This window comes from Leuciscus leuciscus (genome assembly GCF_965113295.1).
Source record: "Leuciscus leuciscus genome assembly, chromosome: 22".
In the NCBI taxonomy this organism is placed as follows: Eukaryota; Metazoa; Chordata; class Actinopteri; order Cypriniformes; family Leuciscidae; genus Leuciscus; species Leuciscus leuciscus.
Window position 1 is genome coordinate 15939058 of NC_138746.1, and position 121896 is coordinate 16060953.

Here is a 121896-nt window from a genome sequence, read left to right on the forward strand (position 1 = left end):
AGGTATTAGATGCATGATCACACGTAAGTGGCAGTGATAAGTGTTTGCGCCATGGTGGTTAGGATTGCATCTCTGAACATGTTCTCAGAGAGGAGCAGTGAAGTCTGGCTCTCATTAACACAGGCAAACGGGCATTCCCTCTGCAGCAGGTGCTAAAAAAATGCCCTAATTGTGTGACGATGAATGGCTTGTGTCAAAAGGGACATGATCTGCTGGATAAGTATGTGTGTGTTTGCGGGTGTATGTGTCATAGTGAACACTTTTCGCTGCATAGCACATTATAGGATGACTTTTTTGGGAATTGAGTGGATGGCTGGGAAAGCTGTTGCTGTTCTGTTCACCACCCAGACTGCTTTTTAGTCCCCAGAAAGTGACTGTATTAACAGAAACATACACTTAGCTAGACTTACAAACATCTCTGTAAATCAGTCCCACACATACAGTAATATGCACCGCAGGGAGACGTGCCTAAGAAAAAAGTAGTTAAGTATTTGTGAAAAATTCATTTTCACATGCACGTCTTCCACCTGGGAAGCTTGGCAGCTGCTCAACTTGTTTAACATCCCACCATATAGATCTTTATACTTGTAGAGCATAAAAATAATAGTGTAAAACTTGTTTGATGTGAGTGTCGGCTACAGCGAGCTGAAGTCACTTCCGTAAGCCATAAAGGGGTGTGGAGGAAGCATATTTTTGGTCTTGTGTTCCAGATGTTTGTCATCCTCTACATGTCAGAGGAACCTCTGAACAATTTGTCAAATACATATTTTTTGGACATTCAACACTTGAAAGGCATGAGGCAGGTTGTTTTTAGGACAGTTGTGACAGTGGCTTTCATGTTGAGATAATATCCACCGTTCTACATCTGGAGCAAGCTGGGAATGCAATCCCACAATAAAAAAAGACCACAGAATTGTCGGTTTTCCTCCTTTCAATCATCTAAATCATTTTAATCGTTCCAGGTTTGGACACAGCTGACAAAGGCAGAGAAACACAGAGAAACAAACCCTCAGGTTCTGTTGAGATTGACTGTTTTGGGTTCCTGTGAGCTAGGAATTGTGTATAAAAAGAAGATTGTTATTTTTTTAAATAAGCTCTTATTTTTCCTACAAATCCTTTTTATACGTTTTTTCTGACCAAATCAAAACCAAGCAGATTTTTTTAAGCTGTACCCTTGTTGTTGTTTTTTACCATGGAGTAGGCATACGCTTTTCAGAAATATGACTAGTATCTATTCTAGTAACTTTGTCTGTCATGTAGTAAAAACATTTTAATCAGAAAATAAGCCCCCAAACATTAACATGTTTCATGGAGGATATTTGAAGCATGTTATCAATTAGAATTGTTTTTTTATAATCAGTTCTCGTACGTTGAGGATCAACCTGTACTACTTTTTGAAAATGGCCCGTGGGCTCTCTTAGACCCCGAACAGCAAATGAGGGTTGAGTTTCACACTGATCTCTCTGTTCTGCAAGTGAAAACAACCCAGTAGTAGATGGAAAACATTATTTCCCCCATATTTGTACTAAACAATCTACCAAATTATCACTTCTTTCCTCTCCTTAATTTAATGATCTGTCCCCATTGTGTGGCCGAGGACATGTCCCCAATGAATATATAGTCTCATTGTAATACTCCCAGTTGTCTTTTTCAAAGTCAGGCTAATAACATGTCTTTATACCCAGCAGGAGCCTTTTCATGTTGTATTTATGAGCTAGCTGCACTTTACATATTCATTCTGCTGGTGTTAAACAATTGCCGGCGGGCTGCCGGGACTCTCTGTCCCTAAAGCTTTTCCAAAGCCACCTACCATTCTGGTTCACAGCTGTGGGACCGAACCCTCTCATCTTTCACGTAGAGCATGAGAACCGGCTAGAAATACGCAATTGGACTTTCTTTATACTTACTCCAATGAATCAAGTGGAATTTGGTTCATACATACCAATACATCAACATGTCTCACCCCACTTCACAGCAGCACTCCACTGGAGAGGCTAAACTTAGTGCAGTGAACCGCCGCGTTGACAGTGCAGACATCAGACGTTTTGCTCATCCCTAGCAGGTCAGAAAGAGACTCTGAAGCGACGTGAGAGTGACATACATAAACACGGGAGAGCGGAGGCCAGGACTTGCTCTATTACACCTTACCCAGTTGCAGAATGAAGCGTGGGAGCTGGGGAGGGGGTGGCGGGGTTACTGTAACAGCACAGCCCTCGACTCTACAGGCCTCGTTCAACACAAACAGGGCATCCCCAGGCTCTGGGAGACAGGCAGGCCAGATAGAAGGCCAGTGATTGATTAGCCTCCCCTGCCAGCACATTGACAGCTCGTGTCGAGGATCCAGTGAGTCCCGTATCAAATGTATCAACTGCTCGCCAAAACAGTTCTTATTTCAGTCGGCCCCCCTCCCGCCCAGTTCCCTCCTCCTTCTTGCCACTGCCAATACATCAACTTTAAACAGTCTCATTCAGTGATGCTTCCAGGTATAATCCACATCTATTTCCTCTCAATTAAGTCTCTTTTTTATTCATTTTATTCATGTAATTAGAGTCGTTTTAATGGTTTGTTTTGATATTACACACTTTGAAAGCAGCCAAATTTTAAGCAGCCTACAAGACTGTCACCATATATATATATATATATATATATATATATATATATATATATATATATATATATATATTTGTGGTGACAACACAGCCCTGTTTCTCTGAGGTGGCCACAAAGTAAGTGGCAGCAAAGATTCTCATTGACCCCTGGTGTCTATTTCTGGGGGCTTTGATAAGGAGTTCTCAGAGTGTTTTGGTTGGGGGTGGAGGTGGCAACGGGAGAAAGCTTTGAGATCCAGAGACAGGGCAGTGAGAGAGAGAAAAGGAGAGAAGGACATGGAGGTCCTGCACGGGGTTATCAGGACGTCAAAATATCTGGGTCCTTCTGTCAGCAGTGCAGGGTGATTAACACATCGACGGCCACGAACGGGAAAGCAGGCAGGCACAGGGGTGAGACCAGGGAGATAACAAGGCTGATTGACATATGAAGGGTGAGAGAGAGAGAGGGAATGCTTGTGGAATGCCGTGTTGTTAGCCCTCCTGTCCTTCCAATGTCTTGAATTTTCCCCCTTTCTAGTGGCATTTCTGATGGTAGGAAACATTCTGATGGTAGGTTTACATAGCTTACATAGTATTATATTTGTATATCATTTTGTGCGACTAGAACAATGTGGATTTCACACATTAATAAAAAAAACCTATATATATATATATATATATATACATATATATATATATATATACATATATATAAATATATATATATATATATATATGTATTTTTATTTATTTATATATATATACAGTATATACATATATAATATTATAAAATATGTAAAATATTTTATACAAAATAATTTTCCTCTATTTACTTTACTACTATTTATTGAGATAAATACTGATAAATAATTACATGGATAAATTATAAAAAATATATTTAAAATAAATTGATAAAGAAAAACTTTTTTGCATTCAATTTTAAAAAACAAATGAAAGAATGGTAAAGCTGTTTAAAGGGGGGGGTGGGGGGAGATGGTATACATTTCATAATATTATTGTTTTTTTTATCAGCTATTTATCTAGATGCATGAGCAAACATACAAACCATTATATGACCCTTATAACTAATCCGGATTAGCAGCTAGATTTAAAAATCTAAAAACAGGACACAAAGGTAGTGAAGCATAAAGTAGCAGTTCTCATTCATCTATGGTCATGTTGACACATTTAACAAGTCCTTGTTGAATTTAACAAGCTCTCTGTTCAGTAGGCAATCCAGCAGCACTTGATCTCCGGCCTCTATGAATGAGCTAGTTAAGCATATCACTTAATTGGGCCTAATGGAACACGCATCATATCCAGCTTTATCACACACAGTATGGCTGCTCAGGAGATAAGAGCTCTTTGGTGATCACTGACTATTTAGTGCCTGTAATCTGCTGTTAGAGACCCCTTACACGCTTTTACTCGTTTATTCAGATCTCATTGTGCTGTATGAACAAGAGTGCAACCAGCTGACTGCTGTAGGGAGTCCACTTAAAGACCATTTGTCACAAAGCACAGCAAATAAAAACAACAGGCTATAATAATAAGTACAATAACAGTCACAGTAGTCATTATTTACTGAATTATACTAGTTAGACATTCTACAGTGTGACTGTTAGTTTGCATGGGAGATTGTATGGTCTTATTTAGATATTCCTGTAAGTAGTGGCTACTCTGTGTTGAGTCATCAGTCAGCTCAAAGCAGGACCTCATATTATTTTAGCGCTTAAGGCAGAGTCCAGTGGATTATTCTGAGCAGGGCCTGCACAGCGTCTAATTGGTTCCCCAGGTTGTCTGTATAGGTAACATCTTGTTTCCATGCTAATGATGCTGTAGTGTGGTTTTACAGCTGCAGAGGGACAGCAGAGGTTACGGGGTCAAGGAAGGCGTGAGGGTGGCAGGGGATCCCCGTGCTTGTGTGAGACTGACCCCAGAACAGCGTATATACACTGGAGGTTTTACAGCCGAAACATTTGGGTTATCTGGTGTTAGTTGCACGTGGTGTTATGTTAACCTGACTTATGACTTGAAATGACATGAGAGAATTTGGCCATTCTCTCATCTGAGCGCACTTTTGCAGACCCAAGCACAGTCGCTTTATGATTATTTCTTTGCTCCAGATGCAAAAGCAGATATATATTTTCATGGCTACTAGATGGACGTATGTCATTGTGGCCACAAATGTGTTCTTTTATCAACCACACTGTGAATTACATACTGCATCCAATGAGCATCAGACGCGCTGAATCGCTCACAAACATACTGCATCCAAATGTGCATATGGACCTAACATACTTTGTATGGAAAAATAATTACGACATCCTTTGAAGAGGACTATATAAACACAAGCACTCTCTACATGCCGTTTTCTCCTTTCAACTCTGCCTTTCCTTAAAATTCCAGCAAGATTTGCACCTTCTCTGCTTTTTCAATCTGTTCATTCTTTGAGTCTGCCCTCATTTTGCTTCCCTCTCTTTCTGTCCTTCTTGCTTAAGGCCAAACTCCGCTGGTTGCTTTCTTTTAGCTTCTTTCTTTTATTTTAGTGGCCTTATCTGGAGTCCTAATCCCCTTGTGTTTCTTTTCGTTTTTGACAGAGACATCTATGGTGTTGTCTTGTGAATATGGGATGACAAGCCAGTTCATTTAAATTTCTCCACTGCAGCCATATGTGCATATAATTTTGTTATCTTGTAAGTATTGTTTCTGAATTTTTAATTGTTGATTTGAATGCTTGTAGACATCGGTACTATCAGGATAGTCACCAATTAGCCAAAAACATACTAATTTTCCTGAATAATTGAATAAATTGAATAAATGTTTTATTTTTAAAAAATAGATTAATATTAATTATATAAATTATTTTTATAGTATTTAACTATTTTAATCATCTTAATAATGTTTGTTTGTATGTATGTATATATATATTAATTGGTGTAATATTGAGATTGCCCCAATCTCATGCTAACATGTAACCAGCAACTTGCAAATACCATTTATATAACCCTCTATTCAAAGGAATCAAACTTTAGAAAAATATATCACCTAGTCAAACAGTCTACACTCCTTTTCTCAGGCAGAGAAAGAACTTTAGCGAGCAAATGTAAAGTAAATGTCATCATTCTGGCATAATTGTTATTTAAAACATTTTGTGTTAGAATTTCCCCCGGTATCCCCTACTGTAGGTATTTTGGCCTCATAAAGCTTTCAAGAATTTCGAAAAGATCTGACACGGTGAGATCCTGGATCTGTTATCGACCTTGGTGTTTATAGTCTTAAGAAAACACGGCAGTATCTCTTCTTGTATCTTGAGGTTTGTGTATTGTGAACGGTCTGTATTTCTCAGCCTTTATCTGTGTATGTTAGACTTTCCAGATATGTGCTGAAGAGTGTGTCAGACAAGACACTATGAGAAGAGGCCTCCAGTGGAAACATGATCCAGCATAAGGGAATCTCTCTCTCACTCTGTCATCCTGGCTGGAGAAGATTGAGAGACGAGTCAGATTCCCTGTGGGCCACTGAAATCTCTTTCTTCTTTGCCCCTGCCTTTTCCCTCTCTTTCTCAATTCTGTAGTAGTCACCCTCGCCCTAACCCTGTCCCCACTTAAAAAGACAAGATTTTTTAATAGCCCAGCAGAACGGCTGTTAAATGCATTGATGTATGACAGGGAGAAAAAGAGAGAGAGGTGGACAAACAGAGGGATGAAGGAACAGAACAATAGAGAGCAGGTAACTAGGGAGAGATTAAATGGGTGTTTAAAAAAAGATAAAGAGTTTAAGATTATTGGATTGTGAAGAGGGATAGTGAGAAAAGAGTAAAAAGCAATAAAGATGTGAAGTGAGATTGCCAGTTGGACGTCTTTTTTGCGTGGGAACACATCCAAATAACAAAAAAGTCATCCGCATTGTCTGACTTCAAATTGGATAAAATATTTAATAAACACACGAGGGAACTTTGTGAATGACAAGCATTCCAGTTCTGCAGAGTTCGTGTGGGCCTGCTTATGTGTTTACAAGACTGTAAATCACGTTTTGCTCAAGATATAGCGGCCGTGCAACAGTTCGAAGACGAGAGAGCCGGGAGGACAATAAATACCATTCTACCGTGTGCTTGTGTTCAGATGTTCTCAAGGACATGTCATTTTTTTCAATGGATAGTCTTACCTTTTGTTGAAGGCAGAGCTGGGGAAAGTTACTTTGAAAAGTAATGTGTTACAATATTGCGTTAGTAATTCGGTTACTCATTTGAGTCTGGAACAACCGGTTGAGTTCCATCAACTTCCAACAGTGACCCTAAAAAACACAGACATAACATTCGGAATTTGTACCGAGTCACCATTGGTGAAAGTCGTTAGAACTCTGTTTACATACGAGTCTTTGACAGTTGTCGTTATAGCTTCGTTTATTATTTTCTGCAACAATGAACAGCCTTGAGCCGTGATGTCCCATTAGAACCTATGAACTGACTCTTTTTTAATGATTCAGACAGATTCACAAAGTAAGCTGTGTGCCAATTCAAAGGCTGCATCCATCAAGATCCTTATCGTTGATGAGGGACCGTAATATTTGTACTAGACTTTTTTGAAAGTTATATTAAACTGTCTGAAAACAAAACAGGGTTCACAAACTGTCTAAATATGTTCATTATGGTCCATTTGTGTATATAATAAAGAGTATAAACTATATATAATCGCATCTTAGTAAGACATTTGAACCTCTTTAAAGTGTTTTTTGTTTTTGTTTTTTTGTTTTACATTTGTATCATTAGATATTTGAGTAAGTTGAAACCCAATACTCATGTTTAAAAGTGCAATTCGGCAATTTGTCTCCGGCGCGCAATCAATTCTGGGGTAGGCAAGGCCGTGAAGGATCCATCTGTTGTATCCTTCATTTCACGGGAAACGAATGATGCATTTGGAGGCCTTCAAATCGGCCTTCAAATGCGCCCTTCGAAGGATGCAGCCTCTGAATTGGGACGCAGCAACAGCCTTAAACTCCCTTCATGAGTTACCGGTTTGAATTCTCAGTCAGTAAGTGAATCGTTCAGAGCAGTTATTGAGTTCACAACTTAAGGCCAATTTATACTTCTGCGTCGGGTTCGCGTAGAAGGTACGGCGTAGCATACGCATTAACGTGTACCATACGTCGTACCCTTCGCCGTACCCTGACGCGCACCTCCTCAAAAATGTAACTACGCGTCGCGGCGACGCGGACCGCAAGATCTGTGATTGGTCGGCTGGATAGCATCGCGTTTCCTCCTACCCATTTCCGGAATGATCTACTGCACTCTGCACCGCCCGCCCGCCATTTTTAAATTCCGAAGATCAGTGAAGAGCCATGGAAATAAACCAAGTGACCGAGAGATTGCTTGAAGAAGTGCGGAAATACAGCCATCTGTATGACTCCTTCAGTCGCCATTGCTCGTAGAAACCTAAACTCAAAATAGCCGCGAGGAATGTAAACACAGTGGAACTGGAACATTAAAACCCACCCGCACCAACTAGCGTTTCGGCGGTGTAACTGCAGAGCAACACAGACATTCGCAGAAGTATAAATGCTCACGACGGCGTCGCCTACGTGCGTACCTACGACGTACACTACGGCGTACACTCGACGCAGAAGTATAAATTGGCCTTTACTCCCTCAGTGAACCGTGTCATTTTCGGTCTGATTTCTGTCCGATTCTAAATTAACTGGAAGACTCTTTTCTTTTTATATATATATATTGGCCATTGTTTATCATAGTGAGGTGCAGTTGTAATGTTGAATTGACTGTAAGGGAAACTTTGGAGTAATATTCGAAATATTACAGAATTATTGTTACAAAACTGACAGAATGCACAAATAAGCAGGATCATTGGTAATTTTCCAACTAAGAAAGTAATTTGGCTACTGAATGTTTAATCTTAGGGCCTAATGGTTCCCTGGTCATTTTTAGTATGCAACCCTGTTCTTGAAATAGTGAAGAAGAATGTGTACAGAAAAAAAAGGTACTAAGGTTTATCCATCTCTCCCTTTCAGCATTCTTTGATGCTGTTTTAATTGACGGATTTTACCAAGAATCCTGTTCGTGGTTGACTGATTCCTGATCCAACAAAACTCTGTAGCTGTCCTCTGGAGTCAAAACCCGGAAAAAGCTACGGAACTGAAAACCCAAACATCATGACCACATTTCCTTTCCGGACATCAGTCTGACAGTCGTCGGCCCCATCGCCGGATCTTACAGGCATACTTGGCAAACCACACAGGCAGGCCACACGGTCATTCTGCATTCAAAACTTACACGGTTCCTTTGTTTTATTGTGTTATGCTGTGGTGGCAGCTTTAACAACGGCAACAAAAACACTGATATAGTCTACACTCAGAGTCAAAATTCTAGTCAAAATGTCTGCTCTACACCCTAATGTTAGGGTCCAATCATATTTCTAACCAGGTTTTTAACCAGACATGCAGAATAAGTGATTAACTGAATCTTCAGACACATTTGTGAATTGAATCAATGAAATATGCAGCACTACCTCATATTGGAGACCTGTGCTGGCCTAAAATACATTTGGAAAAGTGAAAAACTTCCGTCACTCTGTGGCTTTAAACCCACGCAAGGCTCTGCAATGACATTTGCCAGCCAGCCAGGAACAATTTCCCACGCTTTTACCCCTCTTCATCGACAGAAAAAGTAGCCGTCAGCTTTGCCTGAACAGCCTTCCTGAATCCTTGCTCTCCTGCGACAGCGTGTCGTTTTATGTCTAGCTTAAGCCTGCAGTTATGCCGCCGTAAATTTAGCCATTTCAGACATTCAGTCACTTCTCTCAGCTATCGAGCAGCAGTGACCCGCCAGTGCTTTTACAGCCTCTTTGCTATGTGTGTGTGTGTGTGTGTGCTGATCAAGTATTGTAATAGCAGAACAAAATGTAAAAAGCAGTCCGCGAGGAGGGCAGGGGGAATGGATGGTAGATGGAGAACATGAATGTGCTGGGAGCAGGGCAATGCTTGGAACGAGTCCAACGTAACTTTCTCACAAATGGAGGCCAGACACCAGCACAAGGTGTGTGAAAAGTAATGAAATGGTTACATGGGAAGCACAGCTTTATTCTGTGTGGCTACGTTCAAAGCAGCAGAATCAATATGGTTATGAGAGCAGTAAAACCTTGTTCGGTAACTGATGTGACTACCTGTCAAAAACTAATTTTGAGAACAAGTTTGGTTGATGTATGTTTTATAAACAGAACTGCAGTTGACGTCATTAACTGTTTCCATCTACGTTGCAAATGATGAACAATCGGGATATTGCAAAACCAATTTGCAAATAAAACCTTTGTTTCCATCCCATATGTTCTAGAGAATGAGCAGAGCAACTTTTATGTGATGTTAATGGTCTGGTATTTCTTCTCTAAGTGAATTATTCAGTCACATGAGTCACATCACTTTTATTTTAATGCACATCTAGGAATTTATTTGGTAAATGCATTTCCAATATACTTTATGTGCATGTCTTCTTACCAAATATAATTTGTATTAGTTTGGATTTGCCTAATTGTCTTTTGGATCTGAAGAAACAATTATTCAGGTGTGTTCAAACTTTTAATTGGTAGTATTATCATGGATTCCACAAAATGAGAACAACATTGATATTTTCAACATGAAAATGTTTCTTGAGCACCAAATCAGTATATTAGAATTAGTGCCGTCAAATCGATTAATCGCAATGAAATGAGTAATGAGTAATGACTGTTGAAAATTCAGCTTCGCCATCACACAAAAAAAAGGTTGTTTTGATTGTAATAATATTTCACAGTATTACTGTTTTTACTTTTATGTCACTTTTGATCAAATAATCTTGATGAACATAAAAGACAAAAACAAAACAAATAAACTTTAACTTTTAAACAGTAGTGTTTATTGAACATACTTATGACATGAGTGTATTATGCAAAAATACCACATACAGCAGAGAATTTCATCTTGGTAAATCATAAAGTCTAACCCCTAGTTTCATAGACAAGGCTTAAGTCTATAGTCCCAGACTAAAATGCATGTTTGAGCTGTTTTAACTGAAAGCAACTTGCACAGACATATCTTAAAATATGTCAGTGCCGTTGTTTTTGTCTCCAGATGCAAACCAGTAATGTTTTTTTAAGTTTATAAAAGCTACTTAAATGTCCTAATTATTCTAAGGCCTAATCCTGGCTTAATCTAAGCTCTATCTGTGAAACCAGTCTTAAATGTTCAGTATGTGTTCATCTATTACTATCCAGGGCGTAAAATGTGTAACAGCTTTTCTACGGTTGTGATCTGGGAGTCCAGTATGCATGTGTGTGGTGTGCCCAGTGACAACCTAAACCTGTTTTTTGGATGACTGTTGACCTTCACCTCTCTACCAACCCAGGCTCTTAAACGGGGCGTGACGCGGTTCTTTAAGTTACCACCCAGGAACCAATGCTGCCTGCAGCTCAGCCTGGCTGATGGATCTGAGAGTGGCCGCCAACCTGCAATCACCCCAGACACAAGCCCCAGGACCCCACACACCACCCCAAGGTACAGTTCTGTCTCACACACACACAAATCATTTAAAGTGACATGCAAAAAGTCTGTGAAATGCAAATGGTAAGATGTTACTGTATTCGGTCCATGCAGCGGATCAGACCTGATGTGCCTCAATACAAACAGCTGGCACACGATCAGTATGAGTGGGCAGAGTGCTAGATGCTGATACCAAATTGTTCAGCATGTTCGTATGGAATATATATTACTAACATATGTTCAATGAGAAAAAAAAAGTATATCAGTTCAAACACAATGGGACTGTGAAACAACCACAGGCTGTAAGTGTGCAATAAACTGCTGTAGTATCTGCAGGTAGATATTTTCATAAGCAGATGCCAGTAAAATGCCTTCCTCCATATGGATATATATTCAAGAAGGATTTTGTTTAACAAACTCCGTACATGTGGGGGGGATTCCCCAAAAACCTTGATGAATGCACATAGTGGGTCAGAATGATCTTACTGGATTCAGTGGTTTTCTACAAAGAAAATAGAATGATTTCTTAAGGATCGTGTGACACTGAAGACTGGTGTAATGAGGCTGAAAATTCAGCTTTGCCATTTTCAGTTGTAATTTCATAGTTTTTACTGTATTTTTGATCAAATAAATGCAGCCTTGGTAAGCTTAAGAGACTAAAACATTGTTCAAGTTAATGACCCTAAACTTTTGAATAGTATTGTGTATACTTAATATAACTATAATATCTCTGTTCATGGGAGAGTTTTTGTCCAGAAAGTATCACACAAAATGTTTTCCCCTTTTTTGCTGATTTTACATCACTTCCTTTTGGATTTGTTTACTTGTTGTCATCTTTTGGATCAGAAGAAACAATTATTCAGGGGTGTCCAAACTTTTGATCGATAGTGTATTAAGAAAATTAGCCTATCAAGTGAAGAAAGCACTTTTTAAACATTCCGTTGCAAACCATTTGACAGGTTTGCAATCTTATTCAAATAGTTGCACTAATTTTACATTATTCATGATTTGTTATTGCATCAATCATATCACATACTGTATACTTCTCCTCCCTTATCAGCAGGATTGTTGTGGTGGTATGATAAGATAATGAGGCATTGATATATGCCTGGGGGGGGGGGGGGGGGGGGGGTGGCGATTGCGTATATGCGCTTTAACCCACCTTGTGCGGTTCGAGCCCGCCGACACAAATGCAAACATATGTGACGGTCTGTGTCGAATGCGATCACTTTGACATTAGTCTTTGGACATCATTAGCTGGTGTTGGGCCAATTACATTCTTTGCATACTGAACTAATCTGTAGCTCTGCTGTCGAGGTTCCTCACCATTAGTGTGTTTGCTTATCCATTTCCTTCCCTCCCTCCAATTAACATGTCCCTCACTCTGGGTTTGTTCTGCCGGTGTGTGTTGCTGTGACGCCTGTCCATCACCCTGAGTCCCTCTGAAAGAACACTTTAAAAGTGAGAACAATGCTGCCACCTCTCAATCACCGCTGAGTGGTATTGGTACTCAAATGAGTGTTCTTCCCTGGGGTGTGTTTTGTCTTGCTGGGGTTTTTTTGGGCCTGATCTGTGATGAATCTTGACTGTAAGCGGGGCTGTCGCATGTTACCGTGGCGAGGGGTAAGGCGAGACAGGCATCCGGCGTCATCGATGACGCGGTTGAAAGCAAGGCAGATTGACAAGCGCTGGGTTCCAGTACGGGGAGTCTCTCATCCACCACTCTGCCCCTCCTGCGTTCTTCTCTAGGCCCTCTGGAAGAGCCATCAGGCCCCAGAGGCTCCCAGCAGGTTGCCTACTCCCTGCAGCCAGGCACAGGGCCTGCCTGCCCTCCTCTTAACCCCAGGAGCATCGACAGCCATCCCAACCACCGCAGGGGTCCTCTGGCCCAGCCCCCTGCTCTTCTCTCTCTCTCTTCTCTGCTTTTTCTTTCCCTCCTTCTTTGACTTTATATCTTTTTTTTTTCTTCTGTCTTAACTAAAGCTCTGACACTTGTTCTTTGCCTCTCAGACCCCCAGCGCTCTCATTTTCTCTCTCTCTCTTATTCTCTTCTCCCGTAAAGCCACTTGGGATTCTTGCCACTTGATATCACAAATAAGTTCTGGAAAACATAACCTGATCTGGGTTTTCTTGCAAAAAAAAAGTTATTTTTTAAAAGCATGTAAAAGACCAAAAAAATCTAAATAACTTAATTACAAATCCATAAATATAGTTTTTTATTATTATTTTAATTTTGCAATGTAAAATGCAATGTAACAAAATGTTTTAGCACAACCTTAAAGAGACAGTTCACACAAAAATACAAATTCTGCAATCATGTACTCACAATTGTACAGTTTTGGTGTCCATTGACTTCCATTGTATGGACAAAAAAAAAAAAAATTGTCAAAATATCTTTTTAGATTCAACAGAAGGAAGAAAGTCATACAAGTTTGGAACAACATGAGGGTGAGTAAATTATGCATTTTTTTTCTTTTTCTTTTTTCTTCTTTTTTTTGTGGACTATCCCTTTAAGCTGTATCTATATTTCTTTTTACATATTTTTCTCATTTAAAAAAAAAAATACTTTGGAAATGTACAAGTAACAATGACAGAAAAAAAATGTGTACAACTGCCATCAAGTCTAAAAAAATTTCAGTTATTCCAGTAATTCCACTCTGGCACCTTGCCCACATCAGACATGGTTGTCAACACTTCAGGAGAGCTATGTGCTTTCCAGGAGTTCCATTCCACCCTCCACATATCTGCCTCTCTCTCTCTCTCTCTTTCTTTTCTCTCTCTTTCTTTACAGATCCAACCCATCAAAAGAGATACATTTTTAAGAGCCAAATCATTTTTTAGAAAGGTTTGGTTATATGAAACTAATCAAAAGTGTAATTTTTTCCAGTGAATATTTAATACAAGAAGATAGCTATCGACCAAATTGTTGGCAGAGGCCTTCCATTAGGGACATTTCAAATTCAATTTAGAATGAATTAGCATCATCCTCTGCTGCTTTAATAGTGATTACTGCATTGAAAAGTCTCAAATGAAATCCATGCTACACTTAAGAGGGATATTATGAGATATTTATTATAGATCCTTCTGCAAAAGTGCATTGTTTTTTCCTTTAGCTCTGTGCTTGTATTTAGGTGTTTTTGAACAAATGTGTGCAGCAGGTTGACAGCAGCTCATCCTCAGATTAGTCATCTTGCAGTTGATTAGGCAATGAGCAACAGACAGTTAGACACGAAGTTAACCAGGAGCCCAGCTCTGCCTCAGGCCATGCTGAAGTACTCAGCCATGGAATGAGATGGTTGACTTTTCAATGCTCCATTAATATCGGTCCACTTAAACACCAAGCCTAATGTATACAAAAAAGAAAGAAAGAAAACATGTCATGTCCCAAGACACCAGAAGAAAGCACAAGGAATTGTCTCCATTAAAAGCAGATATACGAGTCTTACTGCACAGATCAATCGCTCATCTCATTTCCACAAATTAACATGAAAACATAACCACAGAGAATTGTTGATGGGCATAACGGACATACACATATTATATAAGGCTGTATTCTTACTGATAAGACACATTTTAGGCATTAAAAGTGACATAGAGCTTATCAATAAAACGCATCTTTATAGAATAACATTTTGTCTGTGTATTTTCGATGTGTGTAAGATTAATATAAATATAATTATTTGTATTTGGGAGAGCAGGGTGTTGTAAAAATCTGTAGCTCAAAATTTCATATAGGCCTAATCCCTTATTTGTCTGCTACAAATTAAAGAGTCAAATAAAACTGGAAACAAATATAGAAATACATCAAAAGTAGACTAACAACCCTAAAACGTAACAAACAGCATGTGTGAATGTTAGTTCACAATTGTTACTCCCTGGTCGAACTTAACCAATTTATAAAATATATAATAAAGTGTAGCCTATCTTACACCTGCAAAAGTTTTGAGTGGCGCCCTCCTGTGGTACAAAATACTGTTGCACTGGATATTTCACAGCTCATATTCCTCAAATTAGTGCTTAGTGGAGAGTTTTGCAAAAGTCAGTTTAGTATTCACATAAAGAGAGTGTGTTTGTGGTGCAGCGCACACAAAAAAATTACAAATACGAGCACTCTAATATCATGCCATTTGTCGGTAGCATTTAATTAATTGTTGATTAAATAAGTTTCACTTGTAGTTAGGCTATTCATCCTTTCATCTTCAACATTTCTTTTGACGGGCGTGGGCTATAAGGTAGCCTATTTAACCATTTAAAAACCTGCGAATAAGGGGCGACCTCTTTTGAGTGATGGTGGGCCATCAGAATTTACTCTGATGTAGGTTTTTGAAAAGTAACATAATGGAGGGTGGGGTTGACTTATTTTGACGTTTAATTAGTCCAGATTAGAAATAGATTGATCGGCTTAATCTTTTTCTTTGCTTGACTAAATGCCCTTTCTGTACATTGTTCGCACTTCTCAAATTGACAGACGTTTTTTAAAGCATTTTAAGAAGAAATAGTTAACATTAAATACATTTCAACTAAGTTGTGACTTAGTAGTGTGCGTGATTTAGTAGCAATCAAGTATAACATGAAATAACATAGGCCTATCAGAGGCGTACCATTAAACGACAGATTCTTATACAGACTTTTATGTGAGTTTAAAGAGCATTGTCAGAGCATGACAAGAAATGGGACACTTCACACCTGTGTTATCCTTCTGATGTTTTAAGGATTCTTCTTTTGAGAAAAAAAAAACGCTAATCGTCTGTAATCCTTTTAATATGTCTCACACTTTCTTTTTGCAATACACAAGTCAGCAGCAAACCAGTTCTGCAGTCTGCATTGCACAATAGCCTCGGTTTCAGTTTTGAAATCAGAATTAACAAATTTGATCTAGCCTATATGTGATGCTTGATTATTGAAGATTTTAATGATAATTTCTATTTTTATTTATTTAATTAGGTCTATTTTTTTATGTCCTGCGTAAAGTCAAATGCTGATTAGCCATAAATAACCTTCCATTTGATTACTCGCCAAATATATGAATGTCCTCTAAACTCCTCCGAGTGCTTATGGACTCAGGTAAAGGCATATTTAAAAATGGTTCGGGGTGGGGGTTTGGGTGAGACCCCCCTGCTTTTGTTCTATTGAAAAGGGGGCTTGTTCCTCCAGGACCAACCCTACCATTTTAACCAGGGGTGTCAGCGCAAGCGGGGTTGACATTGGAGACTGACTGGCAATGGTAGAAGAGGAGGGGATAAGAGAGTCCAGCAGAACTGCTTCTTGAAGAAAGCTCATCAGATGCACTGTCCTGCCTCCTCTCACTGACATTCACGCAGGAGTCAGACTGGATCAAACGTCAAAGGATCTATTTCTGCTGCGCTCCTCACCTTCATGGACAGACAGCACGGGACTTCTTGAGTCTGTAGCCTATGATTAGATGCATCAGAATCTCTTTCGCTAAAACTTGAAAAGTAAATCGTTTACATGCTGTGAGTTTTTGCGTTAAGTGCACTTATTTGTTATTCTCGTTCTTATGAAGGAAATCCAATTAGGGCTTTTACTTGTCAGTGGTCTCAGTCTGAAAAAAAATCTGGACCTTTTTTCTGCTTCTGAGCAGCAGATCTCGTAATTTGCCAGTTGATCTGTTCATCATATGTTGCGAGTCACAGTTTGGATACTAGCGCAGGACTTTACACATTTTAACTGGAAAACCTGATAAATAAATAAAAAAAATCTGCAAATTACGCACAATTTCTTCCCGAGGCCCTTCCCGTCCAGCAACATGAGACTCATTCCATCACGATTGAGTTATCTGTAAGTATATTATCTTTTAATATTTGTTTTCACGCATTAACAGCTTTGCTTTCCAAAGACTAATGTAAGATTTGCTCTCTTGCAGATTCCTTCACCTCTTTGCGTTTTGCTACTATGCTCAGGTATGTGCAACATCTTCATGCTTATTTACTGTCATTTTATATCTATGCTTTAAGCTTGTTTTTTAGAAAAACTGTAAAGCATCATTACTCTTTTAAATCGATTCTATTTTGAGACACTGTAATATAGCTACAGAATGCGTCAGCACGCGCTCCTAAATTAAGATTTATATATTTATTTATATATGCCGTTGTTTTGCAAAGACATGCACGTATAGCCGTTAAATTAAAAGGCACTAAAAGTGCGACGGGAGAGGATGTTCTTATCAGATGGGTATCACAGTGGGCGCTGTAACCTGGCAGGTAACACTATACTGGCACATGCGCGTGGGCATGAGCGCGTGACGTATGCCAGCCTCGAGTCAGTGATGAAACATGTCGTAGGGACATTATAACATAAAAAGCTCAATTTATGCGTTCAGGGCAATTTGACTTAAAATGTATGCAATCATACATTTAGCGCACATATTTATCACGTATCGCACCTTGTTTTGTTCTAAATTTAAAAAAGAACAGTCTTGAAAATTATTAGGTTACGGATAGTACATTTTCTCATTTCGATTGCATTATTTTAAATGATTAGCCTAAATGGGGGGGGGGGGGGGGGGGGGTATAATTTATAGGCCAGTATGAACGAATGATGAAGCAATTTGTGCAGGTATTGATTATATGGTATTTAATTTCTGACAGGTAACCATTCAGTCCCCGCCTAATTTTACACAGCATGTGAGTGAGCAAAGTAAGGTGACGGACCGGGTCAGCCGTAGACTAATCCGGACCTACCAGCTTTACAGTCGAACCAGTGGCAAGCACGTGCAAGTTCTGGCCAACAAGAAAATCAACGCCATGGCCGAAGATGGTGACGCTCATGGTAAGAGCATCTTCCTTATTTATCTCATACACAATCATGAATCCATTTGTGGAGTTTTGAGGAATGATTTTAAATACGTTTTTCATGGAAATATTTAGCTTATTCATGAAAAATACTTCACTTCAGTGGTTCTGGTTCCATTTTACTAGCTGTATAGAGTGTTGAGTTCACTGTATGGATCCTTGGAGATAATTATATATATATGAATTATATATATATATACAGTATATATATTATATATGAATACACACACGTTTCATTGTAGGTTCTTATGTTTCAATGTGTCCAAAACCCAATACATAGATACATAGAATTAGAGGATAAAAATGTCTTTGTGAAACCAGGCTGTAAATGTCCCTTTTTGTTCTAACTGGAACTTTATTTGTGCTTCTTTATTTTGTGAATCTTTATAATAAACTGCACTTGAATTGTTGGGCATCTGGTCAGTTGGTGAAGTTAAAAAAGCAGTGGAGCGCAAAAAATGTTAAATGGATTGTAGATTGTTGAAGGTGAGTCTCTAGAGAGACGCACGGGTCTGGAAGAGCCATTAGAACTCATCTTACTTCAACCTTCTGAACATTTCCTGAAGAACGTTCCCCTCCTCTCCCGACCAGCTCAGGATGAAAATATGTCTAGCCGAATTCTGACCCTCGCGTTTTCTTTCTACGGTCATTCGGTCCTGTTGACAGATCTCATAGAGCCTAAATACCCTAAATAACAGTTTTTAAAGATTTCTAGAATCAAATTTTATGATTAACATGTGTCTTTGGTTTTATTAAATAAACGTTTTAAATGACGTATTCTATGAGTTTAATAAGAAAATGTATGTAATGGTTTGAAAATGTCCTCACAAAAATATATTAATGAAACTAAAATAATTTATTTCTGTTACATATTTAATTAGTAATTTCAGTTAAATCAAATCTGTTTTATTTGTAGCCCTCTCTTATGTGGTTTCGCCACATAAAAATCCAATAATTACCAGCTCTGTTGTGGTATTTTTGGAAGGCTGGCTCTAGCCCTGCATGGTTTTGGTGACATCCATGTCACCTGAGCATGTTGTAGAGACAGCAGGGCTGTTAGTTCGGGCCAGTGCCTGGCTCCGGCTCTGGGCTTGTGGTTAGGCTCTTCACCAGCAGGTTATCTGACCCCCTCCATTTGAACCGTAACTCTTTACGATCACTCAGAGTACGGGGGCTGAATCTGAGAATGGCTGCAAGTGCTAATTCTTGGCATGGAGAATATACATCATGGAAAGTCAATGTCCCAGCAAATGCTACTCTGATTTTCTTATAACTGTCATCATACTTTTCCATAATCAAAAAAACGTTAAATTTTTTTTGTACTTTTTCAAAATGGCGCATTTTACTCAAACATTTCACATTTCTTTATTGTGTATTTGTTGGTACGTGGATGACGTGATTACAGATCACATATTGTTTATGTACTTACATAAAAGGTAAAAAGTTGAAAGTCCTTCCAGGAAGTCTTTGGTTCCTTCTAGAAGAATGGAAGTGCACATGTTTTTATCATTCTGCTAGAATTTAAGCTTACATAAATCCTAAAGAGTAGTCCCTCTGGATTTCACATATTTATGCCTGTATGTGTATCTCTATGTGCATACGTGCATGTGTGTTTACTCATGAAATTTTCCTATTTAGACTTTTTAAGTCACATCATCTAATAAAAAATATTCTTTTCTTTTCTTTTTTTACAGCCAAGCTAATAGTGGAGACGGACACATTTGGGAGTCGAGTTCGAATTAAAGGAGCTGAAACAGGCTTCTACATCTGTATGAACAGGAGGGGGAAACTGGTTGGCAAGGTATGAGAAAAATTCATAATATAATAATTTTGTGACTGATCAATGATGGTCAGTTTACATATTGTATTATATACACACACACACACACAGCATATGTTTCAGTCATTTTTCTGTTTGGATTTTTGGTGAATGAAAATGAGAAGAAATCATACCAAGGGAGAGAAAGACCAGATAAATTAGAAATTCAGAAACGCCTCTCATAGTCATGTTGTAGGTTATAGCATTCAATTGCTTGTGGACATCCCTGTTAGTATCATTATCAAGGAGATCGTTCAAACAATCAATCAAACAAAAGTTTTATATTTGTATCTGTTATTGGGCACCAGACGTTTCCTGGTTGCAGTAGGTAAAATCGAGTGTGAAGAATGGGATCTTTCTTCCTTTTTTTAGCTGGCTACTCTTGTTCCAATGTGGATTTGTGCCTTCTCCTTGCTGTGAATGGTAATAAAGTGGGATGGAGGTTCGGCCCCCACCTCCCAGCACCCTGCCAGGTGGACCATCTGCTTGGCACCCCTGATCTTATGCTATCTGACATATTGGCCGCCCAACGACAGCCTGCATGAGAGAGGGTTTTTTTTTTCTGTTGTTGTTTTTTATTGGTTGATATGCAAGTCTTTTTTCGGTTTTGGATTCTAGATTTTTAACAGGCCATTTTGTTAAGAGGCTGGGGAAAGGTTTGGACTAATGGTTTGGCTCCTTACCCCATTTACATTTACTGGCCAGATAATGTTTAAAGATCCTGTTGTTATGAACGTCAAATTATGCAGTGCCTATATTACAGGCAAAATAGTCATCTATACCATATATTATACAGTCTTGAAAATAAACATTCTAAAAGGGAGTTTTAGAACATCTAAAGAACCATTTATGCAATGGAAAGGTTCCATGGATGTGAAAGGTTCTTTATGGAACTTTAGATGCCAGTGTGATCCTTTTATATCTTTTTTAGAGTGTAGCTCATCTATTTTGTCCTGGAGAAAGTAAAATATTACTGTAACGTTCTAGACTCCTTTTATGCCTTTATAATGAACATTAGAAGAACTATTTTTCTCAGAGGAAGAATCCGCACTGGTGTTTACTGAAAGGGGAAAGTCATTGGTTTTTGCTGTCATTTCTCTCTCTTGATCTTGGATCGTAATGACTTCAGCATATGCTGTGTGTGCGTTTGGGGAACCCCTATGTAAACTGGAGCAGACGTTTTCCAAAATACTTTTCGATAAGCCTCATATTTCCCATCAATCAGGAGCTAAAAATTTTGTCTTTGTCTTGTCCTCACAGAGAAACGGTCTGGGGAAAGACTGCATTTTCACAGAGATAGTCCTGGAGAACAACTATACAGCTCTACAGAATGTGAAGTACGAAGGCTGGTACATGGCCTTCACACGCAAAGGCAGACCCCGCAAGGGCTCCAAAACCAGGCAACACCAGCGGGAAGTCCACTTCATGAAGAGGCTGCCCAAGGGACACCAAATCGCAGAGCACAGACCCTTTGATTTCATCAACTACCCTTTCAACAGACGGACTAAACGCACCCGCTACTCAGGAGAGCGTTGAAGAGTGAAGCCGGAGAAAAGGAGAGGACAGAGAGCGAGAGACTTTCTCAAACAATGAACAGACTCCTCTTGTGGACTCCTAAACCATTTTTTTGTACTGAGCAACAATATACCTAACATTTAGTTTTTTAATGAATTTTCAGAAATAACAAAAAATAAGAAAAAAAAAAAACATCTCAAGAAAAAAAGATCTATTTTTGTACCCCTGACTTTTAGTACTGACCTGTGTAAGAGTATAGAAAAGCGAAGCACGGGACGAGTGAGTGCTGACTTTCTAGTTGTGCGTGGACTTCATCTGTCCTTCCGCTCTTGGTTTCATTTGATTTCGATGGTTTTAGAGTAATTTATAACTCTTCGTATTGCTGCTCAAGGGGACTTGAAGGGCCTGAGAGAATGCACTGACAACACAAGGCTGTATTCGGTTACACAGGCAGCCGGGGCACCTCTCGACCACCCAGCGATAAGATACCCAGCTCATCTCTCAGTAACCTCTCTGGTTCTTGATTCTGGAACTCTCTGGAGATAAACACGGTTAAAGCAAACAGAGCTTTAAATGCATATTTAAATGTGGCAGCTACATTTTGATTATCGCAGGTTTCAGACCGTGGTTTAAACTGTAAATTCCAAGGTGTGTAAATGCATTGTACGAACTGTAGGAAAAGCTTTTGTTATTTGTTGCATTTTGTTTGTCTGTTTTTTTATACAAATATAAATATATTTTTATTTGAGGATGTGTAAAATAATTTTAATGATGGAAATATTTATTTAAAAACCTGTAATAAATTTACCTTAGGATACTGACGTCTCTTGCATTTTTGCTTAATGCACTATTCAATTTTTATTTTTAGTGAAAATCCTTATGTCGTTCCCAACCTTCTTTTATTCTGTGAAACACAAAAAAAAGATACTTTGAACTGTTTTTGATCATACAATGAAAATCAATGGGGTCCAAAATCCCACTGGACTCTGGTAATATGTGTGTATGTACCCAAGGAGTCACTAATAACCTTTTCACTGGTGAAAGAAATGCTCTTCCTGATAAGAATAGCAGTACCTCTGCCTTTTGCATTAAAGCTCGAAATATATATAAAATAAAAAAACCTTTTCAATAAATTTTCCACAGAAGAAATAGTCAGAGCATGGACAACAAGAGGATAATATGATACAGAATTTTCTTTTTTTAGGTGAATTATTCCTTTAAATAACACATGAAATATGTGAGTAAAAAGCATCAATTTGAAATTGCCAAAGGGTCTTTTCTAGAAGCGTTCTAGAAGTTTCAATGGCCTCATCCATAGAAAATTAGGCCAGTGCAGTCTTTGTATGAAACAACTTGTCATTATGCAATTGCATCATAATAAATACCACCATTGTTTGCATAACCCTTCTGGTTAGAGACCGGTACAGAGTGAGATGGAGATACTGGGTCTCTCCCCCCAGAATGTTTGGAATGGCACAGCTCAGGTCAACAGCTCAGTAGGACTGTCTCTCCAGGGGGCTACACTGTTTGGTCTCTCCTCTGGTTGAACCGGACACACTACGGCTCCCTGGCCCCGTCTCTTCACCCTCGCTCAGGTGTTTTTGTTTAATCTCAGACCTTTAACTCCCTGTAGCTTAATCTGATTGGAGGGGTATCTGTTATGTCCGAGCAGGGGTGCTCTGTGTTTGCAGACGGGGTTCCAAGGAGCCGAAAGCCAAGATCAGAGGGCAGCATATAGTGAGAAAATGAGAACCGGGATTTGTGGTGTGAGATCACTATCACGTTCTTGTCAGTGATGAGGAAGATTATTAATGACTCCTCTCTGCCTGAGATATGCATTACTGGAGTTATAATGCTATGTAAAATATGATCAGAGAAGAAAAAAAACAGACATTTCCCAATCCCTTTTTAATCAAATTAATTGCATCATAAAATTCTAAACGATTCAGCCAAAAACGGTCCTCTAATTAGTTTTGGCTTGACACATCTCATGCATCACTGAAAAATGTGTAAAGCAGGTACATTAGTGAAGGCTGGCATTGTTTTTATGGTGCAATATGCCATGTGTTCTGCCTCATGTTATGCTAGTAGCTCAGCCGGGGTGCAGAGGTCAAACTCCTAGAAAGGCCAGAGCCACAGAATGTTTCTTTGACTTTCTAGTATGCTGGTTTAGTTCCATTCAGCAACAATGTAATCCAATTCAATGAATGGTAATCAATTAAGGAAAAAAGCTTCTTGACATTTCTAAATAAATTACTTATGAGACAAAGCAGCATTCACTTTTTAAATCTAAAACTGACAAACTAAGAGGACAGGCTGAAGATTATAATGCAAATCTTCATTTGAACTGATTTAAAGTTACTTTTTAATATATATTTGTGGTCCAAGTGTGATTATAATTCATGTTTTTTGACAATGGATATGGAAAACATAAAAAAAATCACACAAGCAAGCAACCATCTTAAATATATACATACATATTCGCCAATGTTACAGGGTGGTTAACATGAAATTTCAATCAGTTTCAACATGTTGTGAGGTGTGATGCTATAATTAATAAAAAAAATGTGTAATATTTATATATATTTTTAATTCATTTATCACACCATAGGACCATTTTAAGTGAAATAGTAAGGGGAAAATTGTAATTAAAAATGATGATTTTTTTTTTTTTAAATGGTGAGTAGTATCTGGATCCTAGTCCACACTCTACCCATTAGATACACTCTTTCTGTTAGATTTCCAAATGTTTATGTTAAATGAAAAAAAGAAAAGTGAATGCACATGTTTGATGTACCCCAAAATACTCCTAATAAAGCACTTAAAAGGGTTTGAGTTGGTAATCAAATAAAAGAACCACCGGAACCACCAATTGACTCCCTGTGTGTTCACATTGATGACGTCTGCAATTGATTAACAGACCTTTAAGATTTGCCATGGTTATTCTGCATTATCAGTCCTCAGTTTCCCCTGAAATTTGTCTCCATGACCATAAAGTTGTAAGAAACCATGGGGATCCAGCAGGTTGTGGGAAAAATCGCACCTTCTGTGCAGCTTGTGATGCCATGCAAATGAAGAGCAATTCCACTGAGAAGAGGGGACGCAAAACTGCTTTCATCCATTTTATTGAGCTGCAACCGTCATCCTTAACCCCTGATAAACAAACAGGGCTACCTTCTTAATTTGCTTAGGGAGCAATTTAGACTTGTACAAGCCCCCCTGCTGAACTGGCAGAATGGCAGGGGTGAGAGAATGGGATGACCCAGACCTCTAAGCTGCCTTTACTTCACATTCTACCTAACCCTGGTCATAAAACCCTTCCTGCAAATTGGAGCTCAATGGAGGAAACATGGGTTGAAATGATGGAGATAAGTCCACCTCAAGTGCTCTTTCTAGCACCAATATAGTGTTCACAATGACTAAGTCATTAAAAGTCTAAATCTGCTGAATAATTTACAGCCTGGTCCACAGGAAAGAGTACTGATCAGTATGGTTTCCTGAAGAAAATATGCATGAGATAAAAAAAAAACAATAGTATTCAAGCGCACAAGCCAACAGCCAATCACAAAGTTATAATTGACATGCAAACACTGTTCAAAGAGAAGATGGGACACGACAGTTTGACTGTTTGTATACGGGACATATGGAAGAATTGTTGACTTTTCCAATTGGAGCTGTAATCTTTTGTTTGCCCATGCATTTCTAAGGCTGATTGTCTGAATGATCTGAACAATTACAGGCTAAATGTGTTTGCCAGCCACACAGAGCACCCTGCACCCCTCTTAAAAGATCAAAAGGGAAGATTCCCCCTCCTTCTTCATCTCCTTTCATGACAATTCAGCTGGAAAGCCAACCATAAATGATTTTATTTATTTTTTTATTAGAATTTCCAGTATCTGGGACACAATTATCCAATTCAGGTGCTAATTAATTGAGGAACGCCATGTTTCATCTACAGGAACTGTTCACCCAAATATGAAAATTATTTCATTTTTTTTTACTTTTATGTGTCACATTTTAAAAAAAGTATCTAAACGAGAGAGAGAGAGAGAGAGAGAGAGAGAGAGAGAGAGAGAGAGAGAGAGAGAGAGAGAGAGAGAGAGAGAGAGAGAGAGAGAGAGAGAATCACCGGACAACACCATATTCCAAGTCTCCTGAAGTCATATGATAGCTTTGAATTAGAAACAGACAGAAACGTAAGTCATTATTACTGACACTCTTCTCCTCCAGTGATCTGTTAACTTAAGAAACGCTGTGACTGAATCATTTAGTCAGTGAGTTGAGCTCAAGAACCGGATCAGTCCAAGTTGTGAATGAATCACTCAGGATCGCTGATTCATTGAAAAGATCCGATTCAAAAGACCGATTCAAATTGCTATCTCTCTCATGATCTATGAATGTGCCTAGCTCTCTTACGTGAATATGACTTAAATCTTGTTCTGTTCTATAGCTTCTTATAGATGAGTCTTGAGTGTTGGAATGGAAATAATTTTAATTTATGAGTGAATCCCTTTAAGCCGGCATGATATGAACTATTGTTTAAAAGGATTTGAAAGAAATTAATATTCTATTTCAAATAAATGCTGTTCTTTTGAACATTTTATTCATAATAGATCACAGTTTCCACAATAATATTAAGCAGCACACCTGTTAATATTAATAAGAAATGTTTCTTGAGCACCAAATCTGCATAAGATTGATCTCTGAAGAATCATGTAACACTGAAGACTGGAGTAATGGATGCTGAAAATCCAGCTTTGCAATAACAGGAATAAATTACATTTTAAAATGTATTCAGATAGAAACAGTTGTTTTAAATTGTAATAATATTTCACAATATTAATATTTTTACTGTATTTTTGATCAAATAAATTCAGCCTTGGTAAGCAGACGTCTTTCCAAAAAAAATCTTTAAAAAAATCGTACAGGCTTCAAACTTTTGAATGGTAGTGCAGACCACAATACCTAAAGCAATAACTTTACAATGACAAACTATCAGGTCCACTGGATTCCCTAAACAGCAATAAAAATGGTATTTCCTTCATTTCCATTTACTTATTTACTTATTTATGTTTTAAACAGCTTAACAATACACAAACAATATTTGTCACCAGTGTCTTGTGAAACATTGCAAGTGTTGGGGATAATGCATTACAAGTAACGCGAGTTATGTACATAATCAGATTACTTTTTGAAGTAACTAGTAAAGTAATGCATTGCTTTTAAATTTTCAACAAAATATCGGAGTTACTTTTTCAAATAAGTAACGTAAGTACGCTTACTTACTTTGTTTTCCCATGTATTAACTGACACCTCTCTTGTCCCCATGTCGAGAGAAATCGGGAGTAAGTGCAGAGGCATTGTGTGCGCTGTGAAAACATGATAGTTGTAAGATGGTTGTTGTTGTACTTGTTGCACAAGAAACATTCAGTATTTCTTAAAATGAATAAAAACAGTAAAATGCAAACTAAGAATATTATGCAAACCTGCAATAATTAAATATATTTAAATATATAATATATTCACCCCAAAATTTTAATTCTGTCATTAATTACTCACCCTCATGTCATTCCAAACTCATTAGACCTTCATCTTCAGAACACAAATTAAGATATTTTTGATGAAATCCGATAGGTTTCTGAACCAGCCATAAACAACAACGTAATTGCAACTTTCAAGACCCAGAAAGGTAGTAAAGACATTGTTAAAATAGTCCATGTGACTACAGTGGTTCAACCTTAATATTATGAAGTGACGAGAATACATTTTGTGTGCAAAAAACGAACAAAAACAAAAATAACGACTTTATTCAACAATTTCTTCTCTTCCTCTGACGCTGTTCACGTGAGCACCACGACACATGCGTGTGATGCTGACGCAGGAGCAGGCCAATACTGACGTAGAACCAGGAAGCGCTGCACTGTGTTTACAACGTAAACAGTGTAGACTAACACAGAAGAGAAGAAATTGTTGTATAAAGTCGTTATTTTTGCAATCATAAAATTAAGGTTGAACCCAGTCACATGGACTATTTTAACAATGTGTTTACTACCTTTCTGTGCCTTGAAAGTGGCAATTACGTTGCAGTCTATGGGGAGTCAGAAAACTCTTGGATTTCATCAAAAATATCTTAATTTGTGTTCCGAAGATAAATGAAGGTCTTACGGGTTTGAAATGACATGACAGTGAGTAATGACAGAACTTTCATTTTTGGGTGAACTAACCCTTTAAATTACACAAATATACACAAAACTGTATTTAATCTCACGTTATTAACCAATGTCTTTGATGCTGACCTTCGATGGTCCAATTCAACCATATTAATAAGCAAAAATGACTTTAGATTAACATCACATTTGTGTTTATTTTATTTTATTGCTAAAGAGTCTTGAACTTTCTTTGTTGAAAAGGTTTGTCTGAGCTGTGCCCTTTACAGTACAGGCATGATTTTTTACATTTCCATCAGCCTGAGGCTTATTCATTTCACTTTTGGTGTGAAAGGGCCTTTACATTTGCCAAAAATAAAACCTTTTTTGTTATTAAAAAACAAACAAGCAAGCCCAGCTTAGATGAGGAAAAGAAATGCAAAAGTAACACAACACATTACTTTCCATAAAAAGTAACTAAGTAATGCAATTAGTTACTTTTGTAGGGAGTAACGCATTATTGTACTGCGTTACTTTTAAAAGTAACTTTCCCCAAAATTGTTTGTAACAAACACCTATTGTTGCCAAAGAAATTAACTGTTGGTGAAGGCTAAAAGTTAAGAATGAAGTGTGTAAACCATGATTTCTATAGCAACTGAGAGAGGATGTGGCTGTTAAAGAGGTAATATCTGTGACAGTGTATTGAACTAAACTCAGCTCAGTAAAGGAGATAGGAAAAGTAAAAGGATACAGAGGCCTGCGTAACTTGGTCACCGCACTGAATGGGCTGAGGTCAGGCCACCACTTTGGTTCAAACAAAGGCAGCCACCAAGTAGTCGCATTACTGACAATCACATACCATAACCTAGGATCAAATGGCCCCATTGTGGCACTAATATAAAAAACATGTTGTAGAATGACAAGCAGTGAATGCTTACATGAGATGGGGTCCTCTGTCAATTACAAGACACTCACCATTCAAAAAGAAGAGGAAAAAGAAGAAAAAACATCAAGGCAATTGAATGTGCCATAGAGTGAGGGGTGGACAAGCTGAGTGATTGGAGGACAGGCCGACGAAGAAAAGAACAAAATTGCATTCCACAAGCAACTGAGCATATCTTCAGAGAAATAACATCTATAGAGGCACAAGAGATGAGAGGAGAAGACGAATAATTACAAACCTCAATTCTATGTCTGGTTCTGAAATGCTTCTTTTATGGCCTGTCTTTTAGTTGACCTGATAAACAGTTTCACAAATCTGTGAGAAAAAAGGCCACATTCTAGTCGGTCCTTTATTAAAGCCAGCATAAAATAGCCATTTTATTTTTTCATTGCATTTCATCAAGCTCAAAATGAATGTAAAATGGCTTTTACCACTAACTAAATTATATATATATATTTATCATTTATATTATAATATATAAAAATATATATTATATAATTTTCACTATTTCTGATGACCAGACTTTGTGGCAGTGCACTTTTTAATGATACAAATTCATGTTTTTCTGTACATGTAGCTTATTCCGAAGAAGAGTTTTAATAACTAATCTGACTATATTTGGTCATTTTGAGATGTTTACCCATTTTTTTAAGTGTTTTCTATTTTTTTTATTGCAGAAATGAGTTCGAAATACCACATCGTACTGGAACCAGGCTTTTTTCAACATAATGCACTTTGGGACTAGATAAGAATTCAAGAAAATGTTTTTATTTTTATTTTAAGGAAAACAGGAAGATTTTTTTTTTTTTTTTTTTACATATTGCTCAACTATTAGCTATAAGACTCACATTGGGTGTCATAATAACTCATCCTCATCAATGGAAAAATCATTATAAGTTAAACAGAAGTGAGATGCTGTGGAACTTCTAAATTCTGCATGGCAAATAGCCTACTATATTCACAAACAAAAGGGTAAAAAGGGTATACTGAAATTTTTCATATTTTTACTAGAAATTGGGTCACTGAAAAAATCCACAATGTTTATAATTAACAACAAAAAATGTAACTATAAAATTTTATTGGGAAAGCCTTACTGGGCAAAAGGAATATTTTTTTCTTTCCTTCCTTCTTTTCAGAATGCTATTTAGTATGTTAATACTGTATTTCTGAAGTAATCTTTACCTGTTTATTTTCAACCACCTTTTTCAGTCTTATGTAAATTTTAAGTGATTCCATAATAATAATAAAAAAAGACATCATCAAATAATCATCATCTTTATCAACAAAAAAAACAAAACAGAAGCTCCAGCAACTGGTCATACATATAGCCTGAATGAAAAGAAGTCCTACCACAGCAAACAGAATGAATTTGAGTCACTGGCTCTGGTCAGTCACTACACTGCGCACAGCGTGGATCACGTGACTCTTCTGGTTGTGATGGCTTCCTTCGCTTGCTGTGTTTACACGCTTTGAGAAAAAAACATGGGCTTCTGCGCATTTCTGCGTCAAACCGACGAATGTCCTCTCAGTAAAGCCCTTCATATTAGTGGAGGCAGACACAACGAGACAAAGAAAAGAGAAGAGGCGCTGATCTGGAAAAGGAGCAGCGATGCTTCTGTTTCAGTTACCCGAGGATGTGCTCTTCCTCGTCCTGTCCTACCTGGATCCCAGATCGCTCTGCCGCCTCTCTCAAGCGTGCAAGAGAAGCTACCAGTTCATCTCCAGAGACGTTGTTTGGAGGAAAATAGCTAAAGGCATTATTAACACTGGCTTGACACGACAAGGAATAGATTCGTAAGAATTTTGAGATTCACTAGCTGTGTTGCTAGCTAATAGTTCTCGGCCTACGCATAGTATAACAAAACTACGTAAACTGCGTAGAACAACGCGCATTCGTAGCCGTCGTGACGTAATACAAACAGCGTATCTTGTGATTCAGTTCATTTCTTACGCTGATAGTCATGTGGGTTTGTTTACATGTGTAACCTGAATGTGAGAGGGACCTTAAGACAAAATAACTGTGCTTTAGAAGTACTATGCATAAGTAGATGAATAGGATATTGGATAAAAGAACCAGGTTTTGTTCGTGTAATTGTTTAGATTAGACCAGTTACTTTGAAGTAGCCCTCAGTCACTTTCCACGAATACGAACTCTGATGTGCCATAACATTTTCAAAGCATTAGACCCACAAAACCCCTTTTTTAGGAGAACCTTCTCATCACGTGTTTTCCTCTTATTGCAAAACTTGTGGGATAAAAACCTTTAATTGGTGTCACAAAAATGTTATTTGGAAGCATTGAGGAAAGACAAAAAAAAAGATTATATTTTCTTAATTTTTACAGAAATCAGAATTTTTACACTGCATTTAGACTTTACTCCAAAACTTTGGTGGCATGGTTGCAAAGATTTCAAACCCCACAGATAATTAATAGAAAATCTGTTTAGTTTGACTCCTTGAGGTTGTCGGTCAAAATTTCCTGATGGTTAAGCGCATCATTATTATGACCATTTGTCAAAACCAGTTAAAAAATGTACGAGTTTCAGGTACTATGTGGTATCCTGTTTGTGGAAAGTGCCAAGTCACAAACATTTGCTTTATAAACTCACCTACACCAGCCAAAGTTATTTACTACTATTTGCACACTGTATTGTAATTGCTGGAAGGGAATGATAAAGAAGCAGCATGTCATATCAGAATCCTCTCAGTCTGATTCTAAAGGAGAGCAAGAATACAGCAATTGCTTTATTTAGCCAATTATCTAAAGTAAAATCAAATAATGGCAATCCCCTAATCATCCTCCAATTTTTTTCAGATGTCCTTCCATTCCTCTTAAGGACAGAGTGAGGGTGTCCCACAACTGGATCCATGGAGTCTGTCGTAAAGAAGTTCTTTTAAAATGGAAAATTAAGTGAGTTATTTTAATTTTAACTTACACTGCATCAAAATTGAATGCATAAAATAACTTGAATCGTATTTATAAAATAACTAGGCATATACAGATGCAGAAATATAATCGCTAAAACTAGTGGAATAAAATGGTTGTAATGTGACCCACCCCTTACTTCGAAAGGGAGAAGGGGAAAAAAGGAATTTAAAAGCAAGTAGGAAGATGTCATACTTTCACTGTCCAACCCCAAAATACATATTTATTCAGACGTTTATCCTCTGACTTTGGGTGTGTAGTTGACCTTGCCAATATGGACAACACATTATTGTGTTTTTTTTATTAGCCTCCTCGTCACCTTAAGCCCCAAGATACAGATTGAACTACAGAAAAAACATGTGTAGGAGTAATTTCCATTCCTTGATTGTTCGCCCACAGCTTGTTGCCGTGGATACAGCTGGACTGTGATGTGCTGTATCTCTCTCAGGCAGCAAACATCAGTGCGTACCATCTGAGAGCTGAGGGGGGGAAGTTACAGAACAATCAAGTGGCCCTGTTCACGGGACACCAGGAGGACGTGTGCAGATTCACTCTGACAGACACACACCTTATCAGTGCAGGAGGGTAAATCCATGATCACTGCTTACAGATCTTATGGTCATTCAGTTCAGTTATTTTCTTTTCTTTTAATAATCAAGTCAGCAACTATATAAACAGATTTGATGAGGTATAACTTCCTCATCTAATCTTATCTGGTTGTTGCTGACTTGTTTATTATAATTAAATAAAATAAAAACAATCAAATACATAAAAAAAACCTGATGTGATTTCCATTGTCACACATGCAATGAAGGTTTAGTTTGAGCCACCAGTTTTCTTCAGTTGAAAGGTGAAACAGGAATGTGCTGTTTTCCCTCTTTTTTATTATTGTGCCAAAAGTCCTAAATTTAAACAGTAAATATTACCTGTAATAGTTCAGCCATTCAGTGAGTGACACCTTGTGTTTTGATTGTTTGGGATAGTTTGCTCTTTAAAACACATAATCCTGAACAGAAAAGTTTTTTTATTGTATTTAATTTATGTTTATTTTCTATAACACTCTTGTATGTTGTATTATTACTACCAATCTTTACTGTTTGTCTTTTTCTTTCTTTCTCAGAGATGGTAAAATAATTCTTCATGACAAAGGAAGTGATTACTCTGTTGGGTATTATGGTCACAATCAGGAGGTGAACTGCATTGACTGTAAAGGTGGTGTGATAGTCAGTGGCTCCAGAGACAAGACCGCAAAGGTTAGTGACTGTGTGTGTTGCTCTTGCTTTCATTTTAGTAAATATCGCTATGGCCATGATTAGGTGTCTTGCATTGTATTATATCCACATACTCTGGCATTCAGAAGGTTACATGTGCAGTATAGAGAAGAATTTAGTTACAGGAGAGTGTTACGCAATTGTTGGAAATAATCTTTAAATAAATTCCAGTAACTATGTAAATTACAGTTATAGTCACAGTTATTGTTGGAGCTGCTATGTAGAGTGACCTCCTTGACAGGTCTATTTGGTATGATGTCATAGTATCAGTCCATCATCCTAGTTATGCTACACCTTATATTTGAGAAACAGCTTGGAAAGACATCAGGGATGCCTTCATACTTTCTGGAAAAGCAAAACAAATTTGTGATTGTTGATACTAAACATTTACTATTATTGCTATACAACATACAGTATATTGTCATTCAAAAGTTTGGGGTTGGTATGATTTTTTTTTAAATGTCTTAAGTCTCTTATGCTCACCTAGGCTGGATTTATGTGATTAAAAGAAAATAGTAATATTGTGAGATATTACTACAATTAAAAAAAAAAGTTGTTTCCCTGTAGTTAATATATTATAAAATGTAATTTTGTGATGGCAAAGATTTTTCAAAGATCTTTTTATTATTTTCAGTGTTAAACAGTTAATATTTTTGCAGAAACCGTGATACATTTTTCCCAGGATGTTTTGATGAAGAAAAAAATTGACAGAATATATTTGAAATATAATGTTTTTGTAACTGTATAAAAGTCCTTACTGTAACGTTTGATCAATTTAATGCATCCTTGCTAATTTCTTTAAAAAAAGTTACTAACCCCAAACTTTTGTACAGTTTTGTAGGTTATTGTCCAAATGACTTGTGTTTTTTGTACTTGCTATTTGATTTTAGATTTGGGCTCTGACTCCAGATCGATTTGGACATTGCTTACATACAATCCCCATGTATGACAGAGTGTGGTCGGTGGCCATCAGTCCATCTGTGTGGTAAGCCTGTACTCATGATTTATTTGTGCAATGAGATTTGTCTAGTCTTTGTGGTTAATAGTCTATCCACAAAGCTAACATATACTCTTCCAAAGACTTTTGTTCCAGTGTTTGATGAATTTGATGCTGTCAGTCCTTGATTTTTAATATTAAATTAAATATATTGGGTAAAGTCGTCACAAAAGAAGATATTTTGAAGAATTTTCTCAAAATATCTTCTTTTATGTTCCACAGAAGAAAGTCATGCATGTTTGGAACGTCATGAGGACAGATGATGACAAATGATGACAGAATTTTCATTTTTGGGTGAACTATTCCTTTAAACTAAAAGTTTATTTTTTAAAACTCTATATACAATATATGGCAGCAAATATACAGTAGGACCCAAAAGCCTGAGACTGCATTAAAAATCTGGGATTCAAAAGCTAATTTAAACCTGGAAATGAACAGAAATTTGTAGAATTTTTAATCAATTCGAACAAGAAACGTTATAATGAAAATTGAAATGGGAAATATTTATGCTTCTGGACTATTTCTATAGTCACTGTATAAGCAACATATGCATAATTGTGACATTGACCATGCCAAATTCTTTGAACAAAAGCCTGGATTTTCTTGCTTCAATTGAAGCACAAGATAATCAAAATGTTTAAATGCAAAAATATTTAAATTTAACTTGTCACTCAAATTGTTATGCAAAATAATAGCATTTAGTCTAGTGGCCTCAGTCTTTTGGACACTGTAATTCCCTCTGCTTTATCCATGATGCTCTTCCAGTTTCAGACCGTCTCACTCGTTAGACATTATGTGTTTGATTCCGCTACATACTTCATACTCACTGGTTTCCTCTGTTCTTCTCACCATATGAATCACCAACAGACCTGAACATCAACCTTTGCTTTCATCAAAGAGAATTTGAGATCTTTCAAATAATGAATGTATCATTGGGTTTAAAAGAGCGGGGTGGGGGTGGTGGCATCGTTACGGCTCGTGAGGTGAAGTGGTCATAGAAAGGGCAACCCAATGCAGGTGGCAAGACCCTTTTTTAATACATACTCTTCAATTTATTGCCATGCCATTGCTTTGAAGTCAATTAGCTCACACCTCTGAAATGCAGATGCAGAAGAATGTGATCCCGGCCCCTAAAGCCTTAGAAAGCAGAATTTTGCCCCCTCATAGTGTGGAAAAAGACCCTTTTTATGGTCTGAAAATGCTCAAATGTAACCTACGCTATTTTCCCCGCTTCTTAACTCTCACTAGGACAGGGGTGATGCATCATTGAATGTTTCTTTGTGTTTCTTGACTTTTTAAACACTGAAATGTGTTGAACCTTCCATTTGATAAATCGTTACAGACTTTTGAACTTTAGAGAGCTGTTTCAGTCTACAACTGGTTAACCGTTTCTCCCCCGATACATCTGGGAAGTTTCCCAATGTGATGAGCTGTTTAAACAAGTGTGGGATGGAGTGAGACAGGCGAAGAGGGAAAGAGAAAAAAACCGTGCAGGATATTATGGCGAAGCGGGGTTGCCTTTGCTCCTGCTGCCTTTGATTGCTCGGCCATGTATACTCCCACACGCTTAATGACACGCAGGCACATGAAGCTGTAACGCTAGCGCAGAGCCTCCACCTGCCCCTGATCCGTCAAACGCACCTTCACAGCACTGCTGAAGGAATGGAAACACTGTGCGCTGGGAGACACTAGAGGACATTGACCGCTCTCATCTTTTGTCACGACAAGGCTAGCGTGTAGCGGAAGAAAGCCACTGCTACTTGAGCAGATGCAATGGTTCAACGCAGTTTTAGTCACTCAGCCGAGTTATTAATCCCCACTGCCCCGTCTCCACAGCCAAGAATTTAGATTTCAAAATAAGAGACGATTATACACATCATTAATTCTCCAATTTGATGGCTGAAATAGCAGGCCTCCAAAAAAGACTGCTGGACCCAGATAATGGACCACACTTCTTTACATGTATTGACGGTGGGAGTCAAAGTTGATGAAATAAAGTTGACTTGAAATAAAGGCGTCAAACTTTTTTTATGCCTTTTCACCGAATCTGTTCCTAAAATATATAGACTGCTATATATTTTTATGTATAAAAAGATCTGTTTTTACTGTTGATCAGTAGTGATGGTAAAGACATTTATCATGTTACTAAAGCTTTTTTTTTACTTTCTATTCATTAAAGAATCCTTAAATTTATCAGTTTTTCCACAAAAATAATCTCTTAATCAACAATGACGATAAAGACATTTATAATGTTACAAAAAAAATCTATTTCAAGTAAATCCGGTTCTATTGAACTTTCTATTCATCAAAGAATACTGAATGTTTTTTTAGCAGTTTCCACAAAAATATTAAGCAGCACAACTAATTTCAAAAAGAAAATTAAAGCACAAACGAATTTTGACTTCCATTATTTAATTTTATATAAGATACTAAGGCTGGTATTTTTGAGACTGCTTAGTTTTTGTTAAAAAGTGTCTTTTCCTCTCAAGATGATCTGTTTCCTATGTGTGAGCTCCACCAATTAAAAAGAGCAACAGATGTCCTCTAATTGAGAGTATGTTCTGCTTTCACTCCTACAACAGTCAGGAGCTGAAACTGTAGATGGACAGGGTTTCAAAATAGGGATTGCACAGTGTGTTTTAATTTGGAAACCTGAAGAACTAGATGGGAAGCCCTTGTGTTGCAAATGTAATTGTTCCAGCTTCACGCTTGAGGTATCTAAAGGACAAGGAGCAAGAGAGGAGACGCTGCAGTGAGCAACGGGTCCGAGGGAAGGGGTGAGGGACAAAGAAGGGAGAAAGAACAGAGAGAAAGATGTCGAAAGAGTGTGCATATGGTCGCCTCTGACACTCAGGTGTTAGGGGCTGTATTGTTCCAACCCAATGCAGAATCACACTTGTGTATAAAACAAAAGAACCGCGTAAGAAAATATAGCCCTTCTCTCTTTTTCCCCGCCACCATTTGCTCAGGCTATGATTTGTATTTCATTCTTTTTAACCTCCCTCCTCGCTTGTTCCATAACCCTCCCTCCCTTTTTGCCGTTGTATTTTCCAAGGAACGTTATCTCAAGGTCTGTCAGTGGGATATTCCGACTGAAGCGAAATGCCAAGGCTGACTGTCGTCTATCTTTTTCTAGTCACTGATCCTAACCGTAGCCAGTAGCCCTTGTCCTATTTCTGAGATTGCTTTTTGCAGTTTTAGGCGCTTGAGTTTTTCACTGCATTTTATTTCTTTTATATTGGACCATCTTCTCAGGTTTTTCAGTAGTTATATCAGAGCGTAATGTAGGCGAGCGATGGGCAGGACAGGTCCTGTGTAGACTTGAAGAACTCCACGGTGACTGCATGACTTTCACAGCTGATGTTGCAATGTGAACGCTAGCTCTGAAATTCCCTAAATGGTGTCATATGGCTAGCGGTCCCAGCCTTAACTATGAGACCGCTCCAAAAAAACTGCCCCCTCTCCCATTGCGAAGGTAATGGGCACTCTGGCTCCCTGCATTGTTCTCATTTCACTCCAGTGGGTTGCTCTTCTGTTCTGAATTCCATTTACAATCTCATATCAAAGAGACAGCAGCGGCCATATTGAAGAGAAAAAACCCCGCCATTCACAGCAGCCCAAATGATTCCTGATTCTTGATCTGTAACCCGTGAGCTTGACTGGTTCATCCCCCCTCCAATAACCCCCCCCACCCCCCAAATCTCAGTCTAGTCTTTGTCTGCCATGTCAGACTTCAGACTCTCACCCCAAATGTTGATTCATTTGCTCCTGTGCAAGGAAAAGCCCTGATTACTACTAATGGCCTCTGATTAGCATACATTTTATCTTGAGGACACTGTTTTAGGACCTGGAATGACTCGTTCAGTTGGTAATGTGGCCCTCAAAGGAGAAAACTACTCTTTCAAGTCTTTCAGTTGCTCTTTGCAGCTAAAATTTGTTGACGGTTTACATTGCGATTATCCTGTATACCCTCTTCTATAAACACAGCATATAGACTTCCTAGCAAACCGTGCGATTTAGGAATAAGCTAGAGCTACCAAAGATCTGTATTATGGATTATTAGAAAAATTAATGTTTAAAAGAAAGTGTTTCAATTTCTTATTCCACTAGAGATATTCCCATGTTCATGTGCATATTTACATATACAATCTGCAAGAAATGGATGAACGTCAAACAAATGACTTTTCCCCTCAATTTAATTGTTTAATTTTTAAACAATCAACTTATTGTCTTTCAAGACAATAAGTTTATAGTTTATACACTATTTAAAAGTTTGGCGTCCATAAGATTGAAAGAAATTATCCATTTTATTTAGCAAGGATGCAGTAAATTGATCAAATGTGACAGTAAAGACATTAATAATGTTACTAATTCTTTCTATTTCAAATAAATGCTGTTCTCGTCAACTTTCTATTCATCAAATAATCCTGAAAAGTTGTATCATGCTTTCTTTTCTGTTTCTTGAGCACCAAATCAGCATATTAGGATGATTTCTGAAGCATCATGTGACACTGAATACTGATACTGAAAATTCAGTTTTGCCACCACATAAATTACATTTTAAAATATATTACAATTGAATATAGTTATTTGAAATTGTACTCCCATTTCTAATAATGTAATAATAAACTAATAATATTAGACATTTCGGCCCCAAACTTTTGAATGGAAGTGTATATTTTTAATATTATTGTTTATCACTTGTCTACTATATATATATATATATATATCATATGTCTACTTGCTATATTATTTTATACAGTTTTAATGGATTATATTGTAATTAAACCATTTCACTTAAAAATTGCAGGCACTTGATATTGGACATCTCCTGATTTCCTTTGGACACGCCATCTTTCACTGCTTTATGTCTGTCTGTCCCATCCCTTTTAAAATTATCTGTCGTTCCCTTTTTACCGTGGAATTAGTAGGGAGCGCCTTGTGTGATAAATAGTTTCCTGTAGTGTCAGACATGACAGATTTTAACTGGCAAGATGGGACTTGTTAAGTCTGGAAGAATCCATGCAGACCTGGGTAACTCAAGCCAGAGTGTGTGTAGGGTACATCGGCCACTCTTCCTCTTGCATATCACACACACACACACATGCGCCACAGAGCCTGTCAGCTAGTTCATTAAGCTTGTTTGATATAAAGTGAGGTTTGGGTTTGTCTGTTTTCACTTTGATGTCAGCACTTCACTTGCAGAGAAAGTAAGAAAGAAGCGCAAATTTTATTAGCCTGAAATGTGTAATTTGGTATTAATACCACATGCACATCTCAGATCTTGAGAGAATTACGTTCGTTTAGCTTTTCAGACATTGTTTAATTACAGTTTAGACGAAGAGGCCTCACTTGGAAGATCAAATGTACTTGTCTTCATTGGCCGATGCAAATTCTGCATACATTTGTATCTGTTCATCACCCAGAGAGTTTTTAAACATGGCTAATCAATGTCTTATGCAGGGAATGTAAACACAGATAGCAGATTTTGTGCTTCTTGCATGTTGTGATGGGATAGGCCATGGCACTACGGACAGAAGCGTTCCTTCTATCTAACTGCCTCAAAGAGCGCAGTACACACTACCTCAGTAGTCGCAATGAGCCCACAGCGACCAGGCAGGGGGGATGAAAAGGAACAGGGCGCAAGCGTCAAAAAGAGAAGCAACCCCAAGGAGAAGTGAGAAAGGCTTCTTTTTGGGGAGGCCAGTTTTGTTTAGAGTTGGTCAAGCACAACTACAAAGATGTTGCAGGGGTACTGCCTTTGAAATTTTCCAAAGAAAATGATTGTTGGATAAACCGCCCCCAAAACGCCACTCTCTGGCAAACGGAGGGAGCGTGACCTATGACCCTCTGCATGAAAGTACAGCGAGACGTACCCCTCTATACCACCCTAAGCTCACCCGCCCTAATTTCACCCCCTTTGCTCCACCTCATTCAAGCAAAAAGAGAGAGAGAGAGAAGGGGAAAAAAGAGTGAAATTCATGTCATTCATTTTGCTTCTCATCTCTCTCTCTCTCTCTCTTATAAGGCTGGGAGGGCGAGCCGTGTCTTAGGAGTCAAGAATTCAATTAGTTAAAAAAGGGGAAAAAACAAGAAAGAAAGCAAGAAAAGAAAGAGTCTGCAACAATAAAGCGATAACGGACAGAATGTGCGTTCCCACACGTTAAATACAGGGCGCTTACTACTGAAAGCACAGCATGGGAGCTATAGCCTCTGACTGCAGGTGGTGTCCTGAATAATTGCAGTCAATATGCCCCTTCTATGCAGGCTTTGCACAAGCAGATCATTACACACATGCCACATACAGGTGTTCCCCAGGCGCATTTGAGATGGAAACTTTTGTTATTCCCCAAAAAGCATTTTTGCTCAGAAGTTAGCTGGGGAGTTTTACTCTGTGGCTGTGGTGTAATGCATGACTCTCTGTGCTTTTCTTAACCAGATAGAGTTAGACTGTTGACATAAAATGAAACAAATAAGTTCAGACACATTGTAACAATACTAAAAGAGACTTAAAATATCCTTTTTGAACAGTGAAAATTTTAAATCTACGTCAGAAAGCGTAATTTTGCTAGGCAACCCGCTGTGACCAAAACGGTCTGAAATGTGACCAAAAATGCGACAATAATTGAAAATCTAGTCGGAAAGAAAGTCAAGTAAACAAAGCATCCATATGCAGTTTCGTCAGATATCTCGTTAAAGCACGCGTTAGTGATTCTTGTATGGAGAATCAAACACAGCATGAGCTATGATGTCCAATTCGCGAACAAATTACTCCGTTTCTTTTTTTAATGAGTCAATTACAAAAATTCACAATCTCTAACTCAAGTTTGCAATTTGAATCAGACTCAGTCACTCAGTGAATCGTTCAGGGCTATTACAGAGTTCACAACTGATTCCTAGGCTAGCAAGTCATTCTAATTAACCGTGAATCTCTATAAATATACATTGTTACAATAAAATATTGGTCATAATTTAGAGACCAATTAAATTGTAATGAACCGACAAAGAGAATCTTTGTTTTACACTAAAGACCTGTTCACACCAAAAATATAAAAAAAATATAATAAGTGTACACTGCAGTTTTGTTGTCTGACACTTTAAATGCTCAAGTTCTTTAAAGCCATGTGGATTCTGAATGGCGGTGGATTCTGATCAAATGTTTTTATCATTCATCAGGTGGAAAAATGGGTGATTCCAAGGATATTGTTTCTATTTGTTGTTATACCTATTTGGACTTCCTTATTCTCATAAAATTAGAATGATTATTAAAACTCTAAAAGTTATCATTATAGTTATCATCCTTTTTTTCAACATGCCCTGAAATTATAAGTTAAATGACATGTTGGAGTCATATTTTTTTTTACCTTTTTTGACAGTTGTGTCATGTTTATTTGAACTGTTTTGTAATTTGGCTGTAACTAAATTTGGCTCCTATCTGCAGTGCACAATCTGAGGCACTGATAAAATTGCTTGTCATTTATTTGCATGTAAGTGTTAATAAGATGAGATCTGCGTAGACTGGCTGCTGACTTTCTCAAGGTTTTTTTTTTTTTTTTTTTGGATTTTTTGTTCTAAATTGATGTGGTAAAAGCAAAAGGTGGTGTATGGAATGTTCCTCTGACCTCAGATGCAGGGGACATGAACAGAAAGCCAAAAGGTCTGTGAACTCGGGTGTGAGCTGAACAGGGGGGCGGGAGGGGGGCTTGGGGGAGCTGGGCTGGAGAACGGGGCAGGAGGGTCGACACAGAGAGGGAAAGAGAAAGACCCTGTCTATTGTGTTCCTCCAGCCAATATAAATACATCATAACCCTTTTCAATTCAAACATATTTAGGGACTAAGATGAAAGCACTCTAACATCCCCTTGAACAAAGCCAGGGGTCAACTATAACAAATGAACAACATCCACTGCAAGGCCGATGCACGGGGGGTTAAACTCCCTTTGAACCCTGTCTTTACCCATAGGCCTTTAGGACAGAATGAGATGCATTTTGGTTCAATAGGTTTATTTCACTGTTTAAAATATTTTCCTCATTTATTATAGTCAATACACAATTAATGACAATTTAAATGTCATATTTCTAATTTAGGATTGATTCTTTCTTTTTGTCTTTAGATAAAGATAGAGTTAAAATTTTGTAACACCTTTTCTTATTTATATGTTAGCTGAAATATGTAATTTTGTATTAGGGTTAGACTGTGTTTATGTCTTTTGCTGTTTTTATTTTAGTTGTGGTAATGTTGTTGTGTGCTCTTTTTGGGGAGATAATTGGGGAATAGCTAGTTCCCTGAATCAAAAACATTGTGATAAAAGGCAGTGTTTAACTAAATATTTATTTTAATAAAAAAAAGGAACAATTGGTTTTCTGAAAAGGTTAAACTAAAATGAACCGATTTATTAAAATAACCTAAAATGGTAAATTAATTAAATTAACTGGTTTTATTCAAGTCAGTATTATTTAAAATCACTGAATCAATCTACATACGTTCATTTATACCAACAAAACATATTTTTAAGTTTTAAATCTAGCATAAATAGCCCTTTTTTGTTGTTGGTACAAGCTGGTTTAGGTGGTTGACCTACCAGCTGGCTGTTTAAGCTGGTCAGAGCTGGTAGACCACCATGGACCAGCTACCATGTTTAAAAAAACAGCTTGATTACTTGACCTGGTTTTTCTAGTAGGTTTGCCTCATTTTGCTCAGTTGTAAAGCTGTGTACACAATATAATGTGACATTGAAAGCTATATAGCATTTTATAGCACTACATCACGCATGTTGTTAGCAGCATCTCTATTTTTGATTTATTTTTTCTTAAAACTTTCTGTGAATGTTTAATTTGTTTATACTACTTTTACTTTCTTTATACACTACTGTTCAACAGTTTGGGGTCAGTAAAAAATCCCCCATGTTATCTTTTAACAGTAATAATGTGAAGTATTATCTCAATGTAAAAGAACTGTTTTGCATTTGATCATATTTTAAAATGTAATTCATTCCTCTGATGACAACACTGAATTTTCAGCAGCCGTTACAGTCTTCAGTGTCACATGATCCTTCAGAAATAATTCTAATATGCTGATTTGGAGCGCAGGAAAGTATAATTTCTCTTTTTTTTTTTAAAAGTCTTACTGACCCCAAACTTTGAACGAAAGTGTATATTTTAGTTTGCGTTCCACATGCAAGTATACCAACAACAATATGTAAAAGTTATTTTTTTTTAAAACAGCCCATCATATCTCCGTGGTACACTCAGCACGAAAAACGCTTGCGGTGGTCTTGACCCAATACGTGTGGTTGCTTGTGTTGGTTTGGCCCTAACAATGTTGTTACTGTGGAGTTCTTCTCTCAGCAGGGGTTGAATTAAAGTTTGTGTGACCCCGGCACTAATTTCATGCTGCACAGTTCCTCGAATAATGATGTCAGCTGATTAGGTTACCAAAATGGTTGTGTTGGCAGTGAACCCCTGACATGTTCTAATGATCCTGAGGCGTGCTGGGTTTTTTGGGGCAGAGGAGTTGGGGTTCGGGGTGGGCAGCGTGGGCCGGGGGCTTTGGAGGGAGATTGTCTGTGCTCTTCGGTTTAGAGGGGTGGGGGGGCGTAAGGTCGAGGGAAGGTGGAGGCACATTAGGCGAGAGAGAGGCTTTGACCTTTTACAGCTATAATATCACTAGGAGTCCCTTTCAGATCAATCAGAACTTGTCCGGGAGACAAAAATGTATTTAATTGTGGTGTTCTATTTTTCTCCTTTTCTCTCCCTCCCTTGTGTTTTTTCACAATCGGACTCACTGAGGGATAAGTAATTGAAGTAATAGAGAGTAATAAGGGCTGGGAAGAGAGAGCTTTGGCCTTGCCCCTATTGTATCTTGTGTCACACGGGTTCAAAGGTCAGGCAGACTGCATATTCTATTAGGGCGCACGGCCTTCATTGGGGCAAATGAGTTTACCCAACAGTAATTAAAATGCCAGCACTGGCCAGGAGAGCTGAATATGGTTGATGGGCCACCGCTAACTGGGTTGACAGCTGCCATGGCTGTCTTTGCCAATATGCTTGGGTCCTCAATGAACAAACCAACTGAAGCCGTCACAGACGAGAATGCATGTTCCCTCAACTTTACTCGCGCTCTGTCTATCTTTCTTTCTGCCTTTTTTCTCCATTTTCACACCATAAATGGCTTCACATTTTGCTTATATGTCTCAGTTCCTCGACACCTGCATGATATATCTTCAAAGACTTTTTGGGTTGCTGTTTGGTACTACTTTTATGATCAGTTTTATGTTTTTATCTCATCAAATGTTAAAATTCAAGCACACCTTTTCATTCAAGTCTAACCGACCGTCCATGTGTATGTTGTGTGTTAGCGAAATGAAGGGTCACTGTCCCTCTCTGTTTTTGTGCCGGGGGTTTAGAGTTGGACACCAGGCGCTACAGAGCTTATTCACACGGGCTGGTTGTTAATTTGAGGCCACACTGGTATTCCATTGTGAAGCCCATTTCTTTGGTTGATGTTAGTGGGAGGGCAAAGAACCCCCTGCTCTTTCTCTGGGTTTTCTCTAGAGGTATGAAAGTATGTGAGAGAGGAAGATGCTTTGTGATTCGTGTAGTTTTACGTGCCTCTTGCGTGGTGCGTCAGTAAGCATTCGCTGCGAGGCACGTTGTCGCCGCACACATTTTACATAGTTGGCACAGAGACTGAGAAAGCATTCTGTCAATGAAAGAGACCATCCCAGCAGGGCATCGTAGGAATACCTGAGTGCTAAAACAGGCACATTCCTGTGTGTTCACTAGTGTGAGGGCCCTATTGTTCAGCTCACCTCCGAACACAATGCAGGGAGCAGGAGAGCCTTGAGCCTCGCCCGCCAATCCCAGCTGTCCAGGAGGGCTCTAATCCCTGACTATCACGCAGGTCAAAACTACTGCGGTCACACACCCTCCCACCCATACCTGCTCAACTAATTTCAACCTGTCACCCAGCTAAGAAGGGGGCATCCGAGTGTTTTTGTTTCTTTTTCTTTTTTCACCACGTTCCTCCTTTTTTCCCCCTAGATATCTCGTGAACGAAAACACATCTGTGAACAAATCCGCTGTCTCAACATACCCTTCAGCCACTCTTTACACCTCGCTACGCTCCATTCACTTTTCAAAATTTGTTTTTAATGCTCTGTGTGTATTCTCTCCAGGAGCCAAAATATGACTCCACTGTTACGTCACCTGCTCAGTATTTAAATGCTAAAACCATTAAACGCTGGAACAAAGATTAAGCAAATTTTCTGACAAGCACTGAAAACTCCAAATCACAGATTTTTACGGATTTCGTAAAGGTTTATTTATAATAATAATTACAATCAAACTACTACTGCTGCTACTACAACTACTATACTACTAATGATACTAGTAATAGAACTATTATTATATGCCTATAAAATGTTGACATTAGCTAAGTTGCATCAAATGAATGCATCTATTTTGCAATCATTACTAAAGATCTTTATATCTTTGCAGCACCTTTGTGACAGGAACAGCCTGCTGTGAGAGTTTTGCTCCTCTTCGAATCTGGGACACAGAAAGGTACACCCCCTACATGGTTGTATACATATTTTTTATATATAATTATAGTGATATTTATTTGTCTTGTTGAACCCGTCACTGGCCTACTTTCCACAGCAATCCATTTTACAACTGGGTTTATTAGTCTGTAACGGGGCAGTTCACACAAAACCTCCGCCTTTTTATTTGAAGACACTGTGCAAAGTTTAAAAATATGAATATTGTTATTGTTTATTAACATTAATTGAAATTACATGTCACGTTTATAGCCCTACATTTTTTTTTGTATTTTTTACTTCCTATCGAAAATTACCATTCGATTTTCACTTGGGTCCTAATTATGTTTTAATGCACAGTCTTAGCATCATTCAGTTCATTGTGTTTTCTACATGTTTAAATCTCTAAAAATGTATGTATTCAGATATGTTACTATTTGAAACTGTTAATTTCACACAAAGTGAAAGTAGAACCTTATCATGATGATAGAAGCTGCCCCATTATCCCTTCAGCTCAGTCTTTTCTCTTTGGGAAGTTCAAAGCTGACTTAAAAATTCCTGTCATGAAAGGCCAGGCTTAAACCTGATACAACCTGACTGGTTTCCATAATTCCCCAGCTTTACCTGCTGAATTCAGCCTTCTTGCATGTTGTCAGTCTAAGGAAAGTAAAAGAGGAGGAGGTCGGGGGGGGGGGAACCGTGAGTTCCGGCACCAAATGACAAGGAAATTTGAGACGGGAAAAATTGCGGCGAAGGAGTAGAGGCGATTCCAGACAGATTTCCATGGGAATCACATGTTCCATAGAACACCGGAACACAAAAGTTGAGCCAAGATTAATGTGACCCACCGATGCGCCTGCCGTTTGATCTGTGAGGCGCGGGTAGCCAGTGTCAGCTTGATGGACACGTGGGCTGGCCGGCTATCAGAATGCAGATGCACGCACAGATAAACAGGCCATTGAATCAAGTTAGACTCACTACAAACCTGTTAAACTAAGAACCAGTTAAGGTTACAAAGAGGTGTGACAGTCAGTGAACAGCCAAAAGTCCGCTTGCATTAGAATCCTTGTTGCTTTACTGTTACACGAAGCAGTTTTTCTTTTATAAAAATCTATTTTTTGTAACATTAAATGTATTTCGATGTAATTTTTGATAAAATTAATGCATCCTTGTTTAAATATATATATTTAAAAAACATTTATGTATATTTTCACACACGCATACTTATATAAATTTTGGCGTACATGCATATTTATTAGCCATCAGTCATCCCCTCAGTAAGGAGATTTCAGATGATTTTTGTAACGCTCATTATTAGTGTAGTTTTATGTGCAAAACAGGTGCGTTTTAACACCGAGAGCATTACCTGAGTGTTAAGTGTCTCAGGAGCGTTCAGTGACCTGTCCTGGAGTAAGTCGTGTTGTCTTTCCTCCTGTCTTTGTGTGGCTGCACTAGGGTCAGTTGTATCCTGCCATAATGTGTTCCCGTCTAGTAATCAGGTGCACCTTGTGTGAGGAGCACAAAGCCGCCAGTCACAGGGGGCTGAGAAACCGACTGATGAGTGGAGGGGCTGGGGGGTGACTGGGAATGGGGGCTGTGTGGATGTGTGTGTGTTCCTATGTCTCCCTTTTTAACTTTTCCCAGACAGGCAACCAGCATAACCCTTATATGACCAGCACAAACATGAGACATATTAGAGAGGATACGTTTACCTTCGATTGTAGATGACATTAGCACAAACATCCAGCCTTTTTGCCAGAACTGAGATGGTCTGTAATGTTTTTTGGTTTTTTTTTGTTTTTTTTTTGGTCTTTCTGATTAAAGATTGGCCTAGTTTTATGTTCAGTTGTTAAAGTTCCCATACTACTTTGTTTGTATATACAGCAGTGCTTTAAAGTTTGAGGTCGGTGCAAAGTGTCTTATGCCCGCCAAGGCTGCATATATTTGATCAAAAATACAGTAAAAACAGTAACATTATGAAATATTATTACAATTTCAAATATCAGTTATTTTATTTTAAATATAGTTTTTAAAATGTAATTGATTCCTGTGATGACAGAGCTGAATTTTCTTTGTAACATAATAAATATGTTTATTTTCAAATTTAGTGCAATTTTTTTTTCAAATTAAGACCAATTTTGTACATCCTTTCTGGATAATTATTAAAAATTAATAAGCATGAATAAGTCTTACTGACCCCAAATGTTTAAATGATAGTGGAATTCTTACATATCTGTCTGTATATGTCACTCTGACATGGCTGGAGTAAATTTAGATACATTGGCTATGACAAAACCAAAAGTATTTGATATGTCTTCTGAAACAGAGGCTACTGCTGATGTAAACACTAAAGGAACAATTTGGATGCCTTTATTTTTGTGTTGATCCCACAGGCAAATCAGATTATCTTTCTGCATGAAATGCTCAGCAAATTAACCACCCACAGTTCTAAAATAAATTGAAATTATATTTCCTTTACTTCATTTCCATCATAAAGAAATTCACTGGATAGTGGAGGATCTTCAAAAACACCAGATCACCTAAGAGAGAGAATTCCTGATGGGTTTTTTTTTCCAGCCGGCTACTTCAAGTGCAACTGGCAAAAGCCGCTGACTTTTTTTTAACATGTTCTTGAAAGATCTGAGTATATTTTCAGCAGGGCCTGTTGACTGGGTGGAGGAATAATAGAGAGGACATGTACAGGCCAAGATCAGTCAGACCCTCATGTCTCTGAGTACCAGCTGACCGGCTGCTTGAACTAATTACCGCACTATGAGGGAAGGAAAGAAAAGAGTTTTGAGTATGAGGGACATGGAGATTTTGCTACTGTTAGCAAACACATTAGCAGCATGTTGTTCTCTATAGTGTCTTTTTAAGTCAAGCGCTTGAAAAAGATACTTGATAATGATCAAACTGAAGACAGATGATGCCCAGACACCAAACAAGTTTTTTTTTTTTTTTTGCTTTGTCAATATAGACATGAATATTGCCTTAAATGTTATTCATATTTAATTGAAAAAAACTAAATAAACAATAATTAATCTATGAATAAATGTTATGAATAGTATGCTGAGGATAAAATAAATCCAAGCACCATATGTCAGTATATAAGCCCATTATCTTATCCTGTTTTTAAGAAAAAAAGATCAAGATACAGTTTCATGAAAAACAAAGTAATGACTGTTGAATATTCTCAATTTGACAGATGAGGCAAAAAGTTAATTTTGGACCCCGAGTATGCATTAAGCTTCAATTAAACTTTCATTATAATGAAAATCGGAAACATTTCCTACTTCAGCATTTCTGACTTGGACCTGGACATGGCAATTACGTTCTTTCTTTAATGTCTTTCTCCTCTTAAAAGTGAAAAAGTCTATGATCAGTCTTAGTCAGGGACACACAAGTGGTGCTTTACAAGGACCCCTAACTTTTCATGGGGCTCTTGCCATCAAAGAATCTCACAATTGCCCAGAAATTCTTAACATTTTTTTCTCTCAAAGAAAAGGGTTAAATGCCTGGATCCTACCAAGAGCTGTTTTATACAAATTGCAATCTCATTGTTTTTAAGAGAACGCGTGTGACATTTAAAAGTCTCCATTGTCCTGGTCCATGGCATTCTTTTTTTTTCTTCTTTCTTCTTTGCTGGTGGTTATTTCGACTGTGGGCTAAATTGGCTGACATGCAGCCAGAGCAATGCGATTTCTGTTTGTTTTAGGCCCTGAAAACCTCAGCAGGGCTCTTTATGTACCTGTCTCACATCCTTTCAGGGCACTGACTGTTTCCCATAGCTTCCCTGTGCCAGTTTACCCTCTACACTTAACCTTACAAGAGCGTTAGTTCAAAATGACCTTTTCCTGTAGATCTAACACCCAAAGAAATGTCCTCAGCATTGCCCTTTTTCAAAATCCATCAATTCATTAAAGTTTCCTTTTATAAAGTGTGTGTGTGTGTGGCCCAAATGGTCAAACAGAGACAGAGGACTGTAGGGAGGCCAACCCCACCATTTTTTGATGGCCCTGAGACCATAACTCACGACTAATTACGAACACATGCCATTCTTTATAGTGCAGAATAGGGATTTTAAAACTCTAACAATATCAGAACATAAAAAAGGAGGACATTTATTTGTAACTGTTTTTAGGGCAGTTAGAAAGTTTTTATTTTACTTCTATAAAGACTACAAAAAAAATTTATCTATGAAACCACAATTGCAGAAGACCATAGATATACTGTGTGTGTATATATATATATTTATATATATATATATATATATATATATATATATATATATATAATTTCATATGAGTATATATTTCTTTAATTTCATATGAGTATATATTTTTAATTATATATAAATAATAATTAAATATATTTTATATATTTTATATATATATATACACACACACACACATGCATATGATGAATACATTTTAAAATATATATATATATTCATTATTTATATATTGTTTATAATACATTTTTAAAATGTCATTTATAGTTTATTAAATATTTCTTTATGCCTTTAACTCTGTTTAACTACGTTTTGCAATACTTAAATTAATTTAAATATTCTGCATATTTTCTAGTAAAATCAGTGCAGGAAAAAATCATGGTAGAAAAAAAACTACAAATTCTGTCTGGGTGTGTGGCAAAGTATTGTAAGTACTAAGTGTTGTTTTTGCTTGAGCTTAAACATATTCAGGGGTCAAAGAGGATTAGGTTGAGGTCATTTACTCTTTGAGGAGCGCTTTAAAAGGATGTAGAAAATAAAGCTTTTTCTCTCTAGTTTGTCTGTCTATATTTGGTGGCTACATTGTTCATGTGATCACTTTAGCAGATTGCAAATATCACGGTTGCCCCCGACTTGTCTGTTAGTGACCTCTCAGCTTCCACATGTCTGAACATTAGACATCTCCTTCGGCAAGAGCTGCGAAAAAAGCCACGATAGGGCCTCCCTTATTGTTATGTAATTTCTAGTTTTGCTTGCTTAAAGGAGGAGAAGACAAACCACCTTTCTTTGGCAGCCTTTGAACACACGTTTGAGAGGGAGTGCTGGCAGATGCACTGTATATGTATTACTCCACTGGGACAGTCGCTCTCATGTCTTAATTAATCTGTCCATTTCACCTTCTGACCTTAATAAAACATGTGCCGTCACTCTGCTAAATGACTCCTGTACTCTGAGTTTAAATCGAAGATCAATTTTTCCTTAGCAGCTCTCTAACCCTTTTCCACTCAATCAAAATCTCTCGTCGAACAAGCCGTGATCAGACAGCCTTTGGAGAAGGGACAGTCTCACCGCACGTTCCCAAACAGATCAGACGCTGCAAGAACAAGGTTGCCTGCCATGCAGATGCAGTAATTTAAAAGATTATATGGTTATCCTCTATCCTGTAATCTTCACAGGTTCTCTCTAAAACGGGAGAAAAAACATGGGACGCATAAAAAAAACCTGTGACCTAACAATTTAAGAATCCCGGGTGTTTGCTGTTGTACTTGGAACAGTGCTATTACTGGCTTTAAAATTAGAGCACAGATGCGCGAGGACTTCTTTTACGATGCTTGTTTTTCTCACTTCGCGCTTTGACATTTGCAAAGTCCCGAGCAGACGCCAGACATTCTCTCTCTCTCTTTCTCTCCAGTTTACACAATTTCCTAAAGCACTTAGGAAATAAATATCTGATGCAAATTGCATGTTTTGCAAACAAATGTTTTGCATCATTTAATTGATTGTCCCCATTGTTAAGCACTGCCATCAGTTCAAGTTGTTGCCAGCGTGTTATTTTAGCAGCAAGGGGTAAATGATGGGTATGCAGATGCCCGAGGGGCTACAAGAGAGTTTGTCTTTAGCCCCACCAGGGTCTTGGCCTTTGGTTCTGCGGGACTATCTCTTAAAGAGCCTGTGTCTAAGAAAGACCCCCCTCGTCTCCCCCAGAGCGAAGGTTGGGGATTACCAGTCTGCCCTCGGTGAACAAGCTCACAGGAGACCTCGAACGTGGGGGGTGGTCGCTATGGCCATTGGGCTCCCCTAAATGGTTGCTAGGGACCAGGTATCAAAGGTCCACAAGTCGCACACAGTCACGGTCATGGAGGGAATTAAATAGCAACAAAGAAATTGTGATTCTACAATAATCTGGCCTCTGCGGCGCGGGTGGGGGCAGAGGGCGCCGCAGACCCGTTGGGTCTGTGATCATAGGAGCGTGGTGCTAGGCCCGACACCCCCTTTCAACCCACGATCTCCTTTCTTCCAGTCCTCTCGGTTATCTCACATATCTGGGAACGTACCTTACAACCAAACTAAGCTGCTTTAGCAGCCCATTCAAACTCCGAAAGGTGTTTACTTTTTTCTCCTCATCCTAAGACTTAATTTAGCTTTTGTGTGCTCCGTGGACATTGGAAATGCACGAGTATAGTGGGATTTAATGGTAATAAGAGATTAAGTGAGCAAATGAAGGCATTTGGTTTGAAATTAGATCTTTATTGACTCCGAGATGTGAAGACTGGGAGACGGTCCAATCTCAACAGCATGTAAACATGACCTGTTTTATGAGCCTGCCAGGCACAGAATCGCTTTGATAAAACTGATACTCAGACGACGAGATGCAGGTGACCTCACTTGTCCAGTCGCTTTCAACTCGCGCTCTGGAATGATCAGCCTCCAGCAAGTTTGCGTAATTCTCTCGGCTGCTTTTTAAGTTGCTGTCTGTGTTTTTATTAATGTGTTAATCTTCTTCATTGAGGTTTGACAAGGTATAATCTGCAAGCTTCTTCTGTTATCTCCTCCTCCCAGGTGTCACCTGGTGTCGTGTCTTGGTACAGAGTTCCGCCGCGGAGCAGGTGTGTTGGACATCATCTACGAGTCTCCCTTCCAGCTCCTCACCTGCGGATACGACACCTTCATCCGCTACTGGGATTTGCGTGTCTGCTCCAGGTACAGGCTGGGAACCTTCAGCACCTTGCCGTTACGATTGGTGTTGTTGTGTTGAGTTAGGCTTAGCGCTTACATTGACCTGTGCTGTCAGCAGATTTGGCCTTGTCTACAGAGACTAATAAAGTTAGCCTGTACGTCTCAGAGAGCCTGTGAGGAAGATTAGTGTTCTCTGTTAATCTAATAAGCCCTCCTGTGCATAGAGTACCGTTTAGATAAAAAAGAAGCCAGACTTGAGCCTCCTCTTGGGTCTGTGGACACAATTGTTCCTCTGAGAGATTGAAAAGGACCCCCTTGTCGAGAGAGGCTCTTGCGCCGGGACTCTCACCCACCCAAGTCCACACCGGTTGGTGGCCATATTGATGTGGTGCACCGCGTCTCCAGGGCAACAGGGCGGGTGCTGGGGATCAGCGAGCTGCTTGTGGGGTGGACTGGGGCTCTATGTAGGGCTTTGGGGAGGGGGACCCTCACAATCGCATATGGGCAGTCAAGTAACACAAATCAGAGGTGATTGAAAGAGGGCCCTGGAGAGTTTGGGGAGGGGCAAATGTCCCCTCTTAAGATATCAATAATTCACAGTAAGACCAGTCAGGACTCAATATGTGGTACGTCTTGATTCAAAGCGGTTAGTCATCTGAAAGTCGTCATCGTCTATAAAAAGAGGGCACTTTAATTCAGTTGTAGAGTAAACTGATCATGATGGGTAAGTGTGTGAAACTAATTTTAGATTAATTGTGAATAATTGAGAAGGATCTGTGCCGGTCTTTTCATTTGAATTTGAATGCTCAGAACCGTGCTAGACATGTTGAATATATATATATAAGAGGTTAAAAATGAGAGGCGAGAGATGATGGATTAGTTTAACCACAAACCTTTAGAATTTTGAGTTTTTGTTTATTTTATTTCAAGTAACACATTTTTTTTTTGATGGTTTTAGTTAACTAATAACACTGGAAGAGAGAAAGACACGCAGGTTTGTAATTAAATGAGGGTTGGTGATAAAATAATTTTTCATTGAAAAACTGTCCTTTTAAAGAACAATGGGTTATTGACACACAAAGTGTGTGTGTGTGTGTACTTTTAAATAAATTAATTAGAACTTTATATACACGATGACACGAAAATGAACAGGATTCCTATGATGGAAATAAAGAGCTAAATTTGGCCTTTGCTCTTTGAGGGATTGAGAATTAGCTTAAACGACTAAGTAAATTTTGACTAATATACTATAATATTTAATATTCTGTTAAAGTGTTCTTATTGTCATACTCATTTTTTACTTTTATAAATCTGGATGTAATGTTTTAGAATGAAACAAACCAGCTAACAACACAAAACATTACATTCATACAATTCTTTGATAATACTTGATGGTACTTGATGTCTGTTGTTTTCCTATCACAGTAATATAATTTCCTGGAGGATTATGTCTTTAGAAATTAGCATATGACATATTGGCTTATATTGAAGATATTTATAAAAACGCCAATTAAAACTAAAATTGTTTTAATTGATAACCAAGTATGACTTCTTGAAAATAAAATAAGATTAAATTAAATAAAAAAAATAAAAAAAAATTAAGAAACACCAGGAAGATTTATTAAATTCTCATTTATTTATGTTGGAAATAAGTTAGCATTTGGGAACATGGCAGATGTGATAACCACCTTTTAAATCAGAGTATTGAAATTATTTAAAATTCACAGCCATTTTCACTTATTTGTGATAAAAGAATACTGTGATAAAAGAATGTGATTTTCAAAAAAGAAATTTACATATTGAATTTAATATTTATTCCAGTGTACACTCTGCAACAATTGTACCTTTAGGGGTGCAACAACCCCTAAAAGGTTCATACTCATAGTAGTGGGAACATATTACTACTCTAAGGTACTAATATGCACCTTTTAGGGATGGATAACATACAAAGAGGTCCCTTTATGGCTACTGCCAGTGACAACCCCTAAAATAATAATTTTGCACATTTTTTTCTGCCAGTGTATTACGTTGATATAGATTGTGATGCAATTTTACGACGTAAGAGGAATGAACCAGCTTATGTTTTTGTTCCTCTGTGTGAGTGAATGTGTGTATACATATGCAGCAAAGTAAGATCCAATCCAGACATGTCCCTCACGCTCCTGCTGCCCTGCTGTCTGCAGCGCGGCCCAGCCACACTCCCTCTCCATGATTTATTCAGCACACCATTAATGGAGAATTGATCTCTATTGGCTCAGCTCATGCACAGACACTTGCCCTGTCCTTCCCTCTTTTTTTACCCGACCTGTTCTAAAACAAGAAAGCCCCTTTCCGTAAACAAGGGATGAAGTTTCACCCTTGTGGCCTGCCAGCGCAAATAAGACGCTCGCCCTTAAGCCACAGGGAGAGCTAGCCATGGTGGCTTTGGCTCTTTTTTAGGACTGGTCTAATATAATGTGAGAATTGCTGGAGTAACTAGGAACTTGGAACTTCTGGACTATGCATTTGGACACAATGTATAGCATAACTGTGCATTATATATTCATTTCAGTTCGTAATTTGAATGATTTTTTTGTGATATGCATTAAAAGAATTCAAGGGGAAATGAATAACCCATTGTTCTTTAAAAGGACAGTTCACCCCCAAAAAAATATTTTATCACCAACCCTTATTTCATTACAAACCTTTCTTTCTCTTTCTCTAGTTAACTAAAACTAAAACCATAAAAAAAATTTAAACAAATTGTTACTTAAAAAAAAACTTCTTATTTTCATTTATTTTAACTTACTAAAATAAAAAATGAAAATGCCAAAAACACAAAAAATTACATAAACTTTAAATTGAAAATAAAAACAGAAAATATCAAATAAAATCTATGTATTCATATATTAAATAAAGTAATCTACTATAATAGTATCTCAATGATACTAAACACTCCTTTTTTCTGTGGAACATAAAATATTTTCCACAGATATTTTGAAGAATGTCACTCTGCTCTTTTCCATACAGTGAAAGCACATACTCAAGTCAAGCTCCAAAAAAGACCAAAAAAACAAAAAACAGATTAAAGGTAGTCCATACAACGTACTCCAAGTCATACGACTGCTTCGTGTGAAGAACAGACCACAATTTAAGTCATTACTCCCAGTAAATGTTCCCCTTCTGTAGTTCTTAAATCACATTTGCACTTCTGCATATTGAATCATTTGGCAAACTTGATAACAATATTGACTAAACTGCCCTATAAAATAACATGTTTGCAGCAACATATCTGTACATTGAATTTCCCTTTCTAACAGAAAGTGTGTGATGGAGTGGGAGGAGCCTCATGACAGCGCCCTTTACTGTATAAAGTCTGACAAGAATCACATGATTGCCAGTGGCTCGTCATACTATGGAGTAGTGCGTCTTTGGGACAAACGGCAAACACGCTGTTTACAGGTAACTGTGAGCATGCATGTTTCAGAACCTTTTGGTATGTTATACTACTGTAGTGAAGTTCATCTTTGCAATATTCGGTTGATAGATGTTCCAGTTGGCGCCCACCACCAGTAGCCCAGTGTACAGTCTGTGCTTCAACAGCACTCACCTCTACGCTGCCCTGGCCTCCGTCCTCTATTCCCTTGACTTCAGAACTGCTGGGTCCCAGTCCTGGAAATAACCATTCATTCATTTTACTTGAGACTCGTGCTTCATCTCCTCCAAGCCCTTAGTGATGGTCTCAGACCTCAGATGGGCAAGTAGCCATCTTGCCTTTTGGATAATCAGTGCCGCTAATGATACAGTTATGGCCTGGTGGATATTTCCCCTGTCACATGCTCCTGAAAGCAAGCAGGGTTCACGACCTTCTGTGGTCCGAGTCTTAACGGACTTAACACATTGCCTGCGAGAGGCTGCGACCTCTGGGATGTCTAAAACAAACACTGCTCAGAGCTGCCAACACCCACTGTGGGGATATATGCTAAACCACAGCACATAAGATAATGGATATATTGAAACTGAAAGTATATTTTTCCAACAATGAGACAATTAAACATGTTTTGTTTCCTTTGTGCATTGTCTTTTCTGTTGTTTGTTTGCAGAGGTTTGCCTTGCACTGAATTTCTTGGTCAATTGCTGTTTATATTGATCCCATAACACCTCAGTAATGCCTTGCTCACACATACAACATTTCATCGCTTGTAATTGGTCACTAGTGGGCGTTCCTGCTGCTGGATGCCCTAAATATTATCGTAACTGGCCTTAGTATTAAAAAATCTGATCACAAATGGGTTGTCATTCTATTATGACAAGGAATCAGTTTTCTTACCATTACAAATGAACAGCCTGGAGGGGAAAGTGTTTGTAAATTACATTTGTGCATAATGTATCATCATTATCAATGCATGAATCAAACTCCGGCCATTTTTTACACGGTTTTCCATGCATCATTTTTTTTATTATGATCAAACGCACATCGTAGCACTGCATCTTACTGACACTTCACTTCAGTATCTCAGAAGAGACAGATCACATGAGCGCCGATGTCTTCTCTCCTATTGGTAGTCGTTGTATTGCTCATTTACATAAGGTGCATAAACTTGTCAAATCACTGGAATCTACAACATTCCATTGCCAACTGTCATTGTTTTCTTCAACTGTCATTGAAATGAAGTGACTTTTGGTTGGTTTATAAATCTCTGTGTTAAGACTGTTTCTGTTACATGTGTTTTAATAATTTCTCTGGAGTTCCTAAAGAGGCAAGGAATATGTTTGGTGACCCTGTAAGTGTTTTCGACTAGTGTTATACACCGTAAAGTGAGAAATCTAAGGTCAAAGGTTAGGCTTTAAAGGCTTGGTTAGGCTATGGGTGGCTGCTGGGTCTGTGCTGGAGCAGACATCTGTAAAGAGGGTAACAGAACAACCAAAGAAGGAAGCCACACACCTCTTCTTTCCCTGTCCTCTCAAAGCAGTGACTTGCAGCATAGAAGTAGCTGAGCGCATTAGCATCCAGAGCTAGCGGAGGTCTGCGCTGACATGGTTAATCCATGCCATCCCAAAACAAATACCTCATGCTTCTGATGTTAAAGCCCCCTTGGATTTGGTGCAGTCACAGGATGACAATGCATAGGTATTGTCCTGTCACACTCTAGGCAAGCCTCTTTTCCTTTGGGATTCCGCTGTGATAACTCAGGAATTTAGCCATGTTATCCTAAACATCTCAGTTGTGTCAAAGAAAATGTGTCAGACATTCTTGATATAAGCAACAACAAAAAAAGTATTTTCAAATATTTGTAAGTATATTTGAAATATACAAAAATATGCAATATATACTGCTAATATATATATAAAAAAATATTTCCTTAAACTGCACTAATTAAAACATACATTTGACATATATTTTAAATATATTTTGGATATATGTGGGAGATAATGGAATAGGTCACCAAATAATGAAAATGATGTATTTATTTATTTACCCTTATATCATTCAAGAATATCCTGGACACTTTTTTCTTTATAATGTAAGAATTAGGACTGGGGCTGTCAAGCTTCAAAATGGCATAAAAATGACCAAAGGTCGGTCCATATGCGCTCATGCGCTATATTCCAAATCTTCTGAAGCCATGTCATAACATATATGAGGGACGTTATTCAGCATGAATAAATGATGACAGAATTTTCATTTCTGGGCAAACTATCTCTTTAAATCAGCATTTACACATCTATCAAAACATATGGTTACCATACTTTGTTTTTAAACTACTGAGATGAAACGTTTATCAACCCCAGACAATGCACATTTGCTGCTCAATGTAAATCTTAAAAGGTGGGGCTCATGTTGGGCTTGATGTGATTTATGGTCAATCACGGAATAAATTAGATCATATGCAATGTGGGACAATCCATTAGCTGATTTTGTCACTGAGGATAAAAGGAATGCCTACACCTCCGTGCAGATATTGTACAATCATGCAGGAAATATGGCCTCATGGGACTGAAAGACGTGGTCACTTCAATAAATATTAATACATAGGTTTGGAGCTCAGCAGGAAATGGGCACTCACTCATATTGAGGATGACATTGTGGATATTCCTAAAATGAAGGCAGGGAATTTTACACTGTGTGGCTTCTGTAAAAGCATGTAAAATTAGATAATTGCCATAATACAATATGTACTATGTATTAGTTTTATTTCTTGCACTTATTTTCTTCCATTTCATTTACCGGATTTCATGATGTTATCTGATACATAGAAAGGAAGAGTGCAAGATGCCTATCTATCTTTCTTTCTGTCTGTCTGCCACTGTCCATCCATCTATCTATCTATCTAGCATGTCTGTCTGTCTATCTATCTATCATTTCTGTCTCTCTGTCTATCTATCTATCATGTCTGTCTGTCTATTTATCTATCTATCATGTCTGTCTATCTATATATCTATCCTGTCTGTCTGCCTGTCTATCTATCATGTCTGTCTGTCTATCTATCTATCTATCATGTTTGTCTATCTATCTATCTGTCTATTTATCTATCTATCTATCTATCTATCTATCATGTTTGTCTATCTATTGTCTATCCATATATCATGTCTGTCTCTCTGTCTGTGTCTGTCTGTCTATCTATCTATCTATCATGTCTGTCTATCTATCCATCTATCATGTCTGTATGTCTGTCTGTCTGTCTATCTATCTATCATGTCTATCTATCTGTCTATCTATCATGTTTGTCTATCTATCATATATGTATGTCTATCTATCATGTCTGTCTGTCTGTCTGTCTGTCTGTCTGTCTATCTATCATGTCTGTCTGTCTGTCTCTCTGTCTGTCTGTCTATCTATCTATCATGTCTATCTATCTGTCTATCATGTTTGTCTATCTATCATACATGTCTGTCTGTCTATTTATCATGTCTGTCTGTCTATATATCTATCATGTCCGTCTGTCTGTCTATCTATCTATCATGTTAATCATGTTTGTCTATCTATCTATTTATCTATATATCTATCTATCATATCTATCATGTGTCTCTATCTATCATGTCTATCATGTTTATCTATCATATCTGTCTACAGTATATATCATGTTTGTCTGTCTGTCTATCTATCTATCATGCCTATCTGTCTATATATATCATGTTTATCATGTTTGTCTGTCTATCTATCTATCATGTCTATCTATCTATCTAGCGCAAGGTCATTACCAAAAACCCTTTGAGGAACTGTGGGTGAGCCACAAGCTCACAGTTTCTGACAAAGGTATGAAGACCTTCCGAGTTCAGAGGAGGGGTTGGAGGCGACTTATGGGAAGGGGATTTGAGGATTACGTTTTCAGAACCTACAGCACACAAAGGAACACACACAAACATTGTCCACAGACCAAGCAATGTCACGTCTGGCATAACATGATTATTTACACTTTATCTTTATACTTGCCTGTGCATGCAGCACAGATTGGAAATGCTGGCATATAAAAAGGCAATGATTACAAAGACATGGGATTAAAACCACTTTACACGCTTTGCACCTGCACAAATCACTGTAAAATCATACTGGCAATTTGAGGACAAAAGGTCTATTTTTCCTGCACCAGGGTTTACATTATCTACCAGTATTACACAACAAATATGTTTACAACATTAGAGCACATTCCTGCTTTGATCTCTGAAGAAACATCTGGATGGGAAGAAGCAGTCACGAGAAACCGCTAATGACATTTTTGAAAGCATTATGATCTAATTTGTTTTAATTCATAGCTCCAGTTGTTTTGTTTGTTTGTACAGCATCTTTTCCCATGCTGGACACATGCTCTAGCATCTCAACAGCGTTCAGAGTAAAGAGTGCAAACCACCGAAAGAGACCTGAGCAAAGACCGCTTCATAAATTTAGCTTTCAAAAGACAGGCCGAACACAGTAATGATGCATCTGGTGAGCTTTCTGGCATGCCTTTTTAAAGCCTCAATTACACCGTGATTCTCCCGGCAGATGTTGGAAGAATAGTGGGAAGTCAAGCTATTTGGCTGGGAGAGCAAAGTGTTTAGCAGGTGAAACAGTATCCGGCATGTTACCTTCGATTTTAGGAGGGTGAGAGCCTGTCTTTAGTCATTCAACTCTTATCATGTTTTATATTTTGTTGATACATGAACAAGAACTTCATAGCTTCACATTCTCCATTCACATTTCTGTTGCGTTGACTTTTATTAATATGAGAATGACTATTCTGCCTCAAAATGACATAGTAGGTTTAGCTGAATTTCACACATTATTCACTTGCACAATAATCCACAAATGTTCTCTTTATTTATGGACCGGATTGGAAAAGTAATGTGAGATGAAGTTAAGAGTCACATCATGTTTTGCTTGGCCAAGTTCACTGGACTTAAATGGAATCAAGGACTTCCTTTTCAGCGCAGGTGACCCTTGTTTCCTACAGGATGATGCCTTTCCCAAGCTGCATTAGCTTGTGGTTAAGTATCAAATGTCACAGTGGCTAATCACACACCCAAGAATAGGCTTCAACCCACACAGACATCTCAGAGGATTCTGGGGTAATTTTACACCAATAGTGCCATCTAAAGGTCAAAAGGAAGACACATCTATTGTACAGGCAATATTATTTCACGCCTAAAATGATGGACATCTGAACCATTATATAGCAATATAATATTTGAGTAATACCCTAAATAATAAATTTTAAAAAGTATATTTTTAAATATATAAATTAATATAAATTACATAATTTAATATAAATATAATGTAATGCTTGATTCAAAATATGGATGTGGAAAATCAATATAGAAAATTCCTTAAAAATGGAATCCTATTAAAAACAGTTATTTTAAGAATAGGTTCTTTGGGGAACCCTAAATGGTTCTTCAATGGCATCACTACGAAACCCTCATTTGGAAACTTTATTTTTAGTGTAGGCTATACACTTAATTAGTTGTCTGTAAAATAGCCAGATTTCAAGGTTTTATGTATCAATTGTAAAAAAATATATATCAACAAGCAAAAACTGCCCAAAACATTAATCACATTAAGTTACAGACAAAACAAAATAAAAATAAAAACATGTTGCATGGCTGCAAACAGGCAGCATATCTCATCATTTAGTCTTGTTGATCTGCTACATGTATCCTCAGTGGAATCTGATCCATCTGTCAAACACTTTTTAAAGGCATTAGAGTTCGAATCATAAAGGAGTTGACAGAGGGTAAAGGGGTGGAGGGGTTGCCCAGGCCAATGGTGCGTCTCCACCTTTCAGCCTCTGCTGTGGGAGAAGCCCAGACCTGTGTGCTGGAAGCAAAGAATACATGCCTTTCATGCGGACCTCCAGCATCTGTCCTAAAGGAATCCCACCAGCAGTTAATGAAAGGCACCTTTTCCCTAGAGGAGGGAAAAAAAGCTAATTTGAAGAAACTCGACCCTACTTTGCAAATCAGTCAGTAGATATCTGATTGTCACTCCAAGAGCTGGGGTCTAATCCTATTGTTTTTTCTATAGGATTACTTGTGCTGGGTACCTCTCCCCCTTTGGCACTGCACGGGAGAATAGACAGATTAAGGGGATTAGCTTGTATCCTCCTAACTTGTCAAGCTGGGATGTAAGGATCCATTGACTTCACTGTTCTGAATGAGAGAAGTGCCTAAAAAAGAGAGAAATGAAAGCCAGTGAACAAGAAAAATTCCTGAAAGAACAATGTGATTTGTTTGCTTTTGTTCCTTTTAACTCGGCTCAGTTCAAAGAGTCTCACCTAAGAAGCCGCAGTCCCAAGTCGGAAAGATATGTCGCAGGAATAAAGCAAGTATAAGAGCCCTTAGCTATGGCTGTCAAAATAACATTTAGCACAAAACAAACAAGTTTACTTGAGAGAGATTACATTGATTTTGCTGGGATCAGTGGTTGTCACTTTCTCGATGATACTCTTGCTGTGTCCGAAACCTGAACCGTGTTGCCTTCGCAGGCAGAATCTGGAGGTAGCATCAAGGCTGTAGATACCAATGTTTTCACAACATCCTATCTAATACCATGCCTTCATTTGCTGACATTTCTTTGAAGGCGGTATAGATGCACCCTGTGTGTGTAGATTGGCATCTGGTGAAGTTGGGAAAAGAAAAAACTATTTCCAACAAAAAAATAATTAGGCTTAGTTGCTTAATATTTGTTTGCCTGAAATGTTGCCAGACCGGCCAGCAAGGCAACTTCTTTTGTACACCGACATGCAAAGACAATATTAGAATGAAAATCAAAAGTATGACTTTAGAGAGACACTTGAGATACTTGAATCCAGCATCTTTGTTTTATGTTCCACACTTTTATTAATTCATAAATTGTTATTGACTGTTTCTAGTATTCTTAATATTCTATATGTATTACTGGATTGCATCCTCCAAGAAAGGATTTGGTTAAACTTCAGTCAGTATACTGAAATTCAATTATTAATATCCATACTTATATACATTTATTAATATAATAATTAATACATTGATTTAAAAATATTAGTAAATTAATGAAAAATTATATTTATTAATTTGAGTCTATCTATCTGCTCGTTTGCTTGCTTGCTTTCATTTTTGCATAGGGAAATATGTCATATCCTGCCCCTTTAAATTCAGTGTCAGCTGATTTCTTGTTCTCAGCTGGTAAAGAACAACAAAGTCACGCCCTACCGTCTCTTTAGTTGTTTTTAAACGACAGATAAATCAACCAATCGTGGCTACGTTTATTTGTCAAAGCAGGAAGTGTTCGCTTGAACGGACCAATAGCAGCAGGGGGATGGCCTTACGGAGACTTTCGGAGTTTGTGAGAGAGTTGAAAGAAAGAAGAAAGAGACGTTACTGAAGCTAGCTCGCAGGCTAGCTGAATGTCCTGCCGTGTCGCAGATGTTTCGAAAGCCACGGGAAAGGGCGGAATGTGGGGGGTTGGATATATAAAACTGGGCATGGGGTTGTTTGTAAGTAACGCGGTTATTGGACCAGTCGGTTCGGTGTCAGTGGAGGCAGCGTTGACCGAGGTAAAGACACTGTTAGCATCATTAGCCTAGCCGGTAGACTGTGGCTGCGTCTCCAAACCTAGTGTGCTGCCTAGTTAGACAGCATTGGGAGGCATCTTAAGTGTGTCAAACGTTGTAATGGTGCCCAGAATGCTGTCTAATTAGTCAGCTTAGTAGGTTTTGAGGCACAGCCTGTCTGCTTGTGTCCACAGCGGTGACAGCAAAGATTGCTTAGAGTTTTGAGTCTGACATGTCACAAACATATTTTACATGGTTCATACTTGTTCTTTTTCGTCCTTTTCTAAACAAAATGATTCAGTTTTTATTTAACACAAAGGTTAGGAAGTTGACAGCCTGGAGGTCTGATCTGAACAGCTTTAGCTATGTTCTTTATATGGCTTTTAAAATGATCAGCTTGACTAAATGTAGAGGAATACATATTCAATCCTGTAACAGTGTAAAGTCATTAGAGATCATGACTTTTAAGTGTAAACTGTGTTTTTGGTCAATTCTGTAAAAAATCTAGATTGTGTTTATTATATATGTTATGATTTTTGGACCCACTGTATATTAAGTGTCTGTAATATCAATAATCATGTTAAATGTCTACCATACTAACATTTAAATTAATAATTTGATGCAATGCACTTATTGTGTACAAAATGTTTTTACATTGTACTTATACATTATGTACTTATACTGTATTGTGCCAAAAATCTTAGCCACCTTAGTATTTTCATTATAGTCTCCAAGATGCTTGAAGAAACCTTCCTGCAAATCTAACTATGCAATATGTGCAAGTGTACCTCAGACAAAAGCTGTTTTAAACGCAAAGGGTGGTCACACCAAATATTAAAACTTAATATTTAAAAATAAAATATTTCAGTCAAAATATTTTTTATATGTACATATATACACATACATATACATGTGTGCGTGTGTATATATGTATATGTATTTGTATGTATGAAGAGTTCAGATGAAAAAGCCTCTAAGTGCCATCTGAAAATTTCTTCTAGAATGGGCATTTTTTATCAAGCTCGTATATTTAAGTTCAGTAATTTCACTTTAATGGCAATGAAAATTAACTATTAATTGTCATTTAAGTGAAATTACTGAACTTAAATATACGAGCTTGATAAAAATGACCATTCTAGAAGAAATTTTCAGATGGCACTTAGAGGCTTTTTCATCTGAACTCTTCATGTATGTATATGTATATGTATGTACAGTGGTTTGAAAAAGTGTTTGCCCCCTTGGTAAACATGATCAAATATGGCTGTAAAAAATAAATCTGCATTTTTAATCCTTTTGATATTTTATTTGAAAAATGTGCATTGAAGTAAAATAATTGAAAGTGGGGGGGAAATCACATTATGAAATAAATGTTTTTCTCCAAAACACGTTGGGAACAATTGTTTGCCCCCTTTTATTAAATACTTTTTGCAACCTCTTTTTTCCAAGATAACAGCTCTGAGTTTTCTCCTATAATGCCTGATGAGTTTGGACTGGAGAACACCTGACAAGAGATCAGAGACCATTCCTCCATACAGAATCTCTCCATCCTGTTCTCCGTTATAAGATTTCTAGAACAGGCTGTCAGGTTTAGATTTTTTATCTGTTGGTATTTGATCGAATCCATGATGTCATGTATCTGAACAAGATGTCCAGGACCTCTGGCAGAAAATTAGGCCCACAGCATTAAAGATACAGCAGAGTATTTCATTTTACACATGGGGTACTTTTTTTATCCCTGTGTGCACCAAACCCATCTTAAGTGTTTGCTGCCAAAAAAGCTAATGTTTTTGTTTCATCTGTCCATAGAACATTTGAAAAGTAACTCTACTGGAACTTCAAACGGGATGGGTTCTATGGTCAGATGAAACAAAAACATTAGCTTTTTTGGCAGCAAACACTTAACACATCATGGATTCGATCAAATACCAACAGATAAAAAATCTAAACCTGACAGCCTGTTCTAGAAATCTTATAACGGAGAACAGGATGGAGAGATTCTGTATGGAGGAATGGTCTCTGATCTCTTGTCAGGTGTTCTCCAGTCCAAACTCATCAGGCATTATAGGAGAAAACTCAGAGCTGTTATCTTGGAAAAAAGAGGTTGCAAAAAGTATTTAATAAAAGGGGGCAAACAATTGTTCCCAACGTGTTTTGGAGAAAAACATTTATTTCATAATGTGATTTTCCCCCCACTTTCAATCATTTTACTTCAATGCACATTTTTCAAATAAAATATCAAAAGGATTAAAAATGCAGATTTATTTTTTACAGCCATATATTTGATCATATTTACCAAGGGGGCAAACACTTTTTCAAACCACTGTATGTATGTATATATATATATATATATATATGTATGTATGTGTATGTGTATATATGTACATATATAAAAAATATTTTGACTGCAATATTTACTTTTTCTAATCTCAAATTAGCCCCTGTTAAAGAAAGGACATAAATTAGTGAATGGCCTTGTCTGCATTTGAGTAAGAGGTAAAATGTCTTTGTATTCAGTTTTAAAAGTCTTTATTAAAGTCAACAATTTGCAGCCTAATTACCTTAATTTAGATTCTCATTTAGACCAATTCAAAAACATCAAGAAATATTAATCTGTAAAAAGAATACAGTTCTTTGACCAGTTTGTTCCATTTCAGTCTAGCTGGATTACAGGTAAATACACAACCAGATGAATGATTCATAAATCTTTGTCTCGTCCCTTATGTTATTCTTTCTGAGTGATGGGTAAATAATTAAAAAGGCCTGTGTCTATTATTACTGCTGCTGATGAAGTAAGGGTGTACAATAGGGGATTTTTCAGACCGAGCCATGTTTTATCTGTAGGGTTGTGATCGTTCTGCAATAAACGAATTGTTTAGTGACATTTGGAATTGTACAGTTGACTGTGATTGACACTTAATTATTGGCTGTCTAGAAAAAGTACATATTTAAAGATTTCGCTGATGATGGGCTGAGGCTGTTTTGACTGTTCTTATTCTGGCCTTGACTGTGAAAGGCGTGTATGTTTGAAGATGCTCTTCTTCTCTCTGTTGTGACAGGTGGTAGATCAAGGTCACGGAATGAAAAAAAAAACAGGGAGTGAGCTGTTTGCTCTCCACAGGTGTTATCTCTGAGGGAATGTAGGTGCCTGAAAGATAGGCTGATCTCAGATCTGCTAACATGACTGAAACCACATGCTTTATGCCTGTGAAATGTCGAAAATTTAGAGTGGGACTTGATTATATTAGATAATGAAAAGCAATCTCTACATCACAACCTTTTTTCACATGAGACCCCCATTTTCAATGATACAGGACTGTTCAAAAGTTGGATCGGTACAATTTATAAAAAATAAAACTTTGTGAGAATTCTCTTATGTTCACCACCACGTCTGCGTTTATTAAAAATACAATACAACAGTAATGTTGTGAAATATTATTACAATTTAAAATAACTGTTTTCTATTTCAGTGTATTTTAAAATGTAATTTAATCCTGTGACGTCAAAGTTGAATTTTAGCAGCCATTACTCCAGTCTTAAGTGTCACATGAGATTGTTCTCTTCCAGGATTCTTTGAATAGAAAATAATTCAAAAGAACAACATTTATTTGAAATAAAAATATGTTGTACCTTTTGTATTATAAATGTGTTTACTGTCACATTTGACCAATTTAATGTGTCATTGCTCAATAAAAGTAAAAAAAAAAAAAACATACAAGCTCATAATTCAAACATGTGTGCCTGTAGCTATAGCAGTTGAGCATTAGTGCTAGCAACACCCACGTTTATGGATACTTGTCCCAGGAAATGCAAAAGCTGATCAAATGTGTATACCTTTTGTAGATATGAATGGGATCTGATGTCTGGAATTCAATCTTAAAGTGTCTGATCACTAAAAATATTATCTGGAACACTTACTGTTGCTCTCGCTGTGACCAGGAATGTGTAATAATTAACTAATTAAACTTAAACTCAGCTGTTTGCAGCCAGTTGCCATCCCTTCTATGAACTTTTTGGCACTATGTCCGTCCTTACACAGGTTTGCAACCCTGAATACTCAGACTTTAGCTTTCAGCTGCTTGTTATCGTTAATCGTTATCTCAACCCAACGCATTGAGAAACAAACATGCAAATAAATGACCAACCAAATATAAAACATTTTTATTCACCTATTTTTCCATGAGAAAATGATAACTGGGCTAAGTTATCATACACTGCAAATACATTTACCAACCAAACAAAAGTACATTCTATCCATGATAGGATATAGGCCTGCCTGATGATCAGTAGCGGTTTACTAAATATTCAATATATACCTATTTAAAATAAGCACTTAACTCAAAAATAACTTATTTAATAAAATAACTAGAGAACTGGCTTGAGCACCCACGGGATCGGCGCTTATATGTCATTTTTATTCTTGAGTAAAGATTGTTCATCAGGCAAGATTTCAGTGTTACTTTCATTTGTTTCTATAGCACAATGCCTGAGACAACTGTCAGGCCAGCAGTTGTCATCATTACTTTGTGTATGTGAGAGGGAGTGAGGCACAGACCGCTTGTCTGTTCATCCTGTTTACTTGCATTCCCTGGCAGCGCTCGCTGGGTCTGAAATGCCATGAGGGAGGCTGTGTATGTATGTGTGTTTAAATCGAGACCCTCCGGCTAATAAAGGGGGCAGTTCATGTCGCACTGTACCATGTGTGGGTGGTGGGTGGCCCGAGCCCGACCTTATCTCTGTCTCTCTCTTGGTCTTTGCAGCCCTGTGTGTAACAAAACTCTGTCTCTGCTGTGTTGATTTTCCTATCTGACGCCTATCATGCCTTTTCTCCTGGGGTTTAGACAGGTAAAACGAGACCACGGGAATCAGCATTTTATTAATTTAATTTGCAAATGTAACTTGAATTGCATTGCGTATAATATAGTCTGAACACTCAAGGGTTTGTGTAGTGATCTGCCTCTGAATTGTACTGAAGTGTATGTAAAAACAGCCTGATGTCACTGTGTTGGGGACATTTATTTACTTATTATAACACAGTGACATCAGGATGTCTTTACACACAGGTGATAATCAAAAGCACTTTAATACAATTGAGCGGCAGATCGCAATGCAAAGATATGACAGATATGTCCAAAAGAATAAAGAACTACAACATAATCTATTCTTTTGGCCCTATTTTGCATTGGAATTTTAATTTTTTTTATTCTTCATGTGCCATGAAAAAAGTTTTTGGTGCACAAAGCTCTTCTGATATTTGTGCTGATTATATGCTTTAATTTTCTTTTTGGTTTTGCAGAACCGGCTGCTTTGTGTCGGAGTGAACAACCAGAGCTACTCCTGTGATTCGGGCCACTGCTGTGGAGAATCTCAGTGTTGCAGCTATTACTACGAGGTGTGGTGTAAGTATCCGAGTCCCTGCTTGCCTATACATGCTGTAAGATCAGGTCAGTCCATGGTGTAAATGCTGTTCGCTATAGTGTCTGAAACATCCTCCAGTTGCTCTGCACTTGAATTTAGTTACTTCAAGTCTGTATTAGGCATGTCACGGTATCAAACTTTCATGTTGCGAACTTGCGATAATTGCTGAAGCTTTTTTCATATTGCAATAAGTTGCAAAAAAATTTTTTTTTTTCTTATAACAAAACGAACTGAACATTTAAATACATTAAAACAATACTCAAATGTATAAAGTAAACAAATGTTTCAAACAGATTAGTGTAAGAATTATAAAGAACAATAGGTAATCATTCACAAAAGGTCTCATTAGTTAACCTTAGTTAATGCATTAACTATTTAAGTATTTGGTGCTGTGACAAACACCATTACGAATACCAAAATTTGAATGGCTCTTTAAAACATTTAAATACTGTTCAGAAACAGAAAGTAGCACAGCTGTTACCGTGTAACGACTGCATTTCTGCTGTTCCATCAGCCCCATCTGCTGTCAGCGAGTGAATGTGCCATTTCATTCAGCTCGTCTCCTTCACTCGTTCTGCCATGCACTTCTTTTCTGTGTAGGGCTTGTTTACATCTGAGTGTGTGCATGCCTCTTTGTTGTAAATGTAAATCAACTTTGAAATGATACAGCATTGAAATACAGTTGTAATAGCATTTAGGGGTGTTACATGCCACCTGCATTTGTTCTCAAGTTGTTTGCAGTAAGCAGCCCAAGCTTATGATGCCAGCAATAGGTTGGACAAGAGGTGACATGCTTTGGGAAAAGACATCCAAGGCACGGCTCATGTTTGACACTGTAATTGTTTTGTTTCCGTAAATAGTAATTAGATTTAGGTATTCAATCACGCATCTTACTGGAATCAGATCTGCAGTTATTTCAAGCACAAATGTAATTGAGCTTACAGTACAATGGATATGGCAGTTTTTGGTGTGTTTTTGTTTTGTTTTTTGTTAGTTTTTTTGTCCTAAAGAATTCTTTTCAAGCATCTTTCTCAGTTTTTAATTATGGGTCTGATTTGTGTGTGTTGCTTTTAACTTTTGTGTCATTGGCTGGCCCTGATCTAGTTGTTGTTCTGCCCTGTTCACGCCCGTTGGCAGCGTTTTTGTGTTATCAAATTACCCCTCTCCCTCTGGTGTACCATCTATTTTAATAACTGAGGACTAACCTCATCTTCACGGTAATTGCAGCCCATCGTCTGCTGAGTCAAGGGGCTGTACTTTGGGTTTTGTACATCATGCCAAATACATGCGACCCGGACAGACACAAATCCAGTGTAACCGGATCAGACCAGATCCTGTAAACAGCTGCCTTAAATTTCTTAACCCCCCTCCCCTTCTGCCAGAAAAGGTCTCTGCTTTATTTGGGGCAAAGTTTCGCACACTTGTCTCACATGACATGGACCTGCATGGCTCTTACTGTTGAGTAATGAGCATCCCACCCTAATGTCAAGTACATTCTTCTCCTGGGCTCTGGTGCCAGATTTTTAGGTTGTTTTTAGACATAAGGAATTTTTGTTCCATTATGGTTGCATTTTATAGATTTTTTTTTTAATTTAAGAAGATACTAAAGGGTTAGTTCACCCAAAAATGAAAATTATCACATAATTTACTCACCCTCAAGCCATCCTAGGTATATATGACTTTTTTCTTTCAGCCAAACACAATCGGAGTTATATAAAAAAAAAAATATCCTGGCTCTTCCAAGCTTTATAATGGCAGTGAATGATAACTGAGATTTTGAAGCCCAAAAAAGCGCATCCATCCATCATAAAAGTAATCCATACGGCACCAGGGGGTTAATAAAGGCCTTCTGAACCGAAGCGATGCATCTCCGAAGCGAAGACAAAAATCCGTAATTAGAACTTTATAAACTGTAATCACTAGCTTTTGGGCTTCAAAATCTCATTTACTATTCACTCCCATTATAAAGCTTGGAAGAGATTTCTTTGATTTCTATTAATCAAAGAATCCTGAAAACATTTATCACAATTTCCACAACAAAATTTTTTATATTTTTTAACATTGATGATAATAATAAGAAATGTGTCTTAAGCACCAAATCAGCACATTACAATGATTTCTGAAGAATCATAATCTTTTGCCATTACAAGAAAAATAAAATTAACATATATTAAAATACAAAAGTTACTTTAACTTATTAAAAATATTTTACAATATTACTGTTTTTATGTATTTTTCATTAAATAAATGTAGTCTTGGTGAGCATACTGTAAGAGACAACAACATTTTAGAAAATAGTACTGACCCCAACATTTTGAATGATATGTGCATACAGCTTGCAGCCAATCAAAAAGTCGGACTAAAAAAGTTGACTGTGAGTGGAGCCACCAGACAAGCAACTTATAAAGCATCTTGTCAGGCAGCACTGTTGACAACAACTCAAATAACATGGAAGAATTGTGATTTATGGTGTGCTGTACCTGGTTCGAACATGATGTTCTCTTTACTCATTAAAGGTACTGTGTTTTGTGCTCTTTCATCAGGGTTTTGGTTGGTCCTGACGCTCATTATCATTCTGGGCTGCTGCTGTGTTTGTCACCACCGCCGAGCCAAACACAGACTACAGCAACAGCAGCGGCAGCACGAGATCAATCTCATCGCTTACAGAGAAGCCCATAACTACTCCTCTCTACCCTTCTACTTCAGTCAGTACCCTCTTCATTCCCCTGTCAAAATACAATATGAATTTAAAAATAAATAAACCTGTAAAATAAACAGATTTAAACGGTTTCACTTTAGTTTAGGGTCCAATTCTCATTACTAACTAATTGCTTATTAGCATGTATCTTACTAGGATATTGGCTGTTTATTAGTACTTATAAAGCACATATTAATGCCATATTCTGCATGACCAAATTCTACATCCCTTAATTCTACCCATTACCTAAATTTAACAATTACCTTAATAACCAGTAATTGGGAGCTTCTGTAATCCTATTATAGTATATTTCACAAAGAAGAAAAAAGCTAATAAAAAGGAAGTAAACACTAAGTATGCGCACTATGAATCCTATTTTCTAAAAAAAAAAGACCATGTAACACTAATTGTACATAGCACAGTGAATATGACATAGTGACCAACTGGATATAGCGCAGCAAAGTTTAAAATCAATTATTTAAAGTTGCTTGTCCTGTATGTATCTAAATCCAACGTTACTTTCTTTGTCTACCAGTTCTGTAAAATAATTTATTAGATGATTGCAAATTTTTTAATTCGCAATCATGCGTATACCATAGGCCTATAATTTGCAGGCATCACGGAGCTGCTATCTATATGCGGAGTATAGAAATTGCTTTTGAATGCACGCTCGCTTTTCACTTTCAAATTCGCGATCACGTGTTCTCTGTGTATAAGGGAGTGGCGTTACTGACCGCACATTTACAAGATAAGATATTTGTCAATGATTCTCAGGATCTGTTGCGCACTAAATCCTCCAGCATTGTCTGGTCAGTGTGCTGTGACTCTGCAGATCATGCTGTATGGAGCACAGCAGACGATTTCAATTCATAATTGCAGCATCCGTTGTCCAACTGAACTAAATGTTTTTTATTTCAATTAAAAAACTAAACTCCAAAGGGGGCGGTGCCGCGTGGGAAAGTAATGTATCAGTGTATGGCTGACAACCGCAACAAGCCTAGCAGGCAGCCTTTAAATCTACTCATTTGTTGATAAGCGCTTCTTGTTACAAATTTGAAAAAATGGTTACTTAGCACACGTTCCCAAATCCATGTTAAAGCGACCTAAAGTCAGAGCAGAGATGGAGTTTGTGTGGCTCAGCATTTACTGTGAACCGAACCATTCTGAGACGCTGCAAACACCGCGGATAATGAGCTGCTCAAACAAAGTTTGCAGTCCAGTAATAACTGTAAATGGCTTACAATTATATCTGAATTGGAAAGTAATCTGTTTATTATAGAATTAGTAGATCTATTCATGGAAAGTAATGGTCAGTCAACAAATGCTGTCAAAATCATCTTCTTTTCCTCTTATCCAGGGTTCTTGCCTGGCTACCTCTTACCCGCATACGAGGAAGTCGAAAACAGACCTCCGACACCCCCGCCTCCATACAGTGCCTCTCAGCCAGCCCAGTCCACCAGCTCGGACCCCCTGTGCTCTGAACAACCAGATGAGCACTGTCCTCCATTGCAGTGCAGCCCCACTGCCCCACCTGCATCTGAGAACTGTTCCCCGGGACCCTGCGTTGAGCAGCCACATTCTCCCACCACACACCACCCTGCCAGAAACGCCCACAAACCACAGTACCTCAGCCTAGAGGAGGACGGGCAGCTCCAGCAGGTGGCGTGCGCTACCTCACACAGCCCAGTCAAACAGGGCAGCTCCAGCGAGGACCTGACTGAACCCGGAGAAGACTGTTCTCCCGAAAGCAAAGACAAGACTCCAGGGCGCCACCGGCGCTTTACGGGTGACTCTGGGATTGAGGTATGTGTGTGCAGCCAGGGGAAAGACGGAGAGGAAGAGGAGGAGATGAAAGAGCTTGTGGGGCATATGGATGGAGGGGAGCTCGAGGAGCAGGACTTCTGTGATAGCTGCAACCCCCGCGGCAGCAGCCCTCCTCTGGGTCCCGGGGATGAGGAGCAGGGCCTGGCTGCCTCAGACATGCCTCTGGAGCACAGAGAGCCTCAGCGACCTCCAGTCTGCCTCCATCTGCACACTATCAACGAACAGGACGGTCCACATCACGGCAACAACACGGACCCCCAGAGTTGAGCACAACCAGTTCCAGCAGAGACTTACTTTAGACTGCTGTCTCCCTTTACTTTCTTAAGATACATCAGTTTGTACTGTCAGCTATGTCACTTTGGGTGTACTCCTCGTGTGTGCGAGTGTGCGCACGCGTGTGTGTGTGTGTGTGCATGCATGCAAGAGAGAGTTTTAAAAGGGCGTTAATGTGTGAGTCCTCACGGTTTTATGGATTAATTGGGTAATCTGTTAAAGACGTTAATAGGTCTGTTGCCTCACAGAGAGGTCGCGATCAAAACCACAGGGGAAATTCTCCCGTTTATAGCCTTATCGAGCTCTGGGTGACATGCCTGTTGATTTAAGGCTTTTTGTCAGTTTTTGGGGGCTGATTGCCTCCTGAGATGAAGCTGGCACTCAAGGTCTGGGGATATTGATTTGTGCTGGTTTTTTGCTCCTGAATTCGTACTTTTAATATTCTTTTTAAATACTTAAAGGGATGGTTTACCCTAAAATGAAAGTTCTGTCATTAGTTACTTTCATCTTTGAAACAAATGAAGATATTTTTTATGAAGCCTGAGAGATTTCACCAAACACCATTCCACCAAAACCATGACGCTTTAAAAAGTTAATACAGTTATATTTCCATATGCACATACATGGAGCACATCAAATATGGTAAACAGAAGCTGAAACGTACTTGCTTGGTATGTGACAACCGATCAAGCTTCAGCAAGAACCAATGAGGCTTCTTATGTGTCAAGCAAGTACACTTGAACTTCTGTTACTGTATTTTCGTTGATCAATGTTTATATGTGAATAAAAAATATCATATTAATTGATGGTGTCTCTTCAGAAGACTTGGATTAAACCGCTCGATTCATATGGATTTATTTTACTATCTCTTTATGAACCTAAAAATAATCATAAAATATTAGGGGGAATGGAGGTGGAATTTTAATGGACTGACATTTTTCAGACTTCATTAATATTAATTTGTTTATATTGTACTCTTAAAAGATTATATTGTGCACAAAAAAAATGGAAAAGACAGCCACTGAGCAGTCTGCTAACACTTCAGAGCTTTAATATTCAGTTGTTGTTGTGTTTTGTCTTTATTACGTATCTGGAGTATCTGCATGATGCTATTCAGAAAAATGAAGGAAATTAATTCGCTTTTTTTTTTTGTCTTTTTATATCAATAAGTTTCATCATTGTATGACTTGGTCTCGGGCTCTATCCAATATTTTGCATGATTATTTGCAGGAACTCAATAGATCCACAAACAAAAACTGACTTCATCCACATACTATATAGTAATACATTTTTAAGTTCATTATGCAAAGACTCTTCAAATGAAGGCTGAAAATACCTTTGTATACAGATTGAACCCAGCTTGTACATTTACAATAGGTGCCTTTGTTGATTCAAGTAGTTTTCATATGCCTTAAAGAGAACAGAACATGTGTCATAGAATTTCTGCATAAAATAATTAAGGGCCAGTATGAGTGAACCTTTTGGTCAATGGTAACTTCTTATTTGAAAGGATCACTTGATAAGCCTTCCATAGATATGTTTGTTTTTTGCCTTAAATTTTTTTTCCCTGTTCTGTACTCTCCCATAGTGCTTTACAATTGTTTTTGTATCCTAACACTGTAAGGGAACTCTTGCACCACTAACAGTAACTTATGTATAGGCCTTATTACATAAAATAATCTTTTAATGTGCGTTTTATTGTAGCAGATCAGGTAAGGTTACTGTCATGCTAGTGTAGCACTTATGTCGGGTTCATGATGAGATTGAGATTTGTTTTTCTGTGGCGGTGAGACTGTCCAAAGCTGCTTCACTGCATTCCCTAGACTGTGTGTGTGTGTGTGTGTGTGTGAGAGAGAGAGAGAGAGAGAGAGTGTCATAGTGGATTCCTTTAAGTGGATCGTTCTTCAGGCCACTGTGTTTGTTTGACCTTTGGTTTGGATTAGCAGTTAGGCGTCCTTTAATAGAGTCTTAGCTTGGGCACAGATGGCTTTTCGGCCCTGTTGATCTCCAGATCAGAGTATTCCTGTGTAAATGGTGGCTAATTTTCTTTCAAACGTGATGTGGCTGATAAATTATGTTCCTCATTTGTTAGCTGGCAAAAATAGTTTTGGGAGGCAGATTCCAATTTCCAACACAGACATGATGCCTTCAAAAACATTTATGTAGCAGTAATCCAAATATTGAGTGTTCTGAACTATTTAGACCAGTTATATCATCATAGTTAAAGCATTTATCAAAATATTTGACCGATTAAGGGAAATCTTGAGGTTATGAAGTCAGTTCAGTGAGGATTTCAAGTCATCTGTTGCGGCGACGATGCTCATGTCGTTCTTTCTGTAGCTTTAGTCTCCATTGTTTTTTCTCGTCCTTTGATGTTTGAGACCAAAGGTATATGAATAAAAGTGGAAATCTGAGTTACTATGTTGGATAGCTCACTGTGAATGAGATGTTCATTTTGCCTAAATAAGTTGTCATTGCACTGTTTTGACACTGAGCGGTGAGTGTGTGAGTGCTTGAAGGTGACGAAGGCTTTGCAAGCCAATTGGGTTTTTTTTTCTTAAGCTTTGATTTAAGCCTGGTACTACGTTTTAGTTTTGTATCTGTAGTCACTTTCTTTTTATATAAAACTGTATTTTCTGCATTTTATAAGAAGACTCAACCAAATTAAAGAGTATCAAAGAATGTTCCATATAAATAAAAAAAAGTTATTAAAACCAATTAATTTCTGTGAGTGATTTAGTTTAGTTAGTTTTTTTGTATTCTTCGTTCCTTAAGTATTTTTACCATTCATTCATTCAATACCATTCCTTTTTACCATTCACCCTAACCCATTTAAAAAAAGTCTTTGTTAAAGAGTTATAAACCACGAACCAAGCCAACCAGCTACAAGGTGAATCACAACATTTCAAACTTTGATTTGATGCAAAAAAGTATTTGAAAATTGGACAAAAATGCAAAAGGTACAAGACTCACTAATTCACTTTAATGGGGGAAAGTATTAACAGCATAATTAAAATTAAAATGGTGGATAAATATAAAAAGTTGTTTGATGTTTAAAGAAACAATGCATACATACATACATACATATACAGTATGCAGACACACACACACACACACAACTATTTAAGTAAGAGTGTAGGGAGATTGATGTCATTCTCTGGTGTAGCTTTCTTTGCAGAATCATGGGTAATGTAGATTTCCACCAGGACTTAGACCATTAAACACGATTATTTAAAAAAAAAAAGTTGATATAATGTAGATTGATGACATGAACGAAAATATACCATTGATCAACAACCTCAAAACTAAGCAGGTCTGTGTTTAAAAGTTTTTAAGTTCGTGTTAAAAATCATTCCCCTTTGGAGAAAATGAATGGGATTTTTACTTCCAGAACCCATCTGCTGCACTTTATTCAATTACTGCTGAAGATGGATTCATATTGTCTCAAGATATGCTTTTTATTCATGTTTGATTTGTGATATTTGATGCTTCATAATTATAATTTTTTTAAACAAAATGTCTGAGAGTAGAAAATACATACATTTACTCAGCAGTGCTGCATTAGTGGGGATTTTTCCCAGTCTGCTCTTAGTTTAGCAATGACCTTGTATTTCTCAGGTTGAAGAACCACACCAAACTTGCCCTGGAGGTCGGGCAGAGGCTTGCCAGTGGGCATCTCTAGCGTGAACCTTTGCAAAATCCATGACAGGAAGAGGAAGAGTTCCATCTTTGCCAGGGCCTCACCGAGACAAACGCGTACTCCTGCGCCGAATGGCAGGTAGCTGGCCGATGGGCAGCCCAAACCATCACCCTCCTCGTTCAGAAATCGGCCTGTCAGAAGATGCAGAAGATGTTTTGGTAACTTTCACAGACACACACGACTTTTAGATGTCATTGCAGATTCTCACCTGGGTCAAATAGCTCAGGATTCTTCCATTCCTTTTCATCATGATGTAAAGACCACAGATTAATAATGACTCGGGTCCCTTTCTGCACAGTGTATTCTCCCACACTACAAGTGAGCAGAGAAGAAATCAGGACTCTAAAGTATTTTATGTGAACAGTTTAGTTTTCTATTCATTTTCAATAGGGTTAGGGTTCAATAGGGTTCAATACATTTAAAAGCTTATTGTGGGTGTTTCAAACAATGATCATTAAATAAACATATGCATATAATATACCGTTGTAATCGAAATTATTCAACCTCCACTGCAAATAAGTTTTATTGGCAAAATGTACAGACTTTCAGCTGTTTGCAATGAACAAATCAAACAAAAGTAATTGAAATAGCTCAACACAACAAATGTTTCAAGTTGTTTCCCTAAATTCAATTTAAAATGAAACTTTTAATGACTTAAAAAGTCTCAAAATAATTCAACCCCCTGGAGACATCTAGTGTATATATCTATGCACCAGTCTGCGCACACGTCAGATCAGATCACTCGGACATGGCTGTGTATAAGAGGTAAAAACGATATAAATACTGTTCGTTTTCTCACACAAACCGCTCGTTTCGTGTCTTAGGCCATCAATGTGTACTTACGATGTGGAATTGTTTAATTTGGACTCTGTGCTTGCTCTTTGAGATAATGACCATAGACCTGCATTATATGACTGACAGACAAGAACGGTTTGACCTAAAAATATCAAAATTGAAACTACTGCGGAAAAAAAGACACCTACATCTTGGATGCCCTTGAGGTAAGCTAAAACATACCAAAAATTAATTTCAAAGTGAACTATCCCTTTAAATGCATTATTTCTGAATAAAAGTATTATTACTATTAAATCTTACTGTTATTACCTGGAGTCTTGGAGCGCCACATGAGGGATGAGGAGTGGGGAGACGGGTCTGATCCTCAGGACTTCTCTTATAGTGGCCTCTAGATAAGGCAAATTCCCTCTATCACTGAGCTGAGGGTGTCTGTCTTTTCCAATCTTATTGTCTAGCTCCTCCTGAATCTTTCTCTGCACCTAATGTCAAATGCAATGTTTCATTACAAGAAAATATGAATTAATTCAGTCCAGCCAGCTCAGCTGTGAGCAGCTTTATTTACCTGTGGATAATGGACAAGGTAAGCTATTGACCATTTCAGTACAGTGCTCGTGGTTTCCACCCCTGCACCGAAGATGTCCCCCACAGTCATGAGCAGGTGGTCTTCAGTTAAACCAACATCGTGAGAGCTGGTGTTGTTATTCTCTGAACTGCGTTTGGCCCTCAGAAGTGCGTCCAAGAGGTCCCGCTGGACGTTATCACTGTAATCAACCTGTAGAGGGAGACAAATCCCAGGGAATTGAGGGAGGCTTTTTCTCTAAATGGACTTGAATGAAAACTGCTGTTTGTCCAGTCTGCAGCACTACATTCATCTAAAACTGTTTTATAATTATTATTCATGGAGCTTTTATGATATCATGTTAGTTACAGACTACACAGAATATTTTTTTACCTTGTGTTCCTCATATTTCTTTTGAAGCAAATTGTCTCTGATGGAAACACACTGTCTTAAGATTCTGAGTTCTTTATTTGGGAATATCTTGAAGGAAGGAATACATAGTTATGATTTTTTATACATTTTAGTTAACAAACCAGTTGCAACATCTGAGTGTCATAACTTTAATATGTACACTACTGTTCAAAAGTCTGGGGTCAGAAAGTTTAAAGAAATTAATATGCTTATAATTAAATTATTACAAAAGATTTATTTCAAATAAATGCTGTTCGTTTAAACTTTCTAAAAATTAAGGTTCTTTATTAGCATTGATGGTTCCATAAATTTTTTTTTTTTTAAATGTTTAAACCCATGGAACCTTCCCGTTCCACAAAAGGTTCTTTATAGTGGAGTCTGATTAGTTCCATAAAAATTATATACATTTTATTCTATTATATTATAATTTTCTTTACACTAAGAAAAAATTGGTTATTTTTTATAAGAACTTTTGTTTGGGGAACCCAAAATTATTTTCAATAGCATTGCTGTGAAAACCCTCTTTCCTTATTCCCACAAAAATATTAAGCAGAACAACGGTTTTCAACATAATAATAAGAAAGGTTTCTTGAGCAGCAAATCTGCACATTAGAAGGATTTCTGAAGGATCATGTGACACTGAAGATTGAAGTAATGATGCTGAAAATCAACTTTGCAATCACAGGAGTAAATTAGCCTATATATTAAATTATATTAAAATATAAAACAGTTTTTAATTTTTTTTTATAATACTTCATAATATTACTGTTTTTCCGTTTAATCAAATAAATGCAACCTTCGTGAGTATAAAATACTTATTTTAGAAACATTAGAAAATCTTTTCCGACCCCAAACTTTTGCACTATAGTGTAAATTGATAATTCTTTTAGCTATAAGACACATATTGCAATCTCACCTGCAGCCATGGGAAAATATCCACCAAGCTGTCCTTAGCAACTGTATCCACGATACCCTGGCTGTACTGGAGCATGGACTCAAACTCAGCATCTCCACGTTTGTATGAGGAGTTGAAACACAAAGCACACACCACGTTTGTGACGGCACGTGTCAGCTCCGGTGCCAGATCCACAGCACTGTTCTGGGTTTCAGTCAACACTTCACACATAGAGCTCGCCTCCCTGCAAACTTTAGAAGAAGAATTGAGTAGCAGGTTCTGTAAAATACATATTTTATACCTTCTTTACATATTTGTATAATATCATGAGTGCAGTGCATAGCTGCAGTGATACTCACTTATCTTCTCAATAGAAACTGAACCTTCACCAAACATACAAAGAGCTCCATGCACCATTTTCCGATGGAACTTCCATGTGGAACTATAGTCAGCAAATGCTATATCTTTCCCATCTCGAGTTAACAAGTCTGTTGTAACCTTTAAGATAATTATAAAAAGCCTAATTAAAAAAAAAAAACTCATCTTATTACACTGTAAAGTTTAGTCAACTTGAAATGTGAAGTTGTACTAAGTGACAACTTTGATATTTGAGTTGACTAAACTTAAAATTTTAGACTTTTTTAATTGAATTTTTTTTATTTTTTTTTTTTTAGTGCAGTGAAATTCAGTTGCTGATGAAAGTGATTTAAAGCAGTTTACTTACAGTTCGTGGCCTCCCTGCAAATATTTTTCCTTTTTTGATCAGGACCTCTTTTGCATGATGGTGGTTGTTCACGATAAGGATTTTGTGGGAGCCCATCATGAGGGAATAAATATCTCCGTATTTCTTCTGCAGTTGTTGAAAGAAGATGTGTGGAGGACTATCGCTCACAAGGCTGAGGAGACTCCCAATGATGGGCAACGAGGGGAGGCTTGGAGGAGATCTGTTCCCTGGCACGAATCCATTCATCTTCTTTTTGAGATACAGCACAGCCAGAGTTACTGCAGATAATAGACATGAACAGAGAAGCCATGGCAGGATGAGTGGTTCAGGCATTGTCAGTATACATTCAACCAAGTGTCCACCAGCTCTACATCCAAAACAGCACTGCCCATGTGTGCAAGCCGAAGGAGACTTTTATGCAAAATCTTCAATGCCACCTCCTTGACACTGAAATAGTTTAGCTTCAGGTCATCGGGGCTGTTTTCAACAAAGCTGCTGATTGGATCTCCATATTCAAAGATGCATAAAAGTGCACATGTGAGCACAGCTGATATTTTACTCTTTAATAGGTAATTTCCCTTCAATTTAACCTTTCTATTCAACTTTTAGCTTAACTTTGTGAATTATATTTCTATTAGCCTACAGCTTGCCAACATATTCATTGCCTGCAATTACTACTGCATTATTTGATAGCCTTCTGTGCATTTTATAGCCTAATGCCAATTTCTACACAAATAGGGTACAAAATCTTAAACAAATCTTTTATGTTTTTTATTTTATTTTTATAAATGGTCAAGGAAGGAGGTGGTTAAACTCTAGAAAATGAACATAGCCTAGGTCAAACTTTATATGGACTTGTCTTGAAGATGTCTTGTTTTCTGTAAATTTTCTATAGGGTTTTCAATAACATTATGACAATAACATTAAACAAGCATTAAAATTAACAAAATGAGTAACTAAACATAAATCAAATAAAAATAAATAAAACATAGTCTATTTGTTGGTTTATAAACGTAATATATGAATGAATAATACAATCTTAAAATAATATTTTTTTCCTCACAATAACTCAGTATTAACATGGGATGTTTTTAAATTTGCTACGTTTAATGCTAGATTCTTTTTTATGTTAAATAATTGATTATATTTGATTGGTTTCACAACACAAAAATAAATGTGCCAAATAAACTGCGATATGCGTGACTTTACTCGACTTAATCGGAAGAGCTCTCTTTTTAGATATAATTTTCATAGTAACTAAAAACCTATCTCCTCTCGTCAGTGTCGTCAAAGACTGTGTCATTCGCGTTCACATTTTAAATTGTCCCTCTCCAGGACCCGTAGTAAACAGTGATGGCTTCCTCCGAGACACAGTCGCGTTTCGGTCAATCTGTTAAAGGTTTATTGTCTGATAAAGTCACTTCTTGCAGTGGAGATGTGATCGCTCTAACCCGTCAAGTGTTGAAAGGATCCCGGAGCCAAGAAGTAAATATACGAAACGTTTTCTAACGCGATACTGTTTCTTTAACTGTTTTCCTCTTACAGCAATAAACACCGGAGGCGAGCCTCAACTTATTTTTTGGATAGCATAGGCCCAAATATTCGGTGTCATATGATGTTCAGACATGCTGTCTAGACACTGGGTTTTAGGACGCAGCCTAACAAGGCTCCGTATTAATGCAATTCATATTCATATTCATATTTGCATCGGCCCCTTCTACTTTACAGCTACTCAGTCAGGCAGCGAGAAATATGGTTATTCAAGAAGATGCCATTCTGCATTCTGAAGATGTATGTGATATAAAAGCTTAATTATTATATAATTATTTTTTGGTTTATTATTATTATTTCATCTTTAGTAAAGCAGATTTAACTTCTTCAAGTATCTTTATTCTTACAGAGTCTACGGAAAATGTCTATTATAACGACCCACTTGCAATATCAGTAAGTATATATGTGTATTGAATACTGCATTTATCTTTATTATCATCTTGTACACTACCAGTCAAAGGTCTCTATGTAAGTCCCAAAATAAATTCCTAAATATAAGAGAGAGTCTGTCTAATATATTTATTTACCTCTTAAATCCAGGCAAGAAGCCATTCAAAAGAAGTAAGTCATAATATTTAGCCTACATAATTCAAATCTATACAAAATTACTTTCAATAACTCTTCATCTTTAATGTCGTTCACAGTGTAGAACACTCCAAAAACCTGCAGGACCAGCTAAGACACTTGATGAAATAATGGAGCTCTTCTAACATCAAGCTGTGGATATAGCCTATACGCTGGTCTTTCATTGATTTTTTTTTTTTTAACAGTAGATCACATCATAATTTGAGACTGCAGATGATGGCTCATTTCATAGCAGATTTGCTCTTTTAGAAAATGCACAAGTCATCATCCTCCTCTTCTTTTTTTATGGCCTGCTATTGGATGCTCATGCAAAACATGCATAATACCTTAAAGTGAAGGATTTTCTGTGAAAGACTATTTCCAGTATTCATATTTGTCTTTTTTTAAATGATAGTACAATGTCAAAACAGGTTACATGTTTTTGTCTCATCTTTTTAAGCATACATTTGTGTAAGAACATTTGCTTTTAGACTTTTAGATCTTGAATTCATTGTACACCTACTGTACAAATTGTATTTTCTTGTTAATTTATTTGTTGTTGCGCTATATAAGAAACACTCAACAAACACGGTGAATAATGTCTTGTCCTGTCATTATCATGCGTTGCGTCTGAATGCGTTGTTGTTTTTGGAGCTCTATCGATTTGATTTATAATTCTTGATTTTTCTCTTTAAACCCGCTTACAACGAACATTTTCTACTCTTCCTCACTGAGAAGCACTACTGCTCAAACCTCATTGTTACAACGCGGACTGTTGAGCAGACGCGTCTCAAGCCTATTAGTGATCCAACGCTGCATACTCTTAAAGGTTACGTCCGTGGATCACGGCTGAACGCGTCTTCTCCACACTCACTTATAAACAAACACTTTTTTTTCGCCTATCGTGCGTCTACTCTACACCCCTACCACTAAAAAACCTCATAGTTACAACGCGGACTGTTGAGCAGACGCGTCTCAAGCCTATTAGTGATCCAACGCTGCATACTCTTAAAGGTTACGTCCGTGGATCACGGCTGAACGCGTATTCTCCACACTCATTTACAAACAAACTTATAATATAAATTAGTATTAATATTGATAGCATCACTGGTAGCTTCGTTGCTAACTCACTGTCCATCTGATTAAAATGGCGAATATATCAGATGTAAGTAGTCTACCGCTTGGTGCAGGTGAGGACACATTTGAGCTTCACGCACTGCAGTCTGAGCTGGAAGCTGTTGAGAAACAGATCCACAACCTTTTATTGAGACAGGCCGAGCTGAGAGACCGGTGTTTGGCTCTTGAAACATCACGCGCCGACGCACACAAATCAGTGTTTAACGTTACTAACCCGCTGACTCCGACCGCGTCTACTCCGTGCGTTCCTCAGCATCGGTCGCAATCAGCCATGGTCTCGTTCACTCCGGCTCCAACACGCCACCACGAAGCCTGGGTGGTTCCGCAGCGGAAGACGCGAGTCAGGTTTAGACCAAGACTTTCTCCGACCCTCCCGGTTTTCGAGTTATCGACACAAAACCGCTTCTCCCCTCTACGCGAAACAGAACGCGATGCTGTGATCATCGGCGATTCCATCGTTCGGCACGTACACGCTACGTTAGGTACAAGTAAGGTGCAAAGTCACTGCTTCCCTGGTGCTCGTGTTTCTGAAATCGCTGCTCGCGTTCCCGAGATCCTGAACGGTGACGAGCGCGTCGGAACTGTGGTCCTGCACGCGGGAGTGAACGACATCAGGCTGCGCCAGACGGAGATTCTGAAGAAAGACTTCAGGAATCTAATCGATACGGTACGCAGCACATCGCCTGAAACAACGATCATTGTGTCAGGACCGCTTCCCACGTACCGACTAGGGCATGAAAAGTTCAGCAGATTATTTGCGCTAAATGAATGGTTAATGTCATGGTGCAATGAGCAGAAACTGCTCTTTGTAAATAATTGGAATCTGTTTTGGGAGCGTCCTAGGCTTTTCCGTGCTGATGGCTTACACCCAAGCAGATTCGGAGCGGATCTTCTGTCAGATAACATCTCCAAAATGTTAAATACCCTTTGACTAGTAACCAAAAGTCCAAATCATAGTCTCTGCTGCACCAATTCAACTGATATAAATACTAGTGTAGAACATTGCATAGAAACCGTGTCTATTCCTCGTTTAGTGAGATCAAATAATAAATCTAATGCAGGATCTAGGAAAAATCTAATTGTTATTAAAACAGAAAATGTTGCTATTAGTAAACAAAAACTATTTCTAAAGCTAGGTCTTCTAAACATTAGATCACTCACACCTAAGGCAGTTATTGTAAATGAAATAGTCACAGATAATAGCTTTGATGTACTTTGCCTTACTGAAACCTGGCTTAAACCAAATGATTATTTCGGTATTAATGAGTCTACTCCTCCTGGATACTGTTATAAGCATGAGCCCCGTCTGATTGGCCGTGGCGGAGGTGTTGCAACCATTTATAAAGATATTCTAAATGTTACTCAGAAAACGGGTTATAAGTTTATTTCATTTGAAGTACTTGTACTAAATGTTACGCTCTTAGATGTTAGAAAAACATCCCTATTATCTCTAGCCTTGGCTACCGTATATAGACCGCCAGGGCCTTACGCTGATTTCCTAAAAGAGTTTGCAGATTTTCTCTCAGACCTATTAGTCAATGTCGATAAAGCATTAATTGTTGGAGATTTTAACATACACGTAGATAATCCAAATGATGCGTTAGGAGCTGCGTTTACAGATTTATTAAATTCATTTGGGGTCAAGCAAAACGTCACCGGACCAACTCATCGTCTTAATCATACACTCGATTTAATTATATCACACGGAACCGATCCAACCGATATAGATATCATTCCACAAAGTGATGAAGTCACTGATCACTACATGGTAACTTGCATATTACGTACTGCTGTAATATGTCATGCGGCGTCGCGTTATCAACCAGGCAGAACAATCCTCCCATCCACCATAGATAATTTCTCAAATTGCTTATCTAATCTGTCTCAGCTGCTGCCTGAACCCAAACAAACAGATGAACTAGAAGAACTAACTAGCACTATGAGCACCATTCTCTCTAGAACATTGGATGTGGTTGCACCTATTAAATTAAAAAAGGTCAGAGAGAAAAATAAAGCACCATGGTATAACAATACTACGCATGTTTTAAAGAGAGAAACCCGTATTTTAGAGCGTAAATGGAAACAAACTAATTTAGAGGTCTTTAGAATCGCGTGGAAAGACAGTATGTCACGTTATAAAAAGGCCCTAAAAGCTGCCAGGGCTGAGCACCTCCGCAAACTAATAGAAAACAACCAAAACAATCCAAGGTTTCTATTTAACACCGTGGCTAGACTAACAAATAAACAGACGTCACCCGAACAAAATATCCCGTTACAGTTCAGTAGTAATGATTTCATGAACTTCTTCACTGAGAAAATAGAAAGCATCAGAACCACAATTATAAACGTTCAATCTTCAATCGCGCCTTACAATTCAGCTTCAATTATCACCCCGAAAGAACAATTACAGTGCTTTACAACTATAGAACAAAAAGAGTTAAATAAACTTATCACTTCATCTAAAACAACAACATGTTTATTAGATCCTATACCAACTAAACTACTGAAAGAAGTGTTATCTGTAGTGGAAGAGCCTCTCCTCAATATTATTAACTCGTCTTTATCTTTAGGTCATGTTCCAAGAACATTTAAACTGGCAGTTATAAAACCTCTCATTAAGAAACCACAATTAGATCATAATAATCTAGCAAATTATAGACCCATTTCAAATCTTCCATTTATGTCTAAAATATTAGAAAAAGTGGTGTCCGCTCAACTGGGCTCTTTCTTGCAACAAAATGATATCTATGAAAAGTTTCAGTCTGGATTCAGACCGCATCATAGCACTGAAACTGCGCTCGTTAAAATCACAAATGATTTACTTTTAGCTTCTGACCAAGGCTGTATCTCAATACTAGTTTTACTTGATCTTAGTGCTGCGTTCGATACTATAGATCACACAATACTCTTAGATCGACTACAAAATTATACTGGTGTTCAAGGACAAGCACTAAGCTGGTTCAAATCATACCTATCTGACCGCTACCATTTTGTCTATTTAAATGGAGAAAAATCGATCATAACTCCAGTAAACTATGGAGTGCCGCAGGGATCTGTATTAGGCCCTCTGTTATTTTCAATATATATGATGCCACTTGGAAATATTATAAGGAAACATGGAATTAGTTTCCATTGTTATGCTGATGACACTCAAATATATATTTCATCACGGCCGGATGAAAACGCTACATTTTCCAAATTGACAGAGTGTGTTAAAGATATAAAAGATTGGATGACGCGTAATTTTCTTTTATTAAATCCAGACAAGACAGAGGTAATACTTATCGGTTCAAAAAACCGCCCACAAAACCTCGCACAATACAACTTTAACATCATAGGATGTCCTGTTACTTTATCCTCTACAGTAAAAGACCTGGGTGTTATACTCGATTGCAACCTGTCTTTTGAAAATCATATTTCTTATGTTACAAAAACAGCCTTTTTCCACCTTAGAAACATTGCTAAACTACGTAATATGCTATCAGTTTCTGATGCAGAAAAGTTAGTTCATGCATTCATGACCTCGAGACTGGATTACTGTAATGCTTTATTAGCTGGTTGTCCTGCATCCTCAATAAACAAGCTACAGTTAGTCCAAAATGCCGCCGCTAGAGTTCTTACGAGATCAAGAAAATATGATCATATAACACCGATTTTATCATCACTGCATTGGTTACCTATAAAGTTCCGTATTAATTACAAGGTATTGCTACTGACTTATAAAGCCCTAAACGGCTTAGCTCCAGTCTATTTAACGGATCTTCTATCGCCCTATAATCCATCGCGCTCTTTGAGATCACTAAATTCAAGGCTTTTGGTCATACCTAGGATATCCAGAACCACCAAAGGAGGGAGAGCATTTTCACATTTGGCTCCAAAACTCTGGAATAGTCTTCCTGATACTGTTCGTTGCTCAGACTCGCTCTCCCAGTTTAAAACTAGATTAAAGTCGCATCTCTTCAGCCAGGCATTCATATAATCCTACAGCTCAAACTACAATCCGGCCTCTATCCAATGCCAGAGGAGAACTGGCCCCCGACTGAGCCTGGGTTCTCCCAAGGTTTTTTTTCTCCATTAAGGCACCTGATGGAGTTTTAGGACACCATTAGGTCACTTGATGGAGTTTTTCGGTTCCTTGCCACTGTTGCCTTTGGCTTGCTCAGTTGGGGATATTTTGGGGATATTTAATTTAATTTTATCAATCAATAAATTCCTCTTGAAACAAACTTTGTTGTATTATTTTAATTTAATACTGTGAAGCTGCTTTGATGCAATCTGTATTGTGAAAAGCGCTATACAAATAAACTTGACTTGACTTGACTATATTTGAATATATTGTATAAAATGGCACAAATAATTGTTTCTGCACATTTTGCTAATTCTTTATTGTGTGTTAGCTTGGAGCAACTTCATGTGGAAAACTATGGCAAATGGATGAAATGTGTCCTTTGTTGAAAGTCCAACACGGGGGTAAATGATAACGTTCATCCCACATGCAATGTCAGCCGCTCCTCTGCAAGGGCAAGCAGATGGATGTCCATGACCTAGAGCGAGGCCTTGAGCATAACTATCTACTTCAGCAAAGTTTTGACTCTTATCTGCAAGACTTGTGCATATATATATATATATATATGTATATGTATATATATCAGTAAAAATATAAGTGAGGGTCAAAAACTAAACTGTTTTCAAAATTGTAACACATTGTATTGTAACAATTGCATTTATAATATGTTGACAGTTACATAACTTTTTAACAAAACTAATAATTCAAGAAACTTATAAAAAAAACATTCAAAGGTGTTGAGAAAAAATAGCTGGTCATGCAATATCAACAGTTATAATAAATACAAGTTCATTTTAAGTCCTTGTTGAATGGTCTTGCACTTCTGCCCATTCATTCTCACCGGATCATGTGACCTTGAATTGGAAAGAATGTTTTGTACCTCCCATAGTTCAACTTATCAGTAACCAAGGTCTATATTAATGTAGTCTTGCCACCTGCCAAGAGCTTGTGTAAAGGCAAGTCTTGATTTAGTCATTACTATTAGAATGAGTTTTTCAAAAGGATAATGTCTTATGAACTAATATATAGGCCTACAAAATATTATTTACTTTGATTTATGTGGAATGTACATAGAAATCGCCCAGAGCAACATTGAGTGCTTTTTCACACAATGATAATCGCCCATTCAAGAATCTTTCCATATTAGTTTCTTTATTAATTTATCAATCTATGCAAAACATCAGTTTTCCTTCTAAATATGACACTGTACAATAAAGCAAACTAGAAATATTTACAGTGCTAAGCATGGTTGTATTCGTGTTGTGTCCTTCAAATCGGCAACATTCTCTTGCACATTTTACGTTGCTCCGTTTGACTGTCATTCAGGTGGCACTGATTTTGAAAAGAAAGTCGAATAGTCAATATGCGTTATTGTTAGGGTTTTGGCTCCCTCTATAGGCAAAACAGCAGCCAAACACATTATTAAAGAGCAAATAAATAGTCTGGGGAGATTACAGGTTTGCATGGTTTAGTGACTACAAGGATGCAATGATGGCCCTATTATAAATGAAGGTAATAGGTTATGATATAGCCTAGTTTTTCAATATTTTATAGTCTATATATATTATTTTGTACATATTCAATATATTCATAAACAAACATATTTCCAAAACAATGTCAATGTCACAATGTTTCCCAGAACAGGAAAGAGCTAGAAAGATGCGCACTAAACTCCACTCAAACGTAATGTGTTATTTGCATGAGCCTACATACATTCAGTAGTTTTACATTTGTATTGTTTTAGGGTTTAGTTTTGTTATAATTGAAAGGGTTTCCATAAACATCTTGAGATTTCAAAGATGTTTTTGTGCTATTTCATTTTGTGAATAAACTTATTAAAAAAATGACAAAAGGATATCCGCATACGAGAAATAAGCCAAAAAACATACACCTGCGTTCATTTACAGGCTTATTACCGTAATCATTATAATAATACACCGGACACTGACTTGACCACCATATAGGTAAACAAAATACAATTAATTATAACTAAACTGGGTTTTGTTATAATGTATATGTATTATTGTATTTTGTTTACCTATATGGTGGTCAAGTCAGTGTCCGGTGTATTATAATGATTACGGTAGTAAAAGGTGTATGCTTGGAAACACATGGCACTGATGAAGTTTTGAGGCCGAAAACATTTTGCGCACCTTGCACTTTTGCACTTTATTTGTGCGCCTGGACAATACATTTACATGAGCTTTGTGGCCTATTTCTCGTGTGCGGATCTCCTTTGGTCATTTTTAGATTTTTTTAGCTATTTTCTACATATGAAAGGAATCTGGTTTCCGTTCTATGTGAAAAAACGTATTAAAATACTTGAAAATAATAATAATAATATTTAAAATTATATATATATGTGTGTGTGTGAATATCATGTAGTTCTAAATTTAGCTATTAAAATATAGATATATTGTTTTTTTCATATCCAATTTAAAGTCTATCCAAAAAAATACAGAATAAAGAAAATTATTAATTTTCCTCTTTCCTCATTTTCCTATTTTTTTCATTTTCTGAAACATCACAAACTGTTTGCTTTTGAATGTGACATAATGAACGCTTGAAGAAGGCGTTACGAGTTTGTTTATCTGGCAGAGACGCACACGCGCTTACAAACAAATATAAGGAGAATCGTTTTACTCTGTTCGGTTAATTTATTGTACATTTCCTCATGTATTATTTACACTAGTTTTTACACTTTTTTTCTCTTTCTCTCTCTCTCTCTCTCGTCTTTTTCAGAATTAACCCCGAAATTTCAGTACTTTAATACGATGTTTTGGCCAGTATTTTCAATGGTTAGATACAGTTGGCCGTCGGCGACCACTCCCACCTTTTAGGTACTCCTCATTTTATCCGCTGATTGGTCTTTGGAAACACCCACTACCGGGTTTAAGGCCGATAGCACCGCCTCTCCTCCGACATCTCGCGCGATGTCATTGGATGCACCCGGGCTCAATTTGCATACGCTACCGGGTTGGTTAAAACGAACGTCCGTCATTAGGCATATGTACTCACAGCAGTTCACATAGAGCGTGTTGGTGTGTCATCGTGGTGCAGAGAGGCAGCGATACGCGGTGAGTAATGCCGGCCTTGTTGCTTGATGTCAGGACGGCTATAGAGAGGATGAAGGCGTACGCGGATTCCCTCTGACTGTGGCATCCTACATTCATTGACTAAAGCCTGCCCATTGTCAACATGGCAGAGCAATGGACCGCAGTGCCCACTTCTAATATGGCGGCGCTGAACCGGGCTAGATCATTGACTGTTATATTCTTAATTGTCAGCAGTTGTCTGATCAGTAGCACTGATGGCAAAGACGCGCCAGAAGAGACTGTCATCATTGGCATCCGGCTCGAGGACACTGACGAGGTGTCGTTTATGGACAGAGGCACTCTGCGCGTCAGCGAGCGATCTCGTGTCAGGTTAAGGGTCTATGGGCAAAACATCAACAACGAGACGTGGTCCAAACTCGCCTTCACGGAACACAGCAGCAGCAGCAGCGCACCTGTGGAGAGCCAGAGCCCCGGAGACGCACCTGCCTCGCATCCCTGCGGCATCCGATCCTCTGATATCATCATCCTTCCTAACGTGGAGCTAGACAGAAAGACATCTGGGCTTATTGAAGTAGAGGTGAAGCCTCTGCGAAAAACAGAGAAGAGTAAATTGTATTACCTGTGCATCGCCGCCACGACACCTGGCGCGCAGGATTCGTGGTCCGAGAACACCTGGTTCTATCACGAGGGGTATGACACTACAGTGCTCGTGGTGGAGGAGAAAAGGTTCCTGCTGCCTTTCTGGCTGCAGGTTATTTTTATTGCCATGTTGTTGTGTTTATCCGGCATGTTCAGCGGGCTGAATCTGGGACTGATGGCGCTGGATCCCATGGAGCTCCGGATTGTCCAAAACTGCGGGACTGAGAAGGAGAAGAATTACGCGAGGAAGATCGAGCCAGTCCGAAGCCAAGGAAACTACCTTCTGTGCTCTTTGCTTTTAGGAAATGTTCTGGTCAATACCACTTTGACGATACTGCTCGATGACATCGCTGGATCGGGGCTGATCGCTGTGGTGGTGTCCACTATAGGGATCGTTATATTCGGAGAAATCGTGCCACAAGCCATCTGCTCCAGGCATGGGCTCGCCGTGGGAGCAAACACAATATTCCTGACTAAATTTTTCATGATCCTCACTTTCCCTGCGTCCTATCCCGTCAGTAAACTCCTGGACCACGTGCTGGGGCAGGAGATAGGCACTGTGTACAACAGGGAGAAGCTGCTGGAGATGCTCAGGGTGACAGATCCGTATAATGACCTGGTGAAAGAGGAGCTCAACATCATCCAGGGTGCTCTGGAGCTCAGGACTAAAACTGTGGAGGATGTCATGACACCTTTGCGAGACTGCTTCATGATCGCCGGTGATGCCATCCTGGACTTCAACACCATGTCTGAGATCATGGAGAGCGGCTACACGCGCATTCCTGTGTATGAGGGCGAGAGATGTCATATTGTGGACCTGCTGTTTGTCAAGGACCTGGCCTTTGTGGATCCTGATGACTGCACGCCATTGAAAACCATCACCAAGTTCTACAGCCACCCTCTACATTTTGTCTTCAATGATACAAAGCTGGATGCCATGCTCGAAGAGTTTAAAAAAGGTAAAAAAAAATTTTTTTAAATAAAAGCTACATCATTAAAGATTAAATAATGCAGCTATATAATAATACAATTATGCTCTAGGAGTTAAAAAATGTAAAGTTGTATACAATTGCATTGTTTTTTAAAGCTACACCCTTCATTTAATTGTTAAAGAATTTTAAAGTAGGCTATTTTATTTCATTGTTTTATTTTAAAGCTACATCTTTAATACATGTTGAATAATTCATCTGTATTATAATACAAGTAGGTGTTCTTTTTCATGTGTAATGTACGTTACAACAACATTTTCTAACTTTAAGTTACCAGTGAGTTAGAGACAGGAAACAGAAGTCACCTGAGGAGGTGACCACAGCAAAAGTACACTGCTAGAGCGCTCAAATGAGACAGTTGGCAAAACCACAGAAAAAAAGAACCCTACCATTAGGCTAATATTTATTGCTTTATTACCACTGATCAGTATTTGTATTAACATATCATCACATAAAGAAAATATTTGGCAAACTGTGCTGGGGCGACAGTTCGATTGTGGGAGATGAACCTCTTTTCACCTTTCAAAAATAAATTAATATTAATTAAAACATTTGAAAATCATGTTCATAGTATTAGTATTCCGTAGTATTCTAACTAAAGATTTGTTAAGCATTTTATAATGTGGTAATGTTAGTTAATTTCTTAATGACCATTATTATGAAGTCTGGCTTTGAGGGTCCCTGGGTCTTTAAAGGTTTTAACCGCTGCTCTAAAGTAACACATACAAAATAGAGAACTATTGGAAGTGTTGGATTTCATTGTTCAGCATCTGTAAGTAGTGTTATTATTGGTTGTAATGTAAAATGTTACTTGAGGATGGTACCTTGTTGATGAGATGATCTGTTCTTTCTGATGTGTGGGATTCAATGAAGACGGTTCAAGAGGAGTTAATTAAACTTCACCGTCAGTGATGTCTCTGACTCCGATATAACATTGATCTCTGGAGTTCATGAAAAGACTGTTGAATGATCAGGCTTAAGCTTTCATTTTACAACATCACAGTCATCCCATAAAGCTGTTTTACGATTACTGTTCAGGGAATCATTCCTTCAACAGGCACTGAGTAATGATCACTCTGGCTTGTGATTTTCACCCATTGCCCTGAGCAATCAGAACATGATGTCTGAACCAGTGAATTATTTTCTGACAGAAATACCAAAACAGCAATATGAGTGGGTGAGGTTATTATGGGCCATAATGCTCTGTAGAAGAATGCAGTCGTGACATACAAAGTTCTGTCATGAAAATCTAGATAGCGCAGGCTAATATGGCCATAACTCAACCTGCTTGCAATCACATCATTCTCTGTAGGGCACAGCCGATTGGTTCCTGCCGATTCAGTAGCCAATAAGCTCGCTGCTCAACCTTCAAATATTTCAAATATTGACCTTCAAATTAGCATTTGCCTTAGCAGAGCAGCGCACCTTCAGAAACCCTCCACCTTCCCCAGCTCCACCTGTATAGATCTGCTATGAGTAATTCATGTATGCTATATTGTACATCAGCAACATGTCTTACTTTCTTCCAGCAGTGTGTCATGTATGCACTAGCAGCAGATCTTTTCCGTCAAGACCAAACATATCACCATTGTCATAACCATTACCATGCCAGAAATGTATTTAAATGCGTAAATTATATTGTTTTAGTTAAAGTGTGTCTTAATAGGTTTAGTCAGTTGTTTCAATGTAAGTGCAAGTATCGATGTAAGTGCCGTTGGATGGTGTCATTTTTAAACATGCTGTCACGCAGTTGTGGACACCGACCATAGTAGGACCGTGGCCTGACATTCCACAAATTGTGGCTGTACAGCAAATGGACTTAAACAGATTTGGGCAACAATTGAGGTACGTGTAGTACAGTGTTGAGCTTGAGTCCATCAACAAAGCCTATCTTAGAAGCCCCCACATCTCCTGTGTAAAGGACTCCGTATCACCCACATAAGCCTTTCTCCCCATTTCTTTGTTGTGACTCGACATACCTTTCAAACTGTGTTTACTCAACACAAAAGTAGTGATATGCTGTTATGGTGAAAGCATGTTGTCACCTGATGTGTCAAAGGGCAAGTGTCCATTGAGCTGTTGGACTCTGATGGTCTATATGTATTATTTATATCCTTATTTTTGGTTTCCACTTGGGTCTTATGCATCTGTACTATATTTCTAGGCTAATTATATCTGGCTGTTGTAGCATTTTCTACTCCGATGCACTTTATTGCTTGATTTGAAGTTGTTGCTTGTTATGTAAACGGCTTTGATTGTGGTTTTTTTTTTTTTTTTGGCTCTTGGCTTCTCTAGTCTTATAAAATGACTCTTCTCAGGAATGAGAGGTATTTGCATTCAAAATGTTGTGAGGTTGGAATGTGTAATCCTGTAAGCAGGGTCAGGAATCCACAGGGTTAATTGATGCTTATGTTGTTGACAATACAATGCACATTTGGCAGATTTAAACATAAATCGTGTAGTAAACAAGACGAAGCCACTAGTTTCCAGTAAAGGCTCTTAAGATTTATGCACTGTTGTTACAGTTACTACTGAGCAGTAACCCGATACAAGAAAAGGTCCATGGGAAGAAAAGGTCTTGATTTAATAATACATATATAAATGTATTATATAGGCCTATTATATTATGAATATTGTTTGTTAAAATATGCTACATTTTGAATAATATACACTACCAATCCCAATAGGGATCAGTAAGATATTATTATAGAAATTAAGAATTCTCAGGAAACATTAAGTTGATCAAATAAATGCTGGTCTTTTTAACTTTTTATTCATCAAATAATCCTGAAACAAAGATGTTTCATAGTTTCCACAAAAATATTAGGCAACACAGCTGTTTTCCACATTGAAAATAATAAGAAATGTTCATATTAATCAGCATATTAGAATGATTTCTGAAGGATCTTGGTACACTGAATACTAATGTATGTACGTCAAATTAATTATTAAATATAATTGATTCAAATGAATTTTCATTTTTAATTTCTATTAGTGCTGTCAAATCGGTTAATTGCAAATAATCGCATCTAACATAAGTTTTTGTTTACATATATAAGCTTTATATATATATATATATGTAATATAATATAATACACATATTATGTAAACAACGACTTTAGATGCGATTAATCAATTTGACAGCAGTAATTTATAATTTCTTGTTTGCATTTTACAAAAGCATTCAACTACAAATCTCCTATTCTGTAGCACACATTTTAATAATGTTATTATAGGTTGTAATGCTCATCTCTGCCCTGAATAGGGTTCACTTTGACCAATTTCAGTCTGATTCTCAGGTAATTATCTCAGTTAAATGTGGATTTTTGGCTTCAAAAGCCTCCCCAGGCTATTCTATAGCCTAAAGGGGTATTTTTTTTAACAGTGTTTATTAACATGTTTTTGAGCGCTTAAGTGTTCAGTCTGTCAGGAAGCTTAAATATCTTGACATATTAAGGTCTGAGAAGATCCTTGTAATTGAATAAGAAAATGTTGATCAGATTTTGTGTTTGAAATAACTGTGCAAGCACTGTTATGATACAGATGAGTTATAGGCCTGCCATGGGGGAGAAACACTGGGGGGGAATTTACTGCAATGAAATCTCCATTTCCGGGGTGAAATATTATTAAGACTGATGTAAGTCTTTTCCTTGGGAACCTACATTTACAGTCATTGTACTGTTTAAAAAAAGGACTATATAAAAAGGAACATTGCCTTGATAAGTGCCAGTGATATTTGTAAGATGTTACAGTGAAGCATCACAGACATGCCACCCACAGTCCCACCAACTATTTATAGGGAAATTCCATTATGGAAAATATCGAAGGAAAAACCTCATTCCATAAATAAGGTGGGAATGTACAAAATGTGTCTGTATGTGTTGTCTAGAAACCATGTGTTCATTTGGAGTCAAGTTCTGTTTACTTGATCCAAAAAGTTTAAGCACTCCAGTTCATCTTGGATAAAAAAAAATAAAAAAAAAGAAGTTTTCTGATCGACAGTCCTGTCTCAAGCTCAGAAAGCTAGTGTCTTATTCTCACATGCAAGAGGTCATATTCGTATGCCTTGAGAACTGCTAATTGACGCTATAGTAGAATTGTCTCAGCATATTAGAGTGATTTCTGAAGGATCATTTGACACTGAAGACTGGAGTAATGATGCTGAAAACTAGCTTTGTCATCACAGGAATAAATTACATTTTAAAATATATTCGAATAGAAACAATTATTTATTTCACCAATATTACTGTTTTTACTGTATTTTCGATCAAATAGATGTGGCCTTGGTGAGCATAAGTTACTAATGCCAGCATAACTGCACCATTCAGAGCTCATAAAAACTAGACAGGTGAAAGAACATTGTTATTTGAATACACTTCTCAGAATGGTCAAAATTAAATAGGTTTTCTATTATTTGCTGTTAAAGCCTCTGTGACACTGTGTGGGCATTTCTTGGAAGCTCAAAACAATGGCTTCTCTTCTCTAGATTCTTTGGGTATAGGACCTACTTGTGTTCTCAGTTTGGCTAAAACTGTACAGAACTGATGAAAGATCATTTATTGTCTTAAATGGTTCATGTGTTGAAGTGACTGTCTAAAACTCTCCTAAGATCAGATAGATCAGGGGTGAGAGATGTGGGCGGCCTCTGAAAACCAACTCAGTTTAGACTGTTACAAAGAGGTGCTGTTAAACTGTTTATTTACAAAATAATCTTATTTTCCCGCTGTTTTGAAAGTCATGCTGGTTTTAAATGCAAATAAGCCTATATTTCCTCAGGCAAGTGTTGGTGCACTGCTTACTGATTCCAACAGGCATGAAACAGGCCCGAACAAGATCGGACCAAGATCAGTCAGTCATTAACTCGGGTCTGGCCGACCAGTAGTTTTTAAAGAAACCTCTTCTCTCTCTCTTTTTTTGGGTTTTTTTTTTTTTGCTGGTGTATATATAGTGGTATTTATGGAAAAGTTTTATGCAGACACCCTACATAATGGATTGCTACACTGTCACGCCGGTGAGAGCATCGCCCAAGTGGAATGGAAACTTCATTTCAGATCTAATATTAGCTCCGGCTCTGGAAAATTCCTTTTAAATGATCACTAGCTGAGAAACAGGAAAAGAATTTTCTTTAACATTTTGGTTGACAGTGCTGGGCAGGAATTTTTTAAGCAGCTTATCGAGGAGGTCCTGGGAAAACAGATGTGGAACCATGAGAGATTTGCTAAGAAAACGCGACGGATCATTGTCTGACTCCAAGAACTTCTTGTTTGAATAGTCACAATTGTCAAATAATAACTCTCATAGATTTTGGTAAGCACGCGTGACATATTTTAATCATAAACCAACAGAACTGAGATTCTATGGTGCATTTATGGTTGTAGAGGGTTCAGGAGGACCACCATGTTTGATATGATCTGAAATGAGAGATATGCCTCATAACCTCAACTGTATATTGTTTTTGCACTGGCAGGTAAATCCCATCTGGCCATTGTCCAAAGAGTGAATAATGAAGGAGAGGGTGACCCATTCTATGAAGTTCAGGGCATCGTCACGCTAGAGGACGTCATTGAGGAAATTATCAAATCTGAGATTCTTGATGAGACAGACTTATACAGTGAGTAACATTTACATTTACAAACCAAGCAAACATTTGTATTTATTTTATTTTTATTCTTTTTATTCAATGCCAAGACGCTGGACACCAATTACGTATTTAAAAAAACAAACATTTAAAGTGCAATTAATACATAAAATGACTTGAATGCACCTTTTTCTTGATAAATTACACTTTTAAGATTCATTACAATGAACCTTTACTTGAAAATGGAATAAAATGTATTAAAAACCACATGAATCAACATTAATCCAAACACTATGTTTTCTGAGAACTTGGCACAAGTGTTTTAAACTAGACATTTAAAAGATTTTTCCTTTCTTTAATGTCATAGACCCAAAGTCCCTTTAAGACTAGTCATTTCACTCGGCGGCCATCTTTGAAACGCCTCTCGGGCAGCATTTCAGTCAAGTGCAGCTCCTATATCTTTGAATGGGGAAACATCAAATTCTTCAAAACTGTTCGCCAAGCTTATGATTAAATTTCATATTTCAAATATGACAACAACTGTCTCATAAATTTTGTTTCTAAACGCTCGGGGAAAAAAAGTGCATTTTTCAGGCTGGACCAAGCTAATTCTAAGAACACTGACTGTTTCTATAGGAACCAGAGCTTTTAACAGCAGCAACAGTGTCTCAATGACTTTACCAAATCGGCGATTGGCTCTTTTACTTAAGGCGGGACTTATTCCGCCATATGCACGTTTCACTTTCTCCCATTCATAGTAATACAAGTGCACCGACTTTGTATATCTAAAGTCTTTGATTGACCCCTATGCATATTATAATTACATCCGCTTCCTGGGAATTGAAACCCATAACCTTGGTGTTACTGGTGCTATGCTCTACCATTCTCATTTATTTAGATCTCACAATGCTGGTCAAAACATCTAACCATGTCCTTCTGTTATTCCCAATGACAGCTGACAACAAGACGAAAAAGAAGATAGCTCACAGGGAGAAGAAACAGGATTTCTCCGCTTTCAAACCCACAGATAGCGAGTTGAGGGTGAAAATATCTCCGCAGCTTCTTTTGGCCACGCTGCGTTTCCTGGCAACTGGTACTGATGTCCAGCATGTAACTACATGTGTCTCTGCATTCATAATCATAAAAATAATACGAAAAAAAATCACAAACTCTTAAAGCGTTGTTAAACCTTGTTGTTGTTTTTTTTTCTCCTCCAGAGGTGGAGTCCTTTAGTGCAGCTCAAATGTCAGAGAAAATCCTCCTGCGCTTGCTGAAACATCCTAACGTCATCCTGGAGCTCAAATATGATGACAAGAACAAGAAAATGTCAGAGCACTACCTCTTTCACCGCAACAAGCCTGTGGACTACTTCATCCTCATCCTGCAGGTCAGAACATCCTCAGCTGTATCTCAATGTTATGAGTTCTGATTGAGCGAAAGGTCACAACCTTTGCAGACCTTGATCTATGAACAACGTCATGGCCTTGATTGAAATCTTGAAGCTCTGAACATAGTGAGCTGCCTAGCAAAGGCTTGCAAAGGGTTGGTCGCCTACTAAAGCCCCCGATATACTCACAGCAAAGTTCTGTTTCGTTCTTCGCTTTGAATGAAAATACATATGTTGGTAGGACATTGCACCATTGCATTTGAACTGGATGCAATGATTGGACGAACATTTTATGGTCCTATGCCTTCCACAGATGATATATATAGCATACTAGCATAACAAAAAATAATCTGGAACAAATCAACTACCCTGCCTTTAAAAATCTCATTTTGACCAAAATTCTCGGCAACAACGCACACGTCATTTTAGCCAATCAATACTTATTTGATTCAGTATTGAAAATGACCTCAAATAGTTTAAATCTATTTACATTCAACCATTTTTCAAAAACCTGTATCTCTGATGGCCCACAGGGGAAGGTGGAAGTTGAGGCTGGAAAGGAGGGGATGAAGTTTGAAGCTGGTGCCTTCTCGTATTATGGAGTGCTGGCTCTAACGTCCTCACCAGGTCTGAACAATGCATAGTCTCACTCATTGCACATACCTCGCTAGATGTCAGGGTTTTGATGAAAGTGCATGATCATTGGTCATGAAAGAAAGAGAATGTCAACTCTGAAGTTTTTACACACTTTTGTATGGCTGATATCTTTATTTCATACAACTCTTTCTACCAAATCATGCATGATTTTCTTTTCTATCAGATTTATTATTGGATTTCTTTGAGCATGATGAATACTCTTTTTAATCAATCACAATATGCAAATGCACTCTATGAAAATGATTACTCATTTGATTCTTGGTGGAATTCTGTGTAAATCAAGTTTTCCTCCCCATGATTTCCTTCTGTCTTTTCCTCCTTCTCTCTTTTCTTTCTCTTGTTCTCCAGTTCCTCTCTCCTTGTCTCGAACCTTCGTGGTGAGCAGGGCAGAATCACTGGCAGGATCTCCAGGTACTGCACTCGTTTCTTAACCGTTTTACTCCTTCCTCTGAATAATCTTTTCACATCAGAATCTGAATATTTGAATGGTGCGTCATGAGTTTTCTCTGTCCAAGGTCCTCATTTTCCTTGTTAATGGTCTGATCATCATCATGGGAGCCAATAAGCAAATGACAAAATTTTATGTGCATTTACAAGCATTCACCATTTTGATGAATCTTTCTTTTATTCGTCCAAAAGATGGATCAATTGAAACTAATCTTTTTGCAAAATTGCAAATATCAAAACTGTTTTAAAAATGGCTTTTGTTCACTTTATCCATTTACACTGCTATTCAAAGGTTTTAAAAGGAATAAATACTTGTATTCAGCAAAGATGCATTCAATGAATCAGATTTAAATTAGAAGTGACAGTAAAGACATGTTGAATCTTACAAAAAAAAATCTTTAAAATCTTCAAGAATCCTGATTTAAAAAAAAATTAATTCCACATAGATTTTAAGCAGCTCAACTTTATAATATTGTTAATAATAATACATTCTTATTGAGCAAAATCAGCCTATAAGAAGTATTTCTGAAGGATCATGTGACCCTGAAGATTGGAGAAATGGCTGCTGAAAATTCAGCTTTGCCATCATAGGAATAATTTACATTTTAAAATATATTTAAATTGAAAACAGTTATTTTAAAATGTAATATTATTTCACAATATTACTGTTTCACTTCTTTCAAAAACATTTTAAAAAATCTTTCCGACCCCAAACTTTTGAATGGTAGTTTACATGCCATCTATTTATGTCATTTATTCACTCATTTTCATAGTTAGCAAATTGGTCATGTATATTTTTCTAAATATGAAAAAAATCCACACAGTTAGACATCTGACCCTGGGATTATATACATTCCAGTGAAATGACTGTTGTACTGCTTCCCCACAGACACCCTTTGAACTTTTTCTTTAAGAAGTGGAGAACCTAATCTTATTTTGATTAAAAACTCTAAATTACATGTGAGTTAAGCAGATGTTCTAATCCTAATTGTCACTTTCTGACAAAGTTTAAAAATGTGCAAACATGCAGTGGATTATAACCATCAGCAGAACAAAAAGTAGTGACAAAAGACTGCTAGAAGCCACTGGCTAATGGTTGTTGTCCCTTATTTATGTGGATTTATTAGGCCACAAAAGCAAATCCTCACTGGGTTTCTAGCAGAGAAAGTCACATTAAATGGCTGCTACATTGTACATTTGGATTGTAAATAAATGAAGCTCAACTTTTGTGTCTAAACACACAAAAGCATTCCACAGCATGGTTCATGAGAAGAGACAGGGCTTCCAAAATGAATGGAACATCAGACAAGCATCTTTTCTTTGGTTTGTTTACATCACAGCAGCTGACCACTGACCTGCATGTCACCCTTTATTTGCTATACAGAAAATAAGTCACCTCCACGACCGTTCGGACTCAACCACTCGGACTCCCTGAACAGGAGTGACCGGATGGAGGCGGTCACTCCCACACTGGGCAGCAGCAACAACCAGCTCAACTCCTTCCTGCAGGTCTATGTGCCGGACTACACCGTGAGAGCCGCCTCTGACCTGCTTTACATCAAGGTTTGAATGCTGCTGAGAATTTATAACTCAGACTAGTTTATTTGGAATGCATAAAATTGCAAGCCTTCTAGAACCTCAACTGAAGTTTGAGACACTTTGTGCCTCGTAAATATCTGTCTAAACACAGTCATGTATTTTTATGCCTAAAACTGACAGTTGTATTAAATTTATTTTTAGCATAAGCTTGTATCCAAAGCCAGGGCCGTCATGCAGCTTGAACGCTAGTCCAGTGGTACTTTTGTTGTTTAGTGCAGAGGATTTCAAACTTGTTTTAATCCAAGGACCCTCAAATATGATATACCCCACTTTCTGTAATATAAAGACAACTATATTTTATACTTTTAAACAATTTATATTGTCAAAAAATATATATTGTATAATGTGATGTTTTTTATATATATATATATATATATACATTTAATTATTTACTTGGTATTGAGGTTTTAGGTATTAGAGTCTATAATATTAGAATAATGTTACATCTTACGATGTTACCATATGAATATTTATATTTATTTATATACACTGCAGGTTTATAAGCAGGCTTAGTTTTTTGTTTTTAAATTATTGTTAAAAACTAGAGCTATCAATAGAATCAAATAATTTCATTTAAAATAAAAGTAAAAAATAAAAAGATAAATCTGATGATTTCTGTTTTTAGAAAGCTGAATGAAACATTACATTTGGTAGATGTGTTTGGTAGAATTGTTACACATGTTTTATATTTTCAATAAACATTTGAACTTGGATCTAAAAAAACCTACATTTTGCAAAAAGAAAAGAAAATACGGCTTAGTTAGAAAAAAACATTTGAAATCCACTTGGCTCTAAAAATCTGAAAATCTCAGTTTGAATTAGCATGACGCTTCTATTCAAAGCAACTTTGAATTATTATTTTAATAATTACAGATATTAGCAGTGCTACATCACAAAATGTCCAAAATAGACCAGAATAATTCTAGCTCATTAATTCTTGTTCCCCTTCTCTCAGGTGACCCGTCAGCAATATCAGAACGCCCTGATGGCGTCTCGCATGGACAAGACACCTCAGTCCACGGACAGCGAGTTCACCAAGATCGAGTTGACCTTCACAGAGCATCAGGATGGACCACTGGATGAGTCGGCCACTCTTTTGACCGCCAACGCACACAGACCCAACCACACTGCCCACAACGACGGGGCTATTTAACCACCCTCAGCGGAGAGAGATGGCGAGAGAGCGCTCGGCTCCATTAGAGAGGCCTTCTCGTACACTGGGCAGCTTCAATTTGACATAACTTGTATCACGGTCGATTTCAAAGGGGACCGTACGCAAAGACTACAATGTGAAGGGCCGCATATCCCACAATGCATGCACTAATGACCTTAACACTTTTTGTAGGCAGCGGATCAGTCAGGGACCACAAAATCATTCTCGCTCGAGGACTCACACACTTGAAATACACACTCGCACACTTTCACTTAGGAGCAAGGTGACGACCCACACCACACCTCGACCAGACACGATACTAGAAGGACAAAGAAATAATGGTGCCTTTAGACAGCGCTCGGTTACTGTCAACAAAGGAGATCTAGAGGCCCCCGAGGGCCCCGGCGACACGGAGCTCTCCCAAATCTTCCATTCGACCCAGGAAGCCCGTGCAGATGCAACCACAGGTGAGATATCGGCGACCAGGAGGCTTGGAAACACTCGATGGAGATCAATCCATCTCGGCCTTTCGAGAAAATCCAGGATACGTCTCAGCCTGTCAGAGCAGAACTGAGAGGCCTCACGACCAAAGACATTTGGCGAGGACAGCAAATAACGGGAAAAATAACTTCGAGAGAATTTGTTACAAAACAGCAGCCTCGGATATGACACGCATTAGCAGGCAAAACAGTGTTTGCCTGGACTGTGCCAAATAACACCAACGATTTCAGTGATTTCTTCTGCCCAGGTTAATCCACGTCACGTACAGATGTGCTTTGTACAGCATTCACAGTACAAAGAAATCAGATGTGTTTACATATGAGGGCCTTTTTCATCTATATATGTATATATATAGAGAGAGAGAGAGGGACAGAGAGATTTTCTTTTTTACGTCAATCCTGATTGCGCTGTGGTACAGCGTCACCTATTTTAAGGTGAATAGATTATGTCTCATGACTGGTTCCATTTTTATGTACGTCGGACCACTCTTTATTAACGATACGTTTTTGATTTTCAGTGCATTTGTCGGAGTCATGTAACTCTTCATTTTTAAAAGAAACATTTTCTACCTTACTTCAGATAGTTTCTAGCTGCATTTAGGACCTAAAAAAAAACATGTAAAGGACTATTTCAGGAACTTACACCGTAACTTATATTTGTCTTCAGATTCAGATTGCTCTTTTATCTTACTTTTATTGTTGTTTTTTTAGAGAAAAAGCTATTCATTTAGAACTCAATGCCATGGGATTGTTAAAGAGGTATCGATTTTAAACCTGATGAAAAAGGAAAATAATTCAGCATTAATGTATTTATTTTTGTTTTATTATGACAAGATTACACTAACTCTTGATACATAGGGGAACGATTCTCTGGATGATGTTTTTATTCGCTGTGTTTTTATTTTATTTTTTATTATCAGAACCTCCTGAGACGCTTCTGTCAGAAGCGTAAAGCCGCTGGATATCAGGACATTCACGTCTGAAGTGTTTTATGTAGCAACCTCTCAGTGCAATAGTGCAACAGCTATGCAGGGACAATCATGACCAATTAATGAGCTCACAGGTAGGACAAAATAACCAAAAATAAACTAGCAGAATTTAATATGAGGCTGAGAGGTAGAAGAAGTTTGTTAGAGTAACATAACTACTGTTGAGATGTGAAATAGTGATTGTTAAGCGCTAACAAAGGCTTCATTCCTGTTCTTCTTTATCAACCACTTATTCCAGTTTTTTCACACTGTGTTAAAGAGGAACGTCCTTTCATTTAGCTTAAAGCATTTGGTGATGTCCTACAGGTCAGATCAGTGTTTTTACATTGGATCGCCTGCCTTAGAAAAGAGGAAATGTCTTTAAAAATGTGGTGCTCTAACATGCCGTTTGAGTCTGTCATACACTGCTGCTATTTTCAATCTTGAATGTGTATAGAAATATTGTACAGTCATAAATCAGAGAGTTCTATTGTATGCTTACATACTATAAACCAGAAAAAGCTATATCAGATTTAAATATACATATTATATATATAATGCAGATGGAAATTGCTATAATAAAACAGTTTGACAACTTTATGCCTACCTGCCTGCATTTGTATTATTATTATTTGAAAAAAATGTACATTATTTTTATTTTTTTAAAGGTTAGATTGTGGCAGATGTAACTCTGATTAATGTGTATAATATATAATGCAATTTAGTGATGGCAAATAAAACCGCCACAAAATTGCTGCAAATTTACTTTTTTCACAATACTTTAAAACATTTTAAAAAACATTTGAATGTTAATCAGCCAAGCAGACTCTTAAAATGTTGTGACATTCTAATTTAGGGTCATGAAAACAAAAATCGACACTGATGTGCACACAAAACTTCTAGTGTGATTATGATGTTTGTGGGTCAATTTGACCAAAATATTTTAGAGATGCACTGATATGAACATTTTGGCTGATACCAATAATTCTTTAGGTTTGAAAGGCGATAACCGATATATTGCCCGATAAATCTAAATCCAAATTTTATATAATTTTTGAAAGCCTGGTTACAAAAACAAAAGTCTCACCATTAAAAAGCCATGTCCCAAGCACACAATTATAATGTTCTCATTATATTTGTATGTACCCTATATGACAGACTTATGCTGCACATGTTGCACTTAACTGTATTTTCCTATGATTCCAGTCATATTTCAAATTATTCAAAACCATCATGGCGAACATCTGAAGTGTCTAAACTGAATGAAATAATCCATTATTTATCAGCTTTAATATACCGATATGGTGGCCGATTTACTGTGCATCCCTAACATTTGATTGTTAAAGGCAGCTGCACAGGTTTGAGATAGAAAAAAATAAAATAAAAATTGTTATATCAATTTCTCAACTACCCTGAGAGTATTTACATATGCGTTTGGCACACTTTTATCCAAAAAAAAACTTATAGGGCCAGGTTTACTAACAGATTGCGCCAGTCTTTATGAGACGAGAGTATTTAAATGAATCATGTAAGGGGTTTACTAAGGTTTGCACTAGTATAGTCAATTTACTGGTATTTGCGTTCTCGCTCTAATTTGCCCTGTTTAGTAAATCTTGAACATGCAAAATACATATATTGCTGAATGACCACCAGGGAGCGCTGCATGACTGGATCTTTATTCTCTTCATATGCAACAAGCCAACGCACTGAAAAGCAATCCTGTGTGTAGCAAACAATGCAAAACATAACATTAAAAATGAATGAAATCTGAGTTGAAAGCTTTCTGATGCATTTCTGCATTTAAACTACATTAATATCCAATCCTTCCAAAACGTCTGTCATGACAGTTCGCTTTACAGTAAATAATGGCAAACTAAACAAACATAAAAATCCAGCAAAAACATGACACAATAGTAAAAGAAAACTGGCCTTGGGCACAAACAAAATCTAACAAATCAAGAAATTTGAAACAATAAAAGGCACAGATGAATAAAAAATACCACCCCCAATATACAGCAGATTTAACCTGAATAGAAAAGCCTAAAAATAAACATAGAGGGGTGTTTGATAAGGTTAAAGCAAACTGAAATGTCACTATTACACGATACAGTCACAAAATCAGTAATCTTCAACAGCTACTGTGAATTTAAATGAAAGACACTGATTAAAGCATCCCTTCACATATTACATTGGCATGATGGCCCTCATCTTTCAGTCCAAATTCAACAGTATTGTTCAAAATAAACTAATACAGTTGTACATATAGGAGCGCACATGTAGAAATATTCCAAAGCAACACAGACCCATCATAAATTCCCTGTTTGATTTAAAACAGTAACAAAAGACAAAACCACTACTGATGTTGATCATAACACCATGAAAGTCAAAATCAAAGTTTCAGGATCTGGACTGTTACTGTATGGGTTACAAATGTTCATTATGTCAGAGTGTGATTCATGGATGAGCTCCCTTTTGGTCCAATGCCACCCACAGACCAACTCACAATCTTAAATCACTGCCAGTTACTGTCAAAAAGCTAACCGTTACACTAATATCAAACAAAATGATTTGTTTTAATATATCTGGTTGAATTAACTGTAGATATTGGATATAAAAATATTAAATAACTAATCTAAGCTCTAGATTCAAGGTTTAATGATAACACAGTGATCATGGCGAGTGCATTAGACGTTTCAGTGTTGTCTTCATCTTCCAGTTATTACACTTCAGTTCCTGTATCTAACTCTGCATAAATTGGCAACGGTTGCATGTGTTCCATTTTTCACCGAATAATATGACAGCAATTAGCATACTACCAGTTTTGAAATGAAGATGGCGATGTTAGGCTTGAACAGGCAGTCAGACAGATACTGAGCAAGGTGTATTGTTGGTGTGACATTTCCCAGCATGCTACATGGCTCATCTCCAAAGTTTGAAGGCAGTCTACAATACATCATGGAGTATTCATGCTATTTTCTCAAGCTTAAGTCAGTGAAGTACCTTGTAACTGTTATGTTCCCTCAATATCATGCAAATATAATTTTAACTGATTCTGTTATTCAGTTTAAACAGGAATCTCTTCTTCCTGTTATCATTTTAATTTTTTTCAATGCATTTTAAAGTGAGGCGATCTGTAAATCTCATTCAAAAATAAGAAGCAAGAACTACAGTATCAAAACCCAGTTTTAGCTTCAGACTCTCATCAAACCTTTAACACTAAAATATGTAATACGTTTCGTGAGAAGTAATCATCCTCTCTTATATCTCTACAAAATATATGGCTGAGTGTGAAATGCTCATACTCGTTGAAACCGTAGACGCATCTCTACGCAATGCCACTTATTCTTCCTCCTCCTCCTCTTCCTCATCATCATCCTCATCGTGACAGTGTGTGATCTCCTGTGGCGTCTGAGGGAAGAGGTGTGGAGGGTTGATCTCGCTTATGGAACGGGTCAGCTGGTGTCTTTTGCACTCGAGGTCTCTGAAGTCGATGGAGTGGCGGTTGCGCGTGGCCATGGGCGACTCCATGTCGTTGATGTCCACGTGAGCGTGCTCCACGGTCGACTCGTGAGGCATCTGATTGTAAACCACAGACAAAAAAAATGTCTATTAAAGGTTTCTTGACTTTTATGACCAATGTATCAACTGTAGACATTGTGTTTGTTGAGCTTACCAGGACGTGGGCGGCTCTGAACAGGTAACTGAAGGGGTAGTACAGGAGATTGATGAAGGACGCAGCGTACAGGTCAGCGTAACGCATCACTTGAGACGCGAAAAGAGTCTGACGAGAGCCGCTGCGGAAAAGACTTCCCATCATCCCATAGCACATGTCCATGTCATGGGTCACTTTCTGAGAAAATCAGAGATACAGAAACAGCACGGTACTGAGTTTTGTTGTTGAAAGATTAATACTTTTATTCAGCAAGGATGCATTAAATCGATCATAATCTACAGTAAAAACATGTATAATGTTATTTCTATTTTAAGTAAATGCTGTTCTTTTAAACTTTCTATTTACCAAAGAATTCTGGAAGAAAAAAAAGATCACTGTTTCCACAAAAATATTAAGTTTTTTGCTTAAAAAAAGCTTAAAATATTAAGCATCACAACTGTTTTTTATTATTATTATCACAACATTGATAAAAAAACAGCAAATCAGCATATTAGAGTGATTTCTGAAGGATCATGTGACACTGAAGACCGGAGTAATGATGCTGAAAATTCTACTATCACAGGAATAAATCATATTTTAAAATCAATTAAAATAGAAAACAATTATTTTAAATTGTAATAATATTTCACTGTATTTTTGATCAAATGAATTCACCCTGGGTGAACATGAGAGACATTCAAAAATCTTACCATGATCAAATTTTTAAACAGTAGTGTAATTACTTTGATAATCATTAATCAATCTGGTGAATATTTCAAAAATTAATCAGATATTAAAAAAACATTTTATTTCACTTTCTGCTCAAAATTTAAATATGATTAGTGTAATTCGGACTTCAATAAAACCTAAATCTGGTATCCCAAAAAAATTATACATCAAAATAAATATTATATTCTTTGGTGCGCTCCATTTATTTGCGGCACATACCGTTCTATAAAGTATTCGAAAGTATTTGTCTCAAATGCACCTTTTTAAAAATGGATGCTTTGGAACTTTCATGCACTTTTGGCACATTTTAATTGTGGAAAGACCTGGAAAAAAAAAATTTTCCCATGAAAATGGATTTTTCACTACAGTAACAGGATTGTCAGTGCACAGCGTACTGCTTCCGTTATAAAGAAATATACCTTAATCCTCCTCTGAAGAGAGCTGATGTCGGGTCTCTCATTGCTGCTGCTGTCCAAATGCCTGTGAACAAAAAAAAGAAAGGATGGAGAAAAATGGCAGGGAAAAAAGAGAGATGGAGGGTGAGAACGGTGTCAAAGGAGTTAAATGTAATAGAAGCCATGCACTGTCAGTCTTTAAATAGAAATAAATGCGCACCCCTTTATCTGCATGTCAAATGTCTGCAGACAGCAGGGAGGGAGCGTCGTGTCCTCCTCTGGGTACACGAGTGCATGAATGCCAGCACACACGAGCACTGGATGGTGGCAGTGCGAACATCTGAGCAAGAGTTCATGGATGATACTTACTTGTAGAGCTCTGCCAGGAAAATGTCCAGACTCTGTAGTTCCTCAAACAGTGCTGCAAAACAAAAGAGAGAACTCAGTGAACTATGTACATCTGCATCCCCACCCCCAATTATTATTTCATTAAAATAATAAAGAAATATCTTACTATCGCAGTAATACACTATTGTACTGTTAAAAAAAAAAGTTGAATAATAATAATAATAAATTTTATAACGAACTAGATTTGCTATTATTATTGTTATTATTAGTATTAATAACAATAATAATTCAATTTATGTCAAAAGTATTAATAGATTTGTTATTATTATTATTATTAATTGTTATTATTATTATTATTTTATTTTACAGAACAGCATAAAAATGACAATACTATAATTTATGGATGTCAACATTTTTTTGCTTTCAAACGTTAAACAAATTAACTTTTATTTAGGCGGAAAATGCAGGGAGACATTAACGCTTTTCTTTTTTTGACAACAACAGATTCATAAATGATTCTTATTACAAATTTGGTAAGATGGTTGGAGCATGTTGCTTTCCCAAATGCACATTATAAGCGACTCAACCACACAGCACTTGCAGAGTAGCATTTACAGTGAATCAAACCTGAAAATGAACAGGGCTTTGCTTTGGCTTTACTCGGAAACATGTAGTGCGTCAGACTATATTTATATAATTACATCACAACCGTTCTGATTTGATGATCGCACTAAGCCATATCACATTCTCACAACCATGCATTGTCAAAATTCATTAAAAAGTTACTGGGCAACTGGCGCAACTCGAGCACAAGCTCATCATCTAACGTTCCACTAAAGTTATATTCTATCGTTCCCCAAATGTTATGTTTTAACGTTTCCCAAACTGTATCATCTAATGTTCCCCTAAAGTTATCATCAAACGTTCCCCTAACCGTATCCTCTAACTTTCCCCTAACGTTATTATCAAACGTTCCCCTAACAGTATCCTTTAACTTTCCCCTAACGGTATCCTTTAACGTTCACTTAAAGTTATCCTCTAACATTATCATCTAACGTTCCCCTAAAGGTATCATCTAATGTTCCCCTAACAGTATCCTCTAACGTTCCTCTAACATTATCATCTAGCGTTCCCCTAAAGGTATCATCTAATGTTCCCCTAACAGTATCCTCTAACGTTCCTCTAACATTATCCTCTAACGTTCCCCTAAAGGTATCATCTAACGTTCCCCTAACAGTATCCTCTAACGTTCCCCTAACAGTATCCTCTAACGTTCCCCTAACAGTATCCTCTAACGTTCCCCTAACAGTATCCTCTAACGTTCCCCTAACAGTATCCTCTAACGTTCCCCTAACAGTATCCTCTAACTTTCAGAGGTTTTTCATAACCGTACGAACCGTTGTAGAAAAATTTAGTTTTTGTCATTTTTTGTGTATTTTTGTCATTTTTATTAGTTTTTTTATTTTATTTTTAAATGTCTGTATAGTTTTTATATATTGTTAATTTCAGTTTTAGTTATTTTAGTACATCAAATGAAACAAAATGAAAATGTTGCTTTGGCAAATAGCAACAATAAAATAATAAATAAAACAATTCAACTTATTTTATTTTAGTTAACGTTTATTTTATTTCAAGTAGCAACATTTTTTTTATGATTTTAGTTTTAATTAACTGTAATACAATGACTCACAGCTCTTGTCGGTCCACACGTGCAGCTCCTGAGCCAGCTCAGGAATGACCAGGAACGTTCTCCAACCCTGGCGCTTCTTAGACTTCAGGATGTCTCCGAAAATGTGGTCACCGATGTACAGGATTTCCTTTCCTTTTGCTCCCAATAGGTCACAAACTATATCTGAGGAACCTGAGAAGGAAAAATAAACAAATTCAATCAGGCAGTTCAGACAAGAACTGTAAAATAAATATGAAAAATGACATTCATTTTTATCTTACCACCAGAATACACTATGCCATGCTGCAAGGGACCAGTGTATGTCCCGATCTTCAATCTCCCAGTGGTCTACAGAACAGAGACATGGCTGAATCAATCACAGGAACAAGTTCATCACAGGAATCTACTCAAGTGAGTCTAGCGGAGCTTACCGTGTCCACCTGTCTGAGCACTGTGCCCTCTCCAAAAAACACTGGCTTCCTGGCATCCACCAGAATAAGGTCAAAGTAGGACTGCCAGGGCTGATGAGGTGTACCTGCCTGTAATAAAGAAATAATACATTCAATCTGTCACTGTCTTTGTGTATGCAATAAAAACACAACACAATGAGTTCTTATATGGCCCCTGATACTCCTTGTCTTTATGTTTATATTCCCTTTCCCAATATTTGTTAATAGCACATTTTTTAATGAAAAATCTGATGGTGTTACAGACACATCATAACCGACGAATTGACCCTTAGGGTTTTTTTCTACACAATGCAGCTTGCTACACAAATGATTTGTGAAATGTGTACTGTTCTTTGTCACCGGACATTTTAATTAGGGATCTGAGACAAATAAAAACAACAAAGTACGACTGGTATGCTAGTGTACCTATATGAGAAATAAAAACAACACTTACTTTTGGACCATGTGGAAAATCAAACAAGTATGTCATGATTTTCTGGAAGATAAAAGGAGTAGAAATTATGATTTCTAATGAAAATCCAACATATTTTGTCACATCTTAAATGATTAATGTCAGATGGTTGATGAACTCACATGTGTGTACTTGTAGTCACTGTTGGTAACAAGGAACACTTTGGAAACTTCATTCATTCGGCTTAGAAGCAATGGCAATTTGGCCTAGATGAAGAAGACAAAAAAGATATGTAAACAAAAAATTCTTACTCCAGTAAACTATAATTCATTATAAATAAACATACAACGCTACATAAGGTAACAAAAAATGCTGGTCTGCATGAGGACTTACATCCTTTACCACATATTTCTCCAGGTTTTCCACCGTTTTCACCTTTAGTGAGCCCTAAAATATCACACAGAATTGGTTATTCAAAGTATGATATTCATACTGAGTCCAGAAAGGGGTTTCTTTTTTTAAAATAAATGAATATTTTGACACCTAAAAAAGCCTTTACCTTGAAATGGACCCAATCCACAGCATCTCTGACATCCTGAAACATGCTCTTGTAGGACATGAAAAGATCTCCATCTTTAAAGCCCATCTCACAACTGAGGAGGCAAAATAGTAGTATATATAAAATGGCAATTCAGATAATCTACTGCATGCTCATGTCAGAGTAGCAACAGAAGCATTAAAATAAGGGCCACAAAAACAAACCTTGTATATCGGGAGCAACTAGTGAAGAAGTCAACCAGGCAGGCAAAGAGGTATGTCTCTAATAACGCAGAAAGACAAACAATGTTAACTTAATAGACTATACAAAGACTATAGATTCTATATATTCTTTTGCTTTTTGATATTCGTTAATACAAGATTTTGACCTGGGAGGTTGAAGAGTGTGTTGAGGATGTAGAATCGCTCTGTATCTCCACGCTGAATGAACTTGTTTGGGTACAGCTCTCTTATCTCTGGACTTAAACAAAAAATACAAATAGACAACACACATTTGCTGAAGGTGTGACCTAGAAAAGTCTACATGAAATCGCAAGTCACACTATTAACTTTCTTAAAGCACATTTCTTGTCTTATTGGCAATGACGCACCAGTGCATGTTCTTACAAATAAATCCAAAAAATGAAGCTTTTATTATCTGTAGACGAATAAACACACAAACAAAGGAAGCACCCCGCTTCACTAACCAGTGGCTCTTGAATTATGAGTGCTGACTCACCCACGCAGGAAGTTAAAACCATGAGCACACACAAGGATGTTTCCGTATGCATCTACTTTCAGCAGGTTTCCATACATTGTATCAAACACCAAGCCTCTGAAAGATGTAGAAAATGTGTGTGAATCAGCATGTTACATGCAGTTGAAATACAGAATAGTAGCATGTTGGGAAAAGGAACTTTCAAATCACCTTGTGGGAAATGCAGGGTCATAGACAAAATTTAGCAGCTCTTGTGGGTAACCAATGGAAACCAGTCGCTCCACAGTCAGATCAAAGCCAAGAGATTCATACTCAGGAGACTTATACACTATTAACAGAGGAGAGAACAGAGGCAAAGTTATCTGATAAATCCCAATAAAACACATGAACGAGATGAAAGCAGTAAATGACAAATGTTATCGTATACACTACTGTTCAAATGTGTGAGATCGGCAGGATATTTCATGTTTTTGAAAGAAGTCTTTTATGCTCACATAGGCTGCCTGCATTCATTTATCAAAAATACAGTACTAACGTAATGTTGTGAAATATTACTACAATTTATAATGTCATTTTCCATTACCTGTAATTTTCAGCATAATTACTTCAGTGTCACATGATCCTTCAGAAATCATTCTAATGTGCTGATTTGGTGCTCAAGAAACTTTTCTTCTTATTAATATCAATGTTGAAAACAGTTGTGTAGCTTAATATTATTGTGGAAACCGTGCTTTATTTTTCACGATTATTTCAGGAATAAAACATTCAAAAGAACAGCATTTATTTGAAATAAATACTTTTTATATTATTATAAATGTCTTTACTGTCACAAAAGTATTAATTTCTTTCAAAAAATAAAATCTTACTGACCCCAAACATTTAAACGGTAGTGTATATATTAAGAATAACTGAAAAATGGTATGATTGTTGCCAAATGCTCCATTTTCTTCCTTTGCTGGTAAAAGTATGAAACACTTCTAGAACCCATTTATAATTTCCATGTCAAAATGAACTTAAAATATTACAAAAAAAGATCATCATTAGCATTTCTATCAATCTCATGAAGGACTTTGCCATTTTTAAATAAACTCTTGGTTGGGAAACCCTGTTTTAGCTCATGGTGCCTCTCATTTCCTATTTTAAACCAAGCCGTTTTTCACAGCATACTATTTCCATCTTCAATTAGGATGAATCTATAAATGGATTTGGAATGACTGCAATGTGAATGACTTCAAGTTGACAAATGAACTAAGTAGTTTTAAGTAGTGAACCTTTTTCAGGACCTGTATAGGCCCCAGACAACTACAAAACTTTTGTATTAATATGTGCCATTTTTCAAGAAACCCCTTTGGCAAGATCAGCTAAATGAACATTTCCCCAAAGAAATGACAGACTTCTGCTTGACAGAGAGGAAGTAAATGTCAACATTGATGAAACGCAGTCGACCCTATGGTCAAGCTTCACAAATATCTCAAATTATCTGTCCTATCATCACGCTTTCATTGTTCAACTAAATATCAGAGACTACTTTGAACTAAAGACACTTGGATACTAACCAACATGGAGTCAAAATGGTTCTGCAATAAAACCTATTTGGTGGCCCCTTCAAATGGATACATTAGGTCAAAGTCTGGCTACAAACACTTCTCTTCACTTTTTATCTGCTGAAACATTTGCCACACTAAGCAAATTCACTGCACTGCAATTAGAAGGGAGTTACACAGCAAACACACATTGATCTTTCAGACTAAGCAGCTCACATTTGGTGTTAATATTAGGCTGTGTGCAAAAAACTTAAAACATTTTCCTGTGAACATTATCACTTGTTTATTATTACAGACCCATAAACAGGAAGTTGACCCATCAAAAGGACCACATCTCATATCATGGATGTCAGTGCACCCATCCATCTAACATGTTTATAGCTTTAAGAGGAAGGAATCAAGCACGTGTCCTCAGACATGAGCCAAGTGAAGACAGGGGTGCTATTTGCAGAGCCATGACACCACAAAATACATGAGATCAAGGATTAGCTTACAGTACCAGCAGCCTATGGTACTGCCATTTCGCAATGCTTTTGAACTGAATTCGTTTGAAGTGATTTCACAAATGAGACTCCAAAACAAGGCATGATGCAGACCTCATCTGTCACACAGGCAGTTCATAGAAAGACTAGTACTTCTTACCTGCTAGAGTGTAGTCCATATCAAAGCCAAAGCATTTTATCTTCTCCATTGCCAAACTTCTATTGACAAAAACTCTGTGGACGCAAAAATACAATCAATTTAAGAGTAATGCCATGCATATTCAATATTCTCTTAGTTGCAACCAGTGTTAAATTCAGCAGATTGTATTATTCCATTGGCTTGAATACAACCAGTGAGCTGTTCAGCTCTCAGGGAGTTTAGGTTAGTGTAGATAATGATTTACACTGACCTGTGAGAGCAATAAATCTGAATTTATGCATTTGGTTAATTTATATCTATTCCTAGTTCAGCCAACAGCAGCAAAATATGAGGTGGAGCAAATGGCAAGGTAATATTCCTTGATTTCCAGTTAAATCAAGTATTTCAGGTGGAAATTAGCAGGTGATTGACCACTGTTTTAACGAGACACACCAAAAACAGAATGGCAAATAAAATACAATATAACAAAATCAGGAGAAAACATCCTTATAGTTTGCTGTTTAATCTGTTTTATAAACCTGAAAAACAAGTTTTCCTTTTTATTTTTTGTTGACAGTGACACCACTCATCTGGGTAATAAACTCTACCTTTTAAAAAGTTTGATGACGGTATGATTTTTTTATGCTTTTGAAAGAAGTCTCACCATTTCCATTTGCATTTATTTGATCAAAAATAATGCAAAAACAGTAATAATTTGAAATATTATTACAATTTAAAATAACTGTGTTCCTTTTTATTATATAATTTGTTTCTGTAATAGCAAAGGTGAATTTTTAGCAGTCATTACTCCAGTCTTCAGTGTCACATGATCCTTCAAATCAATCTAATATGCTGATTTGGTGCTCAAGAAACACTTCTGATTATTATCAATGTTTTTAAAACAGTTGTGCTGCTTAATATTTTTGTGGAAACCATAATATATTTTTTGAGCATTTTTTGATTCACAGAAAGTTCAAAATAACAGCATTTGAAAATCTTTTGTAACAATGTAAGCCTTTACTGTCACTTTTGATTAATTTCATGCACCCTTGCTGAATTAAAGTATTAATTTATTTTTTATTTTTTATTCAGTAGTGTAGCTTTACACTGATATATGAATAATACCAATATTTGAAAGGTTATGATTCATCACAATTATTGGCAATCTACCAAAATATGCACTTATATCTGCATTTGAGAAGCTTTTGTACATTTCATTATGTTAAGAAAAAAAAAAATAATTTCAAGCTTGGTAAATAAGACTTATTTATTTATATATAAAATATATCTGTTATTGTCTTTCACATTTTAAAACAGTACTACTGTCAGTTGTTTTCTAAATTATGTTAAAAGCAGTGCACTACAATTCCTTTTATTTTAGTTCCCCTGATGCTACTACATCTTTAACCAACTATATATCTGCAGAGAAACATTAAAAATAAAGCTGCATTTACACTAGGAACAAATGAGCTGTTACGTTACAGTGAAATGATGTGTTAAAATCATGAAGGAGGGAGATACAGCTAGAGGAAGGGAGAATGAAGGAATGATCTCACAGATTAAAATCCCATCACAGGTCTTCCTATGGACACCTACATACAGTCACAGCACAGTGCAAAAGCATTGATGGTTTTGTACAACTTATATTTTTAGTGCTGTGCTGTGATGAGTACATTGGAGAAAAAAAACATCAATTACAAAAGAGATGATCAATCAGCACTGCAGGTCAATGACAAACCTTTGGCATACCTCATATAGGGATGACAGTGGGCCAGTTCCTGTGGTAAGCTTTGTAATAAAGGAATAAATGGACTACATATTATAACAGTAATAAAACCAGCTTATACCACCACATAAAGAACTGTGTCCAGATCGCTTATAATTGACAATTCAGGTCTTCTTACCATTAGATTCACTGTGATTTTTTTTATTATTGCACTTTGTGACTGCCATGACGTCTTTTTTTTTCTGCAGAAAACTGCATACAAGTCTGCATATAAATAAGGATTGCTCTTAAGAAACAACTGTTTGACCTGACAAACACAGTATTTTAGGTATTATTTCAATACTTTCCAGTATTATGCTGACAGGAAAAATTTGAAATTATCTTAATAATTGAAAATATTCAATAAGTGAGCACAGTCAGAAAACACTTCATTCTTTTAATTCAGAAAAAAAGCTTGCAATATAAAATCTTTTCTTACAACACATGCAAGCTGACATCATTTCAAAAATGAAGTTGACGGATTTTGACAAACAGACATGTATAAACACAAGAAGCAGCATGATGGCACGACAACAGTAAACATGCTACTATACATGTCTGTATTTCTTCTTTTTTTATTGGTTTTTATTAAAACATAATTACAAATCTAAAATGATATTGGACGGACACCAATTTTTCTTCTGTGTAGTTAAAATAATTGTGAGCATAAAATATCTAAGTGTGAATGTGTCTTCATTATGGACCATAATCTTAACTGGAAGTGAGACCAGCAGCTCATTTAAGGTCATTTCACCAACTGCCTGAATTTGCTTGTTTTGTCTTGAAACACGTAAATTTAGATATGACAATGGATTTGTTTTCAAGTCACCAAGAGACTACATAATTTGATTTGACCAATATAATGGTAATGACCTGCAAAGTTGAAGGCATAAGTGAAATGTATTAATACCTGTGATGCACCTCTCTTCTGTACTTCTTCATGGATACACCATCCATGTTGGCTGGAAGGTCTGCATAATTCTGGAGCCGATCACTCCAAGAGGTCGTCATCTTTAACCGTTATAAATCTGAGAACGATACCAACACTTTCTAAAAAGCAAATAATGGTTATAGGTCTTTTAATTAATAATAATAATAATAATAATAAACTATAATGCAACGCAAGCAGACTGGACGATACAATGAATGTGAATATACACAGCACTTGTTTAGTATCTCAGAGGTTAAATTTTCACCACATTAAAATATTGCACAATAGCTCAGCCTGGCCTTGCAGATAAGATATGATATGAAACATTTTAAACAATCTCAAAATGTTCATCAAATCTATTCTAATGCTCCATGTATAATAATCATATTAAGTCAGTGTAACATAATTTCCTGTCTAAAAGATAAACAGAACAGGAAGAACCGACATAACCACAGAAAGCTGAATGAAACAATGTTTAAATCCATTGAAAAGTACCAGCTTCATGTTTCTTTAAATACCCCATGAAAAGGAAGGACTGTAGATCAAAAATAAACATTAATAATCTTTATTTTCTAACTGTAACACTGAAGGACAGCTTCGCAGAAATCACACATTATTCTAGAATATGTATTTTTTCCTCAAATACCAAAAGGAATGTCGTTATCTTTCATTCTCTACATCAACATTTAACTGTAATTACAAATAGTGAAGACCACCTATGAAATATATAAAATAATAACGTACAAATAATAAAATATGAAAACAAACATTATGCACATTATTGGCATCTTTGTCTTACATAAGAGACAATGAGCGGGTCTCATGCATTTTAACACTCAAAGAAGCTTTGAATTCAAAGCAATAGCTGCTAGCCGTTTTATTCAAATAAAGACCATATTAAATCGTCAGACTATTCAGTTGAGTCAGTGTAAAGATTAACTAAGGATTATTAAGCTATAAATGTGAGCAGATCTTTCCTCTTGTTCATGGAGTTCCGTGATGGTAAAGTTAGCACACCAGCTAGCTAACTAACGTTATCATTCCTTTAGTTTTGATCAACCGGATACTACTGTATAAAAGGAAGGTAAGTTACATGCTTAACGAATGCGGCTATAACACTTATAAACAGTAATCCTGAAACGATTTAATGACAGAACTACTGATTATTGAAACGCGTTATATCTCTGCACAGTGTCAGTGTACTTACCTCACAACACCACCAACAGCTGCAGCTTTGCGCTATCTGCAAACTGCGCATGCGCAGATGATGCATTTCAAAACAATATTAAAAGCTCATTTAAATGCAATTTATATGAACACTTCATTGATGATAATATGTGTAAGTGATGTCATTCAAATAATAGATTGCATAATCTAATGTAAAATTTATAATGAATCTAAAAGCAGAGGTGGACAGTAACAAACTGAGGCGGCAACGGAAAGATTGACGTCAGAACCCAACGTCAGATTGACGTCAACATCCAACGTCGGACAGACGTTGGATTTTGGTTGAAAATAGCATTGTTTGACATGAGCAAAATCTGCGCAGAACTGATCACCGCGAGATGCGAGATGCGGTCTGACTTGCTCTGATTTCATGCTGAAGTATGTAAAAAAACTCTCGCGACAGCAAGGCGGCCTTGTCGGATTCTGCAGATCAAAAGGCTTGTTTGAGATGCCCCTTGCTATGGGGTTCCATTTGTGCCAAAAATGAGTCGACTGCTTTGTGCTTTGTACTACACATTTGTCCTTGTCAACAGTCATTGTCTATTGTTGTTCGAAAAAATTGGTATATGTTGATGTATGTGTTCTCTGTTTATGTCGATTTGTTCTGTCGTCCTTACTGTATTGATCCTCCTTTTTTTAGAAAAATTTATATATGTTGATGTGTATGTTCTTTGTTTATGTCGATTTGATCTGTTGTCCTGTCATCTTGTTCTGTCTTCCGTACTTGAACTGTAGTCCTATTCATAGATGCCACCTACGTCACAACAAATAGAACGCCGCCATATTTGCGACCGACTCGCCCGGTATGGCCGCCCAAACTGCCCATTTGAATGAGAGAGAGAGACAGAGATACCTGGAGAAAAATTATATTTTAGGCTCCGATCCTTATTTGTTACCCCCAGTTTTCTTTAGTCCATTATTATCTGCCCCAGACTTGCCCCAATTGGCCTTTCATGATATAGAAATACTTGAGTCATAGAGCTTCATGGCGCGCGTTCATGAGAGTCGAGGCGATGTCATGAATGAATCTATGAATCTGCAGCTGTTCAGCATGAATGAATCTATCTAATCCGTCCATCAGCACAGCCAGAGACATCAGCCGAATATCATAAAATACTGCCATATCTGTCCGAAAGAACAGATGTTCAATTACAGAGAGAAGGTTTAATACACACAAATATCGAAATGAAAGAATCTTTCGAGTCGAATCTTTTTGAATGATTCACTCACGATTCGGCTGCGATTAAAAGCTATCAAGAGGTAAGCTCATCAGTGATCATAATATAACGACTTAAATTGCAGTTTGTTCGTCACATAAAGCTATCATATGAATAAATAACTATATTAATATAACGGACGAGTCGTATTAGATCACTTTTATGATGTTTTTTTGTCTTTTATTATTATAATTTTTTTGCGTGACAGCCCCCAGTAGGCTAACGTTACTCATTCACTTTCATTACATCGACAAGAAGAGTCTCCATTAGGCTACATATTCAAAAATGTCCCTTTGTCTTCCACGGAAAGTAAACTTAAGGGTTTGCACATGAAGGTGAGTAAATGACGGCAGAATTATCATTTTTGGAAGAACTAGTCCTTTAATATGCATTTCAAGGATGATATTATGCATCGTCTGCAGAGCTAACGTTACTTACACAAAATAACATCTAAAGCGCATGTGACGAAGACAATATCTTTATGAACTTCAGAAAAATATTTATTAGATTTAGGTAGGTATTAACTAACAGACAGACAAACAGTTATATTCAAAACAACCCCAAATCTTACTAACTTACCATGATAAAGTGCATTTAAACAGATCCAACAATAAAATGAAGACAAAACATTATCTGTCGATATCGATCTGTCTGTATAATGTTGGCCACTGAGAGTATAATGGAAATATAATTAACCATAAACCAACATGAGACTTCAAGTCTTTTAAATAAATGATTCTCTCTTCTTTTGGTAAAGAATAAGATACCAGTTCAGGGTTCCTCTTTCGGCTGTTGTTGCAGCCAACTGCACAACATATTGCAGGCATTACTGAGACCGGCGGTCGCAAAGATGGCGGCGCAAAGCTACAGTGACGTCATGTGAATCGAATGAATAGCCTACTGTCGTCCTGTTCAGTTCAGTCATCTTAACTGTCTTCTCTTTCTGTCATTTGGTTCTGTCGTCTTATCTGTCGTCTTTTTCTGTCGTCTTTACTTAAAGGGTTAGTTCACCCAAAAATGAAAATTATGTCATTAATGACTCACCCTCATGTCGTTCCAAGCCCTTAAGACCTCCGTTCATCTTCGGAACACAGTTTAAGATATTTTAGATTTAGTCCGAGAG

At 37.3% G+C, this 121896-nt stretch overlaps 6 protein-coding genes and 2 long non-coding RNA genes across 13 annotated transcripts; 6 read left to right on the forward strand and 2 right to left on the reverse strand.

Moving 5' to 3' along the window:
• The first annotated feature begins 2888 nt into the window (after window positions 1-2888).
• LOC309486853 lies at window positions 2889-15326 on the forward strand. The gene is made up of 3 exons (XR_014201703.1): window positions 2889-3040; window positions 10978-11126; window positions 13514-15326. It is a non-coding gene; the product is annotated as an uncharacterized lncRNA (long non-coding RNA).
• A 210-nt stretch (window positions 15327-15536) lies between these two features.
• fgf8a (fibroblast growth factor 8a) lies at window positions 15537-22066 on the forward strand. 2 transcript variants are annotated; one of them, XM_082154867.1, is made up of 5 exons: window positions 15537-16910; window positions 16996-17032; window positions 17753-17900; window positions 19618-19724; window positions 21003-22066. In XM_082154867.1, exons 1-5 carry the CDS (start codon window positions 16879-16881, stop codon window positions 21276-21278), a joined length of 600 nt encoding a protein of 199 aa, XP_082010993.1. In that variant the 5' UTR covers window positions 15537-16878; the 3' UTR covers window positions 21279-22066. The 2 variants fall into 2 exon arrangements, with proteins under 2 accessions (XP_082010993.1, XP_082010992.1); XM_082154866.1 differs by having other exon boundaries at window positions 15539-16910; window positions 17720-17900.
• Window positions 22067-29784: 7718 nt separating this feature from the next.
• LOC309487269 (F-box/WD repeat-containing protein 4-like) lies at window positions 29785-75902 on the forward strand. Its single transcript, XM_082154892.1, has 11 exons — window positions 29785-30140; window positions 31161-31256; window positions 31671-31856; window positions 32392-32524; window positions 33433-33527; window positions 45039-45104; window positions 51870-52010; window positions 55286-55427; window positions 68268-68370; window positions 70933-71094; window positions 72445-75902. The coding sequence occupies exons 1-11, from the start codon at window positions 29956-29958 to the stop codon at window positions 73176-73178; spliced, it is 2043 nt and encodes a 680-aa protein (XP_082011018.1). The 5' UTR covers window positions 29785-29955; the 3' UTR covers window positions 73179-75902.
• On the forward strand, window positions 62984-66351 carry LOC309487279. The gene is made up of 2 exons (XR_014201813.1): window positions 62984-63886; window positions 64114-66351. It is a non-coding gene; the product is annotated as an uncharacterized lncRNA (long non-coding RNA).
• A 523-nt stretch (window positions 75903-76425) lies between the features above and the next one.
• Window positions 76426-93781, reverse strand: cyp17a1 (cytochrome P450, family 17, subfamily A, polypeptide 1; the record flags this gene model as incomplete). 2 transcript variants are annotated; one of them, XM_082154834.1, is made up of 9 exons in its annotated part: window positions 76426-77015; window positions 77093-77196; window positions 77989-78158; window positions 78242-78451; window positions 78632-78718; window positions 79566-79795; window positions 79904-80042; window positions 80269-80546; window positions 93095-93781. In XM_082154834.1, 8 exons carry the CDS (start codon window positions 80512-80514, stop codon window positions 76732-76734), a joined length of 1470 nt encoding a protein of 489 aa, XP_082010960.1. In that variant the 3' UTR covers window positions 76426-76731. The 2 variants fall into 2 exon arrangements, with proteins under 2 accessions (XP_082010960.1, XP_082010959.1); XM_082154833.1 differs by lacking the exon at window positions 93095-93781 and having other exon boundaries at window positions 80269-80601.
• On the forward strand, window positions 81612-87840 carry borcs7 (BLOC-1 related complex subunit 7). The gene is made up of 5 exons (XM_082153718.1): window positions 81612-81753; window positions 81997-82059; window positions 82169-82212; window positions 82360-82380; window positions 82464-87840. Exons 1-5 carry the CDS (start codon window positions 81622-81624, stop codon window positions 82513-82515), a joined length of 312 nt encoding a protein of 103 aa, XP_082009844.1. The 5' UTR covers window positions 81612-81621; the 3' UTR covers window positions 82516-87840.
• cnnm2a (cyclin and CBS domain divalent metal cation transport mediator 2a) lies at window positions 90441-105159 on the forward strand. 3 transcript variants are annotated; one of them, XM_082154804.1, is made up of 9 exons: window positions 90441-90663; window positions 90877-92240; window positions 97738-97881; window positions 98804-98941; window positions 99066-99235; window positions 99769-99862; window positions 100241-100303; window positions 101724-101902; window positions 102894-105159. In XM_082154804.1, exons 2-9 carry the CDS (start codon window positions 90968-90970, stop codon window positions 103089-103091), a joined length of 2259 nt encoding a protein of 752 aa, XP_082010930.1. In that variant the 5' UTR covers window positions 90441-90663; window positions 90877-90967; the 3' UTR covers window positions 103092-105159. The 3 variants fall into 3 exon arrangements, with proteins under 3 accessions (XP_082010930.1, XP_082010928.1, XP_082010929.1); XM_082154802.1 differs by having other exon boundaries at window positions 90618-92240; XM_082154803.1 differs by lacking the exon at window positions 100241-100303 and having other exon boundaries at window positions 90618-92240.
• Window positions 105160-106219: 1060 nt separating this feature from the next.
• On the reverse strand, window positions 106220-119530 carry nt5c2a (5'-nucleotidase, cytosolic IIa). 2 transcript variants are annotated; one of them, XM_082154828.1, is made up of 18 exons: window positions 118309-119530; window positions 117383-117421; window positions 115655-115728; window positions 113679-113796; window positions 113490-113585; window positions 113140-113231; window positions 112976-113033; window positions 112773-112866; window positions 112607-112660; window positions 112396-112479; window positions 112256-112297; window positions 111784-111891; window positions 111634-111700; window positions 111374-111544; window positions 109705-109756; window positions 109360-109420; window positions 108233-108409; window positions 106220-108135 (listed from the first exon to the last, which is right to left on the reverse strand). In XM_082154828.1, exons 1-18 carry the CDS (start codon window positions 118407-118409, stop codon window positions 107899-107901), a joined length of 1725 nt encoding a protein of 574 aa, XP_082010954.1. In that variant the 5' UTR covers window positions 118410-119530; the 3' UTR covers window positions 106220-107898. The 2 variants fall into 2 exon arrangements, with proteins under 2 accessions (XP_082010954.1, XP_082010955.1); XM_082154829.1 differs by lacking the exon at window positions 117383-117421.
• Between the last annotated feature and the right edge of the window lie 2366 nt (window positions 119531-121896).

What these genes read in the sequence shown, in the direction of transcription:
- fgf8a (XM_082154866.1), top strand. Translation starts at nt 16,879, where the DNA reads ATGAGACTCATTCCATCACGATTGAGTTATCT. An exon ending in CGAAGATGGTGACGCTCATG is followed by an intron (nt 17,901 to 19,617) that starts GTAAGAGCATCT and finishes CTTTTTTTACAG; the next exon opens with CCAAGCTAATAGTGGAGACG. An exon ending in GGGGGAAACTGGTTGGCAAG is followed by an intron (nt 19,725 to 21,002) that starts GTATGAGAAAAA and finishes TTGTCCTCACAG; the next exon opens with AGAAACGGTCTGGGGAAAGA.
- LOC309487269 (XM_082154892.1), top strand. Translation starts at nt 29,956, where the DNA reads ATGCTTCTGTTTCAGTTACCCGAGGATGTGCTCTTCCTCGTCCTGTCC. An exon ending in CACCTTATCAGTGCAGGAGG is followed by an intron (nt 31,857 to 32,391) that starts GTAAATCCATGA and finishes TTTCTTTCTCAG; the next exon opens with AGATGGTAAAATAATTCTTC. An exon ending in CTATTACTACGAGGTGTGGT is followed by an intron (nt 68,371 to 70,932) that starts GTAAGTATCCGA and finishes CTCTTTCATCAG; the next exon opens with GGTTTTGGTTGGTCCTGACG.
- borcs7 (XM_082153718.1), top strand. Translation starts at nt 81,622, where the DNA reads ATGGCTTCCTCCGAGACACAGTCGCGTTTCGGTCAATCTGTTAAAGGT. An exon ending in ACGACCCACTTGCAATATCA is followed by an intron (nt 82,213 to 82,359) that starts GTAAGTATATAT and finishes TCTTAAATCCAG; the next exon opens with GCAAGAAGCCATTCAAAAGA. An exon ending in CAAGAAGCCATTCAAAAGAA is followed by an intron (nt 82,381 to 82,463) that starts GTAAGTCATAAT and finishes TGTCGTTCACAG; the next exon opens with TGTAGAACACTCCAAAAACC.
- cnnm2a (XM_082154802.1), top strand. Translation starts at nt 90,785, where the DNA reads ATGGCAGAGCAATGGACCGCAGTGCCCACTTCTAATATGGCGGCGCTG. An exon ending in GCTCGAAGAGTTTAAAAAAG is followed by an intron (nt 92,241 to 97,737) that starts GTAAAAAAAAAT and finishes TTGCACTGGCAG; the next exon opens with GTAAATCCCATCTGGCCATT. An exon ending in ACTTCATCCTCATCCTGCAG is followed by an intron (nt 99,236 to 99,768) that starts GTCAGAACATCC and finishes GATGGCCCACAG; the next exon opens with GGGAAGGTGGAAGTTGAGGC.
- nt5c2a (XM_082154828.1), bottom strand. Translation starts at nt 118,409, where the DNA reads ATGACGACCTCTTGGAGTGATCGGCTCCAGAATTATGCAGACCTTCCA. An exon ending in CACACTCTTCAACCTCCCAG is followed by an intron (nt 113,034 to 113,139) that starts GTCAAAATCTTG and finishes CTGCGTTATTAG; the next exon opens with AGACATACCTCTTTGCCTGC. An exon ending in TTCCTGGCAGAGCTCTACAA is followed by an intron (nt 109,421 to 109,704) that starts GTAAGTATCATC and finishes TTTTGTTCACAG; the next exon opens with GCATTTGGACAGCAGCAGCA.